General features: G+C 41.7%; 2 protein-coding genes across 2 annotated transcripts; both read left to right on the top strand.

Moving 5' to 3' along the window:
• The first annotated feature begins 55,486 nt into the window (after positions 1–55,486).
• DYNC1LI1 (dynein cytoplasmic 1 light intermediate chain 1) lies at positions 55,487–91,437 on the top strand. Its single transcript, XM_037070717.1, has 13 exons — positions 55,487–55,757; positions 55,943–56,016; positions 77,186–77,302; positions 78,033–78,263; positions 80,132–80,301; positions 82,905–82,998; positions 85,514–85,649; positions 86,580–86,691; positions 88,246–88,305; positions 88,406–88,450; positions 89,121–89,241; positions 89,825–89,983; positions 90,511–91,437. Exons 1-13 carry the CDS (start codon positions 55,612–55,614, stop codon positions 90,621–90,623), a joined length of 1,578 nt encoding a protein of 525 aa, XP_036926612.1. The 5' UTR covers positions 55,487–55,611; the 3' UTR covers positions 90,624–91,437.
• A 14,411-nt stretch (positions 91,438–105,848) lies between these two features.
• Positions 105,849–123,673, top strand: CMTM6 (CKLF like MARVEL transmembrane domain containing 6). Its single transcript, XM_037070872.1, has 4 exons — positions 105,849–106,080; positions 115,593–115,769; positions 118,380–118,478; positions 120,943–123,673. Exons 1-4 carry the CDS (start codon positions 105,943–105,945, stop codon positions 121,078–121,080), a joined length of 552 nt encoding a protein of 183 aa, XP_036926767.1. The 5' UTR covers positions 105,849–105,942; the 3' UTR covers positions 121,081–123,673.
• Positions 123,674–124,050: the final 377 nt, after the last annotated feature.

The following is a 124,050-nucleotide window of genomic DNA, read 5'->3' as shown; positions in this document are numbered from 1 at the left end:
TAGTTTCAGGTGTATAACATAATGATTTGATATTTTATTTATTGCAAAATGATCACTACAATAAATTTAGTTCATATCCTTCACCATACTGTAGTTACAAGTAATTTTTTTCTTGTAATGAGAAAAATTTTTCTTAATATAAAAACTTTTAAGATTTTCTCCCTCAGAAATTTTCAAATATGCACTAGAGTATTGTTAACTGTAGTCATCACATTGAACATTACATCCTTCTGACTTGTTTATTTTATAACTGGAATTTTGTACCTTTTGCTTCCCTTCACTCAGTTTGCTCCTTCACCTCCCACCCCACTTTTGGCAACCACCAACCTGTTCTTTGTTACCTGTGAGCCTCTTTTTCTTTTTAAAAAGATTCCACATATAAGTGAGATCATACAGTACTTGTCTTTCTCTGTCTGACATATTTCACTTAGCATAATACTCCCAAGGTCTGTCCACATTGTTGCAAAGGCATCGTCTTTGTCCCCTCCAGCTTTAGATACATACAGTGGGGCAAAGGCATCATGCTCAGAGCTGCAACAGTTACTCGGGCCCATGAGGGGAAGGCAAAAAGAATCCCAGGAATGTCCACCTGCATCCTGACATTGTTGAGTCACTGATCCAACAATGGAATAGCCTACCTGCAGATTTCTCATCAGCAAGATAATTAATGCTTATTTAATTGAGGTTTAATACCTATATTAATACATATATATACCTATATACATTGTACTGCCGTTGGCAGTACAGCATCTCCTCCTGTGGTATGCCACTGTTGTCTCAAGAAGGCCCATTCTGCAGGTTTTAGTTCTGGCACTTTCTGGATCTTACTGGAAGATATCACAAACTTGATGTGTAAGTTTTCAGATCAAGTTCACACATACCCAGGGAATGACAAATACTGCAATACACCACAACGGCCATCTGACAGACAGTGATTGTGAAATGCTATGGATTGTGAGAAGCCTGCCAATTGCAGAGATGATAAAAGGACTGAGTTTTAGAATCAGTGAAATTTGGTCAATCTTTCCTAGAAGCCTGTCACCAAAAAAATTTCCCTTAGTTCTCCTTGGTGAAATTGGTTGCCTGCTCACCAGTGAGCAATTATTGGGAAAAAGAAAGGAAATTCCAACCTATGCCTCGGTTTCATCACGATGCATCCACAAAACATTTCCGTCTGGTATCAGGATTTCATGGACCAGGAGGAACAGGAAATGGCTGCTGACAGGACAATCTCTTATTATATGGCCTCAATTTATCTATCTCTTCTTTCCTTGACAGACATTAAAGTCTTTTCCAATTTTCATTTTACAAACATGGCTACAGAGCTCACTCTTGAACACACACACAGCGAAAAGAGTTTCTCTAGAATAGCGGTGTATTCATATTTGGGGGGAGTGAATTTTATCGTGAAACTTTCCAACATACTGAAAAGTAGAAAGTATAACAAACTCCCTGTGTCCAGCTCCTAGCTTCATTTTACCATATACTTGTTTCATCTACCCTGTCCTCCTTGTTATGTTTTGTTGCTGGAGTATTTTAAAGCGAATCTGAGGCATCGTATCACTTGCCTTAAATACTTCAGTATGCAACTCAAAAAGAAAAATCCAAATATTTTCTTGCTATTATCACATTGAACAAAATTAAAAATATTCCTATTCAATTACCAAGCCTTACTCAAATTTCCTTTATTGTATGAATTTTGGGGTAATTTCTGTTTAGAATCAGGATCAAACAAGATCGTTTGATTATTATGTCTCTTGTGTTTCTCATAAGTCTTGTGTTTCTTTTAATCTAGAACAGTCCCCTCCCATTTTATTATTTCTTTCATTTACTTGTTCATCAATTAGGGTCCAATATAAAACTCTTCCTTCAGGATCTGCTATATTGCTTTCTTCTGGATTTCCTCCTTTGGGCTCAATATTTCCGGTGGACTACAGGTCAGTGCTAAAGGCCCAATTATGTTATGATTTAAATTTTTTCTTTCTTGAGAATCCTTCCTAAAGAAATCCTTTAGATTTCTTCCTACTTGTACCGTCTGCACCCGCAACAGAAAGTGCATAATAGCTGCCTCACTTTTTGTGACATTAAGAGTTATCCTCGGGTTCAGACAGTGACAGCCTGATTTTGTATGTCTCCTACCAGTCTTTCTCCTAGCAGTTTTAGGAGCATTACTGACCAATGCTGGAATCAGTTATTTCACTAATAATTGAAACAATGTTTTAATTTGGATGCTTGTCCTGAGTGCCTTCTTAAGTTTTATACCCTACTACCCACTTGCCTTTACCTTATTTCCAGCCCTAGACAGAATTTTTCCGCACCAAAAATCTCTCTCTTATCCACAGGGGTATTCAGTTACACTGAAATTCAGTTTATATCAGAAAGGCAGGATGCATGTTTAGTTCTTTCCCTGTAATTATCCATTTTCATGGGAATAAGTTTGATGTTCCAGCAATCTCCAAGACTATTTCCTTTCTAAAAAATTATTCTGAACTCATGTTTTTTTATATATTCAGTATGTTTTAATCAACTGCAGTCCTTCATCTTTTTGAAATTCAAATTATTCCATGTGTGTCTGCAGGAGCACGCAACCTCAGTGATTGTCTGTTATTATAATTCTTCCATGCTGTTAATCCTCTAATTTAGTTGTTGTTGTTGTATGTGTGTTTTAGATACAGTCTCATGTTCACCAGCCTGTTTTTAAAAACATAGCAATATTGAGATATAATTCGTATACCGCACAATTCATTCATTCAAAGTGTACAGTGTTGTGGGTTTTAGTCCATTCACAAAGTTGTGCAACTACCACCACTAACTCTGGAACACTGTCATCACACCCAAAAGAAACCCTGCACCCATTACCAGTCACTTCCCACCCCCCAACCTCCAGCTCCCCGCAATCACTAGTCTGCTTTCTGTCTCTAATTGACCATTTGAGGGTTTCTCTCTTCTGGATATTGCATGTACAGAGAACCATCATACAGTGTGTACCTTTGGTGGCTGGATTTTCTCACTTAACATAGTATTTACAAGGTTCCCTCATGTTGTAGCATGTATGTTCATTGCAAGTATATAGTAATATATATATATATATATTTTTAAATTTTTTTAAAAGATTTTATTTATTTATCCTTAGAGGGGAAGGGAAGGAGAGAAGGAAAGAAATATCAATGTATGGTTGCCTCTCGTGAGTCCCCTGCTGGGAACTGGCCTGCAACCCAGGCATGTGCCCTGACCAGGAATCGAACCGTGATTGTCTGGTTCACAGGCCCACGCTCAATCCACTGAGCTACACCAGCCAGGGCCTATATATTTTTTACTGATCTTATATCCTACAATGTCCATGAACTGTTTATTAGTTCTAACAGTTTTTCAGTTAATCCTTTAGGGTTTTCTATATACAAGATTATATCATCTGTGAATTGAGATAGATTTACTTTCTTCTTTACGGTCTGGATCCTTTTTTTTTTTCCCTTCTTCTCTCTCTCACACAATTTCTCTAGCTAGAACTTCCAGTAAAATTTTTTTCCAGCCCTGACCCAGAACCAAACTGGTGACTGACCTTTCAGTTCACAGGCTGGCACTCAATCCACTGAGCCACACCAGCCAGGGCAAACATCCAGCAACCATTAAGCTGCCAATCAGCAGTTGCCCATAGCTGCAGCCTTTTAAATCACTGAAATATTTCTGTGGAGGAATATTCAAGCTTAATACGAACCTTTAAACATTATGTTAGTTATGTGCTTTTGGTAGTTGTTATTTATTAAGATTAAGGAATTCCATCCCATTCCTAGTTTGTTTAGTATTTTTCTTTTTTAAAAAATATTTTATTTATTTATTTTTAGAGAGAGGGCCTTTGAAGGGAAGGAGAAAGAGTGGAAGAGAAACATCAATGTGTGGTTGCCTCTCATGTGTCCCCTACTGGGGAACTGGCCTGCAACCCAGGCATGTGCCCTGACTGGGAATCGAACCAGCGACCCTTTGCTTCACAGGCCCGTGCTCAATCCACTGAGCTACACCAGCCAGGGCAGTATTTTTCTTTTTTAAAGATTTTAGTTATTTATTTTTAGAGAGGAGAAGGGAGAGAGGGATAGAAACGTCAATGTGTGGTTGTCTTTCCAGTGCTCTCTACTAAGGACCTGACCTGCAACCCAGGCATGTGGTCTACACTGGGAATTGAACCCATGATCCTTTGGTTCGCAGGTGCTCAATCCACTGATCCACAGCAGCCTGGCCTGTTGAGTGTATGTTTCAAAATGAGGTGGTGAATTTTGTCAAATGCTTTTCCGTGTCTATTGAGATAATCACATGGTTCTTGGTTTTTTTCATTTTATTGATAGGATTTATTACAGAATTGCTTTTCAGATGTTAAACCAAATTGCATTCCCAGGATAAATCTCACTTGGTCATGGTGCATAATTTTTATGTTGCTGAATTCAGCTTGCTGGTATTTGAGTAACCCTGTTTTTCTCTTTACATGCTTTAATTACCATACTGTTCAAATTCAGCAATAAAGAGTGAACCCACAACACCCTAGGCACCCCATCCTTGACCTCAATAAAGGCAGAACCCAAGGTCTGTGTTCTCTCTTTCTCTACTGTGACCTTACTGTGTGGCCGCGGGTGTGCTGTGTACTCTTCAGGATCTGAGAGTAATAAAACTTGTTTTTCCAACGTTCTTCCATGGTGGTTGCTGAGGTGCCTGCTGCAATCGTAACAACTACAAGGGCTGGTTCAGTCTCAACACCGGGAAACGGCGAGTGCCCCCCAGCCACTTCCAACCCAGAGCACCACTGTGTACAGGCTGAGACATGAAACAAATGGCTACTTTTAAGGCCTTGTTTGTTTAAGCTGATATCTAGTTGCTCTCACATGTGGTTTCTGTTGCCTATTTTCCCCCAGTGTATAAGTCATACTTTCTTGTCTCTCTTTTCACCCAATCCTCCATCCTGCTGCCTGGAATGTGAATGCGAGGGCTGGAACTCCAACAGTCATTCTAGACTGTGAAGACAAGAGTCCTAGGAATGGAAGGATGGAAAGCTTGAAGAACCTGTGTTCCTGATATCTCAGACTCTCCATACCAGCTCCAGACTGCATGTGTGTGTACGTGTGAAAATAAAACTTTGTGACAAGCAAGGCTTATTCATTAACTTAGATTTTCTATCATATGCAGCTGAAATTAACCCTAACTGACTCAGGGTCTAAATAAAATTAAGTAAATAGATCTGAGTTGACTTTCCATGTGTACTTTAAATGCATTATTTCATTATTCATATGCCCCTGGAATCCTGTAACAGGTTAGGATAAAAGCACTAAGTTTGTTACAACCTTTGGTGTTAGTAACATAGTCAGGGCTAATGTAGGAGGTCTGTCTGGAAAGTATCCTGAGTACTATGAAAAATAGAGACATCTATTGAGGAAGACACAAGAAACATTGTACATAAGACAATAACACCCCAGTCCCCTTCAAAGTAGGCACCTTGGGACCTCACACAGTTCTCCCAATCCCCATCAACTGCCCCATTATTATATTTTCCTGAATCTCATCAACAGACTGAAATCTGTTCCCCTTCAAAGGTAAGTTTAATTTTGGGAAAAGCCAGAAGTTGCAGGGAAAACCAAATATGGGCTGCAGCGGGGCTGAGCCACCTGGGTGATTTGATGTTTCACAAAACTCTTCACTAGATGTGATGAAGCTGCCAATCACCAGTTGCCCATAGCTGCAGCCTTCTAAATCATTGAAATAGTTTCTGTGGAGGAATGTTCAACCTTAATGCAAAATCTGATGCAGATTTGCAGCTGTATTTGCTCCGTGATTTTGAATGTGACAGCCACACAGTACACATGCTCACTCAATGGCGTCTACCACCCCCACTGACCAGTTACAGTGAAGTAGTCCTTGTGCATGCATGCGCATTCCAGTCCACTCTCCTTGGCTGCCGGGTTATATGGATGTCACACAAATGGTTCTAGTTATGTTAACAATGGATGGACTTTTTCTAGACAGACCTCTATACAGTTGGTGTTCACACGTATGGTCATGCTGGCTGTTTATTTACAGCTGACTCCGGTACTGAATGAGAAGTACCTGTGCCACATCAGTTGTTAAATATTTTGAAAATCACCCTAAATAAGAACTGCATTCATTGATTTACACATTTAACAAACAGTTATGGGATGTGTTTTGTAAGGCATTGATTCAATAGAGAATGAAGAGGCACATGGTCCCGATCTATCTTTAAACCAATGAGGCTACAGACATTATCAAAAGAGCCATATATGTGTACACACACTTGAATACATCATGGCAAATAAGAACCAGAAAAACATTCTTCTCAGAGTGCATATTTGAGGAGTGTGGCCTAGTCAGGAGGTCAGGGAGAACCTGAGGAAGCTGAGATCTGAAGGATGGTTAGAAGGTAACAAGTAAAGGGAAGAGCAGGTGCAAAGGCCCTGTGGTAAGAGGGATCACTGTGGGTGTCAGGGTGAACACACATCCAATGTGGCTTTAGCAGAGAGAAGCCCATGAGGCCGGGGGGATGCAGACTGTGCCTGGGCGTATAGGCCGTATTGAAGCACTCCATAAGGATTACTGTCCTCTATCGCCTAATGTCCAGAGTTTTCAAAACCATTATTTTCGTCTATTTTGTCCTTTTGTTGTTGTTTTCTCCACCTTTTCCTTAATGATTGCCTAGTGTTCCATGGTATGGATGTGTCTTGGTTTGTATAGCAAATCCTCCACAAGGATCATTGGGATATTTTCTAATTTTTGCTATTTCAAACAGTGTTATAATCAACCTCAGTATACATGTAACGCCTCTTCCATTGTGGGAAAACTGTGCAGACAGACATTAATGAAGGGGTTGATGGAAGAAAAGCCAAATGCAGGCACTCTTTGGGTAAATTAAACAGGGTTTCACTCTTATGGTCATTTTTCTTTCCAGAACCTGCTGTCTCTCATTCCAGTCCAGCCTGCTTCGGAATCTCCAAGCCCATCAGGCAGGTCTGTACCTGTAAACCCAATTGGGAATTGTTCAAGCTTTTTTTGTGTTTATGACTTCTGGGCCATGGCAAATTAAGAGGTGAGGTTAAGCAACTGTTTTAAATGCCCCTGCTCTATCAATGACAGTTCTTAACCGGTCTCTGAACCTGTTCCAACAGAAGGGGGGCCAATCTGCCCAAGGCACACAGGAATTCTCTGGGAGCCTCATTTTCTCACCCACTGCTTGTCAGCTCTATTGATGAATGTTGTAGCTGGCTCCAACTGAAGGAAAGCCAAGCCCAATTACCCTCACTGAGTAAATCGAACAGGTTTTACATACCAAGGGGAACCAGAAGGAAATGAGCAGAGCCAGAAAACCGCACACTGGTCAGCAGCTCTCTTTTGGAGAGAGTACAATGCTGGCTTCAGAACCTAAGAAAATCTCACTATAAGCATGTATGTGCAGGAGGTGAGTTGCAGATGGAACCACGTCTAGATAAAACTGGGTTACATTAGGCCTTCAGGAGGTTCAGCTGTCCCTCAGAGGCCCAGCCCTCTGTGTGTGTATATCAGCCTGGACATGTGCTGGGCCAGTGACCCTCATCAAACCTGGGGTTGCACTATATGCAGTAGTACTATGGGGTGCCATTCCAGTGCCCTCGGCATGAACAGTCTTCATTCACCACCCTCCTGGACCTCAGGTAAATCCAGCTGGGTCCAAAATGTTCCTGAACTCAGAGCTGGGGGCCTAGAACAAGGCTCAGTGTCCCGGAGTCTCTGATCATCCAGCAGATCCTTAGACCAGATGAACAGCTTTGCTGCAGGCACCTAGGGTCAAAACCTGGAGTCCTCTTTCACCATCCATACTCAGGAAGTGCCTCTTACAACCTCTGCCTGTTTCCACAGCCACTGCTACCACCTGTCTCAAGGTGTCATTATACTAAGCCTTGGAATTGGCCTTGGAAATGCCCTTCACAGTCCCTGGCTCTGCACACTTCTCGTATTTGTGGCTCACACTACGGATGTTTTGGACAGCGCCAGTTTAGACCAGTTTGTGACTTTGCTTGTGTTATACCCCTGAGTTGAAAACATTAATTTACCATTGACCAGTAGGTGGCACCCTATACAAATTATACTACATTTAAGGTAAGTATGTTAGCATTTTTTGAGAATGTCTGATCTGACCAGGAAAATGCCCGTGTGTCTTCTTATGCAGCTGGTCTAGTCTTAGAACTTTGCCAACTGGGAGGATGCCTTCCACCTTTGCCCTTTCATTTAACAGTAAGATGCAAGGAGGAACAACAGGACCACAAATCCTTTTCCTTAAACCCTTATGCAACTGGACCTTGCTCAACTGTATCAAAGCCTCTGTACTATATACACCGGCCACTCTGTGAAGGCTGTTGCCCCAGCAGAGTATTATAAGATTCAGAGAATTTTCAGCAGGGAAAGTGGAGGGAGGACTGACAGTCACCTTAGTAAGACAGAGCAGCCTTGATAACTCATGTGAGAATCCCCTGCTGGTTTGCATTTTCTTTAACTTCTTTGAGAAAAAAACCAGAAAGTGAGAAACTAGAGAGGTGTGAAAAGATACTTAATGTTAACCTACTTCGTGTGTGTGGGGGGGGCGCTTAAAAAGAGCTCTTTCCTTCTGATCACAAACCTTAGGTTTATGTGTAGATAGCAGACTCCATTTAGAATTTGACAAATAAAATGGTAGTGACTGAGGTTAGCTAGGTGACATTGCTGGGACCTGGACCCGGGGTAGAAAGGAGGCTGGCTAAGGAAATGCAAAGCCACAGATCAGTGGGAGGTGGCACAGTACGTGTCGAAACCAAGGAACAGACCTGGCGGTAACAAGAGGACGTGAGAAGGAAAGGCCAGAGGCAGAGGCCCAGCTCTGTCCTGGAGAAGCAAGTGCCTTGAGCTCCACACACGACTGCCCTTCCTTGTGGCAAATGCATCACGGTTGCTGTTTTTATCCAGGCCTTCTTTTCTTTGTCTGTCAAATAAGGAGGTTCGACTGGGTAATGTAGGGGGAAATACGAAAGACATCAAAATGGAGCAAAATGATGACCAGGATCTTCAATGGAAAATAGGCAGACGTTATTGAAATGCATCTTTCTGGGTTACTTAATTCTATGGAGTATCTGTGCCTTTCAACCAGTAGCAAAGCAGGTCATTCTTTCCACAAACATGCAAATAAGTAAGTGGAAATGCAATTGAAACCCTTCTCTCCTTGTTCTTCCAAACTTGTCATGTGTCATTTGTAACCACTGGGGGCAGAGCAGCTGTGGCTCACTACACCGGGGTGGTCAGACCTGAGACCCAAGTGCAGGCAACGATGGTACAGGGACACTTAGGGGACGGCCTTGAGAGCAAATGTACGTGTGGGAGTAGGAATTCTGAAGGGGATCCTCACAGCTCTGGAATAAATCTTATTCCCTTCCCTTCCTTTCTCTCTTTCTTTCTTTTTTACTGTGATGCCCTTACAAAGAAAAAGCCAAGGTGACAGGAAACAGGTATTTGAGATAAAAAAACAGCTGGTGTTCTTTTTGAGATCAAAGAACACCAGCTTGGTCAAGCTGGTGTCTTAGCCTGGTTCCCTGAAATGTGGGAAGCACTGATTCAGACGGAAGTCCGAAGAGAGTTCTAATGATTATGAGGTGAATATTTATAAGAAAAGGAAGGGAAATAATTCCATGAGCAGAAGGAAGCGCTTTCTATAGGTGCAAATGAGCTACGCTGTTCTTTAGCTACAGTTGGTGGTGCTAACTCTAAAGAATGCCCTTATTTTTTAGTCCTCATAGTCAGGATGTCAGCTTTCCTGTTAGCTTTACAGGTAGTTGTTTAAAATACAGTGTTGCTTTGGCCCAGTCCCAGGGTTATTTGCCCAGCTCAAACATCCCAAAGACATGAGGAGTAAGATGTCCAAGGCAATTCCTCTGGGATGGCAGCTCTGGCTCCATTCTGAAATGGCTCTATTTATACAATTTTCCACAATGGTGTATCTTTGATCAACTAATTCTATAACCTGGAGACAATATTTATAGAAGCTGGTGTCTTAGCCTGGTTCTCCTGAAATGAGAGCTGACCATTAAAGCTTCTGTGTTAAGTCATTTACCTGGGAATGTGATTTCAGGAGGCGTGAGTGAAAACAGGGATGGAAGAAAAGCCAGTGGAAGGATACATTATTAAGTTGACTGCCACCATGGGTGATTGGTTGCTCAGTCTTCTGAGAAGCCTTATGAAATTCATATCCAAACTGTCTGACTTCAGGGAGTAGTTGAGATCTTGCTCCCCAGTATATGTCATCAGTTTAGCTTAAATGAACTCATAACATTTCTCAAAAACGAACAAAAAAATTTTCAACTTGGGAATGAAGAGGACCACCAGGTCCTGTTCCCTACTAATCAAGGGTCGTCCTTTGGGGAGTCAGCTTCCTTCACACAGAAGTGCTGACTGGTTTAGAGAGGACAGGGCAGGAGATAAAAGGCTCGGTCAGGCACTTGTGGAAGCCCGTGTGCAAGTGGCTTTGCTTAAGCAAAACGCAAGTCCAAGATAGTAGTGTGTGAATAAATGCTTAGCAACCAGCTTTCAAAGACAGGAAAAAAGCCCTGATTTGTAACATTGGCCAATATCTGTGAGATAAATCCTTCCACCATGGCCAGCTTCAAGGTACTAATGGGATGTCACGGAAGACAGAGTTGGGAAGAGATGTATAGAACGGACCCTTATGAGCCGGAGGAACCAGCTCCAGGACACCTCTGGAAAAGGGTTTGGAGTGGTGCCCAGACCTTGCCTGGAACCCTTTTACTCAGATTCTTACCGTTGCACTCAAATTAGCTTAGGAATTTAAAGTATTTTAAGCAAAGAGGAAACGCCTTGGCTCGCATGATTAAAAGAAGCAGAGGTGCAGCTGACCAGGTAGCTGCTCACAAAATGCAGGTGACGATGTTTCCATCACCTGCCTCTGTCCTGTTGGCTCCATTTCCTGGCAGTCTCTTCCCCCATAGCAGCAAAATCAACTTCAAGTTTACGTCTCACTATCTTTTCAAATCTCTAGTGCATTTTTCTTTTTTTAAATATATTTTATTGATTATACCATTACAGCTGTTCTATTCCCCCCCTTCATTCTCCTCCACCCTGCACACCCCCTTCCCCACCATTCCCCCCCTTTAGTTTATGACCATATGTCTCAAGTTCTTTAGAGTCTATGTTTCCCCCACTATTCTCACCCTCCCCCCTATCTATTTTCTACCTACCATCTATGCTATTTTCTGTGCCTTCTCCCACCTTCTCCTCCTCCCACTCCCCTGTTGCTAACCCTCCATGTGTTCTTCATTTCTATGGTTCCGCTCCTGATCTAGCTGTCCTCTTGGTTTGCTTTTGTTTTAGGTGTGGTTGTTAATAACTGTGAGTTTGATGTCCTTTCACTGTTCATATTTTTTATCTTCTTTTTCTTAGATAAGTCCCTTTAACATTTCATATAATAAGGGCTTGGTGATGATGAACTCCTTGAATTTGATCTTATGTGAGAAGCACTTTCTCTGCCCTTCCATTCTAAATGAAAGCTTTGCTGGATAGAGCAGTCTTGGATGTAGGTCTTTGGATTTCATGACTTGGAATACTTCTTTCCAGCTCCTTCTTGCTTGTAAGGTCTCTTTTGAGAAATCTGCTGACAGTCTGATGGGAACTCCTTTGTAGGCGACTGTCCCCTTATCTCTTGCTGCTTCTAGGATTCTCTCCTTCATTTTAATCTTGGCTAATGTAATGATGATGTGCCTTGGTATGTTCCTTCTTGGGTCCAACTTCTTTGGGACTCTCTGAGCTTCCTGGATTTCCTGGAAGTCTATTTCCTTTGCCAGATTGGGGAAGTTCTCCTTTATTATTTGTTCAAATAAGTTTTCCACTCGTGGCTGTTTCTTTTCCCCTTCTGGTACCCCTATAGTTTGGATGTTGGAACGTTTCAAGATGTCCTGGAGGTTCCTAAGCCTCTCCTCATTATTTTGAATTCTTGTAACTTCACTTTTTTCTGTTTGGTCATTTCTTCCTTCCTTCTGGTCCACCCCCTTGATTTGAGTCCCAGTTTCCTTTCCATCACTATTGGTTTCCTGTGCATTTCCCTTCATTTCAATTAGTTTAGCCTTCATATGTTCCTCTAATTTGTGACTAAAAATCCACCAGTTCTGTGAGCATCCTGATCACCAGCGTTTTGAACTGTGCATCTGAGAGGTTCACTATTTCCTGGTTACTTAGAGTTATCAGCTCTGGGGCTTTGAGTTCTTCTTGAGCCATATTTTGGACTGTTCGTGCCCGTTACGTATGAGGAGCGGAGCCCTAGGTGTTCACCAGGGTGGGGCAACTCAGTCGCTGGCAACTCAGTCAGTGGGTTGTGATGCTGTATGTGGGGGCTCTTTGGGGAAATGGTTATTTCCAAATTTGGAATAAAAAGTAAAATGTACAAAATTAGACTGGAACACCGAATCACAAGAGCTGGTAAGGAAGCTGTCCAAGAGACTGATGTCAAAAGTACTCAGAAACCAACTTGAAGAGGTTGCATCGGTCAAACGCAAGACAATGTGAACATTAAACAGATGCAATGGATTGAAAGATATGAAACAGATTTAAATCCATGAGTTTATGGTGCTGCTCAAAAAATTTTAGCGACTGGGCCCTGGCTGGTGTGGCTCAGTGGATTGAATGCTGGCTTGGAAACCAAAGGGTCACCAGTTCAATTCCCAGTTCAATTCAAGGCACATGCCTGGGTTTCAGGCCAGGTCCCCAGTGGGGGGCACACGAGAGGCTACCACATTGATGTTTCTCTCCCTCTTTCTCCCTCCCTTCTTTTCTCTCTAAAACTAACTAACTAAATAAAATCTTAAAAAATTTTTTTAGTGACTGTTTCAGGATGTTCGTGAACAAATGCATTAGGCAAACTTGAAAATAAAGGTAAAGAACCAGCTATGTATGCTGATCTGGCACCTCTGGTTCCTGGTACCTGTGCTTGGTACTGCACCTCTAAGTGGCTGAATAGTACATAGAGAGACATGTTCTTTGTAGAATTATTCCAGCTAATACATGAAGAAGAAACAACAAAGTTAAGTATTACTATATTGCAACTCCTAATGGAACAATGGATGTATTATTGATCAACAGCTGATCATAAGAGAGACAACCAGTCATTATGTGCCTATTAATTGGAAAACACAATATGACCTATGAGGAAGTCGTGCTCCCCTGCCCCGCCCCCCAAAAACATATTAAACTCCTAGATCCAACTGTAGGAAATACACAGGGCAGAGAAACATGCTAAATACACCAAGAGAAATGAAATCAGCAAAATCGAGCCAGCGTTGTCTAGTAAAACTCTCTGTAATGATGGAAATACACTGTATTTGCACCGGCCAGCCATTGGTCAACGTATTGCACAGGCGTAGCTGTAAACCAGATGTGAACTTCTCCTTCCTCCAAAGCTGGCTGTAAGAAGCTCCCCGAGGTCACGGATATGGGCTGATGGAGGGGGTGTAATGCAGCAGGACCAGGTGTCACAGGAGCGGCAGGCACTGTACAGGTCCGACCCACCTGCTCACACACCCTGTTTATGCCTTCTAGACCTGCGCCAGTCTGACCTTGAACAACCCACACTGTTTGATGACGGGCTGCTGCTGCAGGTGCCTGACCTCGTGGGTTGGCATCTCAGGGAGCATCCAGTTCACAGCGTCACTTGATTTCCTGTGGTCCAGCATCCAGTCTCTCTCTGCTTGAGAGCAAACCAGAAACTTTCCCGAAAGGAGAGTAGTGAATAGCGGGAGAGTGCATGGCTTTGCTCCCCAAACAAACCTACCCACGCTATGAATTTCCTACTGGAGCTCACCAGGGTCTTCGTCTGGTTCTTCTATTTACCAAAGAACACGCGAATGCTACGCTATGTCACAAGGCCCAAGTGACAGGTGGCATGTACCACACCACAGCCCGGATTTGTTGCAGTGTTTTTTTTTTAATTGAAAAATTATTTTCAATTACTGTTGACATATAATATTATATTAGTTTTAGGCACACAACATAGTGATTAGACATTTATGACTTATGAAGTGATCATCCCAGTAAGTCTAGCACACATATGATACCATAAATAGTTATTAATATTATGCTGCATAGTGTTTTATTGTTCTGGGACTCCACTCAAAACTGGGTTTTGTAATGTTCTTTATGGCAAGTGGGCTGCAGCACGACATTCAGATATGGCATAATTTTGCCTTCGAAATCCAAAAGAAGCTAAAACTATGAAACGTAGAAGAAAACACAGGCATAAGTGTCTGTGACCTTGGATTAGGCAGTCATTTCTCAGATATGACACTTAAAGCATAGCAACCAAGGAAAAAACCAGATGAACTGGACATCATCAAAACCAAGAACTTTTGGGTATCGAAAGACGCTGTTGAGAAAATGAAAGGACCACTCACACAATGGGGGGAACTATCTGCAATCGCCTATCTGGTAAAGGTCTAGTGTCCATAATACATGACGAGCCCTTACCACTCAACAACAAGACAACCCAAAATATCCATGTGGTTAATAAGCACATGACACAATACTCAGGGTCATTAGAGAGATGCAAATCAAAGCGCTCACGAGACACCACTCCACACCCACTAGCGTGTCTGCAGTGACAAAGACAGCAGCACTCGTTGGTGAGGGTGCGGAGAAGGGAAACATACACTGCCGGTGGAAACACCAAGTGGTACGGCCACTTTCAAAAGCAACTCGGCAGTTCCTCAAAACATAAACACAGTTACCACACGGTCCAGCAGTCCCACCCCTAGATACATACCCAAGAACACTGAAAACACAGTTGCCCCAAATACTTATACATAAACATTCACAGCCGCATTACACTTAATAGCCAAAAAATGGAAACAAACTAAATGTCTGTCAGCTGATAAATGGATGAACAAAATGTGGTGTATCCACACAGCGTGATGCCAGTGGGCCGTAAAAAGGAAGAAAGTACTGACATTCACAAATAGGCAAATGTACAGATACGGAAGGTAGATCCGTTATTGCCAGGGGTGGGGGGAGGGGGGATGGCGAGTGGCTGCTCATGATACAGGAGTTTCTTTTTGGGGAGATGTAAACATCCTGGAATCAGCGGGCATGGTTGCACAACTGCGAATATACTGCAAACCACTCACCTGTATTTCACTCTTCTTCAATCCAAACACCATCCTTCAGCCTTCCTTTGACACCTTTGAAGAATATAGGTCGGTTATTTTGTCAAGTATCCCTCTGTCTGAGTTATTTGAAGTTTCTTTGTGATTAGCTTCAGAGTAAGCACAGTGGGGCAGGAACGACATATCCATCTCAATGCATCACTGTAGGAAGCGCTCGATACCAGTTTTCCCGTTGTCTGTCCCAGGACTGCTGATGCCAACTGGGACCGCTTGATAAAGGGGTATCTGCGGGTCTTGCCACTGGCAAGTTACTATTTGCCCCTTTACAGTTAATACGTAATTTGTGGGGACTGATACTCTGACACTATATAAATACTGTATTCCTCACCAAACTTTTATTCACTAGTGTTAGCCTCATTTCCTGATTTTCTCAATCCCCTGTGGTTTAAAATGACTTGTTCCAACTCAGACTAGAAGCTGTTTAAATATATTTTTGTCTTACGCCTAAGTTAATACTGATTGCTCTAAAAAAAAGTTTAAAAAAACGTCCTGAGTTCTGTCTGGGTGGCTTTGTTGGTTACAGTGTCAGCCTGATATGCCGAGCCTGCGGGTTTGATCTCTAGTCAGGCACATACAAAAGTCAACCAATGATGCATAAATAAGTGGAGCAAAAGATCAATGGTTCTCTCTCTCTGTTTCTCCCCCCCCAAAAAAATTGATCAATAAAAATGAATAAATAAATATAATTTAAACAGTCCTGATACTCCAAATATACATCTTCTGATCACAAGAGAGGCATTCAGGCTGAGGAAAAGTTTGATTAAAAGAATTAAAAAAATAGCAGGGTGCTTTCTCCTTTCTGTTCTCTTTTGTTTCCAAATGTAAGCTCTGTGTCTAGACATAGAAGTAAACACATAATTGTTCGGTGTAATTATATCTACACTGTTTATCAGGGCTGAATCAGTCTGGTGGGGGAGGATAGACTAATGAAGAGGTTAACATCATTCCTTCCCACTCAGGCACAGATTGGAAAAAGTACAGCTTTGGAAATGCAAACTAATGGTTTTGATGTCTTCACTATGCCCATCATTTGATTTCCTTTTATTGTGGTCCTGGGGTGTTGGGAACCGCCCTGCCTGGTTTCAGGAGCTGTAACCCCTGCATGCCTAAGGCTGAGTGAGCAACCTTCGGACCATAAGCCTTTAAGGAGACAAAGCTTATCTCCCTGGCAGGGGCACCACTTCTGCTCCTTCATCCATAACTGGCCCCCAATGCTTGATTAGTTAGCCAATGATGGGTAACATTCCCCAAGGGGGGAACAACCTAAGACAGGCATGATCACGTGGGGGCCCCAGGGAAGGACTTGGGGGGCTATGGAGAAAGGGGGTGATAGACCCTCACCCCTCTAGTTTGATGAAGCCTGACTCCCCTGAGTCCGAGAGAAGTCTCTGAAATTCCTTGGTTATCTACCTCCTCTGCCTGACTTAAGCCTGAAACAATGACAGAGGGCGGTGCAGCCCTGTGCTGGAAAGGGCGGGCACCCCGGTGATCAGGCCTGAGAAAGGATATGTAAAATCCTGTGAAGCCTGCTTTGCTAAGAATGCTCTTAGATAAATGATAAAGGCCTGAGCAGGAAATGAGTTTGTTTCCCAAAGTTTTGTAGCCTTTTAGCTGATAGACCCTGACTCAGAAGAAGCCCTAATAGTTCTTTGTATGCTATCTACTGTTTGATCCTTACTGCCTGACAATGATTAATGAGCTGTACCTGTATTCCTGTGCAAATTAAGCCCACTAAAAGCCTGTCCTGGCAAGGGCCAGCGCACTCTCCCCTAGAGAGAGTGGCCAGGCCTCTCCGAGGCACTCCCCTCTTGAGAGAGTAGCCAGGACATCCTTTTTTCTCTACAGGACTCGGTAGTCTCATGTCTCATCCATGATGCTGTGGGCACTGCCAACTGGTGCCCGTGTCACTGGAGCTGGTGGGTGCAGATTTATAATGGAGCCAGTGGCTCAGGAGATGTTCCAAATGTGTAATAAAATGCTGCAGGAGCAAGTGATTGGGGCCCCACTGGCTGGGGCTTGCAGCCTCACCGCTTCCTGGCTGTTTGTGACCTGCCCTTCACCTTTCTAAGCCTGTTTCCTCATCTGAAAAATGGGGAGAATGGTAATTATTTAGCACTTTACAGGAGATAACACAAGGGAAGCACCTGATGTGGGGTTGGCACCTAGTAAGAACTCCACGAGGTTTGTTGTCATCATCGTTATTCTTGAGCAGTCTGCACTGGGCTGAGGTATTTTTATTTATTTATTCTTTAAATATATATATATATTTATTTTTTTCAGTCACAGTTGATGCACAACATCACATTAGTTTCAGGTGCACAACCCAGGGATTAGACATTTATGAAAGTTACTAAGTGATCACCCCGATAAACCTAGCACCCACCTGACACCATGCACAGTTATTATAACATTATCGACTCTATTCCCTGTGCTNAACACAAGGGAAGCACCTGATGTGGGGTTGGCACCTAGTAAGAACTCCACGAGGTTTGTTGTCATCATCGTTATTCTTGAGCAGTCTGCACTGGGCTGAGGTATTTTTATTTATTTATTCTTTAAATATATATATATATATATATATATTTTTTTTTTTTCAGTCACAGTTGATGCACAATATCACATTAGTTTCAGGTGCACAACCCAGGGATTAGACATTTATGAAAGTTACTAAGTGATCACCCCGATAAACCTAGCACCCACCCGACACCACGCACAGTTATTACAACATTATCGACTCTATTCCCTGTGCTGTACTCACAAGCCCATGGCCATGTGGTAACTACCAGTTTGTACTTCTCAATGCCTTCACCTTTTTCACTAAGTCCCCAAAACCCCTTCCAGCTGGCAACCATCAGAAGGTTTTCTATATCTGTGAGTCTGTTTCTATTGTACTTGCTGGTTTATTTTGTTTTAGATTCCACATGTAAGTAAAATCATACGGTATTTGCCTTTCTCTGTCTGAATTATTTCACTGAGCACAATACCCACTAGGTCTATCCGTGGTGTTGCAGATGGCAAGATTTGATGGACACTTGGGTTGTTTTCATATCTTGACTATTGTAAATAATGCTGCAGTGAACATAGGGATACATATGTCTTTTTGATGCAACGTCTTGTGTTTCTTTGGGTAAATACTCGGCAGTGGAGTTGCTGGGCCCTTCTTTGTCACTTGTTACGGCCTTTATTTTAATTTTTAAATATTTTATTTATTTGTTTTTTAGAGAGAGGGTAAGGGAAGGAGAAAGAATAGGAGAGAAACATCAATGTGTGGTTGCCTCTCATGTGTCACCTACTGGGGACCTGGCCTGCAACCCAGGCATGTGCCCTGACTGGGAATCGAACGGGCAACCCTTTGCTTCACAGGGCCGTGCTTAATCCACTGAGCTACACCAGCCAGGGCACAGCCTTCATTTTAAAGTCTATGTTGTTTGCTGTAAATATTGCTACTCCAGCTCTTTTTTTTTCTTTTCCATTTTCATGAACTATTTTTTTTCCATTCCATTACTTTCAGTCTGCACATGTCTGTTGATCTGAAGTGAGTCTGTAGTAGAAAGTATCATAGGGGTCTTGTTTTGTTGTTCATTCTTACTTAAGGCAGGTGGTGTTGGTAGATACAGAATAGATATGGGTTCATCTGGACCAACAAGGAGAAATCCTACGTGGCCTTGACAATAATAGCCGATATTTTTTCTAGAACCCTTACTCAGTGCCCAGCACTGTTGAAATACTTTAGTTACAGCATGAACTCAGGACTCTTCACCAAAAGCCTATGATGAAGGTTGTTTCGCAGGTGAGATGTCTCAGGTGCAAAGAGGTCACAACTAGGAAAGGGGTGGAGCCGACTGAAATGCACGCAAGTTCATGCTTTTCATCAACAGGCTGCTTTTTTAATATCCAGAAATGCGAGCAGGGTAGAAGCCAGGATCACCAAAGAGTTAGATCACTATGAACTGTCGTCAGGCACTTGTGTCTCCGTTTACAGAGACAGGGTCTCGCTAAACGGGGGTCTGGCACCCTGGGAACTCACTTCTGACTTATGGAGCTTGTTTAATCTGGAACATCTGGGCAGATGTAACATACCATTGCCCTTCCTCTGAAGATTGTGCATGCAGTGGGAAAAGGGCTCCTGGTGCTTTGTAAAACATAAAAGCTTTAAAAATCCACAGCTCTGAGCACACTCTCGCAGGTGGACACAAGCTCACCTCAGTGAGCTAAATCTGGCGACCCCATGCGTGGACTGCTCGGCTCTCCTGCCCAGCATTTCCTCCTCTCGACCCACTTTTCCTCCCCAGAGCTGCTGCAGAAACCTGCTGCGAGCAGACATAACCTGACAGTATCTGTCCTGTTCGGATCTCCATATTAAAAAAAAAAAAATCAAATCCTGTAAAACCCCAACCACAAATTCTTGCTTCAAAATTGAGGTCAGTTCTGCACTCTGCTGAGGCTTTAGGGGAAAAGTCTAATTTTAGTTGAATCATTTTGAGAGCATACCTTCTTAATTTGAGGCCTTCTGCTTTGGAATCCCAGCTCCACCACTAATTAGCTGTGTGATTTTGTACAAGTTGCATGATCTCCCTGGGCTTCAATTCCCCCATCTAATAAAATCGGGCTAGTAATGCTACTTAATTCATGGGATCATAGTGAGGATTAAATGAAATAATAGTTTAAAACAGAACAGTGCCTGGAACATGGTCAATAATAAACGGTCTTCACTCTTCATAGTCCTGTATTCCCAATTAGCTGCGAGTAAATCATGTTCGGTGTATTTTAATTACACCTGAGAGGCCATTTAGACAGATAAACTGTTTTGGCATGCAAATAAATGACCTCTTAATCGATCTGTTTAATTTTAAGAAACAGCCCTTTTTCACAAGGCTTTTGAAGGAGGTATGACAGTCCCCCCCACTAGGTGGCGTCAGTGCTGGTCCTGGGAGAGGGAAACAGCAGGCCTCAAAGAGCATCCCACCCAGAGTCAGCTCCCCAGCTGCCACTTAGCTTCACAGGTATGGCCAATCTGGCCTGCAGGGACTTCACAAAAATTTTTAAAGTCATTCAAAAATCAGGAGATTTCATATAAAAACCTGATATCCAGTCTGTCAATAAATTGGCAGATCTGTCAGCCCCGGGGCCTGCAGAGGTGCCTCCTGTAAACCGGGAGGGCGCCCTCTAGCGGGACAGCGCTCACAGCCTCCCCCAGGCCTCATGTGTTTCTCATCTCTTCCACCCTGGTTCCTCTAGGTGTTGGAGTGTGTAACCCCTAATTCGTCCAATCCTTCCCTTTTCAGATGTGGAGGCTGAGGTCCTACAGGGAAGCTGGGGCTAAACCTAGAATCTGAACACTCAGGCCAGGGCTCTTTTTATACCTAGTGCTGTTTCTTTCACATTTGGTTGTTTTCAGAGGAGTGATGAACTGAAAAAGCAAGAAGGAGACACAGTGGGAGAACTGAAATTTGGGGGATTTGAGGGACACCATTTAGATGACTAAAATGAAGTGGGAAAAACAGAGGTAAGTAGGGTATTTTTTCTTTTCTTTAGGGAAAATAACTCCTTTTTGGCTGGCGGGTGGGCAGGAGAAGTGCTATAGGCTCAGTGCAAAAGATGCAAACAATATGGAGAAACACAAAGAATAGGGTAAAGAGCTCCCAGAATTCCGCCTCCATTTACAACTTCCATTAACATTTTGGTTTCTATCCTTCGGGCCAGCCCTCGCTGTGTATTTATAGATACACTTAATATAGGCACTGTAAGGGCCAAGAAATTCCTGAGAGTGTGGGGCTTTGGGATTCCACATAATCTTCACCAGCTCCTCTCCAACTAATTCTTTAACATGGCCAGTTGAGAGTTTTTCCAATGATCTTAAAGGGCAAATGCAATGGCAAGCCTTTTTGCTCACCCCACCTCCCTTTCAATCAGCTTGTTATTCCACCCACCTCTAGAAATTTTGGAGCTGCTCGTGTGTGCGTTTGAAGTTTGCCTAATTGAGAACATACAAGCTGTTCTGTAAACTGATTTTTCCAGTAATAGTATTCCTGGAATATCTGTCCCTAGTTTATAAATACAGTCTTTTAAAAAATTTTACCCTCAAAACATCCTTAGCACCCTGACTGGTGTGGCTCCGTGGATTGAGCATCAGACTGTGAACCAACGCGTCACTGGTTTGAATCCCAGTCAGGGCACATGCCTGGGGTGTGGGCCAGGTCCCCAGTAGAAGGCACGCAAGGGGCAACCACACATTGATGTTTCTCTCCCTCTCCTTCCTCCCTTCCTCTCCCTCTAAAAATAAATAAATAAAATCTTTTTTAAAGAAAGAACGTTCCTAGCATCCTCAAGACAAGCTGGTAATCTCTTAAACAAACTTTGCTCCACTGCGTTAACGACTGCAGAGGTGAGTGCTAGCTAACTGGAACCCAGAGTGCAGGCTCCAAAGTCTGCACGATTGCTCATGGTAGGCCTCATGGGGACGACTAGTTTCCAGTGCTTGCATCAGTTGGCTTTTGCTGCAACAATGTTACATAGCAAATAGTCCCCAGAACGTCAGTGATTTATGACAACAGACATTTATTTTTCTATCACTGGTATGGGCACTGCATGTGGGTTGGCCAGGCTTGCCTTGGCCTTAGACTTGGGTAGGCTCCACTTGTTTCTCCTTCCAGGAGCCAGGCTAAATGGACAATGGCTACCTGGGGCGTTCTTTCCTCATGGCAAGTGGTACATATGCAGGAGGTCAAGCCAAATTTCACAAATTAATATAAAACCTGTGGTCAGACATAGCATATGTTATATCTACCTACATCCTATAGGCCAAGTCCAAGTCCAAAGTGAATGAGGTGGAGAAGTATACCCTACCCACAGCAAAACATGTCAAGGGTGGGGACAGAAGAAAGAATCGTGAACAAAGAATGATGTCTACCACTGGGACCAGCCAGGATGGAGGACAAACTGAGACCTACTTTTGAGCCTTATCAATGCAATTTAAAGCCACACTGCTTAGGAGCCACAGCAGCTTCATCTCATGGGTCCCTTAATGACTGTTTGTCACCAAAGATCCTTCACGAAGCTTCCTCTCTGATTGATTGGACTCACTCTGCCTTTATATTCAAATGCTTTATGCTCTTATACATATACTCTCTATGCTCTTTAGGGTCTTCATTTGGGTCTTAAAAAAGATGAAACTGGCCTATCAGTTTTTGAGTGTTGAGAGAACTACGTTCTCCTTTTCCTTCCCTGCCAGAGTCCCACCAGTAGGCAAAACTGAATTGCGTGGGAACGAAAACACCGAGCGCTGCTGCCAAGCAACAAATAAGAGAGTTATTTTTATGTGTTTCGAACAGTGTAGCATCTTGCTCCACTGTTTCCATGGAGAGCCCAATTGTCAAGATTAATCAAATGCTGGAAAATTGAAGCTGATGCAAAGAGACTAGCTTAGGAAGCCATTATCCATGCTAAGGTACTAAGAAATATTTAGATGAAACCTCTTACCATGAATCACTCATTATCTCCCGCCAATTAACTGACTCAAGTTAACACTTTTGTGTGTGTCAACTGCTTTTCTAAAGTTATTGCAACAATATTTCATTCAAATCACAAATTTCACATATACCACTTCCAGTATAAATCACCACTGCATGTTTAGAAGGCATATGAACTGCATCAGAATACTGCCAGCGACGTGTAAGAAGTGGCTGTAAACAAAGTTGTCTCTGGTTTGTTAGTATGATAATGTGTCAGTGTTTAAAGTTCTCCCCAACAAATTAATAAGGGAATATCCAAGACAATTCAGAAAAAGTAAAGGAAATGGAAGGTGGTCCTATTATAAAATAATAAGAAAATGTGTGGCCCTCATGAAAGAATAGGCAGCCAAGTGGAATAGAATAGTCAGGTATGACAAAGAGGACATAGAAAATGATTGGGTAAAAGCAGATATACAAATGACCAATAAACACATGAAAAGATGCTAAACATCATTGGTCATCAGGGAAATCAAACCCATGTGAGATACCACTTCCCACCCACTAGGAGGTCTATGATGAATGAATAAGAACAAGTACTGACAACGATATGGAGAAATCACATCATTGTTGGTGGGGATGGGAAATGGAAGAGCCTCTTTAGAAAACAGTCTGGCCAGTTAAATAGGGAGTTAACTACTTGACCCAGCAATTCCATTCTTGGCCATATACTCAAAAAACAAAACAAAACAACTGAAGACATATGTCCACATAAAAACTCTTCTACAGCCCTGGCTGGTGTGGGTCAGTGGATTGAGTGCTGGCCTGTGAACCAGAGGGTCGCTGGTTCAATTCCCAGTCAGTTCAATTCCCAGGACGTGCCTGGGTTGCAGGCCAGGTCCCCAGTAGGGGGCGCATGAGGATCAACCACACATTGATGTTTCTCTCCCTCTCTTTCTCCCTTCCCCTCTCTAAAATAAGTAAATACAATCTTTTAAAAAAACACCTTATATACAAATGTTGATAGCAGCATTATTCATATTAACAAAAAAAAGTGGAGACAACCTAAATATCCATCAACTGATGAGTTGGTATGTGTACACTGTGGTATGTATACACAGTGGAGTATCATTTGGCTCGAAAAAGGAATGAAGTATTAATGCATGCTACCATATGGGTGATCCTAAAAAACATTATGCTAAGTGGAAAAAAGCTGTTACCAAAAAACACATATTGTGTGATTCTTATATGAAATGTTCAGAATAGGCAAATCTATAGACAGAAATATTTGGGCTGCCGGAGGCTATGGTGATGGGGGAAAACCTGTGTGGGTCACAGCCAAAGGACACAGGGTTTCTTTCTGGGGCCATGAAACTGTCCAGAATTGTGGTGACTATTCCACAACTCGGTGACGATACGAAAAACCACTGAATTGTATACTTTAAACGTGTGACTTGCATGGCATGTGAATTATATTTAAATACAGATGTTATAAAATGAGTGGGGAAAGGAGGGATATTGCTTTGGAAAACGGATTAGCCACTTGAAAATAAACTCAGTTTAGACCCTTAGTCAATAGTAAACTTTAAAATCGTTTCCAAATAAGGCAGAGTTAAGTGTAAAAAGTTAAAAAGGTAGAAGAGAAAGATAATCACATGCAAAAGAATGCAGTTAGGGCCTTTCCTGATACCACATACAGAAATGAATTCAAAACGGACCAAAGCCCTAACTGTAAGAGCTGAAACTAGAAAACTCAGAAGAAAAGAGTGGATGGGCTTCGCGGCAGTGGGTTTGGCAGTGACTGCCTGGGTATGGCTCCAAAAGCACAGGCAACAAGAGGAAAAAAAGATAAATTGGATTTCATTAGAATTTAACACTTTCGCACATCAAAAGATCCCGCCAACAAACCCTGGCAGCCAGTGGAGAAAATGCTTGCAAATCATATCCGATAAGAGAGAAATATCTAGAGAACCCTTACAAGTCAACAACATAAAAACAAAGCGCCAGATTAAAAGAGGTCAAAAGACTCAAATAGACATTTCTGTAAAAAGGAAACACAAGTGGCCTATAAGCACATAAAAAGATGCTCGATGCCACTAATTATTAGGGAAAGGCCATTCAACACTCCATTGGCATACCACTTACACCCATTGCGACGGCACCCAAAGATCGGACAGTCACAGTGGTGAGGATGTGGGGGAAGCAGGACCCTTGCGCATGGGTGGGGATGTAAAAGGCAAACCTGTTGCGGGAAATGGAGTTGCGGTTCCTCAAAAAACCTGAATCACAGAATTAGCACACAAACCGGTAATTCCACTTCTTTTCCTATCCAAAAGAACTGAACACAGATATTTGAACACATACTTGTACATCCATGCTCATAGCAGCATTACTCACAAGAGCCAAAAGGTGAAACAGCCCAGATATCCATCCGTGGAAGAACAGATTAACAAAAATACATTATAAACACACCATGAAATATTAGTCACCTCTCCAAAGGGCAGACACCAACACAGGCTACAGCAGGGATGGACCCTGAAGACGTTATACTAGGCGAAATAAGCCAGACACAAAAGAACTGGAATAGAATTTTTAAAATCCTAAATGTTGCTGCTTTTTTTCCTTCTCCAAGGAAGGAAAAGCTTCAAATTTTTCTCTAATTAGAGTTCAGTGATGCTTGCAAGGTGAGGTCAGATAATTATCTGAACTGTTTTAAAATTGGGAAGAGTTATGTTTACAGAGACATCTAATTTAATATACCTACTAGAAATATCTGGGAACTGATTTTTTTTGAAAACAGGAATCCAAGAAGCATGTGTAAAGGTTATTGAAATGAAATGAAATGAAGACTCCCCTGAGAAATGAAAAGGGGCAGTCGGTTCTGAATCATCAGTGCTCTGGGGAGGAAGTCGAAAGAGCTGAACCCCCAACTGCAGGCAGCTCTCCTCACTGCCGAGGGCCACAGGAAGGATGAACCTTCATCGATGTTAGGGTCCTTCTTATTGGAATCAGTGAGGCCCAGTCGTTTTCAGCAGGCGACCCAAAACATGCTGGTCACTCAGGAAGAAGGAACCTGTGCGGACAACACCTAGAACAACATCCTGGAGCAGAAAGTGCAACTCAGATGTCCAGAGGGGTCTGCTGATGCAGTAAAAGGAAAGCCTCAGCACTTGACTAAGGTGGAACCAGAAGGAGCCAGCCATAGATCCTTCTCTACAGCACTCCCTGCTACATATGATGGACCAGAATCTGCTCTAAAAAAAAAAAAAAAAAACAAGCAAAAAAACCACCAGAAAATTGAGCCAGAGTCCTAGGTTGTCTCAAAATATATAAAGCACCATAGGCTCATCGGAGCAATTTTGTATTAGACCCAGAGGGACTCAAATTCCTTTCCTAGACAATCAGTAATTGTTTCACCTGCTGGCTACCTCCTGGGCTACCAAACACTCAGGGCAGAGTGTGTTTTGGTGATAATAGTGAGTTGTTGACACCACTTTCTGAGGATCAGTTTAATCAACTTCCTAAAATCAAGCTGGGGTTCAGGGAGGGCCAGGAAACGAAGAGGATGGAAAGTTCAGAGAGGGAGGTGTGGGAATAGGACCGGGAAGGAAGTGAGAAAGAAAAGGCAAGTTGGGTAGTGGAAAGGAAGGTATAAAATAAAAAGAAGTGTACCCACAATATTTTTGTTTAGATGGACGTGCCTTACAACCCTCACACAGCAAGAATATCATTCAAACCTTGACTTTGTGTCCACCATGTTAGACTTACCATGTGTCTAGAGTTGTAGCTATACTATAGAAAATGGATTTCTGTCTTTTATTTAGACAAAGATTTCAACACATAAATGTATTGTTTTTTCACTTATATGATATCAAAAAATCAAAACAAAAATCTCATTTGACTTAATTTTCCCCTCATGAAATAAATATGGTTTCACAAAGACCCAGATAAGTCTCCCCCCATTTGGAGGAATAAAGCCTTGTCTGGCATTACCTGAGTAATGCTGTCATGGCTGCAGGTACCCATGACGGTCCAGTAACAGTCACAAACTCGGATGAAAACAGAAATTGGCTTTGGAACAGAAGGGACATACGTGCCTTAAATAGCTAAAACAGTCTTGAAAAAGAAGAACAAAGTTAGAGGATTCAAAGTTCCTGATTTTAAAATTTAGCACAAAGTTACAGTAATCAAAATAGTGCGGTACTGGCATAAGGATAGGACAACAGATCATTGGAATAGAGTCCCTAAGTCCATAAATAAACACACATATTTACGGACAATGGATTTTCAACAAATGTGTCAAGACCATTCAATAGGGTAAAGAATCGTCTCTTCCACAAATTGCTGGGACCCTGGATATCCACATGAAAAAAAAAGATTCTGGACCCCTACTCATACCACATATGAAAATTAACTCAAATGAATCCATAACCTAAATATAAGAGCGATAATCATAAAACCCTTAAAGAACACATGGGGTAAGTATTTATGGCCTTGGATTTCACAATGGATTCTTAAATATGACACCAAGAGAAGAAATAACAACAAAAATTAGAGAACTTGGACTTTAATAAAAATAACTGTTGTGCATCAAAGGACATTATCAAGAAAATACAAAGATATCCTAGAAAATGGGAGATATTATTATGTGATAAAGAGCTAGTATTCAGAATACATTTTAAAAACTCTTAAAAATTGAACAATAAAAAGACAAACAACCCCATTTTTAGGTGGGCAAAGGACTTGGATAGACATTTTTCCAAAGAAGATGTACAAATGGCCAACAAGCTATTTTTAGAAATATTTTATTTATTTATTTTAGAGAGGGGAAAGGAGGGACAAAGAGAGAGAGAGAGAAACAGCAATACGTGGTTGCCCCCTGCATGTCCCACACCCGGGGCCTGGGCCACCACCCAGGCATGTGCCCTAGACCGGAAATCAAACTGGTGGCCCCCTGATTCATGGGCCGGCATGCAATCCATACAGCCACACCAGCCAGGGCCCCAACAAGCCATGTTTAACAATGCTCCACATCATTAGTCACTAGGGAAATGCAAATCAAAACCACACTGATATTAGACCCAAAACCATAAAAATTCTAGAAAAAAAACATGCGTAGCAAAATCTTGGACATTGCTCATAGAAATTTTTTGTCAGATATATCTCCCCAGGCAAGGGAAACAAAAGAAAAACAAATGGGACTACATCAAACTAAAAAGTTTTTGCACAGCAAAGGAAATCAACAAAATAAAAGGACAACTCACTGAATGGGAAAATGTATTTGCTAATACACCTGATAAAGGGTCAATATCCAAAATTTATGAAGTACTTAAAAAACTCAACACAAAAAAGACCCAAACAACTCAGTTAAAAAATGGGCAAAGAACCTGAATAGACACTTCTTCAAAGAGGACATACACATGAAAAGATGCTCAATATCACTAATCATCAGAGAAATGCCAATAAAAACCACAGTGAGACACCATCTCACACCTGTCGGAAAGGCCATCGTAAACAAATCAACAAACGACAAGTGCTGGTGAGGACGTGGAGAAAGGGGAACACTTTTGCACTCTTGGTGGGAATGCAAACTGGTGCAGCCACTGTGGAAAACAGTGTGGAGATACCTCAAACAATTAAAAATACATTTGCCTTTTAACCCAGCAATCCCACTTCTGGGAATATATCTGAAAAAACTGAAAACAATAATTCAAAAGAACATAACACACTTATGTTCACTGCAGTGTTATTTACAATCCCCAAGATATGGAAGGAGCCCAAGTGTCTATCAATAGATGAGTGGATAAAACAACTACGGAACATTTACACAATGGAATACTACTCAGCCATAAACAAGAAGAAAATTTTATCCTTTATAACACCATGGATGGACCTGGAGAACATTATGCTAAGTGAAATAAGCCAGGCAGAGGAAGTCAGCTACATTATGATTTCATTCATATGTGGAATCTAATGAACAACTGAACTAAGAAACAAAACAGAGACAGACTTACAGATGGAGAAGAGATGACAACCAGTTTCAGGGGCAGGGGGAGGTTACGGGGCAGAGGGATTGAGCGAGAAAGAAAAAAAGGACTTATGGACATGGACAACAGGGTGGTGACTGCTGGGGGGAGAAGGGTATATGAGGACTAAATGGTAATAGGAAAAATATATATAATAATAAAAATTATATGAAAAAACACAGTGAGGTACCTTAGATTTACAGTTGTATCTGAAGCAGAATTTATTTTTGTATTGTTATTTATTAATTGTATTATTTTCCATACAAACAACTGTAAACCTTTTTTGCCCACCCCTGTATATACATCTCCATCTTTTTTATGTTTTGGAAGGTTGAAAACTGTCTTCTGTCATTTGGTCATATGTCAGATGAATGCATTTCCTAAACAACTGGAACACAATCACAACTGGTCAGTCAGGCAAATCAAGAATTTAGTCCCAAGACTTTGTTTCAATTGCTGTGTTTGGGGGAGGCAAAGCCGAGCTAGAGCTGAAGACTGTAAGAGGTGGGGGAAGGGGGTGAATGGAGACGGGGGAAGACATGCTAGTAAATGGCAGCGTTGACACTCATCGGCAAAGCTGGACCCGAACTCCTCCACCCGCCTCTTTCCTTAGAAAAGGTCCAGGGCCTCTGATGTTTATTTCAATGTTCACATAATCTTTATCACAACGTTTGTGTTTTGTTTTGTTTTCCTTTGTTTTTCCTGTCTTCTCTGACTCCTACATAATTACAACCAGGTAAACCAGTTCTCCACCCAGAACCATTATGAACGAGGCAGCCTGGAATCATCTTGAAAAAGAATTAAAGATATGACTCAGCTAGATGACTGCCACACTCGCCTCTGGGTAAAATATAAGAGAATATGCGTTGGATGGGATTAGCAACAAAAGATCAGAATAAGCATTTCTCTAATTTCTTATGAGAATAAGAACGTTGAGCATCTCTCTAGAACTTTCTATCCTAGTAACAGAATGGCCAAATATTCCATGTTCTCTTTTCCTAGTATTTTGTTTTCGTTAGCTATATATACATACATTTTTTAAAAAATAAAGTAATATTAGCCCTGGCTGGTATGGCTCAGTGGACTGAGTGCTGGCCTACAAACCATGGGGTTGCTGGTTCAATTCCCAGTCAGGGCACATGCCTGGGTTGTGAGCCAGGTCCCTAGCTGGGGGTGTGCAAGAGGCAACCACACATTGATATTTTTCTCCCTCTCTTTCTCTAAAAATAAATTTTAAAAAATAATATTAAAAAGTTCAAAATCAATCCTCCTTGCCATCCAATCCTACTCTCTAAAAGCAACTGCACTTAATAAATACTTTTGTTTATTATTTTATTGGTTATATATTCCTAAATAATATGCTTACTATGTTAATACTTGATTTGTCAAACTTAGACACAATTTATAGCTTTCTGAATCAGACCGTTTCAAGTCACAGGAGTAAAGCCCTCATCAGATGACTCAGAGAAAATGCAACACAGCTATAAAGAACTTGGAACTACAGTTTTCTCCATCGGGGGTGATTTAGCTCCCCAGGGAACACCTGCCAATGCTCTGTTACGGTCTAGAGACGTTCTGTTGTCACAATGGGGTGGAGGCCGCCTGCATCTAGTGGGTAGATTCTGTCCATGCATATTGCTAATTATCTTACATAGGACAGCCCCACAACAAGGAATCATCCAGCCTGAAATGTCAGTAGTGTTGAGAGTGAGAAAACTGGGATTAGAAGACTTGGAAGGGTAACCTGGGGAAGGGGAGGCAACCTAAGATTAGCAACTGCAGGAAGCCACTACCACCTCCAGAGCCAATGGATCAGTGGGAAAAGGCAGTGTTAACAGAGGCCATCAGAGAGAGCAACAAACCAGGAGGATGGCTTGGCAGGAGCAGGGAAGAGAATGGTCACAGGCAGCTGAAGCCACAGAGGAGAAACAGCTACCATCAAGGCAGAGAGAGTTGGAAGAAGTATCCTGGCTTCCGGTTCACTCCCGCCCTCCAATCTCCTAGCACTTGCATTGGCTGAACTCAGCCAGAAGCCAGTCCTCAGGTGAGGGTAATTCACAGAACTAGCTATGTGCAATAGGAATCCAAGAGAGGAAGGGCAGGGAATGAATCTGAGAGCAAACAGGCAAGTACCAAGCACACCTTCCCATTGTGGAAGGTACAGCTCAAACTCTACTTAACAGCCACTTCCCTTAATACTGTTTTCTGGAGATAGATAAATTAGATAGATAGATATAGATGCCTCTTATACATTTTATTTATGTTTGTATTATATTTAGATCACTGAGAATACAGAGTGTTTACTCATATTATTGTTAATCATAGTGTGACAACCATTTCATGTTGTAAATGCTGTTAATCATAATCAGGTATCCTTTCTTGCACATTTTGTTTTTCTTGGAGCTAACAATAGCCTCTTTTTTATTCGCTTAGTTTTCTATACATAAATCACTAGTTATTCCCAAAGTCCCCATTAGGTTTAAAAGTCTTCTTTAATATTGGTTTTTATGCATTTCTTCAAATACATTAGTCTATTAGTTTCTTTTTTTTCTTCTGTGATCTCCTTTCTGTAATTCTCTCTTCTTTAGCCTCGGTCCTTGGAATATATCCATAAGTTTCCAAATCTTTTTCTTTTAAAGAAAGTTTTACTTATTTTTAGTCTGTTGGTATCTTTCTGTAAATGACATTCTTTTCCCCAGTGAGATAACCACACGATAAATGCTCAGTCCCTTCCATAGGATCTAATTCAGAATTAACAGTGGTCCAGGTCCTTAGGTGGGAAGCCCTGGTCTCAGTAAATCAAATCCAAGTACCTTGCCTTTACTTTTGTGGTCGTACTGTTCGTGCTCTGCCCTGAAGCCCGGTGCTCTATTGGAGTCCTCATTCCTAGCTATTGCACGTACTGCTGCCAATGGCTCAAACTCACACCTTTCTCTGGAGAATTGTTCTTGGCCAACGGGAGCTACCTTAACCGGGAAATGCCTGGGAGGCTACACTCCACCCCCCTTAATCTCAGCTTCTGGGAACCCAGCCTAAGATGCTGGCCAACACGTTTTGGCTTTTCAGCATTTCCTGTCCCTTCCTAAAAGCAGCAGAATTTCTTTTTGGGAAATTACCTTCCTGCTGCCCTACTGTGGATAGTCTTGACGTGACTGCAAATCTAGGTACCTGCCCTCCCATCATGGAAGCTGAAAGGGGTTTGTGAGGGCTCCTTCTGGTAGACCCTTCCTCTCATGGCTTTGGCACAGCAGACCTAGGCATGTGACCTACACTCAACCAATTTGACACTCTCTCTATGCATTATGGCTACTGAGGCTGAAAGCCAGACACCAGCTTCCTAAGAGAAATTAATTCAGTGTCTGCTGTAGGATCAAAGTAGAATTAACCAGTGGGGAGATGCTTTTTAAACTCCTACCTTTTTTTTTTTTTAATTACTACCTCTTCATGGAAGAAGGAGAGCTTTCCCGGTGGGCTTTTTCTCGGTAAGCTCAGAAGCCCTGAATTTACCCTCTTGTGAATGAGTGACCTGTCCCCAGATCTTTTCTCACTCTACACTCAGACAAAAGAAAATAAGATAACTGTACTACTATGACTCTTTAGGTTGTAAGCAAGAGAACCTAAGTGAGCGATCTTACACAAAAGGGAAATTACTGGAAGGATTTGAAGTTTTGAAGTATTGACAAAAGGCTAACTAAACAGCTTCAAAATGGGCAGGAACCAAGGTGGTGGAAGCTAAGAGGCAAGAACAACAGAAAGACTGAGAGGGGAAACAGGTTAGCAGTGGCCTGTGATAAAATGAATGAACTCCAACCAGCCCTTCCAACCAGCCCATCAGCCCTTTTCACTGCTAAACAGGTTAGCAGTGGCCTGTGATAAAATGAATGAACTCCAACCAGCCCTTCCAACCAGCCCATCAGCCCTTTTCACTGCTAACCTGTTTCCCCTCTCAGTCTTTCTGTTGTTCTTGCCTCTTAGCTTCCACCACCTTGGTTCCTGCCCATTTTGAAGCTGTTTAGTTAGCCTTTTGTCAATACTTCAAAACTTCAAATCCTTCCAGTAATTTCCCTTTTGTGTAAGATTGCTCACTTAGGTTCTCTTGCTTACAACCTAAAGAGTCATAGTAGTACAGTTATCTTATTTTCTTTTGTCTGAGTGTAGAGTGAGAAAAGATCAGGGGACAGGTCACTCATTCACAAGAGGGTAAATTCAGGGCTTCTGAGCTTACCGAGAAAAAGCCCACCGGGAAAGCTCTCCTGCTTCCATGAAGAGGTAGTGATTAAAAAAAAAAAAGGTAGGAGTTTAAAAAGCATCTCCCCACTGGTTAATTCTACTTTGATCCTACAGCAGACACTGATTTAATTTCTCTTAGGAAGCTGGTGTCTGGCTTTCAGCCTCAAAACTATGCATCTCAATCTGAAACCTCATCTTTGTTGGCATTTTTCCCTTTCTTATATGTTGATGCATTTTTCCATATCTTTTCCTATATGTTCATGCAACAATCCTGAAAATAGAGCAGTTCAACTGCGTGAAGCCAAGCTGTACTCCATAATAAGAATATCTTCTCAAGGCAAAGCCTCTTTTTTATGAGAGGAATTTTTATCCCAAAATTGCTCAGTTTTTTTTTTTGATTATAGTGAAGGCAATGAGCTCAACAGAAAAACCAAAATAGACACACATGACTCCAGAGGAATCTAAAGACAACACTCTCATCTGGGTTACCAGGCAACTGCCTCTCCAAGGATGTTGTCATTTTGATTTTATAGAATACCCGGGCACGTGATTTTCTGACTCAAGAGATTGTGGGATAATAATGAATTCATCTTTTAAGATTTTTAAAAAATTATAAGTAGAAACCTCTCTCTGGCCTGGTGCATGTTTTGCTGTTTTTATCCATCCCAGTTTCTTTGTTGTGTGTCGTCAGAGCAAGCAGGTTCTCCCTGTTTGGGATGCTTTTTGCTGGATCCCGCTGAAAGTGGGGATGGGTGAAAAGCCCCTACAGGTCCTGATTTTTAGCTGCTTCGGTTTCTGACCTTATGTTTATGAAGGTACTTACTTCATCCACAAGGAGCTAAAGAAAAAATTGCACGGAAAAATACCTAAAATAACAGTGACAGTAAATCCACCCTTGTGCCTAGAAGCAAGGTCACGGCACACAGGTAAACAAGCTATTACTGAATAAAGAGGTGGACAAAGAAACAGGGCCCACAAAAGAGTGTTTTCATCAAGATTTGAAACTGCAGTAACACAACTGTTTGTTTGGGAGCTTGTGTATAAAATCATAGAAACAACTTTGAGAGAAAAATTGCATGCTAATTTTCTTTTCTTTCTTTTTTTTGTCTGTACCATATGTCTCTCTTTATTCATGTACTCATTAATTTGTGCAAGGGTCTCTGACAGACATGAAGCTACTCCAATGAAAAAGCCCACAGTCCCAGCCTTCAATGTCTTTATCCTCTAGAGATGGAAAGAGACTTATCAGCAACTCTTGACCAATGATATTAGAATGGAAATAGTAGCATTTGCTGTCTGTGCCATTACAAGTGCCTACTACTTAAGGCTTTTTGAAAGTGTTAAATATATTATTTACAGTATAAGCTTGTTGTGTGTTATCAGTCAGGGTCCATGGCTGCCCACAGTGGAAATGAAGTAAACAAAAAGGGAATATAGCAGAAGGATGTCAGGGGAACCCGGTCTGTGTGGGCAGGCTCGGAAAAGCTATAGCCTAAGGCGCTCCGGGGGGCTGGATATCGGAAACCCCAGCGGCAGCCACACTCCAGAAGAGTAGTCAGCAAACCACTGCTGCCTGCAAGAAATGACCTCCAGGTATCACTCCCTCCGAATTCCAATCTCTGGTGGAGAACGTTCATTGGTCCAGAATGTTCAGGCCCTCTCTCTGTGCCGGGCGATCAGGGAGGACCTTCCCTTTAGAAAACTGCCACTACTTTCCACCACGGCCATCTAAGTGAGGGATTCCCCCAAACAGAGCTCGACAAAGAGGAGGTGGGGTTACATTCCGGAAGCAAAGGGAAAGAAAAGCCAATCGTCCACTACCTGTAAACCGTGGAATCTGGGCGCAATCTAGACACAATGAAGACAATTTTGTAATGTCATTAGGAGAGAAATTATAGGAGACTGGTGACAAAATCCCCTACCTCAAATCTTTTATTTTATAGTTATGGAAACTAATACCTTAGGTAACCGTGACTTTCTGCGGACACCCAACCAGTTGGCTGAAGAAAGTGAACACTGTTCAGACTCTCTCCCTCTCTGGATGCCACACTCTTCACTGTTTCATAGACAGAGGTGACACACACTATTTTGGCTGCATCAGTTGACAGAACGTTGAAATACTTTCAGCCAGTTGGTAAGCAGCCACTGCCCAGTCCCCAGCTGGCACAGCCGCTGCCTGGCTCCCCCCACCCCTTCCCCTCCAGCCCACACCTGTAGCTCTTCAGCAGCTGCTCAGCCGCAGGCACAGGAAGCCAGAAGTGCTTGAGGAGTTAAATCCTTGCCCCCGAGGCCTTTAAACAGTAACGAAGACATGGTAAGACCCCTTGCCTTTTTTAAAAAAAGATTTATTGATTTATTTGTAGAGATGGGGAAGGGAGGGAGAAAGAGAGAGAGAAGCATCCACATGGAAGAGAAACACCGATGGGTCAGCGGTCTCTCGCATGCCCCCAGCCGGGACCCGCGTGCCCAGACCTGAACTAAACTGGTGACCGTCTGGTTTGCGGCGGGACGATGCCCAAAGCACTGAGCCCCACCAGTCGGGGCTCCCTTGCCGTTTGCTGGGAGAAATGTGCAGCAGAGCTTACACTCCAAACCTGCTCTGTGGGATCGGGCTTCCCCACTGCGGGACCTGAAGTATCAACTTGACTGAGACACAGTGTCTGCTCCATTCAGAAAATTTCCCAGTTGCTGGGAAGACTCAAGTACATAGCAGCAGGTCCCACCCAGTCACCTGTGATCTGCATGATCCTATTACTTCGGTCATGGTTGTCTGGACTAGGAATAGGCACCTCACCTAACCTGGGCCAATCAGGATCTCTGCCCAGAAATACGAAACTTAGACTAAGGACAGAGAGGTTGGGACTTGTTGACTTGAGTCACTGCAATGACCTAAGGGGAAGGTCCATGAACACCTGGTCCTGCCCTATCTGGGCCTTGGAAATGTAACTCTTTCAGTCGTAGCTTTCCAATAAATTCCCATTTTTGCCTACATTTGCTAAAGTAACTTTCTGTTTGTTTGTTTTTTGTTTTTTTTTTAAGATTTTATTTATTTATCTTTAGAAGGGAGGAGAAAGGAAGGAGAAAGGGAGAGAAGTATCAATGTATGGTTGCCTCTCATGCATCCCCTGCTAGGAACTGGCCTGCAACCCAGGCATGTGCCCTGACTGGGAATCGAACCGCAATCCTTTGGTTTGCAGGCTATCAGTCAATCCATTGAGTCACACCAGCCAGGGCCTGTGTTTTCAAAAATTGTTATATTTGTGAAAGATTTTTAAAGACAGAAAAACTGAGGAATTGCTGCTGATTAAAGAAGCTACCGTGTGTGACCGTGGACTGAATCATGAACGAGAGGAGAGAAAGGTTACTATAAAGGACGTGATGCAGCAATTTGAAAAATCCAAATATGTGCTGTATATTAGATGTCATTATTCCAATGTCATGTGTCTGGAATGTGGTTATTCTACTGGGGTTATTTAAGAGAATACCATTGTTCTCGGGAACTACATACTGAAGTATTTAGGGGTAAAGCTGCGTGATGGCAGCAACTTTCTCTCGTATGATTTATCAAAACTACTACTACTGATAGTAACACTCAATGTATATTCCATATATGTGGAGAGAAAGAGAGAAGGCGAGCAGGTTAAACGTCCACAGGTGGTGAACATGGATGGAAGTGTATAGGAGTCCCTGACCACTTCACTTTTTCTGTAAGTTAGATAATTTCAAAATAAAGGTGAAAAGTGAAAAGACTCATTTCTGAAAGGGAACTTATCAGAGTAATAGAGATGCTTTGCAACTGGGTCATGGTGACAGTTGCACAGCTCAGTCAATTTCCTGCAGATCACTGAATTACACACTCAGAGTGGATGAGAACAGCTCAGTCAATTTACTGCAGATCACTGAATTACACACGCAAAGTGGATGAAAACTTTGGTATGGAAATGATCCCTTAATAAAGTTATTTTTTAAAGAAAGATTGCCTCCCTCTCTCTTCCTTCCACCAGCCACTAATTCTGTGGCTTCTCACTAGGTCGAGCCTCACTGCCTGGCTCTCCTGTCGCCTGTCCCGTCGGAGGCTAAGCTGCTCTCTGACCGGTACTGGCAGACCAGCCGGACCTTCTCAGGGCAGCGCTCAGCTTCAAGCCTTCTCAGGCACATCTGTGGACACCTGCGGCCCTGCTCTTGGACCCCAGAGTCTTCCCGAATGACTTGCCCACATCCCCTCAGACACCCTCCAGCTTGTCTTCTACACGGCAAACATCCAGCCTTAGCATCCTCCTGCCTCAAAGCTTTAACAGCTTTGCATTCTTATCTGCAAGAGTTCATTTGTACAAACGGACTTAAGTCTCCTTCAAGCAAAAAAGGATTTAACGTAGGGAACAGGTGCTCACAAAACTGTGGGAAAGGCTGGGGGCGTGAGTTCTAGGTGGGCCTCTGGAGTGACTCTCATGACATGACCGAACTAGGCCCACCCGGAGAGTCGTTGTGTCCGGCACAAAGTGGGGAAGCAGAGAGCTGCTGCTTCTACCGTGGGTCCCATAGCACACGACCTTAGATGCAGTCTGGGATGAGAACATTACTACTGCTACCTTGTCAGTTCCGGAGTCATGCTGCATCTCCTAGATCTGCAGTGACAAAGACAAAAACAAAACAAAACGAAACACCAATGTCCTGCCCTGGCTGGTGTGGCTCAGTGGACTAAGTGCCAGCCTGTGAAGCAAAAGGTCGCTGGTTCGATTCCCAGTCAGGTTACACACCTGGGTTGTGGGCCAGAGCCTCAGTAGGGGGCGTGCAAGAGGCAATGGATATCTCTTGCACAGTGATGTTCCTCTCCCTCTCTTTCTCCCCCCCTTCTCTTCTCTCTAAAAAACAAATACATAAATTGAACAAAACGCAATAGAACCAATGTCCAATGCAATAGAACCAATGTCCTGCTACACCCTCTTAGAACATTGGACTTCTGGACACCGAAGCATCCTAGACCACGCTCCTCGCCAGAAACTGCTGAAACAGCGCGGCCCTGCCTCTTCTCTACCTTCCACATCTGACCAAACATGGCCTACGAGTATGTCTGTAAACATTTATTGCTTAAAAAAACCAAGTCAAATAATTAGGCATTAACAATGAACACTTAAACCCTGTACAAGTTAATGCTGAGGACTCATTAAAAAATTAGAAGTTAGAGGACCACCTGGGAGCACTGAAATGAGAAAAAGGGACTCCAAGAATCTGGTAAAATCACGTCTTCCCTTTCTTTCCCTGTTGTGCTCAATTTCTTCAGTATCGACTGGAGGGCTTCTTGCTTTTGTTTATACTTTTTCTTCATCCAAGTTTCCTCCCAACTAATTAGCCTACCTTTGTTTTCTAAATATAAGACATTTAATACACTAATTAGTGTTAAATAGCTGTAAGGTAAAAACCTTAATTCAGCCCGAAGTAGGAGGTGTCTGAAGTACATATCGGGTTGGTGATCCCATTTTCACAGCTACTGAACCCCTGGGCACCATCTCCGATTTCCCCAAGTTATGTTCAGCCTAACTCCATTTGCTTCCTGTCTCTCCTAACAGCTCTATGCTCTATACTTCCCACTGCTCAATTCTGATCTCAGTTAGAAATTGTAGCCATTGCAATTTAGGAATTTTGCCTAAATGAAGAGAAAATGACTGCACTTAAAATACAGACTGCTTAAATGAACTAGTCCTAGAAGTAAAGAGAAATAAGTTGGGGGATATAAGTCAATGAATTAAGCCATACGTGCTGTTGCTACAACTCTTCCCAAGCATCTTGAGAGACAAAGCCAGAAATTTCACCTCCAGGAACCGGGTTGCTGCTGTCACCACAGAAAATGAGGCCAGCAGAAGGGTGTCCTCAGGCACAAAACAACTGCTTTTGCTGGTGGTGGCTTCTCTTTAATCGTCAGTGGAAGTCAGACAGCATGTGGGTGTTAACTGTAGCTGTCAAAATTGGCAGAAACCCAGAGGAATAAAGTAGGTAGCTCTATCTCCTGCTTATTAGTGGACAGTCTGTAGTTATTTTGAAGTACTTTTGAAAGTTCAAGCAAACAGTGTAAGCCCTTTGCAGGGATCTGCAGGCACTGCAGCTTAATTAGGGAGCCTCGGAAAGCCAGAGGCCTAGGGTGGGGCGTGTGGATCCAAAGAAAATGCTTTGGTGTGTGCAGAAGAAACGGACTTGACCCATAAGAACGGAAATGTTTTCATTGCCATTGAGAAGGACCTCTGACAAAGGTGTCACGTGAACTTAATGACAAAAAACAGTCTATGAAAGATACCTTAATATCTAAGGGTGTGGCAGCGAATGAGAAAAAGGCCTTTTCTGAGACGCCAGAGCATTGCCTCATTTTGCCCTTGGGCGGCATCAAAGCAGAGAAACCGTGTGAACAGGAGGCGCACACCCACTTACACTGCTGTTCATAGCTGTGGACCTGTGAAAACAAGGCCACGTCCTCACTTGACTGTGGAAAGCTGAAGACAGCAGGCTCGTGCATAGGTCTCTTGATTCCACCCTTGCAGCAGGGAGATGTGGCACCGTTTATTAAGATGTTTTATTTATTAAATGTGCCAGACACTTTACGAGGCCATCATTCACACAGTCACAAAATCCCCTGGACAGTTCAGTGAGGCAGGTTTTATCGCCACCCACTTTTTTAGATTGAGGAAACAGCCTCAGAGAGGTTAAATGACGTGCTCTAGAACACCCAGTGGGCGGAGAGCAAAGATGGGACACAACTCCATCAGATCCCAGAGCTCAGGCTCTTGGCTGCAAGGAAATACCTAGAAAAACTGAGGTGTTTGCTACGTTTCAGAACTGGAGGAAGATGTATGCAGTCTGTCCCTCACCTCCCTTGCTACTTAGTAGCATTTCCCTGCTAAGCATGGTCACCAAATCAGCAACATCAGCATCTCCTGGAAGCACCCTAGGCATGCAGAAACTCAGGCTCCACCCCAGACCTACCCAGCCCTCTGAAGCTGGAGAGGAACCGGCCACCTTCCTCACTGGTCCATCTATTACAGGCCTTCAATGAAGTGCTAATTACCCTGTGGCAGAATGCAACTCTGAGAAACTTTTTCTGTGCCTTTTGTCAAATCTGACTTTTAAAGGATATTCTGCTTGCTTAAAAAGGTATCATTTCTAACTGACCCCTTGCCAGAACAGAAATCTCCCTCAAACCAGCAGGGAGAAGAAGCAAGGGAGTATTTAAAGTTTTGCTAGTTAGCCTCCCAGCTGCATTTGCTAACACCTCGGTGGTAGAAGGTGATGCTAAATACTAACACCTAAGAAGATTAACAGAGGTTGTAGGAGGGTTCTTGTTGGGTTAAAGGTCATTTACTACCAAATCTCTTCATTTTAAGGGAGCCTCAAAGAGTGCTTGGGGAGAGGTCTCATAGTGGAAGTGACAGTGTCTGCAACACACATCATACCTGGATGGTCTCCAGTCAACAAACAAGGAAAGTACTAGCTGCCCTCACCAAAGCGCTTTGCCTTTCCCAGTGTGGTTCTCACTGACTCAGTCTGGCCCAATGCACTGTGTTCCCTCCGGTTTATTTTTGCTCCTAGGCACTCCGCCAAACCTCGCAGCTCTTCCAAATGTAAGAAAAGATACTTTACTTTGTGTGCAGTCTGCTGATGGGGAAGGGGGGCCCTTTTGGCCTCCCCAGCCCCAGAAGAATGTAGCCTCCTTTCTGGCTGGGCAGCCAGGCGTCTGGTCATTCCGTCTTCTGTGTCATGATGTAGTTCAATTTCTAGAAACAGCCCAAGCCCAGAGTCTGATGGCCTGGCCACGTCTGGCCCATCTGTACGACTCTCAGAGGTTTGTCAAGGACTTGCTCACATGTGTGCCAGAAGTAGTAAATAACTGCCAAAAATCACAAGGGACAACCTCTCTGAGCCACGGTTTCCTTATCTGGAAATCCACAAAGAGGGTGTGGAAGGAGATCATCCTTAGAGCTCCTGCAAGTTCAAGGACTCTGATCCTGCATGTTGGCACACCTGGCCTGTAACCCTGAGGCTCACGAGAGTTATCTGTGTCACAGATTCCCACCAGGGAGTGCCTGTAGCTGGCAGCCCCTTAACTCTGTCCCCAGACTTTTGTCCTCGTCCCTTTTGGATCTGCAACCCAAACCTGAGAGTACATTTTGACAAAGTGCCTGGAGGTCAAGTGGTCAGCAAAAAGGTATTCACCACAAATTCTCAGAAGAATTGTCTAATGGCTATGGCACATCCAGACAATGGAATATGATTGAGATAACAAACATTTTCAAGAATTGTCAATGACATGCAGAAAATGTGTGAGCCCACTGTGGTAGGATTCCAATCTCAAAGGGAACGAGAGGATATGAAATGGAGAATCTCAGGCATGTGCTCTCAGCAGAATGAACTTAACCGAAAGACTGACTTACAGAAGACTGAGACTCATCTCCCGGCCAATGAACACCTGTCAAAATCCCTGCGCATTCTCGAGCCAATGCACCTAATGCTTGGACTCACTCTGGCTGGCCTTCCTTCTCTCTGCCCTCCTCGCCCATGAATACAGCCCCCTCCCCACACATACCTTCAACAGACTCACAGGGAGCTTGCTACAGTGTGTGTTTCCTGCACTGCAATTCCTCTGCTATTCCCAAATCAACTTAGCTTCTGGTCATTTGAGTTTGCCTCAGTTTATTGTCTTTATCTAGGGTGACACCGTGATGTGCTATATGAGAGACAAAACCATACACGTAGAAAGATCCCACTGGGTCCCAAAATGGGATTATATTATTAAAAACCTGAATTTTATGTATATATTTATAAATTTGTCTTCTTGGCTTACAGTATACATTTATAAAAGATCAGAAAATGGAATTACAGATGATTTCCCTTTACTTTTTTCTGTATTTTCTAAGTTTTCTACAAATATCAGAAATATGTATTATTTTTATAAACAGAAAAAAACAAAAGTGTCCTCTTTTTTTGGAAGAAGAATTCAAACAGGACATATGTGGGCCTACTCTTCGCTTCCAAGAGCTCTAACGTGACTACCCAGCATAATGCTAGACATCTCCTACTCACTGCTTCTAATTTTCGTGGCCATCACAGGTGACCGACATTGACCTGCAATGTCTAGATGTATGTGATGGAGTCTGAGCCCTGTTCGTCCCTGCTCCTTGCAAATGCTGTCATCTCAGTTTTCTGCTGATTGTCAGTGGCATCATCTTCTGCCCGGACTTGTGCTGACTCTACAGGGAGAGGGTGACCTCATTTACTGAGTACAGTTGGAGAAGACGGGAATTACAAATGGTGAAGGCTTCAATTCTAATTTGCTTTTGCTCCACAGCTGGATTTTCTGCTACCTTACTTAAAGGCACACAGACCTTACAAGGCAAAAATGGTTGTTCAGAGAAACAGACTCCATGTTTCAAATGACGAACACATGGCTTGTTTATGAATCTGACTTTGACTCTTGTAACAGATGCTGTCAGTGCCCCACCACACATCCTTTGCCTTCCTGTGCCTCTCTGAAGATATTCTCTGACCTTGGAGGTAGGGTTGTGCAGTCCCTTCCAGGACAGGTCAGAAGTGTCAGTTAATGTCACATACATTAACTGACACTCCAGGAGCAACCTGCAATCAGTCACTGAGGGGTGGGAGTTGGTGTATAAACTCCCCACCTCATCCCTTGGTGGGACAGTTTGGAGGCATGTTCCAGCAGACTCTCAGCGAGTCCTCAGCAAGCCCCAATTGCCCCCAACAGAAACGTGCTGGTTAACATCTGCTTCACGGGCTCTCCACCCTCCCCCTCTCCCTCCCCCACTTTCTCACTGTGGTCCTGAACAAACTACTGGAGCAAAAACCCTGGCCTCAGGGTCTGCTTTCGTGGGAAATCCAAACTAAGAGACCCTCACTCCTTGTGTATCTGACAATGTTCTTGGGCCATTTGGAACAAAGAACACCACCTTTCCCCCGCCCCAAACCATGGCGGTATTAGGGATATTAAGTTCATCTACTGCATAGGCCATAAAGCAAGAAGTGCCCTAAATCGCAGCGGTTTGAAACTCTCTAAGTTGAATATGTTTAGCACCTGTTAAGACCCCTGCTGCTGGTAAGCAGTGAACTGTTTCCTGTTACAACAAAGAAAGAACTCACTCTGGACACTGGCTGCAAAAGAAAGACGGAACCCACTTCATTTCCCTAAAGCTATGAGGAAATGTCTCCCCAGGCAACCACGAGCTTTTAAATGACGGTGCCCTAAAAATATCCTTCTCACTCCTGAACGGGCTATAAAAACTGAAATGGTGGGTTATTTTCCTCCACCTCCAGAGCAGCTGCTCAGGAACTCTGGATGCGGAAGGGGATTATGCAATGTCTTGATGCTGTCTTTGATTTGGCGAAGCAAATCATTGTTCTGTGATGGGCTTTCAAGGTAACATAATGGGACATTTGAGGATCTCTGCATGGAGAGAAGAAAAGGAATGAAGAGTGGGAAAGATGAAGAGAGACCCAGATGTCTGGATTACATGCAGGGCCTTCCTACCTTTCTGTTAACCTTTGCAAGCCTCCTGCCCTGCCGCCCCGCAACATGCTCAGGAAGGCCCTGATCCCCTCTGCCTCGTTTCCCCTGTCTGTGACTTTCCCCATACTACCTTGGCCACTGACCTAGAGCTGACCACGGACAGGTATCCGGAGAACACAGAGGCTTTTGAATTGTCTATTGATGTGGAGTCAAGTACACTCAGCTTTGTAGAAGCAGCTGCTGAGGCCATACAGTCCACTACAATTCAATTCACATAGAGTTTCTGAGTGAAAATTATTCAGATGTTACTGCCGTTTACCATGACTAGAGCACCAAACCAGCCCAGCATCTCCATAGGATGCCACAAGTTCTTCTCGGTGCTTGTTGAAAATGATGCAAATTCTCCCTTAGCTGTGACCACCACTCTGCAACCCACCACTTTCTAAGAGGATCCCGAGCTTCTGAAGAAGCCCACCACTACCGTATAGGAAATTGCCAGGATGTAGAAAACTAGTGAGAACATGGAACGTCCCCAGTTGAGGAGAAAGTGCAGAGTGAAGGGAATTGTACACAGATGGAGGAAAGGCATTTCTTCACCATTTCCCATTTAATATGGGATCAATAAACGTTCATTTGAATTAAAAAAAAAGATCTGGATGAAACTAAGACTTTGTGAGGCCTAAGAATATTTTCCAAACAGCGATGAACAGTAATATTTGTATTATGCTTTCTACCTTACAAAGCCCTTCCACATACTCAGTCTTACTCAGTCCTCACTAGTCCTGTGAGTATGTATGTAACTCATCCATCTCTAGATGAGGAAACTAAGATGCGGACAGGTTAAGTAATACGGCCATCCTACAGATAGTGGGGTGGGCCACATGACTTGTTTTGGCCAATGGAATGTGAGCAGAACTGACGGCACATCAGTTTTCCACTGAGGCCTCTGGAAGCTTCTGACCTCCACCAGGAGATGAGCATAGCCCAGGTAGCCACTAGCCCTCTGCCTGGATGACAGAATAAGTCCTATGGGGCAGACACACAGTCTGGGACCAATGCCAGCTGATGTGTAGACCCACAGCAATAGATGCATGCTTGCTGTTGCATGCCACTGAGTTCTGGAGCGCCTTTTTAATGCAGCACTATTGCAGCAAAAGATGACGACTACAGAAGGCATATACAGTGGAGAAGTTTTCTAATTCCCCAAATGCCAGGACTAGGCATGCAGACATCGTTCTATGCAAAACTTCAAAAGATAAAATATTCTATTTGGTACCTCCTCTGTAAAGCCTGTGGTCTTAGTCTAGATGTCCAGTCCCTCCAATGCCCTGACTATTTGGTTTATTCATACATTGTGGGTAGATTCTTCCTATCTCATTATTTCCCTCTAAATGAGCTATCTTTGAGGCATTCCTTTAGGGCTTTGTTTTCTCTCTAATGAGAATTACAGCCGATCATAAATAGCACTTTCTATGTGGCAGGATGGTTCTAAGTACTTAACAAGGTTTAACTCAGTCTTCACAGCCACACTATGGGCCACGTTATAGGTTAGATACTACTATTAATGTCTCCATTTTATAGATGAAGAAACTGAGGCACACAGAAGTTAAGTAATGATCGCAGATCACACAGTTAGTAAGTGGAAGCGTGAGGATTCAACCGGGTAGTTCCACCATAGACTCCAGGCTCTCCACCTTTATCATTTCCTTGATAGTGAGGGGCTAAATGGATAAATTAATCTATGCCAACATTAATTTGTTATCTAGTATTAGTTCATGATTTCCTCAGATAGCATGAAGCCATAGTTCATTATATGTGTGGAAGACCCGAGGAAATGAATCTAATGATGGAATTTTGCCCTTACGACAAGCCACCAAGGAGATCATTTGAAGGTGATATTTTTTTCTCATGCCCTTCAGATCACAAACACTCTCATTTCAAGGGAGGCCAAAGATTTTCAAACTGAAAACCTGAAAAGAGAAATTTACGGGGGAAAAAGTAAGCCCCTCCTCCTCTGACCATGTGCAGTCCACGCGGGGGACAGGGCTCAGATGGCGCTCAGGGAAAACCCCACCGTCACTTCGGGGCTTAGAAAGCTTAGCTTAAGTTCTCCTTCCGGAGGCTGGGCAGCTCCAGTACCTGTCCTGGGATTTCAGGCTCTGCTTCCTCGCGCTCATTGGGATCCTGGTCCGGGCGGTTCCAAGGCAGCTTCGGTTCTACGTCTCTGAGTCATGCCTGGGTACAAAACTCCACCTCCTTAGTGATTCCTGCAGAAACATCAATGAGACCAAGCATGTGATTGTTTTCTATTTTCACCAAAGACATTAAGACACAGAGGGGGGATCATATCACAGATGATGCATCCACCCTCCATCTCCTTCCTCACGTCTCAGTTCTTCCAAAAATCCTCACTCTCTCTACACGCGGAGCTTCTGGTGGGCAGTCCCCCAGCTCTGGTTGCTTCTCTCAGGGGGAACAGTCCTAAAGAGCCATCTGTTTCTCTAGCTCTCAGCCACCCTTCCCCCTAGAATTCTGATAAACCCACATGTCTCTATCTTGTTATAGTAAGAAATATTAACGAAAATGGTAGCTAAAATAACCTGATTTCCATTCATTCCCTCAAACAAAACACTGATTTTCTATAGGTAAGCTATTGGGATGAATAAAATAGTTCAGCAAAACTGGTGGATTATAGCACTGATATTCAAGCATCAACATCATGCCAATGCACCAGCAACCCAAATTACATAACCTTAATTTATTATTACATTAATGAACAATAACAAAAATAATAAGTGAATCAAAAATATATTTACAAAGATTCCATGTAGCCTATTTGCAAACACCATAGGGTACCTAGTGGTAAGTCTAACAGAAATGTCCAATACAACCGCCTAATTGTTCCTCTGAGGGAGAGTGAGTCAAATGAACTGTGGTTTATTCATGCAGTCGAGTTCTACACAGCAATTAAAACGAGAGACCCAAGATCCACCTATATATCTTACATGGCTCAATCTTGAAAATATCGAGTAAAACTAGCGATTCACAAAATGTACACATAATATATAATTCGTGTAAACATGTAAAACAACAATTGAATGTGTGAACATATATCTGCAAAGAATAAAATTCACCAATTTTTTAAAAAAGATTTCATTTATTTATTTTTAGGGAGGGAGGGAGGGAGGGAGGGAGGAAGAAAGGGAGGGAAACATCAATGTATGAGAGAAACATTGATTAGATGCTTCTGGCACACCCCACCTGAGGACCTGGCCTAAGACTCAACCACGTGCCCCGACTAGGAACTGAACCTGTGACCAAGCTGGTGCTCAATCCACTGAGCCACACCAGCCACGGCTAAAATTCACCTATTTTAAAAAAATATTTTATTTATTTATCTTTAGAGGGGAAGGGAAGGAGAGAGGAAGAGAAACATCAATGTATGGTTGCCTCCTGTGCATCCCCTGCTGGGAACTGGCCTGCAACCCAGGCATGTGCTCCGACTGGGAATCAAACCGTGATCGTGTGGTTCGCAGGACCGAGCTAAATCCACTGAGCTACACCAGCCAGGAAAAATTCACCTATGTTTAAGATAAAGACTACCTATAAAGAAGGAAGGGTTGGAAAAGGATGAGAGTAGAGTGGGCTTTCTTTATAAACTTCTAAGAGGGAAAGACTTTCCATGGTGATATTATATTATTTTTACATATTATTATTATATTATTAATGTATAATATATTATGTTATATAATATATTAATGTATATTATATGTATATTAATCGTTAATTATATTATTAATGTATATTAATACATTATATTATTAACATATATTAATATATCAGTAGGTGTCTTATATTTTGTGTTCTTATATATCTATTTTATAATTAGGAATTGAAATGGAAATTTTATATGGGTTTAAAAAGGATTTCAATGAGATAACATTGAAAAGCCTTTCACATTCTTTAATACCTTTTTTCCCCTCTAAACACATTGATTTTGAAATGTGCAAGACAAAAAAAACCATTTAGCTCTTAGCAGGTAGTTAGAGCAACCAAATATAGTAAAATAAGAGACAAAACTCCTTGACTGAAATTTTATGATAATAGAAAGTTCAGATTAGACGTGCAATACTTTGTCCTTATTTTGAGAGCTTTTTAGGTGATCATGAGACAAGGCAAGTCACTTACCACTGCTGCCCCCCAGTTTCCATATCTAGTGGAAGCTCCTTCCAGCTCTAATGTTTTATGAGACCCTAGAACTCTAAGCTCTTTGTGAGAGTTTAGAACAGTGATCAGCTTGCCAGGAGTGTCCCGCTCCTGGCAAAAGTTAAAAGAGTCCCCTTCTGTCAGCTAGAAAGAATTAAGCAGGGAATGCTCAGAATACAGAGGACAATGCGGAATGGAAATTGACACCTAGGCTTGGCAAACCCATTAGGAACCAGCAAGGGCAGTGAGAGGAGGGATGCTGAGAATGTCAGTCCTGCAGACGAGATGAATTGTTCTGCTCTCGGATAACAGCAATGTTTAGGGAACAAGTATATGTATTTTGCCTTTAAGTGTCGGGCTATTTTGAATTCTCTGTTATATGTGTATCTCATTACCTGTAGTAAAAATGGATGGTAATTTAAATGCATACTATCCATTAAATAGTTTCATATTTGTTTGAAATGACTAGTAAAATGGTATTATGGTTATGTTTTTAAAGGGAGAGTCCTTATTTTTTTAAAGATATGTATTGAAATATTTATGGATGAAATGATACCATGTCTTGGATTTGCTTTAAGATAATTCAGAGTTGGAGGGAGAGGATGGGAATCAAACTGAAATAAGGTGGACCATGTGCTGTTAACTGATGCTGAGTGAGGGTTATGTGGGGTTTAGTATACTATCCCTTTATTGTAATGTATGTTTGAAATATTCCACATGAAAAAATAGGGAAAAATAACACTAGTAAAACAAAACGCTTCTGGAGCCAGTCTCTATTCTCAGTTCCATATGCTCTCAGAAATTCTACCCCTTTTGACTTAGTTTCTGCCTCTCGTTCGTTCACTCTGCACAACTCTGGTAGAGTTGAACGCACCAGGCTCCAGAATTTAAATAACGCCAGGGCCACACAGTGAGTAAGTGGCAGAGTCTAGATTTGAACTCAGTTGGTATGATTCTGGAGCCTGGACACATACCCTAGGTACTTCACTCCAAACACTGAATACACACATGTTATTTCATTGAAATAAAGCAAATGAGTTGTCTACATCACTTACCTTACCATTAACATGGTTTAACACTGAGGTTTGATAGTGTGGATGGTCTCACATGTCAGGCTCAATATAATAGTGTCGCCATTTAAAACAAATTTCAAAACCATAAGATCATACAACCAATATGCTTCTTAGGCCAGAGCCAGTGTAGCAAAATAAAAATATATCAGGGTGAGAACTCTCGTAGGTTTTCTGGCTATTTCTCACTTACCAAAGGGTGAACTGAAATATAACATAAGCTTGATGCCTCGGAATGATCCTGGGATTTACTGTGGAAGGACCAGAAAGGACGTTTTGCTTCCCAATTTTACTTTTACATTACGAGGCAACTCTATGCTTCCTAGTAGTAAAAAGTTTAAGATTATTAGAATCTACTTAAAAAACACCTGCAAATAAATAAAAAAATCTTTAAAAAAAAAAACCTGGCTGGTGTAGCTCAGTGGATTGAGCGCGGGCCTGCGAACCAGAGAATCGCAGTTCGATTCCCAGTCAGGGCACATGCCTGGGTTGCAGGCTGGTTTCCTTTCCTGCAGGCCAACTCCCAGCAGGGGATGCAGGAAAGGCAACCATACATTGATGTTTCTCTCCTTCCCCTCTAAAGATAAATAAATAAATAAATAATATTAAAAAAAAAACACCTGCAAATAAACAACTCTTTTATTTTATATAGTTTAAAAGAACTGATTTGTTTGGCTTATAAGGAATTTCCCACTGGGCAGCTCATTTGAGCTCTTTCTTATGCAGGAAATAAATACATACATAATGTTTTTGTTGGTGCAGGATAGAGTAGTTCATAATTCTAGGCTTCCTTTTAGTAAAAGCTGTCAGAAACCACAATTCACTCTAGACTAAAAGTAGACTAAATTATAATAAGTATGAAATCACCTGCAGCTACAAAAGACAGCACATTTCTAAAACTGTGAGAGATTCTTTCCACTTCGCCTCACATAGGGCTGCCAAAGCAGGAAAACCAAATGACTTTTATGACCAAGTGTTTGCATAACTCAATCCACAAAATCAGTTTAGCGTCTTTTCCTTTAGGAAGTAAGGAGGGTGGCAGAGTGTAACACTGGAAATCTAAGAAGTAAGCTGCGTTAAAAATCACAATTTTTTTTAAAAAGGTAATGGACTTGAACTTCAGAGTATTTGATTACAAGGAAATGAGAGCCTCCAAAATATGTGTAATAAAATACCCAGCTAACGATACATTAACCAGTGAACCTTTTTCTTTCTTCTTTTCAGTGATAAAAAAGCAGATTAAAACAATGATGAGCCCTGGCTGGTGTAGCTCAGTGGATTGAGCGCGGGCCTGAGAACCAGAGGATCACAGTTCAATTCCCAGTCAGGGCACATGCTTGGGTTGCAGGCCAGTTTCCAGCAGGGGACGCACGAGAAGCAACCATACATTGATGTTTCCTTCCTCTCTCCTTCCCTTCCCCTCTAAAGATAAATAAATTAAAAAAATATTTAAAAAAAATAAAACAATGATGACACTAAGCATTCTAAAAATTCTATCTATACTGTATTTTTAAATGTGTAAGTAGATCATTAAAACACTTCAATGAAGAATAAATATTCTTCCTGCCTAAAAGACAGTCTCTTTGTTTTCCCTGTACATTTCACTGGTTGTCTACTCAAGCAACTGCGAACGTAAATTGATTTACAGGTTGTTACCCTTTCTTTCACCACATACAGTCCAATAATGAATTATTTATAATGTGGTAAAGGGCTCAGTCTGCAGTAAAGAGACAATTCTAATTATTATCTTATTCAAAACAATGAAAAATACATTGTTGTTCAATGATGTATATTTGAGCAAATAGTTTTTTCTTTGTAAAGTTTAACTAGAAAGTATGCTTGCATACAAACACACACACATATATATACACAGGCATTGATTTTTTGAGAAGGAGGTAAATTTCATTTCGAGCCCACAAATAGAGATTTTCTTTCTACTTTTCTAAAAAAAACACCAAGAAAGTCTGTTGCTATCTTCATACGTCAGTAGTTCCACATTTCTTTTTTAGTCTAAGATAGGAAGTTCTCTAAGACTACTTGGTAAAAATCCTAGGTGAGGTGTAGGTGGGTAGGTCTGTAATTAAAGGGACTGAAAATCAATTAGATACCCATCATTTCATTTATTCTTTTAAAAAAGAATTTAAATTACAATTTACATTCAATGTTGTTTTGTAGTAACATCAGAGGGACAGCATGGTGTCAAGTCATTCATTCGGAGGACGTACTTAGAACACGGTAAACATGACGGCAAGGAAAGCAAAAAGGAGCAACACTGGGAGTCTGTTTTCCCTCTGATTGGATCCCTGCATCTCCTGCTGGGAAAGGTTGTAAGCAAGGACTCTGCCAATTCTAACATTACAGTTTTGTCTCAAATGTCAGGAATGTTACCAAAAAAATTTTCACATATTGTGTAGGGCAGAGAATTATTTAACATCTGAAATTCTTTCCGACACTATTTTATTGTTTCAGTTGCTCATAGTGTCAAATTTTAAGGGTCCACTCATCTCCTTGCTTATTTCCTTTTCCTTTGGTTTTGGTGTTTCTGCTGGCATTGCTATCAACTGTGACTGCCAGCATTTGGCACAGTGGGTGAAGTCTTATCTGAAAATCCGCAAGAGGCAGCCTGTGGGAGCTGGTACGACAGAAAGAAGCTCCAGAGATGGCTGCCTTGTTCCAGCTCTCTAACGCACAGGGAGACAGCCCCAACAGAAAGAGGAGGTAGTCTCTGTATCCCCTGTCTCAGCCCTGCACAGGTTCCCCTCCCAAACCAGTTTTCTGCAAAGCTCCTGTGCCTGCCAAATGGTCACTTTTCTTGAGATAAAGAAATACTCAACTGTGGCTTTCAGGAAGCTGATGAGTAAGCAATGGATGACGGTAGGCTTAGAGGGAAGAAAGATATGAATCTCCCCGCAGATAGAAAGCTGGAGGGAGGAGGAGCTGTCTCTCTTCTGACTAGTGTTCCATGTCCCACATCCAGGCCCTGAGGCTTGGCTGAATCGGAAACAAAACTGAGAAAGACACCTGGGGTGCACCCCTGGGCATCCCAGTAGGATCTAAGCACTCCTTTATGACAGCAGGGTACTATTATTGATGAACCTCAGGAAGCCCCGAGCCTTCAATTAAAAGTAAATCTATACTCATATAACCTGTTAAAGTAGCAAGAGAATGTTTAATATATTTTACAAGGGTTTATATATCAAAGATGGTTAAAATATTGTAAATGAGAGCTCCTGCTTTCAGGTGTTGAAGAATTTTGTACCCACTTCTCTTAAAAACACACACACACACACAAACACAGCCATCATCACTATCCTTATCATTATCATAATGGAATTTTAGAACCCTGGTGACAAGGAGTAAATGTGTTCATTTATTCATACTTTCAACAACACATTACTGCTATGTTCCAGGCACAAAGTGCTTGGGGTATATATTGGTGAAGCCCTCATAGAACTTGAGTTCTAATAAATAAGTAAATATTATATTATGTTATATTATATTATATTATATTATTATATAGCAATAACAAGTACATTTTATAATAGGTTAGAAGGCAATAAATACTATGGAAAACAAGAAGGCAAACAGCATCTGAAGAATCTGGAATTCCAGGATGAAGGTTCAAGTTGAAATGTCAAATGGGTTGTCAGGGTAACCTCATGAAGAAGCTGAGAACTGAGCAAAGATGCTGCAGGAGGAGTTAGCCAATTGGCCATCCGGGAAAGATATGAGCATGGGCAGCTCCTGACCTCTTCAAGGCACAGGGAACAGCTGGAGCAAAGAAGAACACAGTGTATTTAAAGAACAACAGTAGAGGGTCATCAGTGTTGCTGGATGGGAGAAATCGAGGGAGAGGGTAGAGCAGAAGAGATGGGAAAGGAAATTGGTCCAGATGTGTACAGCCTCATGTCATTGTAAGCACTTTACCTTTTACTCTGATTAAAATGAGGAGCTACTGTCTTGGCTGGTGTAGCTCAGTGGATTGAGTGCTGGCCTGCGAACCAAAGGGTCGCTAGTTCAAATCCCAGACAGAGCACATGCCTGGGTTACAGGCCAGGTCCCCAGTAGGGGGTGCACAAGGGGCAACCACACACTGATGTTTCTCCCCCTTTCTCTCTCCCTTCCCCTCTCTCTAAAAATATATAAGATCTTTAAAAAAAAGAGGAGCCACTGCAGATTTTGAGTGGAGGAGTTACATGATCTGGCTTATAATTTTTTTAATTATTTTAATTTTTGTTCAAGTAGTTTTCCATTTTTTTACTCCCATCCCAGCCCCTCCCCACTTCGCTCCCATTTCCAACCACCCCTAGTTTTTGACCATGTGTCCATTATACTTGTTCCTGTAAACCCTTCCCCTTTCCCCCTGAAATTCCCTCCCTTCTCCCCTCTGGTCTGGCTTATAATTTTTTAAAAGATTTTATTTATTTATCTTTAGAGGGGAAGGGAAGGAGAAAGGGAGAGAAATATCAATGTATGGTTGCCTCCCATGTGTTCCCTGCCGAGAACTGGCCTGCAACCCAGGCATGTACCCTGACTGGGAATTGAACCTCGATCATGTGGTTCACAGGCCCGTGCCCAATCCACTGAGCTACACCAGCCAGTGCTGGCTTATAATTTTTTAAAGATTCTTCAAGCTGTCATGTTGATGAGGCTTTTAGAGTAATATAGGCAAGAGATGATAGCTCAGACCAAGGCAGTATCAGTGGATGCATGGTAAGTTGGATTGTGGGTATATATATTGTGGGTATATTCCAAATGGATTCTATGTGGGGTGGGAGAGAAATAGAGAAACGAAGAAAGACTCAGGCAACAAAGAGTTGCTACCTAGTGGAAAAGGCAGTAGGTAAAGGAGCTTTTGCAGGGAAAGCTCAGAAGTTCAATGTGGAGCATGCTATTAGGAGATGTGGAATAAGCAGCTGGATATACTCACCTGGAGTTCCAGGTGGAGCTCTGGGCTGGAGAGATAAATTTGGGACTTTTGATGGAGACTTGACTTGGGGTGGTAAACACACAATACAGTGTACAGATGATGTGTTGTAGAATTGTGTGCCTGAAACCTTATAATTTTGTTAACTAGTGTCACCCCAACAAATTTAATAAAAAGGAAAAATAAATACATTTGGGAGTTTTAGCACACAAATGGAGTTTAAAGTAACATGACTAGATGAGATCACTAAGGTAAAAAGTGTAGATAAAGAGGAAGAACAAAGACTGAGCTCTGGCGTCCTTTAACCTTGACTGGTCGGGAAAATGAGGAAATGGTGAAGGAGACTGAGAAGGAGCAGCTAGTGAGGCAGGGAAAAAACTCCAAGAGAACAATGGTGCCCTGAAAGCCACATGAAGGATGTCCAGAAGGGGTGATCAACTGTACAGATTGTGAATTGACTCTGAGGGGCCAAGTGCTGTATACAGAGTTCTCCTGTACAGCAGTGACTTAAATCCCAGATTCCCCTGGGAGTCCCCATCCTGTTCGTCACCATAGAACACCTGGACTCCCAAGACAAGGTTCTGGTTCTTTTCCTAACCATACAAACAAAAAAATGAAGAGTTTTAGTTGCAGGAGTTCATTAGGCCCACCAGTTCCAGGGGTTGGTCAGATATTTATCAATGGTTTGAAAGGTAAAGCAAAACATCAGTCATTGATAATAAACATGTATCAAGCACTTAAAAGCAGTTACTGTTCTAAGCCATTTATATGAATCATCCCATTTAATCTTCATAATAATTCTAGGTCCTTTTATCCTCATTGTACAGCGAAGGAAACTGAGACTCAGTGAGGTTAAGGAAATTGTCTAAGTTTACATAGCCAGCAACAGATTTGCTAGCTTCCAAAGCCTTTTAGCTTCTAACTGCAATGTTAATGTATAGCAAGCACATTATTTAGCTGCGGATTTTCTTACTAGCCTAACAGCACTGATGAGGTCAAATATTATCAAGTGATCTTTAAATACGAGTCGATGGTGATGACGTACAAAGACCAGACTATTTTAAGCAACTGCTCTTACCCTCTGTACTAAGATAGAGCCTTAAAACCGACGACTTTTTCTGGACATGGGGCTCAGACATTCAAACATATTTAACCAGTAAAAACTCTGACAGGAGGTTATTTTAGGGCTATTTTAGGTTACTTCTTTTTCATCTGTGTATTCTCAATACCAACTGCGCCTATCATTTTAAGTGTTGAGGAAACGTCTGTTGACTGGATGGATGAATGACTCACCTAGTGGGGCTTTTCGAATCTCATACGGAGCTTCTCCTACAAAAATCCTGACCGTTAAAACAAGCCCTGTCAACATTCTTTTGTCTCGCAGCTGCTTAGGATCTGGGGAAACCTGCTTCTAATAGGCGACAAAGGTTGAGGAACGTCGCCACAACGGCCTCTTTAGCAGCAGAGCGGCCCATTTCCATCTAGGCGTCGGTGAAGTCCGAGAGGCGCGGGACCGGCACTCAGCTTGAATGGTGCTGGAACGGCAAGGACAGCACAGGAATTCCACGCACGCCGACCGCGGGATTTGTGGACCGGACCGAAGATTGGGAGGGGGCACTGTTCAGCTAACATACTCCAATCCGCCCTGCTACAGCCCTGGTTTACTGGTGGGCGCTGTGAAGCGGTTAAACGCGCTGAGCTCAGCTGAGCCGAGGTTGCAGCAGATCAGCCAACCCGGCTCCACGCGCACGCGCATCCCCTGGACGCCCGCTGGCCTGTAGCGCACGCGCAGTCCGTGCTCGCACGCTCCGTCAGTCCCTGCAGGGCTTGGGCCTCCGCCCCCACAGGCCCCGCCTCGCTCCCGTGCGCGGTGAGCTCCATATCCGGGTTCCCGCCGCCGCTGCCGCCGCCGCTGCCGCCGCCGACGCCGCAGCCACCGCCTGGCTCATTCAGCTTTGCGGGGAGTGTTGTGATTCCCGACCAAAATGGCGGCTGTAGGGCGAGTCAGTTCCTACGGCTCTTCTCCGCCGGGATTAGCCTCGACTTACACGGGCGGCTCCTTGGCCAACGAGCTAACATCGGGCAACGGTGGTGCTGCAGCAGGCGACGACGAAGACGGGCAGAACCTTTGGTAACGACCCCACCCCTCCCTGGGTCCCCACTAGCACTCCCGGCCCTGCGGACGCCTCGGGATCTGTGCCCGCCGGAGCTCGGCACCGGGCCTCAACCCCCGCCCAGGCGCGCCGAGGCCGTGTCCATCCCTCCCGCGCTGCGGCCCCGGCTCCCGGCCTCAGCGTGCGCCTTGCTCCCCGCTAGGTCCTGCATCCTCAGCGAGGTCTCCACCCGCTCGCGATCCAAGCTCCCCGCGGGGAAGAACGTACTGCTGCTGGGTAAGTGTCCCCCCGCCCCGCCTCGCTCCGCCCCGCCCGACACCCCCCCCGCCCCCGCCCCCGCCGGGGTCCGTTCGGCCAGGCGGATCGCCGGCTCGCTTTGTGCGGACTGTGGACCCTGGCCCCGCCCCGCTAGGCGCCACGACCTGTCGCTGACAGCTGGGGGAGAAGGGGAACTGGGACACTTGCCCGGGGACCTGCTGGGACCTACCCTTTCCAGAGCTCTCGCTCCTCCGTTGGATGTCGGGAGGCCCTGACAATGACAGAATATGATAGCTCATCCGAGGGATTCCAGTGGCTTGGGGTTTACTTAGAAAATAAGGACGTTTTTTTCTTTCCTAACGAAAATTGGTAGCAGGAGGCTGTTTCTCAAGAACTCCAGTGTAAATGGCATTCCATTAATATTTAATAGCTGACAGAGAAGCTAGAAATGAGACCTTGGTAGTCGTGAAAAATGTTCTTATTTGATTCAGCTTTTTTACGTACAATGGACTCGTGCTGCAGCTGCCTTTTTAACTGTCACTTATAATCCTGAAATTTATAGACAGTAGAACACCTTTCTAGTTCAGTCCTTTGGGCCAAATGGATGTAATAAGGAGAATGGTCTACTGTCTCAGTTCTTCTGGTGGTTCTATATATCTTCTGCTCTGGAAGTTTTGTATTGTTCCTTTACTGATTTTGAGGGTGGGGTAGAGGACAGCATGGGGCAACAATGCACAGGGTCATGTTTATGCAGACTTAGTTCCTGAGTCATTTACACGAGATATTTTCCTATTTAAATGTGAGCTATTGCAGTTTGGCGTATAAGATAATGGTTAAAATATAACATTTTAGTATTGATATCTCAAGACTATTTTTGCTATGTGCATCTAAAAATAGGAAACAAGCCACATCTATTTGACAGGATCTGCTTTTAATAGGCATGTTTAGAAAGAAACAAACTACGTGTTTTTCATAAACTGCCAAGCTAGAATGTGATTCTTGACAGTATTAAAAATACATGGAGCTAGTTGAAAATTAGTGTTTACCTTTGTTTTTAATGTGATTGAAAGTACCTTCTGCAAATGAATCAGGGTTCAGTCATGGCCCTATCACACATTAGCCCGGTGATCCTAAGCAAGTTCCTTTACATTTTGCTTCTTCGTCAGTTTAAATGACGAAGTTTAAATTACCTCAGTTTCTGTGTCTTTAAAATGGATATTATAGAAATAATAATGCCCATCAACTAGAGTCCAGTGAAACAGCACAGTGACTTTTTATGGTGGATTTGACTTACCTGGATTAGAAAATACTTGATCAATGCTTTTTTTAAAAGAATTGAATTAGTGCCTACATCAGTGATATTTATAGGGCAAGGATAGATTAGTATCCAAAGGCAAAACAAATTCCAGAAAGTGTTTGAAATTTGTTAAACAAGTTACTATTGAGCAGTAAATTTAAGTGGACTTAAAACAATGTGTCCTCATTGAAGTGTTTTATATTTTAATTAAGTTAAATAAGATCTCTTTTCAAATACTGCCATTGTAAAGATAAGATTTCTAAATTTTGTTTTCATTGTATAAGTTCCTTGCAGTTATTCCTGTGTATCAGATATTACTTAGATGGTTCTGTTTGTAGTGAAACAAAAGCGACAGTTTGTTTATTTCTTGATGTTTCTAATTTTTTGAAGTTGTGCTGTTTTTTTCTTTTTCTAACCATACTTTTTAAAAAACCTGCTTTTGACAGTGGGTCAGTGTATGTGACTGAGTGTACTTAGAGGCCTTAAACTCTTCCATTTCTTCATACTTAGAATAGATTAAATTTCTTGTGGTCCTGGCTGGTGTAGCTCAGTGGGGTGAGCACGGACCTGTGAACCAAAGGATTGCAGTTCGATTCCCAGTCAGGGCACCTGCCTGGGTTGCAGGCCAGTTCCTAGCAGGGGATGCACGAGAGGCAACCACACATTGTTCTCTCCCTCTTTCCTTCCCTTTCCCTCTAAAGGTAAATAAATAAAATCTTTTAAAAAATTCTTTTCTTGTGACCTTAATAGTTCATAAAGCTCCATCCAGTATCAAGTTGTACAAGCTTGAAACTAAATTTTTTTATTTGATGACTATTGGGATCAGTCCTTTTCAGCTTTGGAAGAAGCTAGTAACAGATTTTTATACTGATTATATAAACAGGACTTATTTCCTAAAATACCTCTAAAGATTTCTTTTTTTCTTTTTAATTTTTTTTAAAATATTTTATTTATTTATCTTTAGAGGGGAAGGGAAGGAGAGAGGAAGAAAACATCAATGTATGGTTGCTTCTGGTGCATCCCCTGCAGGGAACTGACCCCTGCCGGAAACTGGCCTGCAACCCAAGCATGTGCCCTGACTGGGAATCGAACCGTGATCGTCTGGTTCGCAGGCCCGCGCTCAATCCACTGAGCTACACCAGCCAGGGCCTAAAGATTTCTTAAAGACATTTCACTATCACATATTATGGCAGAATTCAGTCTATGCTGGTTGAGGGAATAAATACTTAAATAGGGATTGTGGTTTTCTTTGTTAGGGTTTGAAGCTGCTATACAGGAGGGTAGTTGGCCCTAGCACGCCTTTCATGGATTATGGTGATTTCTGGAGGCCAATACTTAAAAACCAAATCTGAGACTACAACAAGGTTTTACATTTCCAGAAACATTCCTAGAATAGGAATGATGAACAAAGCTTGATGTACCCCAGACACAAATTGTAGTTTAACCTCGGCTTGCTCTTTGGCTTCCTTTCCCACTGCCTATGGGAAGAAAGCGTCAGCACTAGCATTTGCATATAAATCTTAGTTACCTCCTCATCCTCCTTCCCCCCCTCGAACCTGGGAAGTAGATGCTAGCACCAGCTTTGGGATGAGGTAGTGAATTTTAGAGACCTTTTAAGTGAGTTTTCCAAGGTCACATAGCTGTAAAGGTCCTGTGTTCTGTTAGTTCCTACAAGGGACAGTGCTATGTACTCTTCTGGATAACTTGTACTCTACTGAGTACCTTTTTAAAAGGGTTGTCTTTGAGTGAAATTGAAACCCACGTATTTGTTGGAATTCTAGGATATAGCTTATTAAGGGACTCCACTCTGGCCATGGCATTTGTGTTAACTACCTAGGCCTGACCCCTAGTGAAACCCCAAAACACTATGATATTAGTGTTTAACCACTGAGCATGAACTTCAGTAAAGTTTGTTTTTAATATTAAAGGCAAAACTTCTGCATGTTTTTTTGTGTGTGTGTGTGCCTGTATTTTAAGTAGAACTTAACTCATAAATTGTCCTTTTAGGAACTATTTTTTTTGTCTTTACCCTTTATATTAAATCAATCTTTACTACAATGATTGTAATTATATATATATATTTTGTCTGTTTGTTTGTTTGTTTTAAGATTTTATCTTTAGAGAGGAAGGAAGGGAGGGAGAAACAGACATTGATTGGTTGCCTTTCGTGAGCCCCCAACCAGGGACCTGGCCCACAATCCAGGCATGTGCCCTGACTGGGAATTGAACTGGTGACCTTTCGGTTCTGTAGGACGACGCTCAACCCGCTGAGCCACACCAGTCAGGGCATGTAATTATATTTTAATAAATGCTTTTAAGGATGTTTTTTCTATATCTTGGTAACTTTCCTATGTTTTGATAAGAAAACCCCCTAAGGAAAATAATAATAATAATAACAATGAGAACAACTAATATTCGTAGAACAATTACATGTACAAGCCATGTAAGATTGTTTTCATACTCTGATTATTCCTGTAATCATCAGGAAATGGACATAGAACTGTTAAGTAAATTGTTGGTGGGGTTACACAGCCAGAAAGAGGCAATGTAAGAATTCTAAATTGTGCATTCTGGACCCAGAACCAAAATTCTTTTTTTTAAAAAAGATTATTTATTTATTTATTTTTAGACAGAGGGGAAGGGATGGAGAAAGAGAGAGAGAAACATCAATGTGTGGTTGCATCTCATGTGGCCCCCACTGGGGACCTGGCCTGCAACCCAGGCATGCCTGACTGGGAATCGAACTGGTGACCCTTTGGTTCACAGCCCGCGCTCAATCCACTGAGCTACACCAGCCAGAGCCAGAGCCAGTATTCTTAACCTATACGGTGGGCTGTCTCCATAGAGGAAAAGAGAGCTTTCTTTGTAGGAAACATAAGAAGGTGTTTAGCAGTTATTAATGAATTTTATCTGATTCTTTTGACGTATCCATTTCATTGCAAAAAAACCCCAAACAACTCATTGATTTAGATTGATTGAATTTGTTGTCTGCTAACATACTTATGGAGACTTGGGCCTCAGTACAGTGCCTGGCTTCTAGATGGGACATCATTATACTATCTAATTTGAGGCCAACGTGAATTATGAAAACTAGTTGGTCCTTTTGTAAACCACATAAATCTTATCTTTCTCATCTGTAAATTAAGGTATTTGGATTTAGTGATTTCTGAAGTCTTGTTTGATCTGACAGTCTATAATTTTTTTAAGATTCTAAAGTTTTTGAATTATTAGATTTTTTAAAGAAATGTTTTAAAGACATAATTGGATTTAAATGACTAAAGTATTTTCTTGTAGATGTGGGTTGTTTGATTGCACCCAGGGAAGAAGTCTAGAACCTCTCTATTTCCCCCGGAGGGCACTAGATAGGATAACGTGCAGCCCCCCCAAAATCCCTCATCATGTTGAGCATCATCAGGAAGTATGTTTGAAACGGTCTCCTTTCTTAGTCAGGAATCAAACTGGCTTCTGTTATGCTTGATTTATTCCAAGTAGGAAACCTCAAGATACACACAGTAGGATTAGAGATCTGTTCAGAGAAGTAACTTATTGAGGAAGTGGATGGTTTTGTACGTGAGGGCTGACTCTAAAGAAAATGGGATTGTTCAGTCTGAAGCATAATCTTGTGAGAAGCTGGGATTCAAGACCATCAAGGTAGAGTGGAAATTCAGCTGCTGTGAAGTCAGCAAGAGAGAATGTCAGCAAAAGCACTTGAAAATGCAAAACTGAGAAGAGCCTTGAGCTAGGAAAAAGAAAGGACGCATGTTCAGCACGGGACTCTGTGTTTAATGAGTGACCATGAACTAACCTTTTGGGAGCTTATTTTATTTGTAAAATCAGGGCAGTGGCTGTTAGAAAGACCTCACAGGTTACCTCTTTATTTATTTATTTATTCATTAAACATTTATCAGAACGTGTTGTGCATAAAATACTTTGCTGAGTCGTGGGGAAAACAGGTCTGTGACTCAGTCCCTGCCCTCCAGGAGCTTATGAACAACTGTGGGAAAACACTCAAAGTACTAAAAATCAAATATGTCAGTAGGAAAGAATTGGTAAAAAGGTCACATAAGATTTTATTGAAAAGATTGTATCTGTTTTGGCTGGTGTGGCTTATTAAGTTGAGTGGCAGCCTGCGAACCAAAGGGTCACTGGTTCAGTCCCCAGCCAGGGCACATGCCTGGGTTTCAGGCCAGGTCCCTAGTTCCGGGGGCATGTGAGAGGCAGCCACACACTGATGTTTCTCTCCCTCTTTTTATCCCTCCCCTCCCCTCTATCTAAAATCTTTAAAACAAGAAGAAAAAAGTTTGTATCTGAATAAAATTTTGCGAAGTAGAGTGGGGAGGAGAAGACTGGGCTGTGGACAGAGGAACGTGATGCAGTATTTAAAACGTGGTGAAAAGGGACACAGCGGCTCCGGCTTGGTGGAGTCCTTACCTTCCATTCGAATCTGAGAGATTTGTGGGCACATGACAACCTCGTGACCAGCTAATGGAGATTATTGCATACTTCATGGGATTAAAAGACCTAAAGAAATTAGGCCTAAAACATCTTCATCTCAGAATCAGAATTCATTATTTTAAATTATAAATGTATTACATGTTTTTTGCTAGAGAGAGAAGAAATGAAAATATATATCCTACCATCTGGAGATAATTAGTGTTCATTTTTTTCTATGTATATATTTGCATTTTAAACAAAACAGGCTCATACTTTATATACTGCTTTGAAATCAGATTTTTTTCACTTTTATGTATAAGAGGGATTTTTTTATGGCAGGAGATACAGATTTCTCCCTTTCAGTGACTGAGTAACGTCAATGGCTATGCCATAATACTAATTGATTGGTAGATTATTATAAGCTGAATTGCTACATCAAAAGTATGTATCTTTTAAGTCTTTCTAGATACTATTCAGCAGTCCTGTAAGGAAGTTGTACCATTTACATCCCCACTGTCAGCGTGTCAGAGGACTCGTTTGTCTAGCACCGTTGCCAGTACTGAGGGTGTTCACTTTAATATTTCCCTGTCTTTTAGGTAGGTTAAAAATTACCATCGTAATTGAAAGGCAACTTAACTGTAGAATATATACCATCTTTGTTGATTAGGAATTACTGCTTTAGTGTGACTTTAATCTTCTGGAGCATAGGAACTAGACAAAAAACCATTTGGATTAGCATTTATTGGCCTTCATAAATGTTTATTGAATGAAACTCAGTTGTTTTCAGTTTATGTCTAGTCAGTCTCTGAAAGTGAGGGACATGATAAAGGACAAGTTTTATTTTTTATTTTTTATTTTTTAAAGATTTTTAAAAAATATTTTTATTTTTTTAAAAAATACTTATTTATTTATTTACTTATCTTTAGAGGGGAAGGGAAGGAGAAAGGGAGAGAAATATCAATGTATGGTTGCCTCTCATGAGTCCCCTGCTGGGAACTGGCCTGCAACCCAGGCATGTGCCCTGACTGGGAATCGAACCTTGGTCTCCTGGTTCGCAGGCCTGCGCTAAGTTTTTACTTTTTAAAGTAATGTGAATTGCTGAATGATGATATTCAAGTGTAAGTTTTTGACCAAGCATTGGGATGTGAACATGTATTATGCCTGTCAGTTGGGTATTCTGGTAGGTGTTTTATTGTGTAGCATGTTCACTATTTTACAGAAGAGAATTTTGAGCCCCAGGCTACACAGCTGAGCTAGGATTCACAATTGGGTTTGTCTAACTGTGCAATGTGTAGGCACCCCTTAACATATTGGCAGGATGTAGTCTTCAACAGCCGTGCCTGAACGTTTATCTGCAACCACTGGGTGCACACGCTGCAACTGGTTAACAGCAGCCTCTCCCAGCCTGCCCAGCCGAGGCAAGCGGGAAGATGCTCTTTGTGAGATGGGGAGCAGACCAAAGCCCCCACCTTGCCTGGATCACCCAGATAACCTCTGGGAGGCCAAGCAGAAGGTCTGAGCTGAAAGTAGTTCTAGGGAAGACCCCTCATGGCTCCTGTTACCAGAGCTTTCATATAAAAGAAAATGGTTTATTTTCCGTTATGCAAGGCCAAATCAAGAGTGTCACCTTTACAATGTTGGTATCTCAGTTGGATAAAGAAGGAATATGACAGGCTAGAATTCTCTCTGTTCTGATTATCATGATGCTATGAATCGTAATGTATCCAGTGGAGGTGTGGAAATGTGAATCGAAGCTCTGCATAGAATGTAGGCATCAGGCACCCAAACCTGTGCAAAGCGAGAAGAGTACAGTACTTTAGCCTTCCAGGACAACAGAAGAGGAAACTGGGAGAATAGGAAGGCAGAGTACTGCTTAATTTTACCTTTTGTTGTCCCTGTTTATCTTGAGCCTGTAAAGACCAGGAGCGGCTCCAGGAACAATAGCAATGTCTACATATAGTGTTTTGGAGCATTGCTGGATTCACTTGTCCTTTCCTTATTAGCAGGGTGCTTAATCTTTCAGACTAGAATGTTTTCTTTTTAGGGTTATCATGAGGAGTATATGAGATGTTTGTAAACCATTTCAAATTGTGGCATCCATTGAAGTGTTAAGGATAGCTATTAATGTATTGTGCACATAAGTATTTTGCTTTGACTGCTCATCTTCACGTGATTAATGTTTTTATGTTTTCTTTTTAAAACATCGTTGACTTATAAAGAATTTTTATTTCTAGTGTATCACTAGTCAAGAAAAAAATGAATGATAATAGTCATAGAATTTTATCTTTTTAAAATTTTTATTTATTTTTAGACAGAGGGGAAAGGAAGGAGAGGGAGAGAAACATCAACATGTGGTTGCCTCTTGCATGCTCCCTAGTTGTCCTGCAACCCAGGCATGTGCCCTCACTGGGACTCAAACTGGCGACCCTTTGGTTCCCAGGCCAGAGCTCAATCCACTGAACCACACCAGCTAGGGCATAGTCATGGAACTTTAATCCATCAACATAGAGATTGTTTGTTTTACCACCTCTATCTAGAAGATGAGGAACAAATGGAAATACTTTTTGTCCAGGTTTAATCAAATAATGGTGACAACGTTGCAATTAGAAGTTATATCTTCTAAATATTCTTATTTTTAATGTTAATCAAATTATCACTTTAAAGTTTATGGACATCACATCCTGTTGAACTAGAAATCTATAAAGGGGAGATAAAGCAGTGTTATGAGCACACCTTTATACCTACTCTATTTTGGTGACTTTGTTTAAGGAGATTCCCTTTTGTAATCAATTTGGTTTTCAAATTTGAGCTGAGAAGTGAGAATTGATGGCTGTTTCTGCTTTATCGTAAAACTGAAGTTAAGTTCTTGGATCTTATACTTGGCTCACACAGAGTGACTTATTTTGGACAAGGTTCAGACAAGTAATTTGGAGTACAGATTTATTTGCTGTGGAGAATTGCACTGTAATCCGATTACAAATCTTTCCTCCTTTGGTCCATCCACTGGGACAGCGTTTGTCTTATAGACTGTTTTTATGTGGCCAGCAGGCTAAGAATGGGTTTGTTTATTCACATTTTTTAGGAACTGGGAGAAAAACAAAACACAAAGATGAATGTGTGACAGATACCTTATGTGACCTGCAAAGCCTAAAATACTACATAGTCCTGTATAGAAAAAGTTTCCCAACACCTGGATAAGGACATGAAAATGGCATGTGATAGCATTTGATCTAAAGAAATGTTTTGATTTGTTTTAAAGATATGCCCCCTTAAGAAAATTTAATATAAAAGTATACATTTAGGTAAAATATTTCAAGAACAATTTTAACACCATCACCAAAGGGTTCTTTATGTTGTAGAAGGACTTTCACATTAGTTTGTTGAAGCAGGAACCCTGTCTACTGATGTACGTGTATGTTTACAGATCACTAACTATTTGGCTGGCACACAGAAAGCTGGTGTGTGTGTTTCACTGCCAGCTGATGGCCGAGGAACGGAAGATAAACTCTCCGACAGTTTATAGATGATAGGTGTGTGAATCCTTTCCTCGTTGTTGGAAACCACACAGACTCCATTCCCCATGGTTGCCCTGTAAAGGTACATTAATTACATCCAATGTGGCACATGTGGAGCATTTTTACTTTTTTATTTTACTCCTGAAACTATTAGGCACTGTGTGTTTTCCAGATATAAGTTGAAATGTAGTGACTTTTGTTCTTGAATGGTTTGGCCATTAAAGATGATTTTTAAATGTCTATCAATGCCCAATACCGGCATCCTGAATTTTAACATTTTTAAAATTCTTCTAATTGCATCATAGATTAGAGAGAGAGTTGTTAGTGGCGTGCTTTTTAATGTCTTCCAATGTCATTCCTCTTGGCTCTGGCAAGGCAGCCAAGTACCAACAGCTCAGTCTGGTGACTAGAAACTTTTCCTAAGTTTGGTGAGGGAGGTATATATTAGGAGCTAACACTATTAATTGATCTGTTATTGATGAAAGGTAGCCACTTTAGTTTTATAAACATGAATGATGAACTGTTTTAACAGATTGTGGTAAATGGCCAGGACAAGCAATTATAGATGAGGTCTAGGTATGAAAATAACAACTGTGGTTGTGATTAAAGATAAGAATTTTGGTGAAGGATCTGTGTATCCACCAGGTGCTGTACAGTGAATGTGTACCCCCCTCCCCCCTCCAGTTATGTTGCAGTCCTAACCTTCAGTGTGATGGCATTAGGAGGAGGGGCCTTTGATACGTGATTAAATCACAGGCTGGAGCCCTCAGGAGTGGGGTTAGGCCCTTATAAAAGAGACACCAGAGAGCTCTCTCACCGCTTCGGCCATGCGAGGGCAAGGTGAGAAGACGGCTGGCTGTGAATCGGGAAGGCAGCCCTCTCTCGACACTGAGTCTGCCAGCGCCTTAGTCTTGGGCTTCCCACACTCCAGAACTGTGAGAACTAAAGGTCTGCCATTTAAAAGGCACCGAGCCTGTGGTACGTTTTTGTCGTAGCAGTCCGAAGAGACCGAAACAACTTGGTTTCTGTTTTTGGTGAGCAAGCGGGCACCGTGTCTGTTAAGGATAGGATAACGTCTTCTCTGTAAGCACCTTAAAAGCTAGACCTTTTACAGTTAAGAGACACTGCCCGAAGAATATTGGTTGAGCCCTGGCTGTTGTAGCTCAGTGGATTGAGCGCGGGCTGTGAATGGAAGGGTTGCTAGTTCAATTCCTGGTCGGGGCACATGTCTGGGTTGGGGCCAGGTCTCTAGTGCCGGGTGCACAAGGGGCAACCACACATTGATGTTTCCCTCTCTTTCTCCCTCTCTCATTCTCCTTCTCTTTCACTCTCTAAAAATGAATAAATGAAATCTTAAAAAAAATAACCAAGGGGACAGACTTGACACACTTAGTCTGCTGAAAGGCACAAATACGCTGACACACAAACACAACACCGAAGTGTCTTAAGTGTGTAGTGTGTTGGGAATCATGTAACCGGACTGGTGGAATCAAAGCTTCCTAGAGGAAACTAGATGAGACTGAAAGAATAAGGTAGGGTTCTCTCAGATGTGGCGAGGAGAAAGGAAGAATGTTCCCCCAAAAAGTGACAGCATGTGTGAAGATTTAGAGCTGGGAGACCGCCGCACTGGAAGAAGTAGTGAATAGCGGGAGCCTAGGCCCGGGCCGTGGGACGTGGTGAGAGGTGGGCAGGAAAGGTGAGGACCGTTGGCCTTTCCAGTTTGTCCTTTAGCGCCAGAGCGGGAAGAAGACCCTGAGGGTTTTTTCCTGACATCTTATGAAAATTCCAAATGTAAGGAAAAGTTGAAGTTTTACAGTTAATATTTATATCAAACCTAGATCATTCCATTAATACTTAACTATATTTTCATTATTGTATGTCCCACTATGCAACCTTTTTAAAAAGAGAATGCATTTCACAGTAAATTGCAGAGATCAGCGTCTTTCCCTCTAAATACTTCAGTGTGCATATTATTAACTAGAACCCCCTGAAGGGTCTTCGGAGGGAGAGGGGCCTGATGAGACTGTTTCAGGCAGATCGCTCAGCGGGATGGGGAATGGATTGGAGTGTGGTGTGAACGGAGTGAATGCTCACTTCTGAGTGGCATGTTTGTATAGTGAGGAGCAGAGAACCGGAGGAGGCCATGGTGAAGTGCCTGAAGACAAAAAAAGAGAAAATAACAGCCTAACAAATAATGTGATTGGAAGATGTGTATAACCCTGGAGCAACACTATATCTTTGCAGATACCTCAGATTAAGATTCCTGGAAATAGTAGGGAACAAATGAGGTTTTGTTTATAGAATATGACTTCACTGGCCTTGGTAGGCCTTTTATGAAATAGGTCTATTTTCAGAGGTCCATAGTTGCCGTCAAGACAAATCATGTCTTGAGTTCATTTAGGTGTAGAAAAAGTGACAGCTGCAGAAGATGGTCATTATAATGGAGCTTAAAACTTACAAAAAGAAAAAAATGCACACAAATTCCATTACCCAGAGAGACACGCATTTCCGGGAGTGGGAGGGGCCTGGGGACCTTCAGGTTGGAACAGAAGGCTCCAGAGCCCGTGAAGACTTAGGAAATGGAGAAATAGGTGCTTAATATATGTAAAATATGAATGTTTAATTTTCTGCCAACTATGACTTTCAAATGTTATTAAAGGTGAAGATGGGAGAAGACTAGTTGCTAGAAATTTGGTTCCCAATGATTTTCTTTCAATAAGCACAGTGCTTCTTAAGTGTCTTGAGAATCTTTTGTGCCAAGCACTGTTAGGTATTAAAATATTCTTAGGAATAATATATTTGTCTGTTTTTTCCCCTCTTCTCATTTTCTCTGAGGATAAAGGGAAATTGCCCCTTTGAGGGGTTGACTTGCATTCTGTGGGGAGGCTTGGATTATTGCCATGTGCCCACAGTTCTTGTGGTTGTGGCCTGGCCTCAGTTTCTTCATCTGTGAGTAGAGAGGAACTCCTGGCCTCACTGGAGTTCCTTGTAGTCTGTATATTTATGAAACATTCTTTATTCTCAGTATGAACACTCCTGATTTTTACTGTAAGTGAGAAATTTCAGAATCACAGGGTGGAGGAAAAAATCTCACACTACCATATTTACCACGTTGCATATACTCGACAGAATGTTCTTTTTCAGATTTAATGTTGTGACGTTTATCTTACGATGGATCCGGGGCGTGCTGAATGTTAACAGGCACAACTATCCTCATCTAAAATTTCAGGAGAGAAATTAGCAGTATAGAAAAACAAACTTCATTCTCAGTTCTTAGAGGGAGAATCGGGAGGGTAGGAACATAACCCCCTATCACTCAGTGGCAGCCCACAGAGGAAAATGCATAAAATTGTTTTCTTTTTCTTCTGAATAGCAGTGATCCCCTGAAAGCAGAAATACTCTTTTCTTTTGTGAATCATAATACAAAAATAATAAACAGTATTGTTTTAATGACTTTTAAAGATAGCAGTGTTGTACATTGGAAAACGTATGCTTTGGAATTAAATTCATATGAATTCAGATCTCTGTCAATTCTTACTTATGAGACTTTGGATAAGATGCTTAACTTTAACAATTCTAAGCCCCAATATCCTTATCTGCCAAATGGGATAATCATTATCCCCCCTTAGAGTTGTGGTCCTGTTAGAATTACTGTGAGTTGAATGCATGCAGTAGGCACTCAGTAAATGTTTGTGGCCACCGCTGCTCCTGTAGAGCTGGAAGTGGAAGGTACCGATGATTCCGTTTGACTACGATGTGTGGAAAGGGAGGTGAATTTGGCCTCTTGTTTATGGAAACACTTCCACAGATTTGAAATTTCATCCTTTTTAAATAAAATATTTTATTGATTGTGCTGTTATAATTGCCTTAGTTTTCCCCCTTTGTTCTCCCAGTACCTCCCTCTTTCCTCACGCAATCTCCCCACCTTTGTTCATGCCCATGGGCCATGCATGTAAGTTCTTTAGCTACTCCATTTCCTACACTGTACTTTACATCCCCAGGGTTATTCAGTGACTACCAAAGTATACTTCTTAATCCCCTCACCTCTTCACCCAGTCTTTCCCACCCTCTCCCATTTGGTAACCATCAAAACGCTCTCTGTATCCATGATTCTGTCTCTGTTCTTATTTGCTTAGTTTGTTTTTTAGATTCAGTTGTTATGTATCTGTTTACTGTCAGGTATGTGTTTATTATCATTTTATTCATAGTTTTGATCTTTTTCTTAATAAGTTCTTTTAGCCTTTCATGCAATTGTGGTTTGGTGGTGATGGATGCCTTTAGATTTTTCTTGTCTGGCAAGTTCTTTATCTGCCCTTCAACTGTAAATGATACCTTTCTGAGTAGAACAATCTAGGCTGTAGGTCTCTAGGGATTTCTTACCAATTCCTTCTAGCCTGTGAAGTTTCTTTTGAGAAATTGGTGACAGCCTTATGGGAATGCCCCTGTAGGTAAGTAACTGTTTTTCTCTTGTTGCTTTAAAGATTCTCTCTTTATCTGCAACTTTTGCATTTTATTTATCTTTTTATTTTTATTTTATTTTATTTTTTTAATACAAATTTTCACTTTTATTTTTTAAAATTTATTTTATTTTATTTTTTGTAGATTTATTTATTTATCTTTAGAGGGGAAGGGAAGGAGAGAAGGAGAGAAATATCAATGTATGTTTGCCTCTGGTGAGTCCCCTGCCAAGAACTGGCCTGCAACCCAGGCATGTGCCCTGACTGGAAATCGAACCGCGATCATGTGGTTCGCAGGCCCGCGATCAATCCACTGAGCTACACCAGCCAGGGCTATATTTTATTTTTTTAACCTTTGCATTTTAATTGTGATATGTCTTGGTATAGACCTATTTATGTTCATTTTGTTTGGGACTCTTGTGTTTCCTGGTCTTGGATATTTATTTCCTTCACCAAATCAGGGAAGTTTTCTTTTATTATTTTTTCAAATAGATTTTCAACTTCTTGCTTTTTTTCTTTTCCTTCTGGCAGCCCTGTGAGACAAATGGTGGTTTGCTTGAAATTGTTCCAGAGGCTCCTTACACTATCCTCATTTTGGGGGATTTTTTTTTCCTTCTTGTTCTGCTTGGCTGTTTTTTGTTTCTTTATGTTCCATTATCATTGATTTGATTCTCAACTTTATCCACTGTACTCTTGATTCCCTCTAAATTGTTCATTTCCATGCCTGGCTCTTTTTCATGCTGTTGAGGTTCTCAGTTCCTTGAGCATTCTTATAACCAGTGCTTTGAACTCTGCATCTGATACATTGCTTATCTCTATTTTGTTTAGTTGTTTTTCTGGAGTTTTGATGTATTCTTTCATTTGGGCCATTTTTCTTTGTCTCATTTTGGCAGCCTCCCAGTGTTTGTTTCTGTGTTTTAGGTAGAGCTGCTATGACTCTCTGTCTTGCTAGTATGGCCTGTAGGCTCCAGTGTACAGCCTTCCCCCATTACCCAGATTGGGTACTCGAGGTGCGCCCTCTGTGGGCTGAGCACACCCTCCTCTTCTGGTTGAGAGTTGATTGTTGTTGTCAAGTCTGTGGGAGGGATTCACCCAGTCCAGTCAGCTGTGAGGACTGGCTGTGGCCACTGACCACCAGCCTCCACCTTTCGTGGAGCATCAGCTGTGCTGGGGCAGGGTGGTAGTGTTCCATTGTGGTCTGCGACTGTCCATGGGTGCTCAGGCTCTGGGGTTCTCCAGCTGGTGCAGGTCAGGGTCAGGCACCACCTGTATTTTGCCTGGGGCCACCAGCATGAGCTACAAAGCAGTCTGCAGTTGGCTGCTACTTGTGCTGGGCTTGGAGGTTCCCAGGTACAGCCAAACTCATCCAAAGATGGCTGCAGCTAGGCCTGTAAGTTGGGTGGGACAGAGCCTCAGTTAAATGCCAGGGCGGGGCAAACAGTTTAAGCCAGGTTGATGGAGTCTCAGCTATGGCTCCAGCCTATTGGTTCTGGGGCTCTGTGGGGTAGCGGGACTCACAAAATGTACAGTGTCCATTTCCCGCCTTTCTTTCTAGAAGACAGTTGTCCCCTAGCTGTCACCCTGATGCCAGCCAGACATTTCAGTTCCTCCCCATATGCCACTGGTGCCTTTCAANCTGGTGCAGGTCAGGGTCAGGCACCACCTGTATTTTGCCTGGGGCCACCAGCATGAGCTACAAAGCAGTCTGCAGTTGGCTGCTACTTGTGCTGGGCTTGGAGGTTCCCAGGTACAGCCAAACTCATCCAAAGATGGCTGCAGCTAGGCCTGTAAGTTGGGTGGGACAGAGCCTCAGTTAAATGCCAGGGCGGGGCAAACAGTTTAAGCCAGGTTGATGGAGTCTCAGCTATGGCTCCAGCCTATTGGTTCTGTGGCTCTGTGGGGTAGCGAGACTCACAAAATGTACAGTGTCCATTTCCCGCCTTTCTTTCTGGAAGACAGTTGTCCCCTAGCTCTCACCCTGATGCCAGCCAGACATTTCAGTTCCTCCCCATATGCCACTGGTGCCTTTCAAGCTGCTACTCTGGTGTGTGCTGGAGCTCAGAGGGAGTGAGTCTGAGTAAGTTCAGTGCGTATCCTTTAAGAGGAACTACCAAGGAATCCAGTGGGTTTTTTTTTTCATTCTCTGATCCTGCTGTTTTTTTTTAATAGCCAGAAGTGATGGGGGCTTCACTTCCTGGTACTGGTACCCTGGACTAGGGGGTCTGGTGTGGAACTGGGTCCTCTTGCTCCCGAGATGGCCTTCTCAAAATTTTATCCACCACACTTGGGTGTGGGTGTTTGGTGTCTCCACGTCTCTGCTTCTCCACGTCTCCTTCCCTTCTGAATTGATGTGGTTTCTGTAGTTGTCAGATTTCCATTCAACTCAATCTCTGACGATTCTGAGTGATCTTTGGTCTGTAGTTTAGTTGTAATTTTGATGTGGTTTTGTGAGGAGGCGGACTGTGTTTACCTACGCCTCCATCTCAACCGGAAGTCCTGGTCTTTTTCTTAGGCTTTGTATTTCAAACCCATCAATACACTAATACACTCCCAGAGTGGGTAAGGGGACAAAATCTGTATTCCTCATCCAGGGATTTGTGAATCTCATGTTAATAATACTTCTGCACATTTTTTTTTTGTTAAGACGTGGTTGTTAGTGACTGCTCGTAGGAAGCTTGGGAATCCGTATTTCACTCTGAAAGGAGCAGTCAGTAGTAGGCACCTGGGTCACAGGCCCTCTCTAGGCACTGGGGCTGCAGCAGTAAACACAACACAGAAATGCCTTTTCCTCTAGAGCTATTCGGGGAGGGAGTGACTAGGTAAAATACAGATTCTGTTAGTAAGTTAAATGGAAGAAGACAAAACAAGAAGGAATGGGTTTGCTGGGAGGTCGTGATTTTAAATGAGGTGGTTAGGGACAGCCTCCCTGAGGAAGACCTAGCTGGGGAAGGTGGGAAGAAGGTTAGGTAACATATACTGTAGATTTCTAAAGCGGGCATGTTCTACATGGAGGGAACAGTATATATGAAGGCCTTGAAGTTGAAGACTTATAATTATGTAAGTGAGTGTGTTGGGGAAAGGTGGTGAGATAATGACATTGCTTCTGTGCATGTTGAAAATTGAGCTATTTGTGGGACACCCAAGTAGAGGTGACCAGTAAGCAGTTCAGGAGAGGCTGAGGCTCGAAGGAAATCCGTGGGTCACCGTAATGTAGGTGCTATTGGAGTTGTGTGGAGATTCTCCTGGGGTGGGTTCCGTGCGGAGTGAGCAGAGCAGAGGACTGCAGAAGGAACCGTGGGGGACGCAGACATTGGGTGGGGGTGAAAGAGCTGCCTGAGGGAAGGCTTCGGGTCAGCCTCCTAAGTAGTAGTGGACTAGGAGAGGGCAGCCTTACGGAAGCTGTAACAAGGGAGGGTCTCTCTGACTTCTGTCCCACTCACTTTCCCTGACTCCGACCTTTGGGTACAGCTGTCCCCACCCCATGGCTAACTCCTTAGCTCAGGCCTCCTTCAATTCTTGCTGGGACTCCAATAATAGTCTATTATCTAGTCTGCTTACTCCTAAACTTAGCCCTGTCGGTCTGTCCTGCACACTTTGTCGTAGTTTCTGCCAGCGGCTCCCCACCATCTTCAGGATGAGGTCTGACTCAACGTCTCAGCCTGGCGGAACATGCCCTTCGTGATCTGACATGGTATCTGTTCTTACTTTTTGGCTCATTTTCCCTTTACATTCTGAATTTCATGCATTCAAATTATTTGTCCATTCTAAAAGGGAAAATTTGCCTCCAGGCCTCAGCATGTGCTTTCCTTACTTCCCAGAATGAGGAACTCTCCATAGCTCATTAATACTACAAGATTTGGCTTAAATGTTACCTTCTCTTCAAAGCCCTTTCCGAGCTCCCAGCAAAGCCAGAATTTTCCCTTAGGCCTGGGTTCCTACTTTGTTGCTTATTTCTAGTGTAGTCCTGATGATAATATCTTGAAATTATCTTCTGTTTGTTTTCCCTCTCCAATTTATGAGCTCCCAGAGGACAGTAACTTTGACATATGGGTATTTGTATTCCTAGTGCTTGGCTTCATGTAGTCAATGTCTGATGCACTGGTTCTCAGAGTGGTCCCAGGCCAGTAGCATCAGCAACCCTGGGAAGTGGTTAGAAATGCAGATTCCTGGGCCCCCCACCCCAGGCTTACGGAATCAGAAACTCAGGAGGTGAGGCCCAGCAATGAGTGTTTCAACAAGGCCCCCAGGTGAGACTGATGCATTTTTTTGAAAGCCATTAGTCCATTGAAATGAAGGATGGAAAACATTCACTGGGAGGAATAACCTCTGGCCTTGTGAGCATCTTCTGTTCAGCCCTAGAAAAAGGAAACACCTGTGCCTTGGCAATGGTGCAAGAATTTAGAATAGTGAGCATGCGTGGTTAAGACTGACAGTATTTTTGGTGTTGTGAATTTGGGCTCAAAGTCTGTTCTGAGCCTATTAAACCTTTAAAATTGGGATTTGCTAAACTAAAAGGAAGATGTAATGTTGTTTTGAACCACTCATCATGTCAGAGATAGCCAAATTATCAGTGATTATTTCTAGCTGATATTATGGGTTTTATTTTTTATGCTTAAGATTATCTACAAGTATATATATTTTTTATTCAGAAAACTTTCATTTTTATTTAACTCTTATTTAAGTACAGTCTTCTGTCTTATATTCCCAGCCCTGCCCCCCCCAATGCTCCCCACCTCCCTCCCAGAAAACTTTTTATTTGAATCATTTGAAATATTAAAAGTAAGTTGAAATACACTGGTCTGAAATTTTTTTGCCCCTAAAGTGTGTACTTACTCTCTTTTTTGTGTGTATATATCAAAGTACATTAGTTTCAGATGTATAACATGGTGATTCAATGTTTATATACCTCATGAAGTGATCAGCATAATAAGTACAGTGATGATTTGTCACTGTATGAAGTTGTTGACTGTATTCCGTGTGCTACACAGTGCACCCTCAGAGCTTATTTTATAACTGGAAATTTGTGTCTCTTAATTCCCTTTCCTTTTTTGGCCACCCCTAACTACCCACTTCCTCTGAATTTTTTGACTCTTTTTAAGGTATCTTTTCACTTTCTAACATGTAAAGTGAGAATTAAGTAAGGTAAATCTTGTGTCATATTAAATTAAATTTTATGTAATTACTGCCTATTTTTGTGGGTCTGTATATGCTTTAGAAAATTCTTATTGAACATGAGCCTCTATCATGAGTCTGGGGACTATGTTGTTGCTTACAGTGCATTAACATTGTTTCTGTGGGGTGGTCATTTTTCATCTGGTCATTTTACCTTAGAAGACTTCTTTCAGGAAAGTAATCTGCCAGAAAAGAAATCTCGATTCTTCTTTTTCTAGTTCTAGAACAGGCTCAGACACTTTCAAGTTAATAAAGTGTATTTTTTAGGGCAGGTTTAGGTTCACAGCAAAATCGAGTGCGAAGTAGAGAGTTTCTGAGTATTCCCTCTCTCCACATTTGCAAAACCTCCCCCACTATCGATACCCCACCGGGGGCACATCTATTACAGTTATTACAGTGGACGAACCGACACGAACACGTTGTTACCTGAAGTCCTCGAGGGCTCATTCTTGGTGCTGCACATCATACGGGTTTGCACAGTTGTGTAAGGACGTGAATCTAGCGTTGTCAAATACAGAGCAGTTTCCCGGCCGTAGGAGTCCTCTGCCCTGCTTATTCAGACTCTCTTTGAGAGGGTTTCATAGATCTCCTTACACAGTGTTTTGAGTTATTTTTATGTTTCATGCTCATGCCTAGTAAGGTGACTAGATAGGAATTCTTTAAATTCTTTTTGTGTATAGTTCTTGAGCAATTACAAAACCAAAACAAATGATAAACTAAATGCCCATAAGAATGGCACAACTGATAAAATTCACAGTAGCACTCAATATAACAAATGATGTTTTACTGAAATTAAATGCCATTTAGGTTTAATAGTAGATGTAAGTACTTGGATTTTATTTTTCACTGGTTAACTTCATTTCCACTTTAAGATGATGGATTATCATGGCAGTCCTTGTCATTATCATATACATCACTGTTTCCAACCCAGTCTGTTCTTTTGATAGATCATTTAAGAGTACACAGCAAAAGTCGTACTGAAAAATATGTGCTCATTTAATGTCAAAGTCTTTATTGCCTATTTAAGGCTATGCTTATTGCCAGGAAGTGTTGGAAAGTCATTCATAAAAAGAGCCAGCCTGGCCAGTACAGTTCAGTATAGAACTGACCGCTCCGTGATACCGTTTTTGAGTTTTGCATGCTTGTTCTGTCTAGTGACTTGGCCTCAGAGCGCACTGGTGGGACTATAAACACCAGTGCAGAGGTGGGTACTGCAGTCTTGTGGCAGTGTTTCCACACAAAGATTCAGAAGACCTAAGACATATATAATTTCTTCAAAGCTTAACATGAAAATGAAAACAATTTTTAAATTCTCAGAGAACTCATGAATCTCCAGGAATAAGTCCTTAGATTTAAGAAATGACTACTAACATGATATTGCTAATAACGAAATAAGTTTATGAAACAGTACCACATAGTATTAAATACATTCATAATATTAAAAAATCCTCACCAAAACATTGAATGGCTAGCCTAGTTTTAAACTTGTGCCAAGTTTAAGTCACATGATTTTTGTTGTTAGTATTTTTAGAGACTGCATTTTATTTTTGTCTGTTCTGCATTCTCTATACCCCTTTTCCTTACCCACTTTCCTACCCCCAACTGCCACCCCTCTCCCTCGCTACACACTTCTCATGGCTACGTGGTTTTGGCGAGGCTGCTGTTGCGGCTCCCTGCCCCGGTTGGTTCTGACATGCCACCCACCCGCCATCAGTGGCCTGTGTGTACGCATGTGACCCACACTGAGCCACTTAAGAGTGTTTACTGGAGCTTCTTCAGACTGAAAGCTGAAAAAGAGTCTTTTGTTCCTTGTAGATTAAAAACTGTGATGCCAAAAAAGTTGAGCTTCTTTTTTTTTTTTTAAGATTTCATTTATTTATTTTTAGAGGGAAAGGGAAGGAGAGAGGGAGAGAAATATCAGTGTATGGTTGCCTCTCATGCGTCCCCTGCTGGGAACCGGCCCGCAACCCAGGCATGTGCCCTGACTGGGAATCGAACCGCGATACTCTGGTTCACAGGCCCGCGCTCAATCCACTGAGCCACATCAGCCAGGGCTGAGCTTCTTGAAAAATACCCTCAAAGGAAGCCATTTGTGACAGGCTAGAACAGGAGACTTAACCAGAGGAAGAGACCCGAGGAGAGAAAATCCGGGAGCTAAAGTGTGCATCTTCAGCTCTACTGTTCCCTGGTTATTTCCATCCAATTACCCTTCTGGTTGAAACGAGTTCTGGTTAGGTGTGTCACTCGGCCTTAGAAAGCATCTGTGTGTGTGTTCCATATCACAATTTAGAAGATTTGTCCTTGTTTTACAGGTGAAGATGGAGCTGGGAAAACAAGCTTAATAAGAAAAATTCAGGGAATAGAGGAGTACAAAAAAGGAAGAGGATTGGAATATTTGTATTTAAATGTTCATGATGAAGACAGGGATGGTGAGTATCGTCTATTTGGAACATGAATTTCCTGAAGTCTTCCCACGATGCACTGCTGCTCCTTTTAGTCTTTGAGTGTGTCATTTTTTACTGGGTCCTACTGGGTCATGCCAATCAGTAAATAGTTATGCTGGGCATCCTTTTATTGGTTTGGAATTGGGGTTCATGTAGTGATATTTTTAAACGTCTTAAGGTATTTTGCTATGTAGACTTCAGTTTTCTTGCTGAATGTCAGTTATTGAAGAATGTTGATTTTTCTGTTCATTTTCCCTCAGTGAAGTAATAGTATCCTATGATTGTTTGCTGACTCCCTTTACCTTTTATCTTCTTTTCACTTTTTTGATTAAAAAAAAACTCATCTCCCTAGCTTTCTTGTGTGATCAGCCATTTCTCTTCTATAGATCACTTGCTTTCTCATTTGTATGTATAATATGTCGAGTGTGCATGGTTCTATCTGCCGGTGGTAAGGACAGCACCATGTTACTCAGTCTGTGGTTTGGGACTGAGAAGAATGAAGTGGAGGATGCTCGTGGTCCATGTTGGCAGTTAAGTCACTTTCCTCCATATTGGGTGGGTCTTTATTCAGTTGGCAGATGTGACATGAATAGGTGAACCTTGTCAAACGAGGCATCTCCTGTGGAGATGGCCTAAAATACCAAGTAGTGTTGTTCTTTGAATGATGAAATAACTTAATCCTGTTGCCTCGGTAACTTTCCTCTGTCTGTTGTAGATCAAACGAGGTGTAATGTGTGGATCTTAGATGGAGATTTGTATCACAAAGGCCTCCTTAAATTCTCCCTGGATGCCATCTCTCTGAAGGACACTCTGGTTATGCTGGTTGTTGATATGTCAAAGCCTTGGACTGCTTTGGATTCTCTGCAGAAATGGGCAAGTGTCGTTAGAGAACATATTGACAAACTGAAAATTCCTCCCGAAGAAATGAAAGAAATGGAACAAAAGTGTGAGTAGTCTAGAAATATTAATAGAAATTTCAAAGACAAATTTCCTAACTGGCTATCAGAATTGTTAGGAATTTTTGACTTTGAACAAGGTTTAATGAGGGAAACATCATGTGAGTCCTTAATTTTTGAAATTAAGTTTAAATGATGTGCTAGGTTTTAATATAGTTTTAAATTGGAAACGTGTACATAATGGCAGACTCTTTCATAGAGGTGCCTTTACTCCTTTGCCAGAGGCCATATGTGTTCATTTTGAAGAGTTGTTTTTCAAGATAAAAAAAATTCGAATCTTTCTTCAGCTGCTCATTTTCAGCAGTTTCATGTCTTGATAAGCAGAACAGTCTTATCAACTTTGTCAAAATGAAATATGTCCAAAAAGATGGTAGCAACACAAATATAAAGATGTTAAGCTGGTTTTATGATTCCCAAAGTACATAATGTGTTTCGTACATGCCCATGTGAGTTGGAGATTTTCATGGAAATTATGAAAATGATATGGGTCATTTCTAACAGGTTGTAAGCCAGTTGTCACAGTTCTTAATTTCGCTGAGAGTGCATTTGCCAATGTTGTATTTTGCTGAAGAAAATATACAGATGGAATGCTGCTTTTCCTTGTTTTGTTAGCTCATAACTTTTTGAGGAGAAGTGACAGCTTACTGGAATCTATATGCAAGGAGACAGTAAAACTTTAAGAGAATATATGTACTAAATCATGGACAAAGATGTCTAACTGCTCTTAATCTGTACCTTTCTTTCCCTGTAGGCCGTTGCCTTTGGGGTTTCCCCCCCTCTCTAAATTTACGCAATAGCAGTGGTCCCAAGACTAGCAGCATCCATATCAGTACAGCTGGGAGCTAGTCAGAAATACCCATTCTCAGGCCCTGCCCCAGACAACTAAATCAGAAACTCAGGTGCAGGCTAAAACTTGAGAACCACTGTTAGATTTCAGCCTCTGATTTGAAGGGTAGCAGCACCAGAGCTGCTAAGGGTATAGGCATGCTCCTTTGTTCTTGGAGGAACTGTGCTCAGGTTTTATGATTTCCTCTGTCCTGACCCCATGTAAGTTCAACACATGTTCCTCCTCTGTGTCTCTGTATGATATTCCTTCATACTGTTTTAATCCTGTGCTGTGGATAATTTGTTTTCAGATTTGTTTTGCTTTTAAACACGAAAAGCAGTCTTATATGGAAATCCCCATGTGTGTATGCGTGTAACACTGGTTGTTTCTTTGAGAATTTCTCAGAGGAATTACTGAGTCAAAGTATACATTGTTAAGGCTCTTGACACATTCACTTGAACTACTTTTAAGTGAGGGTTTTGACAGTCTTGCAAATGAGTTCTAAAGATTTGTGAGTGTTGGTAATGTCTCTAATTCTTACCAGGGTTACAGAATTAATGTGGCCCAAGATTGCACCTATGTACCAAGAGACCCAAGCAGAGTTTAGAGAAAGGCAACTAATATTTAGAAAGTCATCTAGGACTGTCTTTTAAATAGTGGAAGTCCCCCCTGCTTCTCCCCACATGTTTTTCTTGTATCCTTTTTCAGTACCCTTTGTGAATTAGAGAAGGTAGAGAGGAAGTTAGATACGACTAGCCCAGAGGATTTGCACAAACTAAGCCAGACATGAACTGAACACCGCTCTTTGGAGCCAGTCAGTGTCTGTACTCTGCCGCCTCACGGTTAATGTAGGTCCAGGGTTTCTGTACTGTCCTTGAAATAGATTTCAAATACCCTTTTTGTTTCTTCACTTACACAAGACAAACTGTGAACTCTAGCAAAATATATATGGAGATTATGGCAGAAAAAGCTACCTGCTGACATAAAGCAATTTCTAAACTCTGTATTAAGTTGTTTACTTTGATTTTTCAGTGATTAGAGACTTTCAAGAATACGTGGAGCCAGGAGAAGATTTCCCAGCTTCTCCTCAGAGAAGAAACACCATGTCACAGGAAGACAGAGGCGACAATGTGGTGTTACCTCTGGGTGCGGACACACTGACACATAACTTGGGCATTCCAGTCCTAGTAGTTTGCACAAAGGTTAGTGTGCGTCCAGGCATTCTGTTACTGGTGTTAACCAAGGGCGAGCGACTGTTTCGTTTCCCAGACCCCTTTTGGAGTCGACACATTATTTTTCCTGGATGATTTTGCTTAACAAATAGAAACAGTAGTTTAAAGTATTGAATGATATTCACATGTTGGTTTTGTGATCTTAATCATAGTTTCTTTGAAAGAATGTTATTTCAGTTATTCTATTTGTGATTGAATATCATTTTCCAGATTCAAGTTAGACTTCATTATACAGTCAGTTTAGTAGAAATAATTACAGGTAAGGTCATTTAATTATTTTTATAATTTTTTCATATTAGATTTTGGTATGCTAATATCAGACAATTATGTATTTAAAATAGAATTGACTTTTACACCCTACTTTCGACACCTGAAATAAAAGACTTTTAAGCACTCATTATGTAAAGTTGATAAGTGGTTATCTGGGGCTTTTTATTTATTAAAGAGGTTCTGATAGTATTGCTAAAATTAAAATTCTTTTCATTTAGTCTGTCACTGTATACTCTTTGAAATCAAATCAAATTTTCTTTAAAAATAATTTACGTGTCCTGACCAGAGTGACTCAGTTGGTTGGCCATCATCCTGCAAGGCCGGCGGTCACCATTGCATTCCTGGGCACGTGCCTGCGGTGCGGCCCGTGTGTGAGAGGCAGATGGTCTCTTGCATGTCCATGTTTCCCTCCCTCTCTTTGTCCCTCTTTTCCCTTCTGTCTAAAAATAAATAAATAATAATAATAAAAAAAGACATACTACTTAGGACCAAATGGGAAGAAGATAAACTTGAAACATAAATTATTTATATGTGCATTTTTTAAAGATTTTATTTATTTATTTGTAGAGAGAAAGGAACGGGAGGGGACAAAGAGAGAGAGAGAAACATTGATGTGCAAGAGAAATTTGGTTGGCATGCTCCTCCCCCCCGCCCCTGACCCCAACCCAAGACCTGACCTGCAACCCAGGCATGTGTCCTGACCCAGAATAGGGCTGGCGAACTTTTGGTTTGCAGTACAGTGCCTAATCCAATGAGCTGCACTAGTCAGGGCTAAGTAGTGTGTCCTTATTGTTTGTTAAGTCCTGGAAAAGGTAAGAAAATGACAACATATAAACCCTTTTGAGATCTAAAATTATTAATACTATTAATACTGTATGTACATACAGTTTGTACATACAATTAAAGGAGGGTATGGAATTCATCTTTAGGATAAAATGATTTAAAAAATTTAAATCTAGCTTAATTATACTTTAAACATTATAAAATTTATCAATAACAATTAGGGAAGGGTAGCATTTAAGTCAAGTCTGTTATCAGCTTTTCAAATGATGATTCTGGTTTAGTTCACTGTTACTTATACCTTTTCTTTAAAACTGTTTTTAAACTATCACATTTTCTGTGGTTTGGTTTTGTTTGGCAAAGAGCTGTTTATGGGCAAGTATTTTCCTGTTTCACACAACAACTTAACCTCACAAATTTTCAAAGGAAAAATACTAAGTCAACAGTATGAGTATCTTTGATTATTTATTTATTTATTTACTAAAAAATTTTTTAAAATCCATGATTTTTTTAAAAGATTTTATTTATTTATTTTTACAGAGAGGGGAAGGAGGGGGAGAGAGAGAGAGAGAAACATCAATGTGTGGTTGCCTCTCACATTGCCCCCACTGGGGACCTGGCCTGCAACCCAGGCATGTGCCCTGACTGGGAATTGAACTGGCGACCCTTTGGTTTGCAGCCCGTGCTCAATCCACTGAGCTACACCAGCCAGGGCTGATTATTTATTTTAGATAAATGGGCATAAATGTAGCACAAACGTGCTTCATCATTTTGGTGCAAGAAGATTCTATTCTATGATGTATATATGTGTAATAAAAATTACATATGAAAGTTGACCCCACACTAATATTAGGTATAATGACCATTATTAGGTGTTTATTTTTAGGTTTTATACCTTCGATTCAGAAAAGTTTTGTTGAAGTTATTTGGATATCGTGATGTTTGAACATGCATTTTTTCTGTAGCAAGTAGAATTCAGATTTGTTTCATTGATTATACAGGTGATATTTTTAAAAATAGCCTGAAATTCCCCACCTTTTTATTTTTATTTTTTATTTTTTGCTATTGGTGAAATTGTAGTGAGAGGGAAAAAGCACTGGAAAAGAAATGATGGTCCACAGGGTCATCCAATAAATGGAGGAACAAAAAGGAAGTAGTGAGACGTGCAGTCTCCCAGGACACGCAAGAGCGGTTCGTAGAACTGGAGTAGGTTTTAGATCTTAAAAAGTTTTGTTCTACGACGTAAGTAGCTGAGTTACCAGTATTAAAAGCTTGTCCCGTTATTCTTTATTCCTTTCTGTACAGAAACTTCCTCTTTGGTGTTATTATCACATTCAGTATAACTTAGAATTGAAAATTATTCATTAGTCTTTAGATTCCAACTGCACGTTTCTAGACAGGAGTAATTGATAGTCTTGGTCCTGCTGTTCATTCACCAAAAATTGATCTGTTTAAATCATTATATTTAGTTTTGATTATTTAAAGTTAATGTTGTATTTTAAAAAATTATTTCAACTCAACAGTGTGATGCCATTAGTGTATTGGAGAAAGAACATGACTACAAAGATGAACATTTTGACTTCATTCAGTCACACATCCGGAAGTTTTGTTTACAGTGTATCCTTTTAACACAGTGACTGGTGCAATGTACCTTACCTGATCTTGCTTGTTTATTTGTTTTGTTTTTTGAGGAAAGGAGTTAAATTGACGACTTTAGAAATCCCATAAGCTTTCTTCCTTCTGCTTCTGGTTGGAAATTTTATTTTAGTTCTCAAATCATTTATATCTGGGTATTTTGAGATATAAAAGCAAGTATTGAAGTATACAAATTTGATTTGCTGCATTTAAAATATTATGCTTAAGGCAAATATTTTTAGTCTTATGTGAAAAATTCTAAAGATTTGGAATTATAAACATTCTGATTAAAAAGTGGTGTTCATATCACCAATGTTTATATCCTAAAATGCTGAGATGCAATTGTTATCAAGCCAGTATGTATTGTTATCTTATTTTAAAAGACCCAATTCTGAGTCATAGATAGAATAATTAATACTCTGAGTATAATTAATAATCTTTTAGCTGGTCATTACACTATTGGCATTCTGTTTTAGAGTCCGAATAAATGAAACCAGACCCCGGCCCCAAGAGTGGAGTTCATTTATTGGGTAGGCGGTGGGGCAAGGTCAACATTTAGGATTGTGTGTTCTCATTTCCAACATGTGTAGTACAGTGTATTATCTGCACAGTCTAACGCAGTGGTTTCAAAGTCTGTCTGTGCCCATTTGGGACTTACTGACTTGGAACAATCTAAGGTCAACTAGAGAATCTACTTTTGAAAAGTTTTCTGGCGTGATTTTAATGATCACAAGGTTAGAAAAGATATCCTAATGACTGTTGTCCAGCCTAGGTTGTGAGGGTTCGATGAGCCAATGAATAACGTGGAAACTAAAAGAAGGATAAAGTAAGGGTTGGGAGTGAAAACTTGGCCAAGGCTTAAGGGCGCTGCAGAGAGAGCGTGGATCAGATGATTTGCAGTTTCGTTCTCCAGCCAAAGCTTTTGGGTCTGAAAAGTGAAGAAATGCTATCAGGAGTAGGTAACAATAGTAAGTAACATACACATGCCTATAGTACCTATAGTTTTTCATTTTCATTAGTGGACGTTTAATTGAAGGACCACTTAGTAGAAAGTGTGGCTGTATAATGGATAAGATAACTTGACACTGGTGGTTTTCCTTCAGTACTTTGTCCTTTCCACGGCCCTTTCTCTTCTCCTGTCACATAATGGGTGAGTTAGGGGGTTGAATTAAAGGGCATTGTCTATCTAAGAGTTTTCTAGAAGAAAACAAAAAGTGGAAGTAATTGAAGTAGTTTTATATAGCCTATTTTATCTTTGAAAGTTACCACATTTGAGAACAGTCTTTTTTGGCATGGAGTTAATGCTTACTTGAAATGTCCATGCAGAAACATAATCAGGAAGGAGACTGCCCACCGAAATCATCACAGACCTTTAGTACAGCGAGTTGTCAGAATGTGACAAGTCACTTCAAGAGAGTGTGTGGGGGGGGGTGCATGCGTGTACGTGTGTGTGCGTGCCACAGTGAGGGCAACCATTCAGAATCATTTTTATTTTTTAGTTTTTAATTGCCACATAAATTTTTCAGCTGTTGAAATTTTTCCAGTTACCATAAATTGGTTCTCACAGGAAAGATCATTAGTGCAAAATTTACACAATTAAGCTTTTACTTAAAATTATGGTAGTTGTTTTTACCGAGTTTTATGATAGGTAGTATTTAGCAGTAGCCCTTTTAGGTTCATGTCCTAGAAAATATGATTATTCCAGATCAGGGGTCAGTCCATTCCCAGCATTTCCTTCTGGCCCAGGTTACCATCTCTCTCGGAACACCACGGCTAGTGCTGGACAGTGGTCCTCACCAGTGGCCGGAAGATTTCTGCTGGCCACTCAGACCACGTCGTCTGTCAGTAGTCGTATCACCCCTTCTCCACAGGCCTCTTTTGATCTGTCATGTTGTTTGAATAAAAGTTCGGGTCTGTTGGGTCTGCTTTAGTCAGTGTAGCATCCTGTGAGGTTGTCTTATCTCAAGTTTTGGTCATGAAATCTACCTTGGGTCGTTTCTGAAGGCTTCCTGGTAATACCTATTGGTTGATCTCTCTTTTGTGAGTCTCCTGAGCCTTGTCCCCAAAGTTCTCATTCCTGGAACTAGTGGAAACCATTAAGGGATGGTGCAAGCCAGTTTTGTAGAAAAGGCAAGCAGAGCAGTGTTTGGTAAATAATACCCCTCCCTGAAGTTGAGGAAGCTTAAAAACAAAAACAAATGGCCTCTTCATGTCCTTTAAATATAGGTAGTGGTGTCAGTTTTACTAAATCTGCCTTTTCTTTCTTGGCTTAATGAAGCCTTTGCTTTTATTTTATTATCTATAGCTTATTGTAAAATATTTTATTGGCATTTAGCCTGTGTGTGTTTTATACTTTTGATATTTTTGATTACAGTATAATATACCTTCAGAAATGACTTTTGAAACTAATCATGTAGCTGTGTTAGACTGAGAACAAGAACTTAATGGTGCCTGTCTATGGAATTTGTTCAGAAATTTCTTTAACAGTATTATTCAGATGGTGCAGCACTTATTTACACTTCTGTAAAAGAAAACAAAAATATAGATTTAGTATATAAATACATCGTTCAGAAATTGTATGGGTTTCCATATAAGAATCCTGCTGTTGTTGTGGAAAAAGATGCAGTATTTATGTAAGTATACACTTAAATATATTAGACTGTTTTATGTATAATCTGCCTTGACCTATTTTTCATTGTCTTTTAGATTTACTGCTGGCCTGAGCTCTTTTCGAACGGCCTTGTTCTTGTAGCTGTCTATCGTGTATACACATCAGTGTATCTACGTACTCTTTAACTGGTTGTGATAACATAAAGCCCTCAAAGTGTAGTGACACGTGTTTTTAAAAAGTTACCTGAATAAGCCCTGGCTGGTGTAGCTCAGTGGATTGAGCGCTGGCCTGCGAACCAGACGATCGTGGTTCGATTCCCAGTCAGGGCACATGCCTGGGTTGCAGGCCAGTTCCTGCAGGCCAATTCCCAGCAGGGGACGCACGAAAGGCAACCATACATTGAAGTTTCTCTCCCTCTCTTCTTCCCTTCCCCTCTAAAGATAAATAAATAAAATCTAAAAAAAAAAAGTTACCTGAATAAAATTGGGAGGTGGTAATAATTGCCACCACCACACCCCCAAAAACTATAATGACTTTTTTCAAATCAGGAAGAATGATAATTATTATTTTTTTAGGTTTTAGGTATTTTAGAGAGAGGGGAAGGGAGGGAGAAAGAGAGAAATATCAATGTGTGGTTGCCTCTCCATTGGCCCCCACTGGGGACCTGGCCCACAACCCATGTGCCCTGAGTGGGAATCGAACCAACAACCCTTTGGTTTGCAGCCCACACTCAATCCACTGAGCTATACCAGCCAGGGCTATTTTTTTAAATAAATATTTTAAGTAGAAATTAGTAAACTGTAACTTGAGCACTATTTAAAAAGTTGATTATTTTTTTCCATAATTGGTCAAATTTATTTTTATAAACGTGTTCCCATTATTGTGATCCTGGTCTGAATAAAAGAATTACTATGTAAATGCTTGAAAATTTTCCATGTGTCTTTCTTTCCAGTCCAGCAGGGTGGGATAATGATAAGAAAATAGGAATATTACATGAAAATTTTCAGACATTAAAACCAGAAGATAATTTTGAAGACATTATAACTAAACCACCCGTTCGAAAGGTAACAATTTTAGGATATAGTTTTAATATTTAGGCTTTTAAACTAAGGGGGAAGTCTGTAATTTTAAGATTGTAAGGTAGAAAGATGTCTTTTTCCTATCAAAGGCATTTCCAAGTGTAATTTGGGTGTTGCTAATGTATCACTCAAAATAAAGATCTCCTTTTTATCAAAACATAAACCAGCTATTTAGTTACTGAGTCATGACTTAGTCTTTGGCATATTTATATTAGAAAATATTAGTTCAGAGTCCATATTCTAAAGGAAATCGTAGGTTAGTGTAAGGGAGTATGTGGATCTTAAACAATTTGAATAGGTAGAAGTTGTGAACTTTCTAACCTAGAGCTCAGCCAAAAGCCAAGAAAACATCACTAGAATCATTTTAGCAGCATCTGTCTGTCGAGGTAGATCTTGGGTCTCCTCCACCTTGGGTCAGTTAGTTCCCTGGGCTATCCAGGAGCTTCCAGGTTTTTTTATTTAGACTTAGTCTTGATTGTTTCATGTCACTCTCATGCCTGTTAAATCCGGTTCCAGAAGGTACTCTTTCTTCATGTATCTTAATTTCATGTTAAGTAGTACATGGTATTCCATAATTAGGTATCACGGATGTTTCTGAAAAGGTGTATAAAAATGAGTGTTTGCATATAGTATTTCTCCCTGGCTTTTAATTTGGACATGTTTCAAGAAAAAGTAATTTTGATTTAACATACAATAAGAGTCGCACTTAGGAATCTAAACATTCATATTGAACATCTGTCTTCTGTTTCTGGATAATCAGAAATAAAGAAGGTAATGGAAAATCAGTTGGCATGGTATTTGGTGTGGATGTCTAGTAAAAGAAACGCACGCATCAAAAAAGCAACAATTTTCCCCAGTCTCTCTTTTTCCAACAAGTTTGCTTTGTTTTAGTTGTCCTTCCTAAGCCATTGTTTAGGCCCTAGGTGCTAACTGGAAGGGGGTGTGATACAACTGTAATCAACACGTGGGCCATCTCCCAAGTGGTCAGGAGTGCTAGGGAAGTAAAGAAAGGGGGCTGGCAGAGGACTGGGGATGGGAGGGAGATGGGCTGTTGCTGATGGTTAGGGAATGACGTGTGAAGGTAGAGAGGACTGAAAGTGCATGTGTCCTGAGGCAGAAATGTTCGAGGAGGCCAGAGAGGCTGAAAAAGAGCTGTGGTGGGGTGGGGTGGGCTGGGGTAGGGGGCAGAGTTAGGGTAGGAGATGAAAGGCAGAGAATACAGGTCTTATGGGGCCTCATGCAGGCAGATGCAGACAGCAGTCAGGACTTCGGATTTCACCCTGAGAGGGATGGAAAGTGCTTGGGGCAGGGCGGGGGGGTTCCGCAGGGGACTGATGTAATTTGACCTGACCTTTTAAAAGGATCACTCTGGCTGCTGGGTGGAAAATAGACCTGCAACTTGCTCCTGGTTTCCCTGAAATAAAAACGTAATGGCTCTCCTGTCTACTGAATGAATACTTAGGAAAAATGAGTTGCAAATGCCCCGCTTCTACTGTTCCTAGACTTGCTCATTTATGCATTGCTCATTGCTCCTTTCAGTTTGTGCATGAGAAGGAAATTATGGCCGAAGATGACCAAGTGTTTCTTATGAAGCTACAGGTAGGAAATTACATCAGAACTGTTCTTGAATATAATTTCTTTAAAACTACAGCAATACATGTTATGAATATCTAACCTAGAATTCTTTTATGTTTTTCAGACCCTTTTGGCAAAGCAACCACCAACTGCAGCTGGAAGGCCTGTGGTCAGTATTACCAATTTTGACAAAATTATTAAAATGCAGTGCATATTGCTTTAGTTCTTTATTTCTTCATCATATACATGTCTCATATGGGTATACTTTGATGTAAACTTGAACTAAGAATTCTTCTGGAATTTTTAAGATTTTTAAAAGATAAACTTGACTTCTTTTAAGATGACTTAAATTGTAGAGATCTATTTTGCAGTGTTTGTCATGTGTCAGTTACTGTGCTTAACCACTTACATACATTATTTTATAAATCCTCACAACAGCCCTATGAGACAGGAGCTCCTATTAGCCCCATTTCGCAGTTGGGGAAGTGGAAGCTCTGAAGGAAGGACGTTGAGGCTTCCCTGAGGTTACTCAGCTGGTGGGTGGGAGTGCACGCTGGGACCCCGGTCGGACGCTCCAGCTCGTGCTCATAACGGCACTTCATTATTCAACGCGGTCGTGTTTTTCCATTGAGGGCAAGTTGGTGTTGTAACGTGTGATGGGCCTGGTGTTTTCTAATAGTGAGGACACGATTGCTAAGCATTTTTGTCAGTGGTTTGTAAATGTCCCAGTAGAAATAGTGGGGTATGGTTGATAAGTAGTTTCTTTTTATAATAAATAATAATGTGTGAAGTTGGGAGTTTTCAGTTTTTATAGTTATGGCTTTCCTGTTCGCACACAGGACGCCTCACCGAGAGTCCCAGGAGGCTCCCCTCGAACACCAAACAGATCTGTGTCGTCCAACGTCGCCAGTGTGTCCCCCATCCCCGCTGGGTCAAAAAAGATTGATCCAAACATGAAAGGTACGTTTCTCTCCCTCTCAGAGAAAGCAGCGCATCTTACAGTAGAAAGAACTCTACCGGGACTCCCCCTTTACCATAGCTGGTTTTGTTTTGGCACAGTAGCCTCTCGTCCTTGTCTCTGTCGTTATAATCTCCTAGTTCATCAGGCTGAGAACCATTTTACAGTGTCGTCTTAATATGTCACTTCTAGGGCGTAAACTTCATGGAAGCTTTGGGTTTATTTAGTCATTCTCCTATGGTAGGTCATTGGAGAAATTTGTATTTTTATAATAATAGGTTACTTGCAATTAACATAAAAATGATATGTGAAAAAAAGAAAAAATAATGTATAATCATAGAAAAATGATTTTTAAATAATCTTACACTTTTAAAAGTTGCCTATATTTTGTTCTGTGTCTGAGTAGATAGAGAGGTTATCCAGCCTTTGAAGATCAAACTAGACTTGGATCTTTACATACAGCTCTTGAATTTGGAACATACAGCTCTTACATTTTAAGTCTATTATTCTTCTGGGTGTGATTACTAAAAGGATGATTTATAGAACAATTGTTCTGATGGAAAGTTTTTGGTTTTTGTTCTACAGCTGGAGCTACCAGTGAAGGTGTCCTGGCAAATTTCTTCAATAGTTTGCTGAGTAAAAAGACCGGTTCTCCAGGAGGCCCGGGGGGTGTCGGCGGTGGCAGCCCAGGAGCTGGGGCCGGAGGCGGGAGCAGTGGTTTACCGCCATCTGCCAAAAAGTCAGGTATAGTTACCTGGAGCTTTTTTAAAACACAGCTGTATTGAAATATAATTTACATACCATGCAGTCCACTTATTTGAAGTGTACATACAGTTCAGTAGCATTAATATAGTTACAGAGTTACTATATTCCTGCATAAACCATCACCGTGTTTAATTTTAGAATACTTTCATCTCCCCAGAAAGAAAACTCCAACCCGTTAGCAGTTACTCTTTTCCTTCCTGAGAACCGCCAGTCCCAGGGAACACTGATCTGTTTTTTTGTTGTCTTTGCGAACAGTTGTTTGGGACACAGTGCTGCTTTAGGCTCCATCCGAGGTTATTTTGCCCCGTCTGAACATTCCCAAGGTTGGAGGCATCCTCTGGGGTGGCAGTTCCAACTGCATTTTAAAGCGGCCCCGTCTGTATTCTTTTTTGCATTACTATGCTAGATAGAGTACATGAAACCACTGGCAGTTTTTAATGAAGAGACACTGGTATAAAAAATAGTTTGACCTATACCAAAATCTTGCTTCTTTTCCTTCATCGTAGGCCAGAAGCCTGTCCTGTCAGATGTTCACGCGGAACTGGACAGAATTACACGGAAACCAGTTACGGTTTCTCCTACAACACCGACGTCGCCTACGGAAGGGGAAGCTTCTTGAAGATACCAAATAAAGCCATTTCTTCAGTTTTCTGGGATAATGTAAACTTGCCTCTGCCTTTTCCTTCAAGAGTGGAATTAGGGAGCTGGAGTGCTTTTTCAGATGGACTAAATTTGTCTTTTTTTTTTTTTGGTGGTTGCCCATTCTTATAAAAGGGAGCTATACAGAGGAGAAATCACTCTTCATTATGTAGGGTTGCTGTTTGCATTGTCATTTTGCATAAGGAAGTAACTTTGGATTTTGGAAAACTCAAAACTTATAGATCTAAAATAAAGCCATGTGGTCATATTCTAAAGGCTATTTAAAATATATTGGAAGGGTTTAGGAAAGGGCAGAAAATAATATGCTTCGGGCATTTGACAGACTTGGAAGTCTAAGCTTATTTTAGTTAAGACTATTCAAATCATTTTTTAAAATTATGTTTTACTGGAAAAGAGAAGATGGTTATCAGATTTTTCACCCAGACATAAATATACCACCACATATGGAATATGCTGAGAAAAGTATCACATAGTGTTTGATACACTAGCTAGTCTAAGTTCATGATCCTGTAAGTTATCAAAATGTGATTTTGAAATATTGGCGAAGATTTGTTTCTTTAACTGAGAAGAAAAGAAAGCACACTGCTTAAATATGTAAAAGAAAAATGCAGAGGCTATTAAAATGTAAAGCGGTAACAGTCTTTGGATGTGTCTATATATATATGTCATATATATGTATGTCATATATATATGTATATGGCTCTGCCTTAATATACCCCTTTTTGTTTGTGACTTTCAACTGTAATCAGTTAATAAAGTATTTATTCTCTGCATTCAGGTTCAAATAATGTGTGGCATTCTCTTATATTTAAATTTGTATTTATCAGATAATGAGTAAGACTAGTTAGTGTTTTGAAATGTTTGACTTAATAGTATTATTAAGCATTGTGATCTTTCTTCTTACTAAGAGATCGAGTACATAAGATTCACTATGCTGTAAGTTTCCTTAAATTGGGAATTCTCCTGGATCAGCACATCTTCCCCACGTGTCTAGATCTGCAGGATCCTGTGTCGTCACTCCTAGGAGATACAAATACAGTCTCTTATCATTGAGTGGGCAGAGGCTGTTTTTCAAAGCTTGGCAAATGCACTAACACATGGCTACTCTCTCATAGGTAAGAATAGCTGTTAGTAGTTCCACCTTTCCGATACCTAGTTTTTAGTGCTAGTTAGAATCTGCATAAGAACAATTTCATCATCTTACTGAAGTTCAGCTAAAAAACACACATTTCACTTAATGAGTCATTTCAGATCATTGGAAAATTTGGTTACACACTTTAAATTGGTCTTTGTTACTACTTTAAAATGCAGATTCCAAAGAATTTTTTAAACAAAATCTTTGAAGACAATACATCTACTATCTCACATAATACTCTTATTAGAACCTTAAAATGTTTAGTTTTCTAATAGTATTTGGCTCCTAATAGTTGAATATAAATGTTAAAAATAATGAGGGTAATAATTTGTTTCAGTGTGGGAAAAACTTAGGGTGTTCATGGGCATGGAAAAATTAATTTGTAAAAACATTTTGTTTGATAAGTAGGAGATGAAAAATGCCATTGATAAACTCTTCTTCCAGAAGGGGTCCTATAATCATGATATTGTAAAGACCAATTTTTCTAAACGAGTACTTGGTGAAAGTAATGAAGGAGAAAACTGTAGTCTGTTCATCACGCTATGCGTTGCTCTATCAGTCGTGCGTGCGTGTTTCCACCAATTCATTTTTTCTGCGTGACCTTGGAGATGTATTAGAAAATTCTTGAAATCAATTTGAGTTGTTACCTGAAATAACTGTAACCGTTCACTCTCTATGGGATTCAGTTTTAACTAATCTAAAACCTTGTGTTTACCGTGTTTAAGCCTAAAACCAATTTTTGCAAGGAAATTTGTTTTTAAACTTTTTTAAAGCACTTTTTATTGAAGCGTACGCCCCAGAGAAGTGTAGCAGTTGCAGGTTTGAAACTGACTGAAATATCACACAGCGACCACATGGAACCAAGCATCGAGATCCAGGGAGACGACAGTACTTATGCTCCCAGTGTTTTTCACGTGCCTCCTGGTCCGAACCTTCACGCACCAACTAACCACTGTCCTAATAACCAACAAAGCTGTAGATAAGTTTTATTTTTAATCTTTATATGAATGAATGGAACTTAGAGTTTATATTCTTTTTTGAAGGAAAAGCCTGTGCCAGGCTTCCTTCAATGTGACTTCCGTGGTTCTTGCATTTTGTTGCACGTAGCAGTAATTGTCCGTTCTCACTGCACCGTTACGTTCCATTGTGCAAAATATACTATAATTTATCCATTATGTTATTGATGGGTATATAATAGTTTTGTTATTTTATTTACTTTTTATTGAATTTATTGAGGTGACATTGGTTAATAAAATTACATAGGCTCCAGGTGTAGAATTCTGCAACAAATCATATGTATATTGCATTGTGTATCTACCACCCCGTGTCAAGTATATTAGCTTTCTGTTGCCGCTGTATCCAATTACCAAAATTTAGTGGCTTAAAACAGTCCACATTTAGGACAGAAGTACAAAATCAGCCTAACCGGGCTAAAGTTAAGATGTCAGCAAGACTGGTTTCTTGCTGCAATAGGACTACAGCAAGGAAGGCTCCAGGGGACATCTTTTCCTTTTCTTTCCAGCTTCTAGAGGCTGCCTGCACTCCTCAGTCCGTGGCCTCTTTCCAGTCCTCAAAGCCAGCAGCATCGTATCTTCAGCTGTCTGCTTCCATCCTGTTGCTTCTCGCTCTGACTCTGCTGCCTCCCTTGTGTTGGGATCTAAGGGATCAAATCGGGCCAATCCGAGTAACCCAATGCACGCCCCCTATCTTTGCTTGAGTTGCTTGCCTGGCTTCCGAAGAGAAATCTGATGTAAAATTTATCTTTGTTTCTCCACAGAAACATCTTTGTTTATCTTTATCTTTGTTCCCTCCACTCTGGCTTCTTTCAAGATTGTTTATCTTTGATTTAATGAAATTTAAGTATGACAGGCCTAGGTGTCATGTTTTTGTTATTATTTATTCTTAGTGTTCTTGGAACTTCCTGGGTCTACAATTTAGTGTTTGACATTAATTTGGGGAAAATTCTCAGTCATTATTGCTTCAAATGTTCCTTCTGTTCCTTCCGGTATTCCCGTTATGTGTAGGTTACGTGTTTTGTAGTTTTCCCAGGGGTTTTGGATAGTTGGTTCCTTTTTCCTTTTTTTGGCCTTTTTTTCTCTTGCCTTGTAGTCTCAGAAATCTCTATTGATGCATCCTTCTGCTCAGTCAACCAAACAATTAACCTATGGGAAGCATTCTGAATTTCTGTTAGTTTTTTTAAATCTGGTATTCCTCTTATTCTTCCTCAGACTTTCTATTTCTGCTTACATCATCCATCTGTTCTTATATGTTGTCTACTTTTTTGTTAGAGCTTTTCGCATATTAATCAGTTGTTTAAATTCATGGCTTGGTAATTCTAACACCTGCTGTATATGAGTCTGATTCTGATGACTCTGCTGGGTTTTTTTTGTTGTTTTTCCCCCCTTTTGCTGTGCCTTGCAATTTTCTCTTTTTAAATAGTTAATTTTTATTGTATATCTTCCATTATTATTTATCATCCTTGCACCCTCTTCCATCTCCACCCACTTCCCTCCTCCCCCTGTCATTTTCTTTTGATAGCTGAATGTGATGGAGTGGGTGGAAGGAATTCCAGTGAATAGGCCTTTAGTGATGTGTTGGGGGCAGGGGAAGCGTTCTGTAGTCCTATGATTAGGTCTCAGAGAGCCTGTGCCCCTGGGCTGTGAATTTAACAAGTGCTTCTCAGTCCCCCACCCTTTGGTGAGACAGGATAGCTAGAGGGTTCTGAAGTTGGGTTGTTTCTTTCCACCAGATTGCTTAGACTCTGACGAAACCCCTATAGGTTAGGTTTTGGTGAAATACTTTCTCTCGAGGGCAGACCTTGTTAAGAACAAAATAAGGTGGCCTATTTGCATATTTCAAAATGGTTCCTCCTCCCCTGCCAGAAGCACCAGAGGATTTTTCTCTGATCTTGCCTTGGAGAACCCGGTAGAGCTCCTGGAGATAAAACAGTGTGGGGATCCCGCTAAGAGTGGGGTGTCATATAACTCACAGACTTGTCTACTCTGAGCATCCGGTCACCTGTCAATTACAGTTCAGTCACCTACCCGTGACTGGCTCCTTAAGAGGTTTCTGCTTCTCAAGTTGTGATTTTCAAGGTCTGCCTGCTTTTCTCCAATTCTTGGAACAGTAGTTGGCCTTGTGAACTCATTGTTCTGAGAGACTAAAGAAGAGTTTTTGATTTTTCAGTTTGTGAGCTTTTTGCTTGTTAGAGTGGAAAGACGACTTCCAACCCACTTGCTGGACTGGGCACTGGGGTCTTCAGTTTCCCTCTGAAAGTCCCAATCACACCTGCAAAGTCCCTTTGCCAAGGAAGTACGGTGACATTCAGAGGTTCCAGGGATTTGGACTTGGAGATCTTTGGGGGACCATTAGTACCACAGATGGGGTGCTTTTCAGTTTTTCAGATGAGATTTGGCGCGTTCAGGGTGGTAGGGCAGTAGACAACTGCTCGGTGTTTCAGTTGCTCTTATGAATTGTGCTGTTAGGAACACTCTTGATGGGTCTTATGGAAGACATGTTTTCATTCATTTTGGGTCTGTTTGTAGACACGGATTGTGGAGTCCAAAGCTTTAGTAGATGATGACAGTTTTTCCTAAGTGGTTGTAAGAGTTCTCGTTCCTGGGAGAAAATAATTCAAATTATGTATCTCACAAGTAAAGGTTTAGTATCCAGAGTGTTGCTGAAAGGAATCTGTGGGGGAACCCAGATACTGTGACCAAAACAAGCTCCCACCCCTGGGGTGTTTCTGTGCTATGGTTCTTCTTGTCCGCCCACCGCTAGTTGTTAGGAACTGTGGCTCTCAATGCCAGAGTTTGGTAAAAGGAAAGGGACTATTTATTCAAAAGTTTTACAGGTCTAGAATGATGGCGAATGGCACCGTTAAAAATCCCAAAGTCCCTTTAAAACACCCACAAACACACACACAGTCCTGCCTCCTCATGCTAAACCAGGCCAGTCAGGTACTGCATCTCAGGAAAACAAATAGAAGTCCATAGCTCAGGTAGACTCCCGATTCCTCCCAGTAATCCATGCCTGGCTGGGCAGGTCTCCCAGAGTCCTCAGCACCATCAGCTGTGTCATGGGAATCTGCAGTTCTTAATCCAAAACCATGTGGCACCTCCTCAAGGCCCACCTGCGAGAGTCCTTTCACCCCTTTCCTTCCTTCGTGGTCTCCCCGTTGTCTCTCCTGGTCCTGCATTGTCTCCATCATCTCCCGTCCCACTTGGCAGTCCGCCTTTTCTTTAAATCCCAGCCTGGAACTTCTGTAACCCCATTTCTGACTTCTCCCACAGTGGGCTACACCTGCCAGCACTCCTGTACTTTCAGCCTTCCTTGGCTGCCATAGTAAGTCGGGGCAGGTGTGGCCCTGAGCCAACTGTGGAGTGAACCATCTCCAAGCTCTAGCACAGGCGAGGTAAGGGGAGCTGCCTGCCAGCTACATCTCAGGCCAGAGTCACCCCCAATTCTCTAGCTAGCCTGCTGTTAATATGCAAAATAACCATTTTGGCACAGGGATATGAAGCCAACCTGCTATTATTAATGTGCAAAGTAACTCTCAGCGGCCCTGCTCCCTGTCTCCCATCTCTCAGCCAGACTTGTGGGGGGCGGGATATCCTATATTTCCAGACATCCCAAGTTCTGGACCCCGTTACAAATCCCCCCTTTGAGGGGCCCTGGGGCCTCCCAACCTACACCCTTTTACAAGAATATGTAAAGAACTCTTACAATTCAACAGTAAGATAACCCAATGTTAAAATGGGCAAAGGATTCGAATAGACATTCCTCTGAAGTAGACGTACAGATGACAAGCACGTGAAAAGATGCTGCATATTAGTAACTGGGAAGTGTAAGTCAAAACCACAGCGCACTACCACCTCACAGCAAGAATGAAAAATCTGTTGAACATATGGAGACATTAGAACCCCCATGTGTTGCTGGTGGGAATGGAAATTGGTGCAACCACTTTGGGACACAGGGGAAGTTCTTCGTAAGGTTAAACATGGTTACTGCATGACATACTAGTAGTCAGTCATGTCAGGGGACTCTGGCTGATACAAGTATTTCAAAATTCTGTCTTTTTCTGGAAAATTAAAATATTATCAGTGCAACCAATATTTGCTATCAGTTGTGTTCCTTGTATTGATGGGCTCACTTCATGTGCTTTTTGAGAAAATTCTTACCAAATACCAAGGTCCGAGAAACCAGTTGGTCTGTAAAGTAATTCAAGTGAACACAGAGAAAAAGGTGGTTAGTTTGGCTATTACTCAGCAGCACAAATGTTTTTCCTTAAGACACACGTACTTTCTATGCAGCAGGAGGGATACCTGTGTGCTTCCCAGTCCCTACTCAGACTTTTAGGGGGACTGGGACTGAATGGTTGCAACTTAATCAAATTAATGTTTCTACTTTTTCCTCAAGGGAATCCTTAAGTGAAAATGGCTTTATTTTCTCCCACCTAGTAGCGAAGAATACAATGACTACAAATTCAGTTGGGGGCCACCGCCATGCCAACAGTTTTATTCCATCCACCTGGTGGAAAGGAGCATGAGAACAGTTTGCACCTCACGGAAGCCCTGCCAGGGGCTCAAGAACCACTGGGGGTCCTCTAACAGCACTTTGAGAAGAACTGTTGTGATCCAATAGCCAAATTCATCATTTGACTTTGCCCCATGTCGGCTCAGAATTCACAATGGGGCTTGGATTCAGAAATTGTGATTGATACACACACCATAGAATGTGTGTGTGTGAACACTCCTCTTTGGAGTGTTCTCTACTTGGTTTCTGCCTGTCACGTGCTACAACTTGACCATGGCTGACTGGGCAGTCTCGTATTATTCTGTGTTTCATTCATGTCAGGCTGGTCTCTCCGAGTTCGGCTCAGAGGGGAAATATTATTGAAGTAGTGGATGGTGACCACCTCTTCTGCTGGTCTCCTAAAGCCTTGTATAAACTGCTCAGTGGTATTTGGACCCCGTTAATGTTCAAGTAAAGGAGAATTGCAATCCAGCCCTGCCTTGCAAGATTCCTTAGTGTCTTAGCCACATCTTCCTCCCTTAAAGCCATGAGACTCATAATGTGCAAGATTTGTAGTGCCAAGATGCTGTGGAAGGAGAAGAAAGTGTCAGAAGAGCTGGGCTACTCCGTCTACTGACAGTCTGACTGTGGAAGTCGCTATTGTTCTGTGGCCTTAATTTCATTGTCTGTATAGTGGTGAGGAACCCAGTTGGGGCAGAGTTATAAATGAGGACAAATGAGATTGAGGATGGGGGGTGTTCTCTAACCTGTAAAGTGTTACAGAAATGTAAGTTTTTATAGCTATCAGGGAGGAAATTTGATTTACATAGTTGTCTTAAATACTAGTCCCATGAGTAAATAATTCATGCCAGCATATTTAGCTACATACTCTAATTGATTAGTGTAGTTGGACTACTTTTGAAAACCCTGCTACCTTATTTCTGCCAAAAAGTTTATATATATATATATATATATATATATATATATATATATATATATTAAGTATATGTAAAAGTCTATATATGTTAAATATGTATAACAATATATAATATATAATAGTTTTAATCAACAGCTGGCTATTTGAAAGATAAAATTAGATCCATACCTGACATCTGTCTTAAAAATAAACTCCAAATGCACCAGACCTAAATGTAAAATATGAAACCTTGTAAGCACTGAAAGAACATGTGGGTAACTTCTTATGTATATGACTTTCTGATTTTAATTCAATCCATGCAATAAAAGAAAAAATTTAGCCCTGGCTGGTGTAGCTCAGTGGATTGAGCACGGGCCTGTGAAGCAAAGGATCGTGGTTCGATTCCCAGTCAGGGCATATGCCTGGGTTGCAGGCCAACTCCCCAGTAGGGGACACATGAGAGGCAACCGCACATTGATGTTTCTCTCCCACTCTTTCTCCTTCCCGTCTCCTCTCTCTAAAAATAAATAAATGAATAAATAAAATATTTTTAAAAATTTAAATTCAACTACATAAAAATACTTTTTAAAAAAACTCCACATATCAAAATGCACCATTAAACAAAGTAAAAAAAAGGTGAAAGAAGCTCTGATCGGTGTGGCTCAGTTGTCTGGGCTCGACTCCTGGTCAGGGCACCTGCCTAGGTTTCAGGGCATGTGGGAAAGGCGACTGACCAGTATTTTCCTCTCTTTCTTCCTTCCCCTCTCTCTAAAAATAAATAAAGTTTTCAAAAGTTGAGAGAAAATATTTATGACATATCACAAATAAAAGCCTAATATTCTTAATATATGAAGAACTCGTAAAATAGAGGTGGGGGAACCAAACTCCCTGTAGAACATAGATGATGAGGCAGCAGGACCAAAGAGGCAAGTCAGAGATGACACAGAAGTGCCTTTGAACCTGTAATGACATGTTCACCTCTCCTCACAGAGGACAGGCAAATTAAGAGTACCCTGAAACATTATTTCTCCCTATGCTAATAGAAAAATTTCAAAAGCTTGACAACACACTCTACTGGAGAGGTGATGGAGAAGTAGCTGTATGCATTCACTGCTCCTGGGAACGCAAACCAGTGTAAACTGTACCAAGAGAGATTTGCAGTATTTAACAAAACTACACTTGCAAAATCAGTAATCACATGCCTAGGAACTTACCTTAAAGGTACATACATGACCAAAAAAAATCACACAATTATTTATTGTGGCGTTATTTGTAACAGCAAAATATTGGAAAACCTAAATGACTGTACACAGACAATAGGTTAAATAAAGTGTGGTATAGCCAGGCAATGGGATACTATGCATTACTTTTAAGAAAGACCTGGCTGGTGTAGCTCAGTGGATTGAGTGCGGGCCTGTGAGCCAGAGGATCGAGGTTTGATCCCCAGTCCAGGCACATACCTGGGTTGNTGATGAGGCAGCAGGACCAAAGAGGCAAGTCAGAGATGACGCAGAAGTGCCTTTGAACCTGTGATGACATGTTCACCTCTCCTCACAGAGGACAGGCAAATTAAGAGTACCCTGAAACATTATTTCTCCCTATTCTAATAGAAAAATTTCAAAAGCTTGACAACACACTCTTCTGGAGAGGTGATGGAGAAGTAGCTGTATGCACTCACTGCTCCTGGGAATGCAAACCAGTGTAAACTGTACCAAGAGAGATTTGCAGTATTTAACAAAACTACACTTGCAAAATCAGTAATCACATGCCTAGGAACTTACCTTAAAGGTACATACATGACTAAAAAAAAATCGCACAATTATTTATTGTGGCGTGATTTGTAACAGCAAAATATTGGAAAACCTAAATGACTGTACACAGACAAAAGGTTAAATAAAGTATGGTATAGCCAGGCAATGGGATACTATGCAATTACTTTTAAGAAAGACCTGGCTGGTGTAGCTCAGTGGATTGAGCGCGGGCCTGCGAGCCAGAGGATCGAGGTTCGATCCCCAGTCGGGGCACATGCCTGGGTTGTAGTCCAGTTCCCTGCAGGCCAGCTCCCAGCAGGGGACGCACGAAAGGCAACCATACATTGATGTTTCTCTCCCTCTCTCCTTCCCCTCTAAAGATAAATAAATAAATAAAATCTTAAAAAAAAAAAAAGAAAAGAAAGAAAGACACTGATTTCTGTGAACTGATTTGGAGCTACTCCCAAGATAGGTATCTGTCTCTTTTCACTAAAGGAACACAAGGGAAACAAACAAAATTCGTTAACCTGCCGAAGGAGGTTGAGCAGGAGGGAGGCAAACCGAGCGACCTGTCTCGAAGTATTGCCTCTGTATGTTTTTATGTGCTTCTGGAACCTTTGCTAAGGGCTCACACTTTCAAAAAATAATGTTTAATCGACCATGAGGGGAAAAACTGAAGCCTGTTTTCTATCATTTTTACTGACCCTGGGCTTTGTGTCAGGGATGCCTGGTGATGGCAGCGGTCCCTGTTATCCAAATACCAAACCGCGCCCACCCTCTCCTTCCCGGGAAATCAGAAGATTCCATCTGTCTTCGTCACATCTCTCGCTCGGGCAATCAAACTGCTGTGGACTAAAGGACAGCCCTGGCTGGTGGGTAAACTAACTGATTATTAGAAGCAAGGAGGCTATTCGATCCCTGGTCTTCGTCCTTCCGCCCCACCACCCCAAATACCGCTTAGGAGTTCACTCCTTCCGCCAAGTGCAGAAGCCCTAGAACGGAAGGCATTAGCAGCATTCCTTTGCCATTGCAGCCCTCTGCTGGTACAAACGAAATGTGGAGTTTGTCCACGTTTTATGTGCTCATCCTTGAGACTAGTTTAGTGGGGAGAGGAGCTTTCATAAGCTCTCATCTCAGGAAAAACTCTGATCCAAACTTCTCTTTGTTTATCTGGCACCCCTGTCCACTCTGAGGTGTTTGGAAATGCTGGGGGGGAACACTTAAGACTTTTCCTTTGCCTTCCATCACACTCTGTCCTGGGTTCTCCTCCGGTCTCTGAAGTTATAACTGAGAATAAACGAGATCAAGGATGAGGGGGGTGTTCTCTAAACTGTAAAGTGTTACAAAAAAATGTAAGTTTTTAAAGCCACCAGGGAAGGAATTTTAATTTTAACTTACATGCTGGTAATTTAACTGCTAGTATTTAAATACTAGTCCCATGAGTAAATCACTCAGGCAAGCATATTGTTGATGTGAAACACATCCAAACCTGTAGGGAATATTTATGAGTTTGTTTGAGCCACATAGGCTGGGGAGTGAGATCTCAAATGCTCCAAAGAATAACAATGTGTCGGCTTCTTTTATGCATCTGAAATTTAGGAGGGGATGTAATGAAGACTACATGAAAGTGGGAGAAAATAAGGTGGGGACTGGATCACAGAATAGTCAAGGTGATGTGCTTTCTTGAGGGAGGTTATTTCAGAGGTGTGTGAGCTGAGACATACAGAAACAATGGAGAGGGTTAGCATAAGGCAATGATTAACCCTTTATTTAAAAGTTATAGGCCTGGGGCATGACTACCCACCATGACCTGCCCAGTTAGGAATTTATGATCAGATCACCCTGTGAGATTACTTTCCATAGAAACTTCTTTTGGGGGGCCACAATACTTAGCTGCCTACTCTAAATGTAGCGGTGTAATTAGACCACCTGTGAAAAGCCTACTGCCCAGTGTGCTCATTCTCCAGCTCTCTAAACGCTCTGCGTCCTACTGCAGCAGCGGTTCTCACACTGTGGGCCTGGATCAGCAAGGCCAGCACCACTTGTGAACTGGTCAGCGATGCCAATTCTCAGGTCCTACCCGAGATCCACGGAATCAGAAACTCTGGGGCTGAGGCCGAGACACCTACAGTGTCACAAGCCCTCCATGTGATTCTGAGGACCACTCAATTCAGAACTACTGTACTACAACAGGATCAACAAACTATGGCCCGTGGGCCAAGTCCGGCCCAACGCCTGTTCTGTGGTTTCGCTGGGACATGGCTGCATTGTGGCACTTATTTCTGTGTCATTTATGGCTGCTTTCTCTCCACAACAACAGACTTGAGCTGAGTAGTTGTGACAGAGGCTGCATGGCCCCCTGAGCCTAAAATATTTCCTATCTGGCCCTTTACAGAAAAAGTTTGCCCACCTCTGGGCTCGGGCATCATTCACCAAACCTTCCTAAGGGTCACTTTTGGTTTAGGGAAAGGTAATTTTACGTGACTTGCTATTTTTCATCAAGCTGTGCCGAGTCTGTAAGTTAGGTGTCAGTGATGAAAGGTTGATACGTTACAAATTATTTTTGTCTGATAATGATTTTTCCTCTGCTAGGTTTCATCACAAAGGCAAAAACCTTGTCCTATAGAATGTTAGCCAGTTTGGGGTCTAATGTAGCAATTGTATACCTTTTGATCTTTTCCTCTCGTTATCACACACAGACACACACACACACACACACACAGACACACACAGACTGGGTCCTCTGACCCAGTTTAACCTTCTTCTGGTCACTAATAAGTTCAACAAATCTTTGAAACATGTTCACTCTGTACTGGCCCGAGACTCATCTTTTGAACTTCTTGAATTTTATCCTTTGACACTGATGATAGTTAATTCCTCCTATAGTCCCTGTCTCTGTCCTTATCCTTCTTTCATCTCCTAGTTACCTGGGTGAAACTGTGCACCTCTTCCAATTCCTTGCTTACTCTTCAAACAAATCAGTCTCCAAATCTCACTGGTTTTACCACCCCCCCGCCCCCCACCCACCCCACCCCAGGTTCTCCTGCAGCCATCTGTTTCTACGACTAATGCCAGAGTTTAAATCCCTACTCCCCCTTTCCTGGACTGTTACAACACCACCCACCTGGCTCTTTGTAATCAATTGTCTACACAAGGCTGCTGGAAAAATATCCCCAAGGAAGACCACAGGCCATTTCACTTCCCTATGCAAAAACCTTTTGTGGCTCCTCACTGTCCAGCAACACAGGAAAGCCCCAGGTCCTTAGCCTGATTTTTCAGCCTTCCTGCATTTGACCCCAAGCTTATCTTCCCTATTTGTCCTTAATAATAACCTCCATAACCTGGGCCTATATGCACTCTCTCGTTGTCTTCCTTCGTATTGCCCCCTGCCTATAATACCCTCTTTCCTGTTTCTGCACGTCCAAACCTAAGTATTCCTCAAGCCCCACATTGAAGCTGCCCACCCCGCATGCTGATCCTTTTATCCTTTTCTCTCTACGGTAAATTCCCAACTCATTTAATTTGTATCTCTCTTCTGGCACATATCACTTGCTATTCTGTGCCATGGTCCTTTACGGACTTTTCTGTGGTCCCATTGTAAGACAGCCTCAGGATCCTACTTGTGTTCACATTGTTCCCCATCTGTGCTAAGATTGGTAAGAGCCAGGGAAATTTTTGAGTGGGAGCTGCTGGAAAATGAAAATCTCAACAGAAAAAGTTGAGATTTTCAAACTTTGTCAAATTATTTCAAAGTATGAAATTATTTTTTGAATGTATAAAATCTCGTCGAAGTATATTTTCCTACACCATCTTTTCATGACTATTTTCTTTCCCTCATTTGAAACTATTAACTATTTAGTATTGAAGGAGGAAAATGAATATTCTTCAAAATTTAAATGAGGCTTCCTTTCTTTGGTATATCTTTTGGTGTATCTTTTCTCCATGAGCAAGATTTCACATTTGAATGTGACCAGCCCCAGCGTTTAATTATTCAGTGTTGTTTATTCATTAGTGAAGATGATAGTTTTCTGTGTGGACACATCCATCAAAAGGGCTCCCTGATACAACTATTTCCTCATGAAGTCCCAAGATCTTCATTTGGCCTTTTAATTTATTAAGAAAGCATAAGCGACACATACGTTCTTTTTTGAACTGGGAGGGACATTAGTGTCTAAAATTTGGGTACCCCCAATCAATCAAGACGAAGAGAGTTATGGCATATCTGCTGCCTCCTCTCCAATGGTTTTCATTCCCGTCACATTATAATATAGCAGTTCTCCATACGAACAGATTTCTCACCAGCATCACCTGGAGAGCTTGTTATAGAAGTACATTCCGGAGCCTTACCCCAACTCGGACTCTTTGGAGCTGGATTTCTAAGAACCTTTATTTTTTATTTAAACCCCCAGATGCTTCTTCTGCACTCTGGTTTGTGAGTCACAGGCTAAATTCTTATCTTCTTCTAAATGCAAACAAAAGCAGAAACCCCTGTAGAACTGCCCACGTGCACCTAAAACAAACCAAGAGGGTTGAGAAATTTTGTTCATCTTCTCTCCTGTCTCAAAGTGTCCTTTTTCTTTATAACTTTACCTCAATGGTTTTTTTTTGAAAGTACTTGAACACACAGAAAAGTTGACATAATGGTACAGTGGACACTCAGATACATACCATTAACAGGTTAGTTGCTACAGTTGCTTTATCACAAGTCTATCCTTTTATCCACCTCTCTAATTATCAACTCATCTCATTTCTTTTGGATGAATTCCTAAGTAAATTTCAGATATTAATAATGTCTCATTTGGGATGGTGGTGACTTGAAGAACAACGCAGTGAATCCCTTGCAGCCCTGGTGAAAATACAAGTGGCCTCTTTATTGGACAGAGCTGGCGGCTGCTTGGCCTTGGCAGCACACTTAGGATGCATTTAATCAAAGACAGAAGGGTAGTTTGGGCTGGCTGTATACAACAGGCCGATGTCTCAGGGACCAGCAAAGTCCCGCAAAGTAGTATCTACTTGTCTCTATTCATTTGAATGAGAGCCTTTGTTTTGTTTCTGGAGGGAGAAAGGGAGGTTTGGGGAGGAGATAAATACGGAAGCAGTAACCCCTCCCGTCTTCCACAGATTTTGAGTCCCTAATGGAGAGATGGGTTAGAAGCTAAGGTTTTGCTGGCTTAGTGATTAGCAGCAAAAGATCTTAAGCCAGACTGCCTAGGCTAGCATTCCAGCTGCCTCTGGCTGTTTGACCTATGATATAACCTTCACCCTCATGGCCTGGTTTATTCATCTGTAAAATAAAAATAACGCTAGTACCTACCTACATTAAATTGTTGTGGAGAAAATATGTGTGCCTGACATGTAATGCAATCAACTCCAGTTGCTAAAATATAATTACATTCCTTGATGAGATTCCACAAGTTCACACAAAATTAACATATGCGACTGTAGCAGCTGAACAAGAAAGAGACGAGTAAACTAAATGAAGTTGATAAGTAAAACTGAGAGATGCAAAAGAAAGCAGGCCTCAAAGTCCTTCAAGACAATGCATTGCACTGAAAATGAGATTTAATTTCTTCCCTCGCCTTGTAAGGCCCCTACATTATATGGCCTCTGCCTGTGCCTCCAATCTCATCTCCTCTCCTCCCTTGCTTAGCCCTAGTTACACCAGTCTGGTTTCAGAATGAGCCAAGCTCATTTGATTCTCAGGACATGTGTACTTTCTGTTCCTTTACATGAACATCTCTCTCCAGATATTCACAAGGCGTGCAATGTGGTGGGTAAGGGCTACCAGGGACTGGCGCCGGGACAATGAGGGGGCGGGGCTAGGGCGGAGGCGGGGCAGGGCGGAGTCCGCCGGATGTCAAGGCGGAGGCCCAGGAAGTGACGGCCCAGCCCGTGGACTTCTGGAGTCGGCGAGGGCCGCGCTGCCACCGCTGTGGTCGCTGTGTTCCCGGGCCCTGGGGAGATGGAGAACGGAGCCGTGTACAGCCCCACCACGGAGGAGGATCCGGGCCCTGCCAGGGGGGCCCGGAGCCGCCTCGCCGCCTACTTCAACCTGGGCCGGCTCAAGTTGCCTCATCGCGTGCTGAAATTCTTGCAGCTGGTGAGCCCGTGGCCCTGGCGGGCGGGCCGGGCCGGGGAGGGGGGTCTGGTCCCTGGGACGTCGGCCTGTGGGCTTGGGAGGCTGCCGAGTCGCCTCTCTTCAACGTGGTTGTTCAGGAAGTGGTCGTTTCCACACCCCCCAGTTCCTTCCCTCTTCGGCTAAGAAGGGGGCGTTACCCTCCGGCCCCACCGCCTCCCTCCGGGCGGCCCCTCGTCCCTGGATCTCTTTCTGGCCGGGACCCAGATGGCGATTGAGGGCCACCGAGCCTGTTAGGTGGATTCCAGGAAATGTGTCGGAGCAGACCCAAGTGAGACACTTGGACTCATTCCATTTACTCCTCTGTAGCCACCTTCGTTTCTTCTCCCAGCTCTTGCTCTGCCTTGTCTCCAACAGTTCCTGTATTTAGACTACAAAGTACTCTTGTTTATCTTTCCCTGGTTCCTGCGGTTTTCCTGGGGCGAGTCCATGGGGGCAGTTTAATGTGGTGGACAGTCTCCCGATACCACGCTCTGGCATTGAGATATGTGCATTCAATAAATTGTCTCCCAAGAGTTTTATGTTGATTGGAAAAAGAACTAGTTCCGGATGGGCAACATGTGTGCGCGAAGTGCAAAATCAAAAGGATCTCTTTTTGTGTTTGAGTTCTCGTGGCAAAACTAGGGCATGGAATTTTCAATTTCATTGAATTTTAGTTTACTGTAGGCAGTGAAGGTACCTTTGCCCTATTGGTGAAAATATCAGAACATCTTTGAGACTGAAACTTTAATTCTCAGGTTGTTTACACACATCCTGAGCTCTTACATTCTGTTTTAACCAACGATGAGCAACGTTTTCTGCCAGACGAAAAATAAGACTGCTTAGAGTAGGTTTACGGATTGGTTTGTTTCTTTCAACCATGCCAAATGAAAATAACCAATTAGTTTCTTTGGGAGGAACTTAAATTAATAGAACTCAGATAACCAGAGCTTATGTTCTTAGAACTGAGATGACCTACTTTTATGGAATAAAAAAATAGCAGTCAGGAAACTGGCATTACTTTAAGTCACCAAAATCACATCTGGGAATAATTGGGAAATCACTTGGAGGCAAGTGACAATATGGCCTGTGGAGCTCAAGAGAGCCTGGCTCTGTCTGTCTGTCCAGCCTTTTTTCAGTTAGTTCCACATTTTCACTTCTTGAAGGCAGGAGGGGTTCCCGGTATCTTTCTTTGCCTCAGCTATTCCTTCAACAAAGAAGTGATTCCTTCTGTGCTTGCTCTTGTTAGCTCTCACATGACTCGTAGATTTCGGCTGTTTCTAGCAGGAGAGCTAAAATGTTTCTGCTTGAATTAAGAACTCTTTAGAACAGAAAGGATTATTAATCTAAAGTATTCTTACTGCTTAAAAAATCATCAATATTCATCTCTTGCCCATTAAATCTGTTTTCAGTTGCCTGTATTTTTCTTCCTAATTAGACATAGCAAAGCTAAAGTAAAATTTTTCATTTCCTTATTTGTAGGTCAATAAACTATAGTTGTGTATCTTCAGACTATAATACAACTAGAAATTTTGGAAGTAGACTTTACTTGGGCTTACGGAAGAAGGGAAGATGAATTTGCCTTGCGAAGATTGTTAGTCCTGCTTGTTCTCCATCAACCATAAGGAGAAAGAGGGAAAGGATAAAAACTGATGTCTCTTTTGAAATCTATTTATTTGTTCATGGAGAACTTGGAGTGTTATAAGAATGCTTTCTTTAGTATATATTTTAAATTTTTTTCATAGTTATTGCCTTTCATTTTGATGGTTGTCTTTTTGTTCCTGCCTTGCTTGTTTTAATAATGTCTTACCTCTTCCCAACTGTATATTATGGGGGGTTACCCAGAAAGTCCCAAGTAAATTAAAACTCATCCTGCCTGGGGCAACAGGCAATTTTCTTTGCTGTAACTCAGATTCTGCCTTTAGGTTGTTTTACTTTAGATGACTTGTTTTTTTAAAAATTTTATTTATTTATCTTTAGAAGGGAAGGGAAGGAGAGGGAGAGAAACACCAGTGTATGGTTGCCTCTCATGCGTCCCCCACTGGGAACTGGCCTGCAACTCAGGCATGTGCCCTGACTGGAAATCAAACTGTGGTCCCCTGGTTCACAGGCCCACGCTCAATCCACTGAGCTACACCAGCCAAGGCTAGATGACTTATTTTAAAAAATTAAGTAGAATTTCAGAGCTCCAATAAGGAAACCATAATCAGAAGAGGAGGTACTTTACCAAGGGACCTGCAAGCCCTATGATGTTTTACTCAAATGTAGTGTGTTTCTGCGTTCGGGTCTGTTATTCTGCACCCATACATCCTTACAGATTCTCAAAGACCCCAAAGGGGGAGGAACCCTTTTCTAAAACTTAAAAGCCAGAGACTGTATACTTAGGAAATCCTTAGATTAGAGTACTAGGAAGTTGAATTGGAGTTCCTCTGAGAGTCTTTCCAAGATTTTTATTAATCTCTGAGGCTCTGAGGGTGTGTTGGTACAGAACCGAACACGGAAAGGGCTAGAGAGTGGAGCCTGCAAACGTGGAAGGGCAGGCTAGAGCTAGGAGAGTGGAGCTGACTGTTTAGTTACACGCATGTAACTCTTGAGTTGGAGTTGTGTAGTTGTGTCTACCATTCAGGTGTGACCTTAATTTTGTCAAAGGTTTGTTCACAACCTTAGCGTTCTCTAACCACCTACCCTTCCAGAGCTGAAGAAGAGATTAAAGGTTCCGCTAGGAATTTAAGTTAAGGAGTTATTGCAGTCCTAAATGTATGCATTCAGTGTATTATCAGCTTATTCTATCCTAGATTGCTCTTTAGCCCGTGTATTTTACTTTGTGAGGTTTTTTTGTTTGTTTGTTATTATTTTTGAGGGAATTTGTTTTAAGGGGTGAACTGGCATTTGGCAACCTGATTCTTTGCTAGAAAGCTGGTGCAGTGATCTAAGTGCGAGCAATATTCTCTGCAACAAGCTGACATTGTGTTTATGGAGCGAGTTGAACATCCCAATGGCTGCGCAGTACTGTGGTTATGATAACTCTTCAAGCAAGCAGTTTGATTTGGAATTCACCAGTGATTTAAAATGATTAAATTATAAATAATGTTACTCTGTAAGTGCCAAGAAACAAATCACTTAGAAGCAATTTATCTTGTATTGGTGCTCCTTTCATTACTTAAATGTGAAAGTTGATATACACTAAATTAAAATGCTCTGTTTTTATGTTGAGGAAGATCCATAATGTCAGCAAGTCTTATCTTTGAACCTTTGTGAGAGTAGACGTTTGCTTACGTCAAGGAAAGCCTGGCCTAACTTCAGGCTGACAGATTTGTTTACTTGAACTACATTGGACTACAAGTTCCTTAATTCACAAATTCATATAATTTTGTAGATGGGGTTTTATAATTAATGGCAAACATTAAAAAGCTATTTTTATAAGAGAGGTTTTCCTAATAGACTATTAAAGACAAATGGTGGAGAATTAGTATTTAGTACAATGACTTAATTTTAAAGAAGACTTGAAGTTTCAGAAAAGGTAGTGAAATTGAAATAGAGAGAGAAAGACGCAGGGTAGTAATTATCTGAATGTTGAAATCATTAGAACTGTGAGTAAGACTGTCTTTTAGTCACTAAGACTTCCCAGACGTATTGACCCTAGCAAATTGCCTTTAATGTATGGTTTAACAGCAAAAGGGGAAATGTACAAGACTACAGTTGTAACCTCAAAAACCCAGTTTTACAGGGGAAACCTACGCAAGCGTATAAAGTCATAAAATGAACTTAACAAATAAGTGTTTTCTGGGGGGAACAAGTACAGAGAGGGTGTCAGGAGACCAGGGCTCTTGTCTGTGCCTGGCTAACTGGGGACTTGCCTGCCAGAGATTAAGTCCATCATTTGTAAACACGAAGGTGGGAGACTGTGCTCTCCAAAGGCCTCCCAACTCTGAAAGTTTGGTCGTTCCTTTAATTATGTTTGGATAAAGTTTTATGTCATTAGAAGGAGCCGCGCTAGTGTCCTGTCGTTAGGTAGTTAGCTTCATGTTTGGTAAGCAGTACTTCATATCATGTTTTCATGCATTGAGAATAAATCTGTTCACCAGGTAATAATAACCGAGTCTTAATTTACGGTTACCTTCACCATTATTTCCTTATTCGATTCAGTGGCCTTAGCTCTTTTTCCTGTCCTTAACCACTTTGGTGTTTAGTGCTGGTGACTACCATTTCTTGAAATTCTTCCTTCCCTTAACTTTCATTTTTTTTTCTTTTTTTTTTTGATTAAAAAATTGTTTGCTTACCAAAAAAAATCAGCTAAAAATATGATTAAAATGAAATAAGCCACACTACACCCTTTGCTCTCACATCCCCCAGCATCGCTGTTCAACAGTTTGGAGTATGTTTACTTGCTTTTCAAAAGACTTTTCCTAAGAAGTGTTAAACTTGTGACTTGCTCATCTGGTGTTCCTTATTCTTTCCCTTGTAATCTTGAGCTGTGATATTCCTTCAGGCCCCACCCAGTCCTTTGTTCCTTGTTTCTTCTGTCCAAGTAAACCGGCAGGCAGTCCCTCTTGTCTGCATCTAGAAGTCCAGACTCCCTGGCATGACCTTCACAGAACCACACCCAACACCTTAACCATTTTTCTCAGCACTCCCCCATCCAGTTCGGTCAGTTGCCTTGTTATCCCTGTGGGGCTTCCCATGCAAATGCTTGCCTTCACTGTCTGTCCTTGCTTGTCCCCCTCCTTGGCATGTCCTCTGCCTCCCCAGACCCTGTGTGTCTCTTGGCTCCGGTCTGAGTCTCACTTTTCCACCCACCCTTCTCCAGCTACTCTTAGTCCAGGTGGGTCCGAGCATTCTCCTGAGATTTCCTGAACTTAGATGAATGCTCGAATGAATGCTCGATTCATTAGGAGGTACAAGATCATTGTGTTCTTCCTGTGTTTGGTACCTTGGTCTTACTGCTCTGTCATTACATGTTCCTGTGCGTATTATAATGCTGCATACAACAATACCCAAATACACGTCATTATTTACTTTTTCATCGAGGTATAATTGAAATACAACATCAGTTTCCGGTGTCCAACTTAACAATTCATTATGTGAACATACTGTGAAATGGTCACTTCATTTTGTACTGCAGACTTTTTAGTGCCGTGGGGGATTCTAAGGGAAGATTAACAGTGTCAGAGATGGCGAGTCAGGAGAACATTCCATACTCCATATAGCTTCTTCTAGTGCTAATTTCTTGGTCTTTGACTGGGAACATGAACTAGTAAATGCCCAAATTTGATATGATACCCCTTCAGTCTTTTAGGATGCCCATGCAGAACCCACCTCTTAATACTGCGCTGAGGCTTAAAGTTAGTAAGAATGATTCCCATTACTAAGTTTGGAGCAGGACTTTGAATGACTTGACATTGATTGCTTCTGGCTAAGCTGGATCCTGCCCTCTTCTCACTGAGAATAGATAAACAGTCTGTATTTTTACTAGAGATAGGCTTTTTTTTTGTTATATAGCCTACACAGATGAGTGTTCCTGATAATCTAGTTAGTGTAATAAGAATGCTTCAACTATTCTCAAACCCCAATTAGAGTTTTAGGCTTATATCTTCTCATAGTTACTTGACTTTTATAGAACAGGTGCATTTTGCAAACTTCTCGTAGAAAAGCTCCTAAAACTCCTAAGATAGAGGCAACTAGAGGCAAGAATAAGGCAGATGGAATATTAGGCAGTACCTTACTATACTATATATAGTCTTGTAAAGACTCGCTCTGGAATAATTATAGTACACTAAGAAGGGACCTTAGTGCCTTTGGGAGTTTGTCTTGGTGTGTCATTTTGTATCCCATGGTTTATGACTGGGAATGCCTCAACGTCGTCTGAAGGCGGTTGTTCAGAACATACTGGGAAGTTTCATGCTTCACTAACAGGAAATCCTAGCAGTAGGGTCTATTTTCATTCTTACGTAGACTCTTTTCCGTTGTAGGGATATATGAATTTTGTATCGCTCAGTAGAAAGGGGCATAACCTTAGAGGCTTAGATGCCAATTTAGATTTGATCTTTTTTTTTTTTTCGAAAACCTTTTCTTTTGAAGTGATTGTAGATTCACAGGAGCTTGGGGAAAAATGTACAGGGAGATCCTGTACGCACTCACATGCATGCATGTGTGTGGGTGTGTGTTACTGCTCTGCAGTTGTATCACGTATGTAGCTTCCTGGAAGCACTGCCGCAATCAGGATTCAGAACTGCTCCATCACCACAGGCTTCCCTCATGCTTCTGCTGTGTAGCCACGCCGCTTCTCTCTCCCCCGGGGGCCACTAATTTGTTCTCCACCTCTATAATTTTTGTTTTTTGAAGAATGCTATATAAATAGAATTATTCAGTCTATAACCTTTTGTGATTGGATTTTTTTTCACTTTGTATAATTCTCTGGAGATTCATCCAGGTTGTTGCATATGTCAAGTTTGCTCCTTTTTATTGCTAAGTAGTATTCCATGGTATAGTGTACCTACCACAGTTTGCTTACCCATTGAAGGACATCTGGATTGTTTCCAGTTTGGGGCTATTATGAATGAAATTGTTATGAATATTCATGTACCGATTTTTGCATGAACTTAAGTTTTCATTTCTCTTGGTTGGATGCAGAATGCATAAATACAGTTGCTGGGTTTGTGGCAGTTGCATGCTTAGTTCTTAAGGAAACAGCTAAACTGGCCTTGGCTGCTGTGGCTGAGTGGGCTGGACATCGTCCTGCAAACCGAATGGTCGCTGGTTCCTTCCCTGTCAGGGCACATGCCTGGGATGTGGGTGTGTGAGAGGCAGCTGATCAATGTTTCTTTCACACATTGATGTTTCTTTCCCTCTCTTTCTCCCTCCCTCCCTTTTACTCTCTCTAAAAGTAAATAAGTAAAACCTTAGGAAGGAAGGGAGGCAGGGAGGGAGGGAAGGGGGTAGGGAGAGAGGGGGCAGGGAGGGAGAAACCACTAAACTATTTTCAGAGTGACTGTATCATTGGCCATTTTGTGTGAAAATGTTTTGTAGGATAAGAATTTTTATTGTATAGTGGAAAATGTATCTGTTGATTTTGGTAGCAGTTTTGTTGCCCTTAATATATCTGGTTGCTTCTACTGGCCTGACTTGGGTGAGATGGCATTTCCCAATGCAGGCATCTACTTGGTTCATCAGTTATTTTGATTGTTTTAACACTCAGAAGGAAACTCCCTCAGTTTCCACAAAACCCACACAAACTGCCCACGTGAAACTCTTCACTTTCTTCCCTCCTGTTTCTAGAGAAGAGTTAGCCCCAAACCTGAGCTCCGAGTCCCACCTTTGGAGAAGCTCTTTCCTTCCTGTCCTCGGACACACCCATCTTCCTGGTTTCTGCCTAAGCATTTAAACACATCCAGTTCTTTCCCATCTAGAAATTTCCTTCCCTTGGACCTCCTCCACTGCTACCCTAGCTGGCCACTCTCCTGAGACCACACTTCTTGCCTATGCCGTCTCCATTCTACTGCTTTGTCTTCCCCTTACTTCCCAACATGCAGTGCTGTCATCTAAGCTTCCCTCTCTGACTACCCTGAACTTGTCTTGCTGATGTCATCAGCAGCCTTCCTGCAGCCTAGGCTAATGTAAGCGGTTCAGTTTTGTTCTTACCTGACTACTAAGTAGCATTCAGGACTCTGGATTCCTTTCTCTTTGTAGAAATACTTTTTTCTTGGTCTACTGTTCCTTGAACTATTGCTCCTGATTGTCCCTTGCAGGTGTCTAACCCTCTGCATATCCCTTGAGTTCTTCAGAGTTCGGCACAAGGCCAACTTTGCTCATTCTGGGTGATCTCGCAGCTGGCTTCCACATCACTAGCTCCACCTCAGACTTCCCGCCTGAGCTCCAGGCCTGTATATCCTATCCATTCATCTCCCAGGCATCTTCACCCAACTCCCCCAGCCCCCTCATACACAGCATAGTTAAAGCTGAATTTATTCTCTTCCTAACAACCTTGCATCTTAAAAAGAACAAAACAAAACTCTTCTTTCTGCATTGAAGCATCGGTACGTTAGTGCCACATATGCAGCAGTGGGAGCACTGTGAAAACCCACTTCCATTTGAGTTGCTGGATCCGCCAGAGCTAACCATCCTGTGTTTGGTGCAAAAAATCATTCTGACCTACACCTGCCCGTCACAGACAGCCGTAGCCGGCCAGCCCCTCTGTGGCACTCTGCTCTCCCCCTGTCCATCAGTTGGCTTGTGTTAGTCCCGTACTGGTTTATATGAATGATGCTTTTTATGGCCAGGCATTTAATGAAATATTACGCAAACTAAAATTGAGTGTAAAGAGGAATTGCTTCGATGAAAACTAAATTGAACGCTTCGGAAAGATGGAAAAATAAGTTACTGAACTACTTGCTGTGGAATTAAAAGTAAGGCAACTGTGAAAGGTGGTAAAAGTAGCCCCGCTCTAGAAGGATTCTGTACTCTGAGAATCATCGCCCAAGATCTTGCCCCACTTCCGATAACATCAGTGTGGAAGTGGTAGTTATAAGTAAGGGAAGTGAGTAATGCAGAAAACCTGATGTGGAATTCCAACTTGGCAGGCTCATACTCAAAGACAAGGCCCACCTCAAACGATTAGTGAATAAATACGCCGTTTTGTATTAGGTTAAAATGTTTCAGCACATATGTATTATCTTGTTTCCTACTCTGTTGCTATTCATTCTCTCTAGGAAGGGCTTCTACTGCGTTTTTCAGGAATTAGCCACTCTCCCCGTTACTATGGCTAGCTACCCTGGGCACTCTCTTTTCCCTGATTTCATATATCGGCTTCCCAGCTAGGGGTCTGCTCCACTTTTTGCCCTTCCTCCAGTCTCATCTGCATACTGTAGCTAGTGAGAACTACTAACAGCATGAACTCAGTCATGCTACCCTTTACTTTAAAACCCTTAAAATCCAGAGTCCTTAAACTAGTTAAAGATGACATTTAGAGCTGACCTCAGCTTACCTCTCTAGTCCCGTCTCATCATTGTCGTGCTGCTGTCCCTGTTCTTCAAACTGGACACGTTGGCCATGGTGACTCCGCTCGCTATCACAACTCACTTGCTGGTGGTGGGATATGCGTGTGCACGCCGGGTAGGAGGCTGCCGTGCTCCCCTACCTCTGGGTCTTTGTGTGCGCCGCTTCTCTGCCTGGAACTTCGTTTGCTGACTTTAGACCCTCAAATTGACTCTACTGTTCTCTAGGAAGCCTTTTCTGACCCCCCAAGTTCAATGGCTCTTCAGTAAGCTTTTATAACAACACCCAGTATTTACCCTGTTCCATAGTACATGGTGGGTGACTGACTGTGTGCCTATCCTCCCCTCGAAGCAACCAGATTAAGTTCTTTGTAGGTCAGCCGTTCAGTGGGTGCGTTTGCCAGTCTCGTCTCCACTTTATGAATATTTGAGTGGACAAATGGCGTTTTCTGAAAACTGGGTTTCTCTGGAAAATCACTGAAGTGAAGTGTTTTGTTTCTTTGGTAGTTGCTGTCCCTGCTGGCCTTTATCTGTGAAGAGGTGGTCGCACAGTGCACTTTGTGTGGGGGCCTTTACTTCTTTGAGCTTGTGAGCAGCAGTGCCTTCCTTCTGAGCCTCATTATCCTGATCGTGTACTGCACTCCAGTCTATGACAAAGTAGATGCTGAGAAAGTCAAGTTGTCGGTGAGTGTGAAAAAATATTATCCTTACATTAAGAACACAGAGATTTTGGAATCTTGTATTGTTTTGTTATTCAAAGTCGTAATGCTTTTGGAAACTCAGTAACATGAGCAAAGTTGTTCCAGTTCTGCCTTCAGGCAACACAGTTTTCCCCGCCAAATGGCAGGATAGAAGGGGAAAGTGAAATTAGAATGAAAGTGACAACACTACCCATACTGCACAGCGGCTGGTAGTTTATTCTAATTCACATTAGGTATTTTTAAAAACTAAGATTTTGTCACTTTTGATTTCTCGCATTTGTGAGTGTCACTCACTGGTTCTACGGTTTTTCAGGGTGTACCTATATATATCAGGCATGACGCCAGACCTAGAGATGGAGTAATGAACTAATGTGCTGTATTTCTGGAGCTTATAAATAAAACGGCACATAATACCTACTCGTTTTGTTTTGATTTCATCATGAAAAAAAGTTGTCTGTAAGTGAATTAAGAAGGCATTTATTAAAAGACTTAGCATGCTAAACCTCTGTTTTTATTTTAGTATAAGGATTTGTTTAGTTATTTATTTTAGAGAGAGAGGGAGAGAGAAACATCAATTCAATAATTCATGTGTGGTTGCCTCTCGTGTGCCCCCTACTGGGGACCTGGTCCACAACCCAGGCATGTGCCCTGACTGGGAATCAAACCAGCTATCCTTTGGTTCACAGGCCAGCACTCAATCCACTGAGTCACACCAGCCAGGGCTTAATTTTTTTATCTTAAAACAGCTTTTGTAAATATTTTACTGTATTTCTTTTGGGCCTTTGTTTCTAGTAATAGGAAATTTTTTAATTTAAAATAGTTGTAATCATAGAGTATATATATTCTGCTTTGTACCTAACTACATAAGGATTTCATGTTTGTTTCAATAGTTTTAAAATCACTTTTACTATGTACATAATTACTTAAATTTTAAATATATTTTCATGTGAGGGAGGTTTTCTGATTTAGAAAAAAGGTTTTGAGTGTGTTGTGGTGGCGCCCAGGGTAGAAGGGTAATCTTTTATAAGAAAGCATCTTTTCTATTCTGTGCCACTGTGAGTCAGATCCTATCGAGAATAACAGTAGCCAACATTTAGCCATTTACTGTGTGCCTGGCACTGATCTAAGCACTTTCCATGGGTTAACACTAATCTTTGGAATCATTTTATAAAGAGGATACTGTTATTATCTCCATTTGCAGATGAAGAGACAAAGGCACACAGATATTAAGTAACTAATTCAAAACCATAAAGCTGGGAAGTAGTGTCACTGGGATTTGAACTCAGTCTGGCTCTAGAACCCATGCTTATTGAATAGTACATTCTTCTGTCTCAAAATCACTGCCTTCCTTGAAAGCAGTCCAAACATTAGTAGAGTCTTATATGTGTGTGTAGCAGATTTGAAATAATATTTAAGGGAATAGGAAAAACAAAGTATTGTAGAAAAATACATCTTTTAGAAACAAAATTCTTTAAATGTTTTTTTTTTAAGTTTTTATTTATTTATCTTTAGAGGGGAAGGGAAGAAGAGAGGGAGAAAAATATCAGTGTATGGTTGCCTCTTGTGCGTCCCCTGCTGGGAACTGGCCTGCGACCCAGGCATGTTCCCTGACTGGGAATCGAACTGGGAATCGAACCGCGATCGTGTGGTTTGCAGGCCCGTGCTCAATCCACTGAGCTACACCAGCCAGGGCTCTTTAAATGTTTTAATAAATGTTAAGTAAACAGTTGACAATAGTATAGGAATTTTATGTTGGGTTGTTTTATTTATATTAAGGTTAGTGGAGATTGCATTTCAGAAAACTCAAAGTATCAGACTTTGGAGTGGCTCTCATTTACCAGGTTCTCTTGTGAATCAAGTACATATGTCAAGCATTTTCAGTTTTAGTGTAAGAGAGCGCCTTATGAGATAGTGCCTGAGAGAGCCCTTGGGAACCCGTGAAGAACTGCATCGCTGTAAACTGTGTTATGATGGGGGATGGGGGCTTTTATGGTAGTAGGTAGCTTGTCATACAGGCCTGTTTGGGATTACCCACGTGGAACAGCTGAAAGCAATACGTTATTGCAGAAAGTTTAAGTGGCTAAAAAACATGCTACTGGCATACTGTGTTTAGTCAATGATGGATGGTTCTTTTCAGTCTCTTTTCCAAAGTGCTTTCAGAGCACCGACATACTCTCAGACAGGCCATCCTGGCACAGAATACATCGGAAGGAAAGAAACGTGCTTTTTTTTTTAACCAGAAGTAAGATAAGATTTAGTAAATCCTTCGGCTTTGATAATTTTAATATGTCCCGGAGAAATACACACACACACACACACACACACACACACGACCTTTTGGGGAACTGTTTTATGAAAAGATTATTTTGTAATGTATTCTCGGAATATGCCCTGTCCTAAGTACGCCTCGTGTTCCTTTACAGGCATCGACCTCGTGCTAGGCTTATTGAAAAGATGGAAGTCCCAGTGTGTACATTTGGGTTGTGTGAAGCAAAAGAAATGTCATTAAAGATTTTTAAAGTAAAAACTAAAATATTTGTTTCTATCAACCTAACCATACTGCGTTCCTTATGTGTTCTGTACATACATACAGGATTTGTACATTACTGGGGCGACGGGAGTTGTGTTTTTGTTGGCGTCCCTCATTTTTGCTTTCACACACGACCGGACTTCAGCTGAAATCGCTGCAATTGTAAGTGCCTCCTGTTTTTGTCTTTGCCTATTTTTCTGTCTCATTAGCAATCTGGAAAGTAGTTGACAAGTTATACAATACGGGAGAGTAGTTTGTCTTTTAACTCATTTTTTATTGTAATTTTAAATGGAAGACCTAAAAGCAAATAATGATAGCTTTAAATATGATAGCATGAAAAACCTAGAACCTGTCTTTAGAATTTGAGTTTTGTTAACAAAAACACGTTTACTCCAAATATGCACATGTTGTTGCTAATGGAAGTGGTAGAATTCACTTTATTAGCTTACATTTCTCTGCGTTTTAGTTCAACAGAACACATCTACGTGGCAGGTGCTGTTCTAGGATAGAGAGCACACAGGAAAAGTGGTGCCAACGTTGAGCCTAATAAAAGATCAGAAGAAAACATTTGTATCCGAAATCCTTTGGTGGGAGGGCAGGCTTGTTTGAGAATCGAGAATATTTTGGATTTTAGAAAAACGATGCTGTACATGGACTTTATCACACAAAACCTGCGGAGGGCCTGGGCAGCACCCTGTAAGCCAGCATGTGACTATTTCTGAAGCATATGAATATTTGCAGTAAAAGGGACAGGCAAAGGTTTTAAATGGTTCTATTTCATGGTGACTTTGAGCCACACAAATCATGAAAACTTTGAGCTTGTTTTGGATTTCAGAACCGCAAATCAAGGACCATAGACCCTAATTGGTACGATTGTTCTGAATGTGAACATCTCAGAACTGGATAACTAACCCTTTTACAAGTCAGCTGGTTTCCCATTAATACTTTGCTCATGACAAAATTGAGGTTGTGATTGAGATGTCAGCTAATAGATCATTAAAATGACTTTTTATGATAGAAACACTTAAAAGGAGTTCAATAGTTGCGTGGCTATAATGTATCTCCTTATTCATGGTTTCCTAGCACTTGCATGTATAAAAACAAAACAGGGAAGTGAAATTAGTGCTGAACTGTGACTCACTGTAGCAATAAGTAGTATCTATCCATGGGTATGTGAACCTCTTGAAGAGAAAACCAGAAGTTTTAATAAAACCTTTTCAGTTTATATGTGTATCAATACAAGTATAGAAATATATTACTATAAAGTCCTGTGGAAGAAGTGGAGGTTGAGGAAAAGTTGAGTTTAGGGGGAAAAAAGCATGGCATAAAATTCCCAGCTATTAAAAAGACCTTGTTTATGCATTTTAATTAGGTGATATAGTTAGATTGTTACAGTATTTAGATTTCACTGGACATATTTAAGACTGACTGGCAGTTTAAAAACTCTATAGTATGCTGGAAATTAGCTTTTGCAGCTATTTAAATTATGAAAACTTTTGTAGAATTAAATGAGTGAGGGAGTGTATTAAGAAAAATTCGTCAAGCATGTGAGCCAGTGAGCGGGAAGACTGTGTGCCCGGGAGCCCGGTGTGGGCTGGAGCTCTCCGAGGGGGTGGGGGTGGCTTCGCAGACTGGGGACGTCCAGTCTCCCTTCAGAGTGCGGAGTGAGCCCGTCCAGTAGGGGAGTAGTGCCATCAGAGGAGAAGGGGGTTGGGTTTCGGGTGGGGATTGATCATTAAATTCAGGTTGGATGTGTTGGGGATGCCGAGGTGAATTAATTAACTTGAGCTCAGCTGGCTTTACAGTGAAGTGAGGCAGAATGCATGTTCTTGAGATGGAAGGGTTGGTGTGGGGGGGGAGGAGACCGCAGCAAGTGACAACAAACAGTAGAAACCAGAGAGGGGACTTCCACCATTACCTGCTTCAGTTTTCTCTTTTTATGGAGCACTTTGGCCCCCACTTCCTTAAAGGTGTTGCAAGTGAAGAAGCTAAATTTGAACCCAGGTCGTCTGTCTCCGGACAGAATTCTCAGAATGTCGATCGTATCTTAGCAGAGCACATAATGAGGAAGTGGTTTAAGGAAGAGGAAGCAAATAGTGGCATCATGTCGCGTCATTAGAGTGTGACAATGAACTGGAGAGTGTTTTTTCGATAATTTAACCTAAGGGTATCTTCAAAATAGAGTTTTTTCATGTTAACAACTTCTCTTCTCACCCAGGCTCCGCCTGTTCCCAGGTGCCCCTACCTGATCCGAGGGGTGGTCTGACGCTGCAAACAGTCCTGTGTGGGTCGTTCTGCAGTGTCTTGTTTTTCATCCGCTGACCCTCACCTTGTAGAGTGGCGGTCCACGTGAACATGCACTGGACATGCGTTTATGATGAGACAGGGCATTTGTTACTTGTGAGACTGTGACTAAGCCATTATTCCGGAATTCCTTTTTTTTTTTTCTTTTTTGTAACTTCTTTCTTTTTTGGTGACTTTAAACATCTTTTTTTACCACTAAAGTTAAGATAAAACCATTGAATCATCTTGCTTATATGAAACACTCTCAAAGCCAGGCAGGAAATGTGAGATTGTATTATAAAATTCTTCGTATAACCTTTGCCCCCCTCCCTTTCCTCCTCAGGTGTTTGGATTTCTCGCATGTATTGCGTTCCTGGTTGATGGTGGCCTTATGTTCCATGAAAAGCGACAGGCGTCCCAGCTGAGAAAACCTGAGACGACCACCAGGGCAGAGGCCCTCACTGAACCACTTAATGCTTAAAGACTCTGGGGAGCAGGTGTTTTGTAAGGCGGCGACTGCGCGGCCCGGGGCCGGCAGAGGCACTTGTACAGTCTGTGTAATCGCTAAACCACTTCTCTTGGGGCGCCGCAGGGGGAAGGGCCCGAAGGCAGTCTTACCAACATTGGATAGGGTGCAAGTCAGCATGGATTAGGCCAGCAGGGTTTTTTTTTATATAACATTTGAAATTTGTATCAATGAGGTTTATTTTTTATTTTTTGGTTGTGAGGGCAGTTGTTTCATTAAGTTACAGTTCAATTATTGATAAATTATTCTGTCATTGTTACTAGGCTTAGCTTTCAAATTATGCCTTATAGCTATATAAACAGTGTGATTAAGTTCATCCATTTAGATTTTGTTTCACTGTTTAAGTTAATTTGCTTAACTATGAGTTTGTTTTTTGAGGATTACATAAAATTTAATGTGTATTTAAATGTTTAAATTCAATATTTAAAGTGTTGGTTTAGGTTTTTTCTTAAAATATAATCCCGAGGCCCTACTGCATCTCCCTCAGCCTTAAGATTACGTTGCAACAATTGAAGATAAGTGTTATTAACTCCTTTATAGCCTAATAGAAAATGCGTGGGAGATGCTAGTATTTTATATGTATAAAACCAACATGAGCAACCCAGCATTTGTACTGCACTTTGGTGGTTGTTGATATCAAGTAAAGAAAAATAATTTTTTGTGTGTAACACATAGAAAAATGGGAGAAACTGCTATCTTACCCAAGGACCAAAGATAACAAAGATTTAATTTTTGTGCAATACAATGAACTTATAAAAGCAGGCTTGGACCACTTACCAAATGTCCCGAGAGGCGAGTTCATGCTGTGAGTGAGGAAACGGTTCGTTCCCCTGTCGGCACGTGGTTACTTCTGCTGAAACCGATACAGCTCTGCGGGTCCCATTCAGCGTTTTCTTTGGAACCAGTCTTTCTAAAACCCCAGCCTTTGTATTTTTCATCTATTTGAGATGCTTGCTTTTCTGTCTCCTGCCCAGAGTGGTCTGGACACTGCTCCTTTGTCAGGCAGATGCGCACTCCCAGCCCTGGCTCGCTCTTGTTGGTGGTCGTTTTAGGTGGTCCCGGATCTCGGGCCCTTCTAATTGCCCACTAATATCTAATTGCCCACTCGGGCCCTTCTAATATCCTGCTAAGTGTTAGCAGGATCTTCGGGGCCTTTGTCCCCGCAGAGCAGTGGCTTTGGAGGAAACCACCTTAAGGGAGTGAGTATCTAGAGTCCGGCCCAGGTTAGTGCTGTTGACGGTATAAGGAGTGGTCAGACCATTCTCAAGAGACACTTCACAACCTGTTCTGATAAACCGGAAGAATCGTCTGTTGTTGGCAGGCTGTGGTTTACAGAATGCACCTTTCTTGCCCTCCTTCTAGATTTCTGACTCAAAACTTTGATGTCCAGGTGACGAGCCCACATGTCAGGTCCTTTAGGAGTTTGGGGGAGTGACCCAGGCTAGGCCTGCTAGGTCTGTGTGAAGAGGTGGAATCATGTTTCCAGCGAGGCAGTCTAGGGACCCTGTTGTTTTTTAACTTCTCATCTGCCTTTTGTGTCTGATGGGTCGGTTTCAGCTGCATCCAGGTAGCTAATGTGACTCTCAAAACTTGGTCATTATGGCCAGACACAGCTTCTGCTCTGCCTCCATGACTCAGGACCTTTCTATTTGTATCAGAGTCTGGCTGCTAGTGTTAGTGGCGATGTCATCATTACCGGCTCGGGAGATAATGAAACCAGTGGTGGATGCTGTTGTTACTGAGCGTGCCGTCCAAGAGAGGAGAACTAGCTTGGGTCTTGGGTTCAAAAGACTTGCCAGCTTACAGTAGGCAAGTTCTGGAACTTCACATTAAACTGCTGCACTGTTGCCATATTAAATATCATCTGGACCCAGCTGGGATTCACAGCAAACCATCTGGACTACCTCGGGGTCCCCACCCATGCGTTGGGTTCAGCCCAGTTTGCTGGCCGCGTCCTCAGTGGGCCTCACACGTTCAGCTGGCATTGAGCTCAGTTCTGGGTGTTTTGAGGTTTACTTCCATTTGTTCCTGTGGTGTAGGGCCACTAGTCTTTGCCTTTTCGGAAAGATCAGACATTCACTGTATCTTGGTCACTCTAGAACTTTCTTTCATGTTGCTTTTTTATGGGACCTGTGACCAGTTAGCCTCCCTCCCCCCTTGTAGAAGGGACTCTGAGTGAAGAGACCACTGCGGTGAATGAAACTTCCCAGGAGCACTGGGGCCAAAACCACTGTGACGTCAGGAAAGGGCAGACTCGGCAAACTTAAAATAGTTTTTATTGTCACATATTATAAATTTCATTTGTTATATTTTATACAAACGAACTGGAGTGGTTTTTAAAAAGTATAAGGGAAATGCACTTACAACATAAAAATTTTATAATTACTGTACTTAAATTATGTTCTGTTTGGGGACTGGGAAATGTATTTTTACATTGTTTATAGCCAATCATTTTTGTATTTATCAATTGAAATCCCATGGGTTTTTTTACCTTTCTCCATGTCAAATTTTGTAGTCTTCTTTTTAAATAAATCCATCCTATTGTCCAGACTTTTGTAGTTGTTTAATCATTAGGGAAGCACGGTATTTAGAAGAAAGCTTTCTCCAGGGTTGTAGGGGTCGGCTCTGTAACCGCGGTGAGTGCCTATGCAGAGCACCGGACTGCGGTGTGCCCAGGCGTGGGGCACAAGGAGAAGAGACACAGATCCAGTTCGGAGCCATGAGCTTTTCCTCTTGTTGAGAAGTTGGGATATGCATTCAAAGAAGAATTTGAAGGGAGCTATGGGTGAAGAGTTTGAAAGGAATGTTGTAGACTAAATGCCTTTAAATACCACCAAAGCAGCAAATTTGGACTCTTCATCACATTTCTCAACGTGGCTAACAATGCTAAAAACAAAACAGGCACATTCTCTCCCGTCTGTTCAA

This window comes from Sturnira hondurensis, unplaced genomic scaffold (genome assembly GCF_014824575.4).
Source record: "Sturnira hondurensis isolate 20B ecotype Veracruz unplaced genomic scaffold, ASM1482457v3 Scaffold0019006, whole genome shotgun sequence".
NCBI lineage: Eukaryota > Metazoa > Chordata > Mammalia > Chiroptera > Phyllostomidae > Sturnira > Sturnira hondurensis.
Note: the sequence above shows the minus strand (reverse complement) of the source record. Positions and strands in the feature narration are given on the sequence as shown.

Excerpts from the sequence above, each read along its gene's own strand:
- CMTM6 (XM_037070872.1), top strand. The coding sequence starts at position 105,943 with ATGGAGAACGGAGCCGTGTACAGCCCCACCACGGAGGAGGATCCGGGC. Across the intron at positions 106,081-115,592 it reads TGCTGAAATTCTTGCAGCTG|TTGCTGTCCCTGCTGGCCTT; the intron begins GTGAGCCCGTGG and ends TTTCTTTGGTAG. Across the intron at positions 118,479-120,942 it reads CAGCTGAAATCGCTGCAATT|GTGTTTGGATTTCTCGCATG; the intron begins GTAAGTGCCTCC and ends TTTCCTCCTCAG.
- DYNC1LI1 (XM_037070717.1), top strand. The coding sequence starts at position 55,612 with ATGGCGGCTGTAGGGCGAGTCAGTTCCTACGGCTCTTCTCCGCCGGGA. Across the intron at positions 56,017-77,185 it reads GAAGAACGTACTGCTGCTGG|GTGAAGATGGAGCTGGGAAA; the intron begins GTAAGTGTCCCC and ends CTTGTTTTACAG. Across the intron at positions 78,264-80,131 it reads GAAAGAAATGGAACAAAAGT|TGATTAGAGACTTTCAAGAA; the intron begins GTGAGTAGTCTA and ends TTGATTTTTCAG.